The sequence below is a fragment of the Pomacea canaliculata genome, linkage group LG6 (assembly GCF_003073045.1).
Source record: "Pomacea canaliculata isolate SZHN2017 linkage group LG6, ASM307304v1, whole genome shotgun sequence".
Lineage (NCBI taxonomy): Eukaryota > Metazoa > Mollusca > Gastropoda > Architaenioglossa > Ampullariidae > Pomacea > Pomacea canaliculata.
In genome coordinates this window covers 3300741-3443585 of record NC_037595.1, presented here as the reverse complement: position 1 = coordinate 3443585, position 142845 = coordinate 3300741, and the positions used below count along the sequence as shown (strand labels likewise).

General features: G+C 39.3%; 11 protein-coding genes across 19 annotated transcripts; 9 read left to right on the top strand and 2 right to left on the bottom strand.

The window, feature by feature from the left end:
• Positions 1 to 658: 658 nt before the first annotated feature.
• LOC112566285 lies at positions 659 to 10693 on the top strand. 2 transcript variants are annotated; one of them, XM_025242347.1, is made up of 7 exons: positions 659 to 1082; positions 3359 to 4136; positions 4436 to 4987; positions 5375 to 5560; positions 6107 to 6192; positions 6435 to 6683; positions 7069 to 10693. In XM_025242347.1, exons 1-7 carry the CDS (start codon positions 1059 to 1061, stop codon positions 7102 to 7104), a joined length of 1911 nt encoding a protein of 636 aa, XP_025098132.1. In that variant the 5' UTR covers positions 659 to 1058; the 3' UTR covers positions 7105 to 10693. The 2 variants fall into 2 exon arrangements, with proteins under 2 accessions (XP_025098132.1, XP_025098131.1); XM_025242346.1 differs by lacking the exon at positions 659 to 1082 and adding an exon at positions 1096 to 1582.
• A 24462-nt stretch (positions 10694 to 35155) lies between these two features.
• LOC112567110 lies at positions 35156 to 41833 on the top strand. The gene is made up of 5 exons (XM_025243656.1): positions 35156 to 35720; positions 36230 to 36427; positions 36974 to 37059; positions 37588 to 37836; positions 38222 to 41833. The coding sequence occupies exons 1-5, from the start codon at positions 35177 to 35179 to the stop codon at positions 38255 to 38257; spliced, it is 1113 nt and encodes a 370-aa protein (XP_025099441.1). The 5' UTR covers positions 35156 to 35176; the 3' UTR covers positions 38258 to 41833.
• A 963-nt stretch (positions 41834 to 42796) lies between these two features.
• Positions 42797 to 51618, top strand: LOC112566251 (ras-related protein Rab-39B-like). The gene is made up of 2 exons (XM_025242305.1): positions 42797 to 43215; positions 43887 to 51618. The coding sequence occupies exons 1-2, from the start codon at positions 42998 to 43000 to the stop codon at positions 44311 to 44313; spliced, it is 645 nt and encodes a 214-aa protein (XP_025098090.1). The 5' UTR covers positions 42797 to 42997; the 3' UTR covers positions 44314 to 51618.
• Positions 51619 to 52324: 706 nt separating this feature from the next.
• On the top strand, positions 52325 to 60300 carry LOC112566736 (calmodulin-like protein 12). 4 transcript variants are annotated; one of them, XM_025243072.1, is made up of 5 exons: positions 52325 to 52547; positions 54522 to 55259; positions 55429 to 55511; positions 56072 to 56178; positions 56590 to 60300. In XM_025243072.1, the coding sequence occupies exons 2-5, from the start codon at positions 54718 to 54720 to the stop codon at positions 56794 to 56796; spliced, it is 939 nt and encodes a 312-aa protein (XP_025098857.1). In that variant the 5' UTR covers positions 52325 to 52547; positions 54522 to 54717; the 3' UTR covers positions 56797 to 60300. The 4 variants fall into 4 exon arrangements, with proteins under 4 accessions (XP_025098857.1, XP_025098859.1, XP_025098858.1 ...); XM_025243074.1 differs by lacking the exon at positions 52325 to 52547 and adding an exon at positions 53986 to 54263; XM_025243073.1 differs by lacking the exon at positions 52325 to 52547 and adding an exon at positions 54250 to 54343.
• On the bottom strand, positions 57686 to 85702 carry LOC112566735 (tryptophan 5-hydroxylase 1-like). Of its 2 annotated transcripts, none has more exons than XM_025243070.1 (11): positions 84790 to 85702; positions 76784 to 77026; positions 67479 to 67662; positions 67129 to 67217; positions 66823 to 66890; positions 66391 to 66441; positions 65964 to 66109; positions 65446 to 65581; positions 64472 to 64598; positions 63207 to 63436; positions 57686 to 60772 (listed from the first exon to the last, which is right to left on the bottom strand). In XM_025243070.1, exons 1-11 carry the CDS (start codon positions 84853 to 84855, stop codon positions 60595 to 60597), a joined length of 1518 nt encoding a protein of 505 aa, XP_025098855.1. In that variant the 5' UTR covers positions 84856 to 85702; the 3' UTR covers positions 57686 to 60594. The 2 variants fall into 2 exon arrangements, with proteins under 2 accessions (XP_025098855.1, XP_025098856.1); XM_025243071.1 differs by lacking the exon at positions 84790 to 85702 and adding an exon at positions 81466 to 81635.
• Positions 85703 to 92370: 6668 nt separating this feature from the next.
• Positions 92371 to 100342, bottom strand: LOC112567081 (polycomb protein eed-like). Its single transcript, XM_025243625.1, has 11 exons — positions 100243 to 100342; positions 99728 to 99865; positions 99205 to 99297; positions 98722 to 98787; positions 98216 to 98341; positions 96988 to 97161; positions 96298 to 96428; positions 95958 to 96063; positions 95519 to 95692; positions 94073 to 94146; positions 92371 to 93810 (listed from the first exon to the last, which is right to left on the bottom strand). The coding sequence occupies exons 1-11, from the start codon at positions 100330 to 100332 to the stop codon at positions 93678 to 93680; spliced, it is 1305 nt and encodes a 434-aa protein (XP_025099410.1). The 5' UTR covers positions 100333 to 100342; the 3' UTR covers positions 92371 to 93677.
• Positions 100343 to 102535: 2193 nt separating this feature from the next.
• On the top strand, positions 102536 to 109629 carry LOC112566815 (dehydrodolichyl diphosphate synthase complex subunit nus1-like). Its single transcript, XM_025243191.1, has 5 exons — positions 102536 to 102889; positions 103980 to 104111; positions 105435 to 105596; positions 106572 to 106671; positions 107165 to 109629. Exons 1-5 carry the CDS (start codon positions 102613 to 102615, stop codon positions 107253 to 107255), a joined length of 762 nt encoding a protein of 253 aa, XP_025098976.1. The 5' UTR covers positions 102536 to 102612; the 3' UTR covers positions 107256 to 109629.
• A 1373-nt stretch (positions 109630 to 111002) lies between these two features.
• Positions 111003 to 113710, top strand: LOC112566546. Of its 2 annotated transcripts, none has more exons than XM_025242773.1 (4): positions 111003 to 111697; positions 112457 to 112613; positions 112822 to 112992; positions 113350 to 113710. In XM_025242773.1, exons 1-4 carry the CDS (start codon positions 111656 to 111658, stop codon positions 113406 to 113408), a joined length of 429 nt encoding a protein of 142 aa, XP_025098558.1. In that variant the 5' UTR covers positions 111003 to 111655; the 3' UTR covers positions 113409 to 113710. The 2 variants fall into 2 exon arrangements, with proteins under 2 accessions (XP_025098558.1, XP_025098557.1); XM_025242772.1 differs by having other exon boundaries at positions 113305 to 113710.
• A 1836-nt stretch (positions 113711 to 115546) lies between these two features.
• Positions 115547 to 120198, top strand: LOC112566371. The gene is made up of 5 exons (XM_025242529.1): positions 115547 to 115794; positions 116109 to 116317; positions 117825 to 117981; positions 119012 to 119146; positions 119683 to 120198. Exons 2-5 carry the CDS (start codon positions 116276 to 116278, stop codon positions 119799 to 119801), a joined length of 453 nt encoding a protein of 150 aa, XP_025098314.1. The 5' UTR covers positions 115547 to 115794; positions 116109 to 116275; the 3' UTR covers positions 119802 to 120198.
• A 4072-nt stretch (positions 120199 to 124270) lies between these two features.
• Positions 124271 to 127900, top strand: LOC112566435. The gene is made up of 5 exons (XM_025242636.1): positions 124271 to 124461; positions 124783 to 125001; positions 126429 to 126582; positions 126836 to 126934; positions 127324 to 127900. The coding sequence occupies exons 2-5, from the start codon at positions 124960 to 124962 to the stop codon at positions 127380 to 127382; spliced, it is 354 nt and encodes a 117-aa protein (XP_025098421.1). The 5' UTR covers positions 124271 to 124461; positions 124783 to 124959; the 3' UTR covers positions 127383 to 127900.
• Positions 127901 to 130171: 2271 nt separating this feature from the next.
• Positions 130172 to 133344, top strand: LOC112567280. Of its 3 annotated transcripts, none has more exons than XM_025243911.1 (4): positions 130172 to 130818; positions 132118 to 132238; positions 132429 to 132524; positions 132989 to 133344. In XM_025243911.1, exons 1-4 carry the CDS (start codon positions 130777 to 130779, stop codon positions 133069 to 133071), a joined length of 342 nt encoding a protein of 113 aa, XP_025099696.1. In that variant the 5' UTR covers positions 130172 to 130776; the 3' UTR covers positions 133072 to 133344. The 3 variants fall into 3 exon arrangements, with proteins under 3 accessions (XP_025099696.1, XP_025099695.1, XP_025099697.1); XM_025243910.1 differs by having other exon boundaries at positions 130246 to 130818; positions 132082 to 132238; XM_025243912.1 differs by lacking the exon at positions 130172 to 130818 and adding an exon at positions 131809 to 131904 and having other exon boundaries at positions 132082 to 132238.
• The last annotated feature ends 9501 nt before the right edge of the window (positions 133345 to 142845 follow it).

The window sequence follows — 142845 nt, the reverse complement described above, 5'->3', positions numbered from 1 at the left end:
ACGTGGGGTACCGACAAAATCCATTTCTCCGACTGTCTCTATGGTGGCCCTGTAGTCGGGAACAACCATGTATATACATGTACCTTTCTCTGCCCTACATTCAGATAACGCAGACCGCAAGTCAGTTGTTCAGTTCAACAAAAGTGTTTAGGTGTAATCTCTCTCTCTGTGGAGGTCAATGAGGGTTTTTGGATTAATTATTTTTATTTTATTTTAATCAAGCAAAAGAAAATTTGCCAATGGTTGGAGGGGATGGATTCTGAAAACATAATTAAAAATGATTTAAATTGGTATCGGAGGTCTGAAAACGTATAGGACTTTAGGTTGGAGGTATCATTTTCGCGGAACCTACAGGAACTATACAACGTCCTTAATATTCCACATTTAACCAGAAATATGAAAGCTGAGATACATGTATTCCTTTCCATCAACTATCTGAAGTAATTACGTACTACAATTTCACATGTGTAAAATAATAAATTATAAAAATTACGATATTATGCGTTACACTCTTTAGGATAGTCTGGCCGGTCTGGTGCTAATCTACTTGTCTAGAGGGAAGAGAGACAAATTTTGTAGAGAGATGATATATAACATATGATTATGATACACTTTTAGGACAGGGTAGACACAAATCACGGGGCAACAACACTTATCTTCCCTGTCAAGCATTACCTCCCTGTAGCGGGGTGCTCTCACGTCACATGGCTGACTGTGTGCGTGTGTGCGCGTAACATGCACAGCTCAAAATTTGCTTCCTAGATACATACATGTGTCCGACTGCACAAACCTCTGCTTATTGTGCTCATAATTGTGCGGTTTTACACATTCTCGCCATATGAGGACTGACTTTACCCGAAGCTGTTGATATTCGACCAACATGGAGCCGGTCTGCACAATGTCGAGTTTATTATCGTCGGGAAACTCTAGCTGAAGACACTGCATGAACAAGCTGGAACATATTGCGGGGGAAAGAAGGCCAACCTGTCCTCGTTGTACACCCACGATGTGTGAAGGCTAAACGGTGAGCTACAGTTAGAGGCAGGGAATTCCCAGAAATGGCTGACGTCACTGTTGCTGAGGTAAGGACAGGTGCATCGAGTAGATTGGCAATCAGTACACTACCTGCACTTGTGGCACGTCTTTGGTTTGTAGATGAAGTTTGTGTACTAGAGACTCGACTGCCGAAGGTTAGAAAACTCGCAACCACTCCCAGGAACACAGTAGATAAGAGTTTTTACATCCTGAACACGTTTATTACAAAACTTTTGTCTCCTCCAATGATCGAGTCCGGAAATTCAGTACTTGGAAGTCAGTGCACATGTTTAGCACATAACCATGATGTCATATGATATTTGTTTGCCATATAAATGTACTTACCTGATCTGCGAAGCCATTTCGAAGAAGGAAGCTGAGTTGATTGCAGTAGGTGTATCTACGCAGTCTACCATCGTTGTGTAGCAAGTTCAAAACATCGGACAAGTACGCGCTGAATTTTAATAAGACAAATCATAAAAGTATATAAGACAAGAAGCTGCAGATAGCAATGCCGCTTCGAGTGAGCAGTGACTGGTCTTCAGATGTAAGTATATAGAGAATGTTTTATAGCTTTGAAGTGGAACGCAATCAGGGTTAGGTAAAAATAAACGTCAGTATTTAAATGTTTCTGAGCATTAACCTATAATTATTTTTGTTGTTGTTGAAAGAGTGAAAACTATGTTAAGAAATGTTTGTTAATAATAAAATGTTTATAATCAGGACTTAAAATGCAGTAATTTACTAACAGCAAAATGAAGATCTTTTTGAGACTGATATTTAATGTTTAAGTACAATTTTCCATTCACTGTTTTAATTCAGTGAATTAATAAATGATTTATAAAGCATATGTTTGACTTGACAAGTAACTGTGCTGTATAGTTCACACACACACACGAACGAACTTTAAAGAAATCTATAAGAATTTTTAGCCTATATAGTAGAGTGTAAGAAGGTGAGACTCAATGGTCACCAGTTATTTTGCCCCATAGGTTGTGTCAAATCATCCCAACTACGTCCATTTCATCCCAAGACCAACAAGTCAAATTGTCCCAGGCCCGATCAGTGACATATCTGCATGTAATAATAATAATAATCATAGGCAAACAAAGTCAAAATGCAAGGTTACAATAAATTGATGACATCTTTAATTTAAAAGATTATTCAAAGAGAAAAATCATGTTTATTCACCATTGTAAGATACATTCTCTGCATTCATTTTGCCAAATGATCATTTTTGTTTAGTAAAATAGTGGCTAACCTTATTTGCAGAGCTTTGTTTAAGATAGGCAGCTGAGCTTGTGTATCTATATTGTTCAAACAATGTTTGGGTATTTTGGTAATATTTAATGTTAATAACTACTTCTGTCATCGATGATCTTTTGGGCCTGGGATGATTTGACTTAATGGTGTTCGGACAAAATGGACACAGCTGGGATGATTTGACTCAGGCTGTGGGGAGAAATAACCAGCCCTCAAGTCAATCAATTTGTGGAGCAGCACTTAACAATAGATGGAATGGAAAGCTATAATGCATGGCAGGCATGTCGAGCAAGTGGGCTGCATGAGGCCCTTTGCAAGCACAAAGGACACAGTAGTGATTTGCAAAATCTGTTATATAGGTCTTTTCATACCTTTCTCAAAAGTTTAAAAACTTCAGGAAGTTTGCCACAAGGATTATGGCAATGTTTGGTTCTACCTATCTGTGAACAGTTATTTTCCTTAATGAAATCAACAAACACAGAGACCAAAACTGACTGATCAACACCTCTCATCTCTGATGAAAGTTGGAACTGCACAGACATTTCAGTCAGACATAGCAAAAATTATCATATAAAAAAGGTGTCAAACACTGAAAATAGTCATAAATAAATTTTCACTTTGAACTGTGGTAATTTGTGGTGTGTACAATGTATTTGTTACTGTTGCATACAAGTCTTTGTTGCTGTTTATTATTTTTTCTTTTGTTAAATTACTTCATTACTTTGCATTCATGAATGTGGCTACCCACTAAACCATTTATATGCATTCTGCAATAATTTTTATTAAATGACTTCCATTACTTGTCATGTGTGACCCTTGGGGGACTCAGTTTAACATTCTTGATGTGTGGGATATGCATAACTTTGCTACAATTATCCAGGAGTCAAAATAACTGAAAATAGAAAAATAGGGTTTTTAAAAATTAAGTGTGCACTTTTGCTAAGAACAAATACATCAAAATGGACATGAATATACAATTTGCATCCTTCAAGAATCATAGAATCATGAGACAAATAGTACATTTGTCCTTTGTTTAATTTATGTTTCTTGTGTCTTTCAGCTGATGGATGTGAAAAAAAATGCACAGCATGTCAAGATAAAAAAACCTTCGAGTCCTGAACTCTATGAAGATGCTGCCAGAATTCTTGAGGAACTTTTTGCAAAGCGACTGGAAGATCAATTTCCTGGTAATCCTCATCGTCGACACCGAACAGATCCTTTGCCCAGCCAAGTTGTGCAAGTACCGGTTGATAATTTTTGTGAACAAGGTGCCTTGGAAGACAGAAAAGCTCATACTTTGCCATCAAATCCAAGGCAATACATCAATCAAGGTTTGAAACAAAGAGATGTGAACACGCTTGGAAGGAAAACTAGCGATACACAACATTCTGCTGATGCTGGTTCCATTTCATCAGCAGATACTGAGGGAGACAGCTCTTCTGTAACTGATAAACGCAGAAAGAAAACCTTGTTCCGCAAAGCTAAAGACAGATTGCTTCATGCTTTTCATCGACAATCAAGATCTACAAGAATCTATAATAATTCAGATGGAGATCTGAAAGATGAAGACAGAGGTGATGCAAAGGGAAGAACTTTACAGAAGGCTTCTCCGAAACATAAAGGAAAGGAGAAGAAGAAGGGTGTGGTGGAAAGTGTTGTCAGGAGACTTTCAACAAAGAAAGACAACAGTGATGGTAGCCAGAGTGTCAGAAGTGAGGAGAAAAATGGCAGTCAGTTACCTCAGAAAGAGATTGGCAGACATAAGAACTCTGGAAAAGGTTTGATGAAATCTATCCGAAGGTCCCTTTCCAATAAGAAGGAGAAAGGTTGTCCTCCAGGTTGGTGTTCAGTTCCAAGATTTGTTTGTTTTTTGTTTGTTTTTTCAGGAAGAGATGTATAGTCTGAAAAGTTGAATTTGCTAATTTCACTTTTAAAATACTGGAAGCTGATGAGATTAAAAAGTGAAAATAAAAATGATTAAATAAACAAACGAATTCCCTTGGGCTTCAGTCTGAATAATGAATTGATTAAAGAACTGTGATTTTTATAATAATTTTAGTACTATTATCTATATTAAATGTTTTTGAATCATGTGTTTGCCATCTTTTTGTGAAACAAATGACTTGCATATTTACAGAGGGATCTTCAGTTGATGATTCAAGTAAGACAGCAACCTCGCAAGGCTCTCCGGACAGTCTTCCACTGTATTCACCTCAGTCTGTTGCACAGTCTAACAGCACTGCAGAACATGGGCAAACAAGATATGGGCTTGCTCCTGGCAGACACGATCAAGGACTTGCAGTATCACCAGGCCGCAACTCACCATCCCCATTTCCCCAAAGCACAAGCACAGACTCTTATAATGACAGTGGCAACAAATCCAGCAGCATTCATTCCCTTGCTTCACCCCATGTTAACTCTTCTTCCAGTTCCAAGAATGTCTTGGATTATCCAGGAGAGGATATTCAGTTTATGGATGATGACGGCAGAATAAGAAGCAGGCATGCTTCTGGAAATGACAAAAGATCAAGCACTATTTTTTTTCAGATCCCTCCGCCTATGGTGACAGTGGATTCAGGATATTCAAACAATGGAACCACCTCACCTATTCATCCTCCACCACCTCCACCCCCACCTCCACCAGGGGAAAGTGTTCAGTTGCAAAGATCTCGTTCTTTGCAAGAAGACGGTATGTTTAATTTTGACGTAGTATTTCATTTTCAGTAAATGTAAGGATCATTGAATATAATGCATGTGGGCTTATCTAAACACACCTATGCCTCCTGGATCTTATGTTCTGCCTACAAAGATATAGGTAAAAAAACTGAACATATTACATTTATTATATGCACTTTATTATTATCTATTTCACCCTTTGTGGGAATTATTTAATTTAAAAAATACTATGCTGATACATGTGGGGTTAAAAAGTATGAAAAGCAGTATGATCAAAGTGGTTAATTTTGACCATTTGTCTTCACATTGCCACAATTAAAACAAAACAAATACAGCATGCACATTAGAGGCAGTCTTGCTGGTGTTTATTTTCTTTTTAATGTGTTTCTTCATTTCTCAGGTGATACCAATGATGGGGCTGGAGGAGGTGCAAGTGGAGGTGTCCCTTTTCACAACAAAACTTCTGAAGAGAAAGAGAAATTATACTCCAAGATTGCCCAAAAGCTGATCACCATAGCAGATAAATTCAGTGCTGAAACTGGCCTTCCAGATTCAGAGGCCCACCACAAGACAGGATATCAAGAAGGTAGGTCTTGTGACTGTATTCATATGACTGCTATAACTAGTTTTTATAGTTATTTCCTTGCTTTAAAATAGGCATGATGCACTTTATAAAAAGAAAGTGAATGTAACCAAGTGGTGGGGGTGTTGTGATGTGATGTTGATGAGGCTTAAACTTCCACTCACTCAAATCAGACACAGGAACAGCACCATGAAAAATGTCGCGTCCTTCATTTTTAATGGCTTTTGCACCAGTGTGCTTCTCTCCTCACGTCAAACTAGTCTTTTGATGTCATACAACTATGACGTCTGTCATTTCGTGCTCAGCTCTGCCCTTACATTGTCCTAACTAATCACCACCAGATTATCACCCTTCTGCTTGAAGTACTCAAATATACAGGCTGAAAATGAACCTAGGAGACGTATGGACACAAAGCAAACACATTCCTAAAAATATTTACAGACACATCTTCTGCCTTAACTAAATTGGTGTTTTAGCAGATTCTTTTAGCGAAAGCATTAGATTGTTACACGATTATGAATATAATGTTGCTGTGATTTTTTTTTTCAGCTGCTGTTAGCCTAACTGACCTAGAGAACCTAGAGAAAGAACTTATTGATTGTTTAAGAGGCAAAGGAGATGAACTTTCACATAAAGTAAGTACATTAACAGTCTTCTGCATGTACTATAACAAGATACCTATTGACATCAATTGCTTGTTTTATTTTTTGGACATTGCTTTCAGTTTAACCATCCCTTAAAGGAAGAATGGAATGCAGTCTTGTTTTCAGACAGGAAAGTGAAATTTTGGGGACATTGTGGTCAGAAGATGAAAGCAAAGATGACATTTGATAATTTTCTTGATATTGATTCACTAACCATGTATCATTGATTTCAGATTGATGCTCCAGCAGAAAAGTTAGTTGAGCAGACCAAAGCACAAACATATGAACGATTTGAAAAGACTATTCAGCATTCTCTGGGTAATGAAGTAAGCTGGAACCATCTTGCATTGTTGTTCTACTCAACAAGAACAGTTGTGAAAGCTGTTGGGCGTAGCTCTGAGGCTGCAAAAGACGTAACAGAAATGACTTTAAGATACTTCAGTGACAAATTTGCAAGCTGGATTATCGACCAGGGTGGCTTTGTAAGTCTTGTTTCTTCCTGTGCAAAAATGCTTTAATTCAATTGCATCCATTGTTTCCATATCCTATTGTTATTCAGGAAGATTTTGAGTTGTAATTCATGCAAATATTTTTATGTTGTGTTATTGAATCTAAAAGTAAACATAAAAAAAAATCAAACTTAGTGGAAGATGTGTTTCTCTTAAAATGCATGAAAATGCACAATGGAAAAAAAGCAGTGTATATTTAAAGTTAGATAAGATTTTTATTATTGATTAAACAAATATATTAATTTAGTACTTTTTGTAATATGTTCTCATGATGATAGTCAATTATTATGAATTGAATTGTGCTATTATGAATTGATTTTTTTATTTAGTTTGTTTTTGGTTTGTTTTTTTTAAAAAGGAGACATTGGCAGAATCAGACTCGGAACTAGATTGACAAAACTCAAATCGGCACAAGTGCTGTGAACAACTACTGTCCTGACAATAGCAAAATAAAGGAAAGAAGAATTTTTACTAAAAGTTTTAGCATGTATATATGTCATCATGGAACTTGGGACCAGATGAATGTCATGCCAAAAAGGGACTACGCAGATGGCTGAAGTTCAGACAAGTTTGGGCTTGCTTTTACCTTCTCTGTGCACAGAGAAGGTATGGATATACTACTTTGTTTTATAGTATTTATTAGGCAGCTCTGCATTAGCCTAATGGACCTGTTGTTGCAGTGGATGTTTTATAGAAGTTAAAATACTCCAATGCAATTACTCCCATAAACACAATCAAGAACATACTGTAGGAAATAGGTGTTTTTAAGTAGGATGAAATGTGCAATAGTATTAATAACATACAGAAAACAGTTTAACCAATTATATACAAAAATCACGTGGCCAGCTTGCATAACTTCCTGTGGCATTACAGCTGTAACTTTCACTGCTGACCGTACACATTGTTCTTAATTCACAGATCGTTTATGGTCTATTAACTGTACGAAAGTCCAGCTTGGAAAAGTAGCAGATATATTCCTATGCAGCATAGTCATTGAAGACCACTGACTGTCCTGTAGCGATGCATAAATTTACAAGGGCTAAGACCCTAAGCACAAATACCATACAAATAGGAACCAAACAAGAACTAGCTCTAGATCTAGCTCTGCAGCCACTTAGAAAAGTGAGATTTCTGGCTCTTCCTTAATCTGACATTAAAATTGCTCTTTCTTTGCCCAACATTATCTAGTTCTGAACTTCTGACTCTACATTAACTTTGAGAGACTTATTGCAACCCTCCCCACTACTCTACACGCAGGCATATCCACTGACCTTTTTATCCTGTGGATGATCCTACAACTGAAAACTCTCTCTGAACAGCCTGCAGACTGATAGTAGTGACACGAAATTCGAGCCAGCCATACCCACCCATGGATGGAGCATTTTCTGTTCTCAGATAGCAAATTGGTTTTCTTCATCTAGTTAGTTAAGTCCTATAGACCTCACCTCATTTATGTACATTCCTACTTCAGTAGACTTGTCAGTCTTCTGGTCCTTTTTATAAACAGTTTCCAAAACTGAAACGTTTCTTATATTTGTGCTGTTGCTGTTTGCCTGATGTAACACAGACCAAACATATTAGATCGTGATTAAATGCTTTGGACTTTTCCTTTTTAGCTTTCGTTAGAGATTTGTTAACATTTTTTGTTTGCAATTGATGAGGGTCAAGACTAAGACATCATCCAATTGATTTATTTGGTATCAGGGTACATTAAGGTACAAGAAATCTATTAGCATATATCTGTGCTATCATTTTTTTTAATCATTCAGAATGTTTATAATTCACATTTTTACAAAATGAAAACTACTCACATTGTTCACAAAATGTGTCATTAGCATTCTTTTCTTTAATATGTTCCTTGTTGCTTGATACAGAGTCTGTGATTTCTGCTTTGTACTGTTTTTTTGTAACTGCATGTATAATATTAACTAAATAATAATAATGGTGTAAGCTTTTATAGTGTGGTATCCCAGCCAAAGCCAGGCTCTCCACGCATTACAAATAAAAAAAATGCAACAGAAAATTCCTGTGGCTCTATGAAGTTAATGGAAATGCTAGGCCGTTCTTCTGCTGGATGGCATTCATAGACCAAGATAATGGTGAGACATATCTACAGATTGGAAAGTCATTGGACTAGAGCAGAATAGATATATAATCAGACACATAGATCAAGTCATCAGGAGAATTTCCACATGATCGCAAATTAGAAATTACAGTAAAATGTGTAAATAAATGACTGTTTGGCACTGATAAAAAGTCTATCACAAGTATGACTTGTGAAAATAAAGAAACTGTGATGGCGTTAGCCAGAGAAGAGTAACGGTGATGAGAGAATGTTGAAAGAGGAAAAACAAAAAACCACAGGTGAGGAAACCGTCCAGCACAATGCCGATGATGTCATAAAAAGAACAGTAACATTAAGTACTAAAAGCACCACAAATCCAAGTAGAAAACAAAAATGCAGAGAACAATCTGTTTTAGAGATTTGTTGCTGATGGGGTAAACAAGGTGATGTAGCTAATAATATAGGTAGAGATTTATTGGGGTTTAATAAATCTGTGTAAGATACTTGATATGGCTAATAAGATTATGCATGATTAACCATTAATAGTAATATCAGTAATATCAGACAATCACATTTTTCCCAGAGAGTACATGCTGATGTGGGAGCCTTATATCAAGCCAGAGTAGCCCTGTTTCCAGCAAAACATGTTAAAGGATAAAAAAAATATCCTCCTGATATAAATTAGAATTGTTCCTCATCAAATGGTTGTGTCAAACATCTACAAATGGTAGGAGAGAATATGGAGGTGGGATGGGGTTGTGTTTTGTAAACAAGTGCAATATGCAAAGAAAGAATAACATGCCTGAGACTAGATCTGAACTCAAGGATACCTGATCCAGTCTATATCAGTGATCATAAAGAGAGAAAAGAGAAGTATTTGTTATAGATTATTATTATAATGTTCAAATCCCATTATGTTTTACATGCAAGTATCCATTAGGTGGAAACATGTTCTTCTAAAAGAGCTACAGTGTTTTTTCTCAAATAATTTTTGGATATTTTATGATGGATGTCTGAAAATTTGTAAGAACTACTTAGATTGTGATTCTAGTTTATTAATGTCCAAGCCTAATTCAATAGTACATAACATTCCTCGGTAATTTTGGTATGTGTGTCTAGCAGTAAAAAAAGGTTTGAATAAAAAAAATTAGAATTTGAGCATTTCATTTTATTTGCCAGGTACTTAAGGGTATTTAATTTTTTATTTTATATCTTTTTGCTAAACTATTTAGAGCATGTTTGAGAGTTTTCCATACTTTAAGTGCCATTCCAGTATTGTGCACAAGGATTTTTTGACTGGAATTTTAAAATGACATTAGCTTTGATAACACTCAGATTTTTGGAGTATGTTGCAAATCTTACATTGCATACAAATCGTGTAAAGTATAATGATTCAGAAAGTGTGTATCATTATATCTTGGTTAAAAAAATATCAGAGAACATAACCTTAGCTAGATCTGCATCATCTCTTGGTTGTTTATTGTCTCTCATATAGTTTATGTATGTAGATGTATTTTGTGAAACTGTTCTGGTATGGTTCATTCTATATTTTGTGTGCAGCATGCAAATGTGTATGTGGTGAGAAAAAGAGGAAAATGACTCATTTCTGTGTGTCCATTTTTATCTTTGGTAAAACACTTTATAGACCCTTGCATGTGAACATATCTGATATTTTTGTATTCATGATGTTAAGAACTATTGTTATGTTCACATAAAGCAGAAAAGAGCTTGACAGTTTCATATTTTAAAAACTGATTGTACCAGTGAAGTCTTTCTAATTTGTGAAACATTCCAGATTTTTGTGCTCACCTTGTTGTGCAAGGATATATATTGTGATCTCCATGTTACAGATTTTTTTAGTTTTCACTGGTTATGGAAATAAAGCTTTCAATTTTTTTTTTTTTTAAAATCAAATGCATTTAAAGTGCTGAATTTGTGCAAGGTTATTCATTGATTGAAAAAAGTGCTCAGATCTATTTTATCTGTTTTCTTAATTGCCGTCCTTTTAAAAAAAAATATTTTCGAAGCAGGAATGCATGATCAAGATACAGCAGTAATGATCAACCGGCCAATCTGTCCTAATACACCCTTTCACACACACAATAATGCTACAATTAAACAATGAACTGTTGTTGTCTACTTAAGATGCGAAAAAACGCGATAATTACGTTAATCTTCGGGCAATTGCTATTTTTTTCACTTTTAAGTTGGCAATTTCTTTATCGATATTAGTCGACCGTATCACCTCGATCATAGGCATGCAAACTCCTCTTCGCATTATGTTTCACTGTGCAAGGTAGACGTGTGTAATGAGATAGGGAATTAAGATAGAAAATAGAAATCATAGTTGCTTTTTTAAAATTCTGACTTGATATATAAACAAATTAAAAGATGCTAAAGTGTGAAACTTATGGACTAACAATTTCTGTCGTCGGTGGTCACATCCAGGGATGGGCAAGCTACTTTTAATTTGTAGCCGGCTAGGCTACAGCTACTTTTTTTCAAAATGTAGCCGGCTACACTACAGCTACAATTTTGCAAAAAGTAGCCAGCTACTTTGGGCTACTTTTAAAATGTAGCCAGCTTCTTTTGGGTACTTTTAAAAGCGTGATATTATAACAAGTTAGCTGTAGCCAGCTGGCTGTAGCAACATACACAAACATCAAACATACACACAAAACACTATTACTTGCTTTACAAAGTTTTTATTATAATAATGAAACGGAGAACTGCGATATACCGACAATTTTATTTAGTGAATCCATAAATGCTTTCATTCATTCCTTGCACCCTTCCTCCCCCGGCCTTTTTCACACAATAAGTACACGTATTTTACGATTATATTAAACATTTCTGGATCTTTTTTCCTCATCCTGTTTTAGTGACAAAAGAAATTATATAAGTTTTCCGATAAACATTTGTTTTCTATAACTATTTGTTCCCTATTACTTAGAAATGAAAACTAAACAGATGCTTAAATATCAGGTACCTGGTGGAATTTTCAATAAGTTAGGTTATGTGGTGATGAAAAATGTCAACCTCTTATCAATACTGTGACAATGAACAACAGACCATTGAAATAAATGAGTTTGCATGGAATATAAGTAAAACACTGCTTAATCTAATTTAGGCAAGCAGATCATAAGGCATTTTTTTTCTAACTGACACTGAAAACAAAGAAAGGAACACAAACTAATTGTTTCCAAAAGCTGATAGGGTGAAAAGTATAGTCCTGGCATACTAGAATAAACTTTAATTATATAGTAGGATGTCAAATGTAGCATATAAACACTGAAATATATTTTTCAAAAATGATCTGATACAAGATATATTTATTTTAAATCTTTAAGCTTGAATTTCTCTGTTTGTCGTTTTTGACATCCAGTCCTAAACTATAAAAACATATTTCTCAAGATTGGCTTGTGCTACAGCAGTACAATTTTGCAATTTTGTTTAGAAATGCATAAGCTACAAAGTGATGCATTTGAGAATATGGTATAAACATTACTTTTTATAAAATTAACATTTTTCTAAATATTTAATTGCCACATTCACACTGAGTCGGGGGGTACCATGTCTGATTTTTTATATCTCCTAGAAATCTTGAGATATCAAAACGCCTTATGCATCAGTTTTCTTATCAGTGCCTCTAGTTTACAAAAAATCCAAAACCTTTGGTATATGACTTATGGTATTGTGTAAATTTGTTTTTTAAATGCTTGTACGTTTTGAAACAAAATCGTTGATTAAAGTCACAATTTTCACTTTAGGTACTCAAAAACAGTTTTAAAGTGCTATATTTATGTTATTTTGTTACTCTATATTTAAAAACTCTTAAAGATATTTAAAATATGGATTTTAATTTTTGGAGTGTACCGGTAACAAATCTACATTCTTTTAGTCCTTCATGGAATTGAATTTGACCAGAACTTTGGCCTCGAAGTTGCTGTCTGTCACCCTAGTGCGCAGCTTTTGTCATGATAAGTCCTGCCAGACTGAACAATCTCTCAACAATTCTTGCATTTGAAACTATACCCACATTTTGTGGCTTCGCAAAATGTAAAAAATTTCAAATAAGGCTGGAAATTGATGGGTACGTCCATCTTCGTTTTTCAAATCGCTCCCGCCACATGGACGACCCGGTACTTCCGGTTACTGAGCGTGCGAGACACGTGGTGTCTGGCTGTCAAGACACCGAGCAGTGAGAGCAGTGTACGTCTGTCGTCGTCTTGCTGACACGCTGTCGACGAATGGTCGTGTAACCAACACGTCAAATGGCTACGTAGAGTGGGCTGTCGTACCAGAAATAACAGAGATTGAATTCCACACTGAAGTTTTCTTTAATTCAGTATCTTTTTCTCAGCAGCTGGCCTAACTTCTCTCTCTCTCTCCAATTCACAAAGAGGTCCCACACCGCTGTCAGCCCTGCTATTTATTCTCCCTCCCCTCGAACATTCTAGCACAGACATTCTATTTCGTCGCAATAAAGACATTTTTGAACATCGCTACATTGTTGAACATCATTTCCTCCCTCGCACAAAGACATTCTATCTTTTACATTGCTGCCGTGCTGAACATTCTGGAATATAGATGCAAATCTACAACCCAAAGACATTATACTTTGTACACTACTAGAGTGCTACAGTCGTGAAAGTAGCCAACATGTAGCCAAGCTACAGCTACTTTCTAAAATGTAGCTACGGCTACAAGCTACTTTTTTTAATTTGTAGCCGGCTAAGCTACAAGCTACAAAATTTGTAGCCGGCTACAGTAGCTAGGCTACAGCTACTCCCCATCCCTGGATTTGGAGACATGACAAATCCCTCATAAGACCAGATAATATCAAAACTGAGATAGCTGAATAGGTTTTGAGTTTTAAATACTGATGTTACTTTGGACAAGGACTTACTGATGTTGACAGTGGAGTAACCCAGCCTGCAAGGGCTTTGGGTGTTTGAACGGCCCCTATAGGGAAGTGAGACTTTGGGGAGGGAAGCGTGTAATTCGATCCTAAATTGACGCGTCCATCGCGCTTTTTTTCTTCAGCCGCGCTCGATTTGGTAGCCACGTGATCCTGGCGCATCCCTCCACCCGCTGTTTCCCTCCCCCCTCTTTCCCCATCGCCGCGTGTAGCTACGACAAGTCATGGTACGGGGTTAATCAGAGGTCACATCGGCCGGTTCAGCTTTGACCGGCGCGCAGACATTTTGAACTGTACGTCCATCCTCAAGTGAAACACCGCCGATTTCTGAAGTAAGTCTTAATAAAGTTAAGTGAAAGATGCCATTAAAACAACTATACTTTATAACAGTGGATAGTCATGAATAATTTATGATCATATATAAGTATTGTAGTGCTTTTTGTGAAATGTTTCACGTGTTGTACCCGGCAGGTATCACACATACATCCACTAGCAACTCGCTTTTACATGACGCTGTCTTCTATATGTGCTGTAAATAATTTAAATGGTTTAACCATATCCTTCTTGTTGTAAATAATCAAATTGCTTAATCGTATCTCTTGCCTACTAATTGCACGTATTTACTAATTACAGAAACGAAATGTTGAGCGTGAATACGATTGGCAGAAGCAAGAGGACAGTGCATGATGGGTTCAAATTAACTAGTCAAGAGGTAAAGCACACACACACACAATCTTTCGTATCATTGATGATTAACTTCGAAGTTGAAATCTATGACATGAACTCATTGAGTCATGCTTGAAATTCGTCGTCTGCTTTCTCAATAACAGTGGTGCGGCGATTACCAAACGTTCGTCTCCGTCTTGGTGCATTCTAGGGGAAAGCAACGAGACAATCACATTGCTTTCTGAACAACTAAAATTTTGGAAAATTAATGCAAAGCAAAAGAAAGAATTTTATTTTTGTACTTATACACTTTGAAATTAAAACAAAATGTATGAAATCCAAAGCTATGCAATGAACTTTGTCAAAGTCTGTCATTTTTCTAACAATCACTTATCTGATCACATATATTTTCTTTGTCCTTAAAATGCTGCATGCCATTTTTTCAGTTTATTTTACATGATTTACAAAAAGAACTAATTATAACAATCTTTAATTGCAGATCACACTGACTAGGTCTGGCTCAGTGAATTTTACCAGTAAGTTTATTTTGTCTCCCTCTGATTTCATCAGGATCACTATACAAGCACAGGTTTTGTGTTTTTAATGGTGTACATGCACATCCTTATTATATCCATCTAAACATTTTCTGTTAATTAAAAAAATTGTCAATAGACTTACATCCATAGTTTTGTTTTGTCATTACTTTAAAGACTAAAAGTAACATTTTGATTTCAAATACATTTTTGAACAGAGTTCTCAGCAAAGTTGATCAGCAGAGCAAAGCACTACAGAATGTAGTTCACAAACTGAATCAGGTCACCCTGCTTCTTCAAAATATGGGGAAAGAGGAGCTGATGAAGAAAGGAATTAGAACAAAAGTGGTATGTCATTTAAGTATAATGTGTTAGTACTAGACACCTTTTTTAAATGTTACCTTTAGCTTTAGCTAATATATCAGTTAATATGTATGTTATGCTTTACAGTCTTGATAAACCATTTAACAAACAGGCAGGCATAGCATCGGCTTACAGGTTAACTCTCCTGACAAGAATGTGTGGTCAGTGTAATATTTGTATTAACAAATAATACACATTTTATGAAGTACAAAATAATGTAGTATTTTATATGCATAGATTTTATTTATAAAATAATTCTGTCACTTGCTTTTCATGGTGTCAAAATGAGCAGTCTGTGTGTGTCTATTAACTATGACCACTAAAATTGTTCTACTTTCATAAAGAACAGCTTTGATTAAACTCTTAATTAACTTGGTGATTTGAGTCCCTTAATGCCATTATTTTCTCTGAAGTCCCACTAGGGTTTATTTAAAAGACTGGGTCTGGTTTGTAGCTATATTCATCATGCAACCATTGATCCCTCATCAGTGGAGTAGGGTTCAGCATTATATCTTAAACTTATCCAATCCAGTGAATTAATTTATTTCGCATTTGTATTGTAGTTTTTTACATGGTGGAAACAACTAAAGATTTTTTTTAACAGGTTCAGCACCTCTCGTGCACGGAGAATTTTAAAACGGCTGCTTTCTTCAGAGTTGGCTCAGGGGAACCAAAGGGGAAAAAGTTTCCAGTCACTTCAGCTGAGAAGTATATTAATTGGTGTGTAGTTTTTGTTTGGTTTTGATTTCTTTGAGGTGTACGTCAATATGAACTTAAAAGGACAAGTTTCCGAACAATTTAAAAAAATAGTGAATCTAAGTATTATTTTCTCTACATTTACAAATTTATTATTGTGTACAATAGCATTTAAGTCTACCTTACAATTTCTATTTGTGCACAGCTGCAGTCCAAGAGACATGGATTGAGGAATGATTCAAAGGGTGATGCCATCTAATGGTGAGTGGAATTACAAAATGAGTTTGTCAAGTTAAAATTATTAATGTGAGCATTGTTTTATTCTTCGTGGATTTATTCAGTAGGCCTATTTACTTTACTTTTTGTACTAAAGATTAATTGGTTACTTTCAGATATTATCCAAAACTTCTTATACACACAAATGGCCATCAAGACATTACCGTTTAAAAATCTTTTTATTCCACTCTTGTTCAAGTTCTTGTAATCTCACTAGTAATTAGTAGATTTATGAAAGCTTTAACTCTTTCTTTACACAAGGCTAAAGGCGGTGAAAACCCCCCTGTACGCATGAATTTACCCTTTTTCAAAAAATTATTAAAAAATAACTAAACAAGATCGAACAGAAATTTAAATTGATTGTGACAGATCAAAATGTGTAGAAGTGGAACAATTTTACCGTAATCTTGCTCGTGATCTTGCTTTTATGATAATCCAACCAAAATTAGGTATATTATGGGAAGTTTGGAAAATGTTTTTTTTTTTTTTACACATTTCAAACAAAAATTCGGGAGCAGATGAAAACCATTTCTGGCTGCCATAATTAAATAAAAAAAGTATGTTTGCAAGTACTGTACATTTTTGTGTTGAAAAAGTGGGCGTATGTATGTTCTCCTAACAACACAATGCAGACCACCCTTCATCTTTTAGATCTTTTCACCTATTCACCTCTCCTTCAGCAAATTGTTGTCATCCTACTCACCTACCCCCTTACAGTGCACTTATGTTGTAGCTATCCTGCCTAAAAAAATAAACAACAAAAAAAAATCCAGTGCAAAAATAACCAGAGGACACCTGAAATGTGCAAATGTAACATCTAAAGTTTATCAGAGTTCACAGAGTGCATGGCATTTCTTGCTACCCCCTGATTCTCGTTTCAGAAGTTAACATCAAACAGAAAGCAGGTTAATTAGTCCTATGACACACCGGACTGCAGTGTAAGTTCGAATATCACCCTCACAAAAAAAAAAAAAAAAAAAAAAAAAAAAAAATTAAACAGAGAGAGAGAGATAGAAGGGCGGGCTGAATGGACATCGTGTGGTATCGGACTGCCCTCGATGTGACGTGAGCAGCCTGGACTATCAAGTACTTGTGACAACCTTTGATGACTAGCAGTTCCAGGTTTCAGGCATGACAACTGACCCACTCCACGCTGTTCAAAGAATGTGCCCTTAGTGACACACAACTCGTGCGACCTCACGAGAACATCACTGGCTCAGGGCCTGTTTCAGCAGCAAACGAACAATTAAACTTGTTTGCATTTGGCAACTATTTTGGATCACGACTGACACTCATTGACCCGCAGTCAAACATGCTCACCCCACTTCCCCCTACATCCCCAACCATGGCAGACGGCGGGGCAGGGTGCCGTGGGAACAACTGACAGATCGACGGATAATGATAAGACATGGTGGAAACCATGAACAGAATGACATATTGTGTAGTTCTAAAAATGTCCCACGCAAACGCACTCATTCTCGCCATCAACCTTTCTCTTGTACTCGGGACAAGTTCACTCATTAGAACGAATAGATTGCAAAGGTGGAGATGACAATTAGCCATGCTGCAGCACTCAAACAATTAATCTCTCATAATCGTGACTCTTCTTCATCTTCAACATCTCTTGTATCCAGGACTTTGATACGGCTGACAGCTGATTCACTGAAAGACATTGTAATTCTTCACAAAAGGAAGTAAGATAAAAGATGAGCAATCTAACCCCTACCTCCCTCCCTCCCAACGGACATTTACTTGCTCGGTATGTCCACGATTTTTAAATGACATGTATTTTTAAAAAAAATCTTGTCCCAAAATATCCTGCAAGCACTGGAATTCCAAACTAGTAAAATCCAAATTCCAGGAAACAGCTAACATGAGTCTAATCATGTTTATTCCTCCCCTGGAGCTGGAGATTGAGGGTGCTTTTCTCCAGTAGAGCTAGATATCATCATCATCTATTTCTATCTAGCAAAACCCTTGGCTAAATTGGCTCGAGCTTGGGAATTCCTTCACGTGATGGGTTAGGGTGCCCGCGGTAGTGTAGTGGTTAAAACACCCGCCTGCCACTACTGCAGTGAGAAACTCAGGTTCAGATCTCGTCTCGGGACACTCTGTGACACCTGTCCCCCCTCCCCATAGTGAGAATTAAATCACAGCTTTAAACACTTTCCTACTAAATAAACTAGCCAATTCGATCTTTGAAATTATATTTCCCTAAACCTTCGTGTACCTGAAGGTAAGTATATCTAGTGCCTGTAAGTGCATGACCTTTCCAATAGGGGAAGCCGCAATTTCCAGAAACTATGAAAGACATCAATGAAGGTGGAAAGAGAGTTAACAGGAGCTGCTTGAGAGATCACACATAGCATGGGGATGACAGTTCTGATACGGGTATGCTGGGTATGCTGACGACAGCTAGGATTGATAGGCAGAACATCAAGTCTGCTTGCTTTTCTGGAAAAGTCGTTCCTTAGTCTCAATTTTTAAAACAAACTAAGAACAACATAAACTTCTTTGTATGGCGTATGGCCATGTAATAGAACAATCTTTGATACCAGCATCAAATAAAATGAAGCAGCTGATCTGGAATTTAGTCAGGTGTATATATAGCAAGCCAAACTCTCGCAGTCCTGCTCTCTCTCTTTCTCGCATATCATAATTTCTCTCTCTGATTTTATTTCCTTGCTTTAAATTAATGTAGTCTTTTTTAATTTCTTCTACTTAGACAGGAGGCCATAGATGTAAAAACACATAACTTTTGCTTACTCTGTTACCCTCGTCAAAAAAGGTTTGTCTGTGTTTCTGTGCCGTTTCGTGCGTGGGCGCACGTGTTAAACTGCACGTGCATGTATACTAATTAACGTTCTCGGTAATCAAGACGACGGTACGTTGTACTCTCTCACGCCCACACAAACAACGATTAATTGTCTTTGTTTAATTTGTTGCTTTATTCGATTTATGATACCCAATAGTCTAGAGGATGAATTAACTGAAGTTGTATTATAATAATATTTTATAATGCAAGGTATTGTGGACTGCAACAATCAGCTGTTCACTAGTGCCATCGGAAATTCACGTTTCTATAAAAAGCTGTTCGTGTTTAAATTCACGTTCTGTGATGACTAATGACTGTGATAATATGTATAAAATTTAAACTCAACGTGTGTGTGTGCATGTGAGAGAGATCGAGAGATAGTAGAGCATGTGCACACGGTGCTTTAGAGTTTAGATAACACTTTTCGTCATCCTCAAAGGCAATTAGATCGTTTTTCAATAAATTTTATAAACTAATTATACATAATTTTTTAAATCGAATTTTTCGAATATTGTAGATATTTATCTATGGAGAATGCTTTGACCACATAGCCTGCTGCCAAATCCTTGAGGCATGATATAATGATCATACACACCACTATATCTATAGTTGTTATTAATTAATCTCACATTAACGCATAGTTATTCATCCTTGTGGAACAATGAATAAAAAGGAAATAATCTAATTCACCAGATTTTTATGAAAGTTAACTGTTTCCGTTTTTTGTCCACGGGTCACATACAATATCGGCTCCCCAGCTTGCAAGGGCTTTGGGTGTTTGAACGGCCCCTATAGGGAAGTGAGACTTTGGGATGGGAAGCGTGTAATTCGATCCTAAACTGACGCGTCCATCGCGCTTTTTTTCTTCAGCCGCGCTCGATTTGGTAGCCACGTGATCGTGTCGCATCCTTCCACCCGCTGTTTCCCTCCCTCCCTCCCCCGTCTGTTTTCCATCGCCGCGTGTACCTCAAGGTACGTGCGGGTCATAGATAGGTCACACCGGCCGGCGCGCGGACATTTTGAACTGTACGTCCATCTTCAAGTGAAACACCGCCGATTTCTGAAGTAAGTCTTAATAAAGTTAAGTGAAAGATGCCATTAAAACAACTGTACTTTATAACAGTGGATAGTCATGAATAATTTATGATCATATATAAGTATTGTAGTGCTTTTTGTGAAATGTTTCACGTGTTGTACCCGGCAGGTCTCACACATACTACATCGCTAGCAACTCGCTTTTACATGACGCTGTTTTCTATATGTGCTGTAAATAATTTAAATGGTTTAACCATATCCTTCTTGTTTTAAATAATCAAATTGCTTAATCGTATCTCTTGCCTACTAATTGCACGTATTTACTAATTACAGAAATGAAATGTTGAGCGCGAATACGATTGCCGGAAGCAAGATGACAGTGCATGATGGGTTCAAATTAACTAGTCAAGAGGTAAAGCACACTGCACACACACACAATCTCTCGTATTATTGATGATTAACTTCGAAGTTGAAATCTATGACATGATTGAAATTCGTCGTCTGCTTTCTCAATAACAGTGGTGCGGCGATTACCAAACGTTTGTCTCCGTCTTGGTGCATTCTAGGGGAAAGCAACGAGACAATCACATTGCTTTCTGAACAACTAAAATTTTGGAAAATTAATGCAAAGCAAAAGAAAGAATTTTATTTTTGTACTTATACACTTTGAAATTAAAACAAAATGTATGAAATCCAAAGCTATGCAATGAACTTTGTCAAAGTCTGTCATTTTTCTAACAATCACTTATCTGATCACATATATTTTCTTTGTCCTTAAAATGCTGCATGCCATTTTTCAGTTTATTTTACATGATTTACAAAAAGAACTAATTATAACAATCTTTAATTGCAGATCACACCGACTGTAGGTCTGGCTCAGTGAATTTTACCAGTAAGTTTATTTTGTCTCCCTCTATGATTTCATGAGGATCACTATACAAGCACAGGTTTTGTGTTTTTAACGGTGTACATGCACATCCTTATTATATCCATCTAAACATTTTCTGTTAATTAAAAAAATTGTCAATAGACTTACATCCATAGTTTTGTTTTGTCATTACTTTAAAGACTAAAAGTAATATTTTTATTTCAAATACATTTTTGAACAGAGTTCTCAGCAAAGTTGATGAGCAGAGCAAAGCACTACAGAATGTAATTCACAAACTGAATCAGGTCACTCTGCTTCTTCAAAATATGGGGAAAGAGGAGCTGATGAAGAAAGGAATTAGAACAAAAGTGGTATGTCATTTAAGTATAATGTGTTAGTACTAGACACCTTTTTTAAATGTTACCTTTAGCTTTAGCTAAAATATCAGTTAATATGTATGTTATGCAAACAGGCAGGCATAGCATCGGCTTACAGGTTAACTCTCCTGACAAGAATGTGTGGTCAGTGTAATATTTGTATTAACAAATAATACACATTTTATGAAGTACAAAATAATGTAGTATTTTATGTGCATAGATTTTATTTATAAAATAATTCTGTCACTTGCTTTTCATGGTGTCAAAATGAGCAGTCTGTGTGTGTCTATTAACTATGACCACTAAAATTGTTCTACTTTCATAAAGAATAGCTTTGATTAAACTCTTAATTAACTTGGTGATTTGAGTCACTTAATGCCATTATTTTCTCTGAAGTCCCACTAGGGTTTATTTAAGAGACTGGGTCTGGTTTGTAGCTATATTCATCATGCAACCATTGATCCCTCATCAGTGGAGTAGGGTTCAGCATTATATCTTAAACTTACCCAATCCAGTGAATTAATTTATTTTGCATTTGTATTGTAGTATTTTACATGGTGGAAACAACTAAAGATTTTTTTAACAGGTTCAGCACCTCTCGTGCACGGAGAATTTTAAACGGCTGCTTTCTTCAGAGTTGGCTCAGTGGAACCAAAGGGAAAAAGTTTCCAGTCACTTCAGCTGAGAAGTATATTAATTGGTGCGTAGTTTTGTTTGGTTTTGATTTCTTTGAGGTGTACGTCAATATGAACTTAAAAGGACAAAGTTTCCGAACAATTTTAAAAAGTAGTGAATCTAAGTATTATTTTCTCTACATTTACAAATTTATTATTGTGTACAATAGCATTTAAGTATACCTTACAATTTCTATTTGTGCACAGCTGCAGTCCAAGAGACATGGATTGAGGAATGATTCAAAGGGTGATGCCATCTAATGGTGAGTGGAATTACAAAATGAGTTTGTCAAGTTAAAATTATTAATGTGAGCATTGTTTTATTCTTCGTGGATTTATTCAGTAGGCCTATTTACTTTACTTTTTGTACTAAAGATTAATTGGTTACTTTCAGATATTATCCAAAACTTCTTATACACACAAATGGCCATCAAGACATTACCGTTTAAAAATCTTTTTATTCCACTCTTGTTCAAGTTCTTGTAATCTCACTAGTAATTAGTAGATTTATGAAAGCTTTAACTCTTTCTTTACACAAGGCTAAAGGCGGTCAAACCCCCCTGTACGCATGAATTTACCCTTTTTCAAAAAAATTATTAAAAAATAACTAAACAAGATAGAACAGCAATTTAAATTGATTATGACAGATCAAAATGTGTAGAAGTGGAACAATTTTACCGTAATCTTGCTTCTGAACTCCCTTTTATGATAATCCAACCAAAATTAGGTATATTATGTGAAGTTTGGAAAATGTTTTTTTTTTACACATTTCAAAAAAAAAATTCGGGAGCAGATGAAAACCATTTTTACACCATTCGTGGCCAAATTCTCCTTCATCTGAAGCAGGAATATCCTCTGGGATGTTCTTTCTTTTGTTATTCGACGTTTCAGATGCATGATGTTCACAATGTGTACCATCGAAAAGGACAGGTAGTGTAGAAGGTTCCCAGTCACTTAATCCCCAGACACTTCATCCTCAACGCTTCATCCTTAAAATGAAATTTTAACTATAAAAATTATGAAGCCGGCGAAAAATTTAATTGAAATTCAAATAATTATCTTCCTATAAACATCACAATAAGTTTTACAATTAAAATAAATATTGAAATACATTAATAATATTTAAATCATGCTATTAACTTCAACGTCATTTGAACATCTACAACATTAGTTAAAGTATTTTAATTGTAAAACTTATTGTGATGTTTATATGAAAATAATTATTTGAATTTCAATTAAATTTTTCGCTGGCTTCATAATTTTTATAGTTAAAATTTCATTTTAAGGTTGAAGCGTTGGGGATTAAGTGTCTGGGGATTAAGTGTCTGGACACCAGTGTAGAATATCGGCGAGACTTTCGTTCAAACATACGTCCTTCATCATGTAAGGGAGATAATTGTGTTCATAAAGGCCTAAACTATCTTATTTATTAAGTTTTTCTTTTAAACCACGAGCTGTATAGGCCTAAACAAAATTACAACAGTGCATCAGCCCAATGTGAATACTGCGTAACAAGTGAGCGGCCACCTGTGTTGAGTGCATAAAGAAAGAGTTAAGCTTTCATCTATGTGAGAGGTTAGTTCTACTTACACAGCAAAAATCAAAATATGTAAATATACATTGTAACTTTTTTCTTTTCTTCTACAGGGATTCCACCACTCATGGATCGATTTTTGGTGTCATATTTTTCTGTCTTTTATGTAAATTGTTTGACTTTATGTTATAAATAATTATTTCAAAAATAACTTTCATGGGGTAAAAAATTATTGACTGTAATTTTTATGTAAATAATTGGATGAATGCTTATGTTCAAAAACAACTTTAATGCTTTAAATAATGTAAACTGTTAAAATAGTTTTTTGTTGTAAATAATAAAATTGTTTAATGATATCTCTTGCCTACTATTTATGGGTTGTGAGGAAACGAGATTTTGAAAAGCTGTTGAATGTTTTTCTTCATGGTGTGCAAGCCTGTGTATCAGTGTAAGTAAAAGTGAGAAAGGGTGAGGGATGCAGCAAAGAGGGAGTGGGAGTGGGAATTTGATGGGAAAACACGACTTCTCATGGGCGATCGGTGGGAAGGTGGGTGGGTCTTTCGTGGGAAAACATGGGAACCCGTGGGAATTCCCTAAGAGGTCCCCTTAGGGTCCCGCTTCCAAAACCCGAGAGGGACCCAACTTTCTTCCCGAAGAGGTCCCATGAGGGACCCAAGAGTTCTTGCAGGCTGGGCCCAGCCTGCAAGGGCTTTGGGTGTTTGAACGGCCCCTATAGGGAAGTGAGACTTTGGGGAGGGAAGCGTGTAATTCGATCCTAAACTGACGCGTCCATCGCGCTTTTTTTCTTCAGCCGCTCTCGATTTGGTAGCCACGTGATCGTGTCGCATCCCTCCACCCGCTGTTTCCCTCCCCCCTCTTTCCCCATCGCCGCGTGTAGCTACAAGTCATGGTATGGGTTAATCAGAGGTCACATCGGCCCGTTCAGCTTTGACCGGCGCGCAGACATTTTGAACTGTACGTCCATCCTCAAGTGAAACACCGCCGATTTCTGAAGTAAGTCTTAATAAAGTTAAGTGAAAGATGCCATTAAAACAACTATACTTTATAACAGTGGATAGTCGTGAATAATTTATGATCATATATAAGTATTGTAGTGCTTTTTGTGAAATGTTTCACGTGTTGTACCCGGCAGGTATCATACATCCACTAGCAACTCGCTTTTACATGACGCTGTCTTCTATATGTGCTGTAAATAATTTAAATGGTTTAACCATATCCTTCTTGTTGTAAATAATCAAATTGCTTAATCGTATCTCTTGCCTACTAATTGCACGTATTTACTAATTACAGAAACGAAATGTTGAGCGTGAATACGATTGGCAGAAGCAAGAGGACAGTGCATGATGGGTTCAAATCAACTAGTCAAGAGGTAAAGCACACTGCACACACACACACAATCTCTCGTATCATTGATGATTAACTTCGAAGTTGAAATCTATGACATGAACTCATTGAGTCATGCTTGAAATTCGTTGTCTGCTTTCTCAATAACAGCGGTGCTGCGATTACCAAACGTTCGTCTCCGTCTTGGTGCATTCTAGGGGAAAGCAACGAGACAATCACATTGCTTTCTGAACAACTAAAATTTTGGAAAATTAATGCAAAGCAAAAGAAAGAATTTTATTTTTGTACTTATACACTTTGAAATTAAAACAAAATGTATGAAATCCAAAGCTATGCAATGAACTTTGTCAAAGTCTGTCATTTTTCTAACAATCACTTATCTGATCACATATATTTTCTTTGTCCTTAAAATGCTGCATGCCATTTTTTCAGTTTATTTTACATGATTTACAAAAAGAACTAATTATAACAATCTTTAATTGCAGATCACACTGACTAGGTCTGGCTCAGTGAATTTTACCAGTAAGTTTATTTTGTCTCCCTCTATGATTTCATGAGGATCACTATACAAGCACAGGTTTTGTGTTTTTAACGGTGTACATGCACATCCTTATTATATCCATCTAAACATTTTCTGTTAATTAAAAAAATTGTCAATAGACTTACATCCATAGTTTTGTTTTGTCATTACTTTAAAGACTAAAAGTAATATTTTGATTTCAAATACATTTTTGAACAGAGTTCTCAGCAAAGTTGATCAGCAGAGCAAAGCACTACAGAATGTAGTTCACAAACTGAATCAGGTCACCCTGCTTCTTCAAAATATGGGGAAAGAGGAGCTGATGAAGAAAGGAATTAGAACAAAAGTGGTATGTCATTTAAGTATAATGTGTTAGTACTAGACACCTTTTTTAAATGTTACCTTTAGCTTTAGCTAATATATCAGTTAATATGTATGTTATGCTTTACAGTCTTGATAAACATTTAACAAACAGGCAGGCATAGCATCGCTTACAGGTTAACTCTCCTGACAAGAATGTGTGGTCAGTGTAATATTTGTATTAACAAATAATACACATTTTTATGAAGTACAAAATAATGTTAGTATTTATATGCATAGATTTTATTTATAAAATAATTCTGTCACTTGCTTTTCATGGTGTCAAAATGAGCAGTCTGTGTGTGTCTATTAACTATGACCACTAAAATTGTTCTACTTTCATAAAGAACAGCTTTGATTAAACTCTTAATTAACTTGGTGATTTGAGTCCCTTAATGCCATTATTTTCTCTGAAGTCCCACTAGGGTTTATTTAAGAGACTGGGTCTGGTTTGTAGCTATATTCATCATGCAACCATTGATCCCTCATCAGTGGAGTAGGGTTCAGCATTATATCTTAAACTTATCCAATCCAGTGAATTAATTTATTTCGCATTTGTATTGTAGTATTTTACATGGTGGAAACAACTAAAGATTTTTTTAACAGGTTCAGCACCTCTCGTGCACGGAGAATTTTAAAACGGCTGCTATCTTCAGAGTTGGCTCAGTGGAACCAAAGGGAAAAAGTTTCCAGTCACTTCAGCTGAGAAGTATATTAATTGGTGTGTAGTTTTTGTTTGGTTTTGATTTCTTTGAGGTGTACGTCAATATGAACTTAAAAGGACAAGTTTCCGAACAATTAAAAAAAAATAGTGAATCTAAGTATTATTTTCTCTACATTTACAAATTTATTATTGTGTACAATAGCATTTAAGTATACCTTACAATTTCTATTTGTGCACAGCTGCAGTCCAAGAGACATGGATTGAGGAATGATTCGAAGGGTGATGCCATCTAATGGTGAGTGGAATTACAAAATGAGTTTGTCAAGTTAAAATTATTAATGTGAGCATTGTTTTATTCTTCGTGGATTTATTCAGTAGGCCTATTTACTTTACTTTTTGTACTAAAGATTAATTGGTTACTTTCAGATATTATCCAAAACTTCTTATACACACAAATGGCCATCAAGACATTACCGTTTAAAAATTTTTTTAATCCACACTTGTTCAAGTTCTTGTAATGTCACTAGTAATTAGTAGATTTATGAAAGCTTTAACTCTTTCTTTACACAAGGCTAAAGGCGGTGAAAACCCCCCTGTACGCATGAATTTACCCTTTTTCAAAAAATTATTAAAAAATAACTAAACAAGATAGAACAGAAATTTAAATTGATTGTGACAGATCAAAATGTGTAGAAGTGGAACAATTTTACCGTAATCTTGCTCGTGAACTCACTTTTATGATAATCCAACCAAAATTAGGTATATTATGTGAAGTTTGGAAAATATTTTTTTTTTACACATTTCAAACAAAAAATTCGGGAGCAGATGAAAACCATTTCTGGCTGCCATAATTAAATAAAAAAGTATGTTTGCAAGTACTGTACATTTTTGTGTTGAAAAAGTGGGCGTATGTATGTTCTCCTAACAACACAATGCAGACCACCCTTCATCTTTTAGATCTTTTCACCTATTCACCTCTCCTTCAGCAAATTGTTGTCATCCTACTCACCTACCCCCTTACAGTGCACTTATGTTGTAGCTATCCTGCCTAAAAAAATAAACAACAACAACAAAAAAATCCAGTGCAAAAATAACCAGAGGACACCTGAAATGTGCAAATGTAACATCTAAAGTTTATCAGAGTTCACAGAGTGCATGGCATTTCTTGCTACCCCCTGATTCTCGTTTCAGAAGTTAACATCAAACAGAAAGCAGGTTAATTAGTCCTATGACACACCGGACTGCAGTGTAAGTTCGAATATCACCCTCACAAAAAAAAAAAAAAAAAAAAATTAAACAGAGAGAGAGAGATAGAAGGGCGGGCTGAATGGACTTCGTGTGGTATCGGACTGCCCTCGATGTGACGTGAGCAGCCTGGACTATCAAGTACTTGTGACAACCTTTGATGACTAGCAGTTCCGGGTTTCAGGCCTGACAACTGACCCACTCCACGCTGTTCAAAGAATGTGCCCTTAGTGACACACAACTCGTGCGACCTCACGAGAACATCACTGGCTCAGGGCCTGTTTCAGCAGCAAACGAACAATTAAACTTGTTTGCATTTGGCAACTATTTTGGATCACGACTGACACTCATTGACCCGCAGTCAAACATGCTCACCCCACTTCCCCCTACATCCCCAACCATGGCAGACGGCGGGGCAGGGTGCCGTGGGGACAACTGACAGATCGACGGATAATGATAAGACAAGGTGGAAACCATGAACAGAATGACATAATGTGTAGTTCTAAAAATGTCCCACGCAAACGCACTCATTCTCGCCATCAACCTTTCTCTTGTACTCGGGACAAGTTCACTCATTAGAACGAATAGATTGCAAAGGTGGAGATGACAATTAGCCACGCTGCAGCACTCAAACAATTAATCTCTCATAATCGTGACTCTTCTTCATCTTCAACATCTCTTGTATCCAGGACTTTGATACGGCTGACAGCTGATTCACTGAAAGACATTGTAATTCACAAAAGGAAGTAAGATAAAAGATGAGCAATCTAACCCCTACCTCCCTCCCTCCCAACGGACATTTACTTGCTCGGTATGTCCACGATTTTGAAATGACATGTATTTTTAAAAAAAATCTTGTCCCAAAATATCCTGCAAGCACTGGAATTCCAAACTAGTAAAATCCAAATTCCAGAAAACAGCTAACATGAGTCTAATCATGTTTATTCCTCCCCTGGAGCTGGAGATTGAGGGTGTTTTTCTCCAGTAGAGCTAGATATCATCATCATCTATTTCTATCTAGCAAAACCCTTGGCTAAATTGGCTCGAGCTTGGGAATTCCTTCACGTGATGGGTTAGGGTGCCCGCGGTAGTGTAGTGGTTAAAACACCCGCCTGCCACTACTGCAGTGAGAAACTCAGGTTCAGATCTCGTCTCGGGACACTCTGTGACACCTGTCCCCCCTCCCATAGTGAGAATTAAATCACAGCTTTAAACACTTTCCTACTAAATAAACTAGCCAATTCGATCTTTGAAATTATATTTCCCTAAACCTTCGTGTACCTGAAGGTAAGTATATCTAGTGCCTGTAAGTGCATGACCTTTCCAATAGGGGAAGCCGCAATTTCCAGAAACTATGAAAGACATCAATGAAGGTGGAAAGAGAGTTAACAGGAGCTGCTTGAGAGATCACACATAGCATGGGGATGACAGTTCTGATACGGGTATGCTGGGTATGCTGACGACAGCTAGGATTGATAGGCAGAACATCAAGTCTGCTTGCTTTTCTGGAAAAGTCGTTCCTTAGTCTCAATTTTTAAAGCAAACTAAGAACAACATAAACTTCTTTGTATGGCGTATGGCCATGTAATAGAACAATCTTTGATATCAGCATCAAATAAAATGAAGCAGCTGATCTGGAATTTAGTCAGGTGTATATATAGCAAGCCAAACTCTCGCAGTCCTGCTCTCTCTCTCGCATATCATAATTTCTCTCTCTGATTTTATTTCCTTGCTTTAAATTAATGTAGTCTTTTTTAATTTCTTCTACTTAGACAGGAGGCCATAGATGTAAAAACACATAACTTTGCTGACTCTGTTACCCTCGTCAAAAAAGGTTTGTCTGTGTTTCTGTGCCGTTTGGCGCGTGGGCGCACGTATTAAACTGCACGTGCATGTATACTAATTAACGTTCTCGGTAATCAAGACGACGGTACGTTGTACTCTCTCACGCCCACACAAACAACGATTAATTGTCTTTGTTTAATTTGTTGCTTTATTCGATTTATGATACCCAATAGTCTAGAGGATGAATTAACTGAAGTTGTATTATAATATAATAATATTTTATAATGCAAGGTATTGTGGACTGCAACAATCAGCTGTTCACTAGTGCCATCGGAAATTCACGTTTCTATAAAAAGCTGTTCGTGTTTAAATTCACGTTCTGTGATGACTAATGACTGTGATAATATGTATAAAATTTAAACTCAACGTGTGTGTGTGCATGTGAGAGAGATCGAGAGATAGTAGAGCATGTGCACACGGTGCTTTAGAGTTTAGATAACACTTTTCGTCATCCTCAAAGGCAATTAGATCGTTTTTCAATAAATTTTATAAACTAATATACATAATTTTTTAAATCGAATTTTTCGAATATTGTAGACATTTATCTATGGAGAATGCTTTCACCACATAGCCAGCGGCCAAATCCTTGAGGCATGATATAATGATCATACACACCACTATATCTATAGTTGTTATTAATTCATCTCACATTAACGCATAGTTATTCATCCTTGTGGAACAATGAATAAAAAGGAAATAATCTAATTCACCAGATTTTTATGAAAGTTAACTGTTTCCGTTTTTTGTCCACGGGTCACATACAATATCGGCTCTCGGTTCGTCCAACTGTACTCGGCAAGTGGTAGAAATGGGGTACGGGGTCGGATGCGGGGGCGGGTGAGCTAAATTTAGCAGAACTCCTTTCCGATGACAGAATAAAGGAATGACTACTTCCGTTCGCCAAGTGCATCGTGGATTTATGTCTCCGGGAGAGTAAGGCGCTATAGTTAGTACTGTTGTTGATACACAAATACAAAGGGTAAAGCCGCATTCTGTGTCCAATTCATGTCACCACTGGACTGCATGGATACAACGTGTGTCTCCAAAAGTATCCCAAGAATAAATCAGCAGATTTTCACCTATAGCCAGGGCCGTGCTTAGGGGCAGGCGGACGAGGCATCTGCCTAGGGCCCCGCGCTTCAAGGGGCCCCGCGCTTTTGATTGTAACCTATTGACGAACGTTACAAATAAATTAATCGTAGGCTTATGTTGTAATGTGTATGCAGCGTGCTGTCAATGATAAAAGACGAGATATCCCTGAGGAAAAAAATGACTTTAGATCCCAACTAAAACCGTGTGATCGTGGCGTGAGGGCCCAGCACATGCCCTTTGCCTCGGGCCCCGCGGGGGCTAAGAACTGGCCTGCCTATAGCAATATTTAATTTTTACAATTTTAACACGCTAATTAAATAAGATAAGAATTTGTTTACCAAATGACAAGGCACTAAGAACACTATAAGATCTCTCACCCCAACATATATGCGCCCGCGCACACACACACACCTTACACTACCCACACATTTCAGTTCCATCACTGCATAGTCATATTCACATACACTCACGCACTCATGCACAGAAACACGCACATTTGACCTACACACACTGTCTATGTCTTTTAAGAACAAAGAGAGGCATTCAACATAAGATTGGGTACATGGTGATATCACTGATCACGTTTCTACATAGGAGTTCCGGCCTAGGGTTCCCAGTCACTTAATCCCCAGACACTTCATCCCCGACACTTAATCCCCTAGACTTTTAATCCCTAAGCACTTCATCCCCAGACACTTCATCCCTAAACTAAATCCTTAACTATAAAAATTATGAAGTCAGCGAAAAATTTAATTGAAATTCAAATAATTCAAATTCAAATCATGCTATTAACTTCAACGTCATTTGAACATCTACAACATTAGTTAAAGTTCATATAAGCTAGTAAATTTAATGTTCTTCAACAATATGATATGAAAATTGTTCTTGAGTGTTCGCGAGGTAATTGTTGTTAATCAATATGAAAGGTAAGCTAATGATCGGAGGTCCAGAAGACGATCCATTGACTCATATCTCTCTACAATGTTGCCAGGAGTAAATGTGTGGGGATGGCGTATTCTAATTCAATGCTTTGACAGAAGCATTACATAATGCTTTATAAAGGATTAAATGCCTGGGGATTAAGTGTCGGGGATGAAGTGTCGGGGATTAAGTGTCGGGGCTGAAGCGCGGGGCCCCTTCGAGAGCGGGGCCTGGGGCAGCCGCCCCATTTGCCACCCCCTAACGCCGGCCCTGTTCTCGCCATATGAGGACTGACTTTACCCGAAGCTGTTGATATTCAACCAACATGGAGCCGGTCTGCACAATGTCGAGTTTATTATCGCCGTGAAACTCTAGCTGAAGACACTGCATGAACAAGCTGTAACATACTGCGGGGGAAAGAAGGCCAACCTGTCCTCGTTGTACGCCCACGATGTGTGAAGGGTAAACGGTGAGCTACAGTTAGAGGCAGGGAATTCCCAGAAATGGCTGACGGTACGTCACTGTTGCTGAGGTAAGGACAGGTGCATCGAGTAGATAGGCAATCAGTACATTACCTACACTTGTGGCACGTCTTTGGTTTTTAGATCAAGTTTGTGTGCTAGAGGAGTACTGACGAAGGTTAAAAAACTCGCAACCACTCCCAGGAACACAGTAGATAAGAGTTTTTACATCCTGAACTCGTTTATTACAAAACTTTTGTCTCCTCCAATGATCGAGTGCGGAAATTCAGTACTTGGAAGTCAGTGCACATGTTTAGCACATAACCATGATGTCATATGATATTTGTTTGCCATATAAATGTACTTACCTGATCTGCGAAGCCATTTCAAAGAAGGAAACTGAGTTGATTGCAGTAGGTGTATCTACGCAGTCTACCATCGTTGTGTAGCAAGTTCAAAACATCGGACAAGTACGCGCTGAATTTTAATAAGACAAATCATAAAAGTATATAAGACAAGAAACTGCGGATAGCAATGCCGCTTCGAGTGAACAGTGACTGGTCTTCAGTTGTAAGTATATAGAGAATGTTTTATAGCTTTGAAGTGGAACGCAATCAGGGTTAGGTAAAAATAAATGTCAGTATTTAAATGTTTCTGAGCATTAACCTATAATTGTTGTTGTTGAAAGAGTGAAAACTGTGTAAAGAATGTTTGTTAATAATAAAATGCTCATAATCACAACTTAAAATGAAGTAATTTACTAACAGCAAAATGAAGATCTTTTTGAGACTGATATTTAATATGATTAAGTACAATTGTCCATTCACTGTTTTAATTCAGTGATTTAATAAATGATTTATAAAGCATATGTTTGACTTGACAAGTAACTGTGCTGTAAAGTTCACACACACACACGAACACACTTGAAAGAAATCTATAAGAATTTTTGGCCTATATAGTAGAGTGTAAGAAGGTGAGAGTCAATGGTCACCAGCTATTTTGCCCCATAGGTTGTGTCAAATCATCCCAACTACGTCCATTTCATTCCAAGACCAACAAGTCAAATTGTCCTAGGCCTGATCAGTGACATCTCTGCATGTAATAATAATAATAGGCAAACAAAGTCAAAATGCAAGCTTACAATAAATTGATGACATCTTTAATTTAAAAGATTATTTAAAGAGAAAAATCATGTTTATTCACCATCGTAAGACACATTCTCTGCATTCATTTTGCCAAATGATCATTTTTGTTTAGTAAAATAGTGGCTAACCTTATTTGCAGAGCTTTGTTTAAGATAGGCAGCTGAGCTTGTGTATCTATATTGTTCAAACAAAGTATGTCTCTTTTGGTAATATTTGATGTTAATAGCTACTTCTGTCATCAGTGATCTTTTGGGCCTGGGATGATTTGACTTAATGGTGTTGGGATAAAATGGACACAGCTGGGATGATTTGACTCAGGCTGTGGGGCGAAATAACCAGCCCTCAAGTCCATCAATTTGTGGAGCAGCACTTAACGATAGATGGAATGGATAGCTATAATGTATGGCAGGCATGTCGAGCAAGTGGACTGCATGAGGCCCTTTGCAAGCACAAAGGACACAGTAGTGATTTGCAAAATCTGTTATATAGGTCTTTTCATACCTTTCTCAAAAGTTTAAAAACTTCAGGAAGTTTGCCACAAGGATTATGGCAATGTTCGGTTCTACCTATCTGTGAACAGTTATTTTCCTTAATGAAATCAACAAACACAGAGACCAAAACTGACTGAGCAACACCTCACATCTCTGATAAAAAGTTGGAACTGCACAGACATTTCAGCCAGGCATAGCAAAAATTATCATATAAAAAAGGTGTCAAACACTGAAAATAGTCATAAATAAATGTTCATTTTGAACTGTGGTAATTTGTGGTGTGTACAATGTATTTGTTACTGTTGCATACAAGTCTTTGTTGCTGTTTATTATTTTTTCTTTTGTTAAATTACTTCATTACTTTGTATTCATGACTGTGGCTATCCACTAAACCATTTATATGCATTCTGCAATAATTTTTTATTAAATGACTTCCATTACTTGTCGTGTGTGACCCTTGGGGGACTCTTAGTTTAACATGCCTGATGTATGGGATATGCATAACTTTGCTACAATTATCCAGGAGTCAAAATAACTGAAAATAGAAAAATAGGGTTTTTAAAAATTAAGTGTGCACTTTTGCTAAGAACAAATACATCAAAATGGACATGAATATACAATTTGCATCCTTCAAGAATCATAGAATCATGAGACAAATAGTACATTTGTCCTTTGTTTAATTTATGTTTCTTGTGTCTTTCAGCTGATGGATGTGAAAAAAAATGCACAGCATGTCAAGATAAAAAAACCTTCGCGTCATGAACTCTATGAAGATGCTGCCAGAATTCTTGAGGAACTTTTTTCAGAGCGACTGGAAGATCAATTTCCTGGTCATCCTCATCGTCGACGCCGAACAGATCCTTTGCCCAGCCAAGTTGTGCAAGTACCGGTTGATAATTTTTGTGAACAAGTTGTCTTGGAAGACAGAAAACCTCATACTTTGCCATCAAATCCAAGGCAATACATCAATCAAGGTTTGAAACAAAGAGATGCGAACACGCTTGGAAGGAAAACTAGCGATACACAACATTCTGCTGATGCTGGTTCCATTTCATCAGCAGATACTGAGGGAGACAGCTCTTCTGTAACTGATAAACGCAGAAAGAAAACCTTGTTCCGCAAAGCTAAAGACAGATTGCTTCATGCTTTTCATCGACAGGCAAGAGAGAGAAATGGAGATCTGAAAGATGAAGACAGAGGTGATGCAAAGGGAAGAACTTTACAGAAGGCTTCTCCGAAACATAAAGAAAAGGAGAAGAAGAAGGGTGTGGTGGAAAGTGTTGTCAGGAGACTTTCAACAAAGAAAGACAACAATGATGGTAGCCAGAGTGTCAGAAGTGAGGAGAAAAATGGCAGTCAGTTACCTCAGAAAGAGATTGGCAGACGTAAGAACTCTGCTGGAATGGGTTTGATGAAATATATCCGAAGGTCCCTTTCCAATAAGAAGGAGAAAGTTCGTCAGGAGTGGGAGTTGGAGTTGTCAAGTGGGCAAGTAAGATATGGTCTTGCTCCTGACAGACACCATCGATACCTTATGGCAGCGTCGCCATCCCCATTTCCCCAAAGCACAAGCACAGGCTCTTATCATGACAGTGGCAACAAATCCAGCAGCATTCATTTCTTTGGTTCAGCCCTTGGGAACTCTTCTTCCAGTTCCAAGAATGTCTTGGATTATCCAGGAGAGGATATTCAGTTTATGGACGATGACGGCAGAATAAGAAGCAGGCATGCTTCTGGAAATGACAAAAGATCAAGCACTATATTTTTTCAGATCCCTCGACCTATGGTGACAGTGGGTTCAGGATATTCAAACAATGGAACCACCTCACCCAGGGCCGTGCTTAGGGGCAGGCAGACGAGGCATCTGCCTAGGGCCCCGCACATTTCATTAAATAACAACCGTGGCGATCGTGGTGTCAAGGGCCCCGCACATACCCTATGCCTCGGGCCCCGCGGGGGGGTAAGAACGGGCCTGACCTCACCTATTCATCGTCCAACACCTCGACGGGCTCCACCCCAACCTCCATCAGGGGGACGTGTTCAGTTGCTATATGGATATGGTTCTTGGCAAGAAGACAGTATGTATATTAGGTTAAAACTATGGAATATTTTTTTGAATACATAGCAGCATGACACTTTTGAACATGTAGTGTACATCAACAAGTACAGTTGCACCAGGTAATTTAAGTTATATTTTGATAATGTTTAATTTTAACATAGTATTTCATTTTCAGTAAATGAAAGGATCATTGAATATAATGCATTTGGGCTTATCTAAACACACCTATCCCTCCTGCATCTTATGCTCTGCCTACAAAGATATAGGTACAAAATCTGAACATATTACATTTATTATATGCATTTTATTATTATCTATTTCACCCTTTGTGGGAATTATTTCATTTAAAAAAAGACTATGCTGATACATGTGGGGTTAAAAAGTATGAAAAGCAGTATGATCAAAGTGGTTAATTTTGACCATTTGTCTTCACACTGCCACAATTAAAACAAAACAAATACAGCATGCACATTAGAGGCAGTCTTGCTGGTGTTTATTTTCTTTTTAATGTGTTTCTTCATTTCTCAGGTGATGACAATAATGGAGCTCGGCGAGGTTTAGGTGGAGGTGTTCTTTCTGAAAAACTTCTGAAAAACAAAACTTCTGAAAAGAAAGAGAAATTATACTCCAAGGTTGCCCAAAAGGTGATCACCATAGCAGATGCATTCAGTGCTGAAACTGGCCTTTCAGATTCAGAGGCCCACCACAAGACAGGATATCAAGAAGGTAGGTCTTGTGACTGTATTCATATGACTGCTATAACTAGTTTTTATAGTTATTTCCTTGCTTTAAAATAGGCGTGATGCACTTTATAAAAAGAAAGTGAATGTAACCAAGTGGTGGGGTGTTGTGATGTGATGTTGATGAGGCTTAAACTTCCACTCACTCAAATCAGACACAGGAACAGCACCAGGAAAAATGTCGCGTCCTTCATTTTTAATGGCTTTTGCACCAGTGTGCTTCTCTCCTCACGTCAAACTAGTCTTTTGATGTCATACAACTATGACGTCTGTCATTTCGTGCTCAGCTTTGCCCTTACATTGTCCTAACTAATCACCACCAGATTACCACCCTCCTGCATGAAGTACACAAATATACAGGCTGAAAATGAACCTAGGAGACGTATGGACACAAAGCAAGCACATTCCTAAAAATATTTACAGACACATCTTCTGCCTTAACTAAATTGGTGTTTTAGCAGATTCTTTAGGCAAAAGCATTAGATTGTTACATGATTATGAATATAATGTTGCTGTGATTTTTTTTTTCCAGCTGCTGTTAGCCTAACTGACCTAGAGAACCTAGAGAAAGAAATTATTGATTGTTTAAGACGCAAAGGAGATGAACTTTCACATAAAGTAAGTACGTTAACAGTCTTCTGCATGTACTATAACAAGATACCTAGTGACGTCAATTGCTTTTTTTTTATTTTTTGGATATTGCTTTCAGTTTGACCATCCCTTAATGGAAGAATTGAATTAAGTCTTGTTTTCAGACAAGAAAGTGAAATTTTGGGGACATTGTGGTCAGAAGATAAAAGCAAAGATGACATTTCCTATTTTGTATCAAATGAGATGATTCCATTCTTTTTTTCTAGATAATATTTGTAAAATTCGAGTTTTGTTAACAGATGGTAAAAAGTGAATATGGATCACTAGTTGATTTGATGAAATAGCATGTAAACGTGCGTTTCAGCAGTAATAACATTGATCCATAGCATTAAACAAATTTTATTATGGACTTCTAGAGTCATCACTAAATTCTTTTCCGCTGTTGATAAAGTACATTTCTCAGAGAGAAATCAGTATTATAAGTGGAAAAAAATCTGTCTCATAAATGGTAATTTTCTTGATATTGATTCGCTATCCATGTATCATTGATTTCAGATTGATGCTCCAGCAGAAAAGTTAGTTGAGCAGACCAAAGCACAAACATATGAACGATTTGAAAAGACTATTCAGCATTCTCTGGGTAATGAAGTAAGCTGGAACCATCTTGCATTGTTGTTCTACTCAGCAAAAATGGTTGTGAAAGCTGTTGGGCGTAGCTCTGCGGCTACAAAAGAAGTAACAGAAATGACTTTAAGGTACTTCAGTGACAAATTTTCAAGCTGGATTATCGACCAGGGTGGCTTTGTAAGTCTTGTTTCTTCCTGTGCAAAAATGCTTTAATTCAATTGCATCCATTGTTTCCATATCCTATTGTTATTCAGGAAGATTTTGAGATGTAATTCATGCAAATATTTTTATGTTATGTTATTGAATCTAAAAGTAAACATAAAAAAAAAAATCAAACTTAGTGGAAGATGCATTTCTCTTAAAATGCATGAAAATGCACAATGAAAAAAAAGCAGTATATATTTAAAGTTAGATGAGATTTTTATTATTGATTAAACAAATACATTAATTTAGTACTTTTTGTAATATGTTCTTATGATGATAGTCAATTATTATGAATTGAATTGTGCTATTATGAATTGATTTTTTATTTAGTTTGTTTTTGGTTTGTTTTTGTAAACAGGAGACATTGGCAGAATCAGACTCGGAACTAGAGTGACAAAACTCAAAGCGGCACAAGTGCTGTGAACAACTACTGTCCTGACAATAGCAAAATAAAGGAAAGAAGAATTTTTACTAAAAGTTTTAGCATTTATATATGTCAGCATGGAACTTGGGAGCAGATGAATGTCACGCCAACAAGGGACTACACAGATGGCTGAAGTTCAGACAAGTTTGGGCTTGCTTTTACCTTCTCTGTGCACAGAGAAGGTATGGAAATACTACTTTGTTTTATAGTATTTATTAGGCAGCTCTGCATTAGCCTAATGGACCTGTTGTTGCAGTGGATGTTTTATAGAAGTTAAAATACTCCAATGCAATTACTCCCATAAACACAATCAAGAACATCCTGTAAGAAATAGGTGTTTTTAAGTAGGATAAAATGTGCAATAGTACTAATAACATACAGAAAACAGTTTAACCAATTATATACAAAAATCACGTGGCCAGCTTGCATAACTACCTGTGGCATTATAGCTGTAAGCTTCACTGCTGACCATATTTAATTCACATTGTTCGTAATTCACAGATTGTTTATGGTCTATTAACTGTACGAAAGTCCAGCTTGGACAAGTAGCAGATATACTCCTATGCAGCATAGTCATTGAAGACCCCTGACTGTCCTGTAGCGACGCATAAATTTACAAGGGCTAAGACCCTAAGCACAAGTTCCATACAAATAGGAACCAAACAAGAACTAGCTCTAGATCTAGCTCTGCAGCCACTTAAAAAAGTGAGATTTCGGGCTCTTCCTTAAGCTGACATTAAAATTGCTCTTTCTTTGCCCAGCAATATCTAGTTCTGATCTTCTGACTCTAAAGTAACTTTGAGAGACTTATTGCAACCCTCTCCACTACTCTACACGCAGGCATATCCACTGACCTTTTTAACCTGTGGATGATCCTACAACTGAAAACTCTCTCTGAACAGCCTGCAGACTGATAGTAGTGACACGAAATTTGAGCCAGCCATACCCACCCATGGATGGAGCATTTTCTGTTCTATAGCAAATTGGTTTTCTTCATCTAGTTAGTTAAGTCCTATAGACCTCACCTCATTTATGATATTCCTACTTCAGTAGACTTGTCAGTCTTCTGGTCCTTTTTATAAACAGTTTTCAAAAATGAAAAGTTTCTTATATTTGTGCTGTTGCTGTTTGCCTGATGTAACAGACCAAACATATTAGATCGTGAATAAATGCTTTGGACTTTTCCTTTTTAGCTTTCGTTAGAGATTTGTTAACATATTTTTTTTTTTTTTTGGAAATTGATGAGGGTCAAGACTAAGACATCATCCAATTGATTTATTTGGTATCGGGGTACATTAAGCCACAAGAAATCCATTAGCATATTTCTGTGCTAATATTTTTTTTTTTAATCATTCAGAATGTTTATAATTCACATTTTTACAAAATGAAATCTACTCACATTGTTCACAAAATGTGTCATTAGCATTCTTTTCTTTAATATGTTCCTTGTTGCTTAATATAGAGTGTGATTTCTGCTTTGTACTGATTTTTTGTAACTGCATGTATAATATAACTAAATAATAATAATGGTGTAAGCTTTTATAGTGTGGTAACCCAGCCAAAGCCAGGCTCTCCACGCATTACAAATAAAAAAAATGCAACAGAAAATTCCTGTGGCTCTATGAAGTTAATGGAAATGCTAGGCCGTTCTTCTGCTGGATGGCATTCATAGACCAAGATAATGGTGAGATATATCTACAGATTGGAAAGTCATTGGACTAGAGTAGAATAGATATGTAATCAGACACATAGATCAAATCATAAGGAGAATTTCTATATGATCACAAATTAGAAATTACAGTAAAATGTGTAAATAAATGACTGTTTGGCACTGATAAAAAGTCTATCACAAGAATGACTTGTGAAAATAAAGAAACCGTGATGGCGTTAGCCAGAGAAGAGTAACAGTGATGAGTGAATGTTAAAAGAGGAAAAAAAAAAAACCACAGGTGAGGAAACTGTCCAGCACAATGCCGATGATGTCATAAAAGGAACAGGTACATTAAGTACTAAAAGCACCACAAATCCAAGTAGAAAACAAAAATGCAGAGAGCAGTCTGTTTTAGAGTTTTGTTGCTGATGGGGTAAACAAGGTGATGTAGCTAATAATATAGGTAGAGATTTATTGGGGTTTAATAAATCTGTGTAAGATACTTGATATGGCTAATAAGATTATGCATGATTAACCATTAATAGTAATATAAGACAATCACATTTTTCCCAGAGAGTACATGCTGATGTGGGAGCCTTATATCAAGCCAGAGTAGCCCTGTTTCCAGCAAAACATGTTAAAGGATAAAAAAAATATCCTCCTGATGTAAATTAGAATTGTTCCTCGTCAAATGGTCATGTCAAACATCTACAAATGGTAGGAGAGAATATGGAGGTGGGACGGGGTTGTGTTTTGTAAACAAGTGCAATATGCAAAGAAAGAATAACATGCCTGAGACTAGATCTGAACTCAAGGATACCTGATCCAGTCTATATCAGTGATCATAAAGAGAGAAAAGAGAAGTATTTGTTATAGATTATTATAATAATGTTCAAATCCCATTAAGTTTTACATGCAAGTATCCATTAGGTGGAAGCATGTTCTTCTAAAAGAGCTACAGTGTTTTTTCTCAAATAATTTTTGGATATTTTATGATGGATGTCTGAAAATTTGTAAGAACAACTTAGATTGTGATTCTAGTTTATTAATGTCCAAGCCTAGTTCAATAGTACATAACATTCCTTGGTAATTTTGGTATGTGTGTCTAGCAGTAAAAAAGGTTTGAATAAAAAAAAAGTAGAACTTGAGCATTTCATTTTATTTGCCAGGTACTTAAGGGTATTGAAATTTTTTATTTTATATCTTTTTGCTAAACTATTTAGAGCATGTTTGAGAGTTTGCCATACTTTAAGTGCCATTCCAGTATTGTGCACAAGGATTTTTTAACTGGAATTTTAAAATGGCATTTGCTTTAATAACACTCAGATTTTTGGAGTATATTGCAAATCTTACCTTGCATACAAATCGTGTAAAGTATAATGATTCAGAAAGTGTGTATCATTATATCCCGGTTAAAAAAAATATCAGAGAACATAACCTTAGCTAGATCTGCATCATCTGGTTGCTTATTGTCTCTCATATAGTTTATATATGTAGATGTATTTTGTGAAACTGTTCTGGTATGGTTCATTCTATATTTTGTGTGCAGCATGCAAATGTGTATGTGGTGAGAAAAAGAGGAAAATGACTCATTTCTGTGTGTCCATTTTTATCTTTGGTAAAACACTTTATAGACCCTTGCATGTGAACATATCTGATATTTTTGTATTCATGATGTTAAGAACTATTGTTATGTTCACATAAAGCAGAAAAGAGCTTGACAGTTTCATATTTTAAAAACTGATTGTACCAGTGAAGTCTTTCTAATTTGTGAAACATTCCAGATTTTTGTGCTCACCTTGTTGTGCAAGGATATATATTGTGATCTCCATGTTACAGTTTTTTTTAGTTTTCACTGGTTATGGAAATAAAGCTTTCAAGTTTTTTTTAAAAAATCAAATGCATTTAAAGTGCTGAATTTGTGCAAGGTTATTCATTGATTGAAAAAAGTGCTCAGATCTATTTTATCTGTTTTCTTAATTGCCGTCCTTAAAAAAAAAATTATTTTCGAAGCAGAGAATGCAAGATCAAGATATACAGCAGTAATGATCAACCGGCCAGTCCGTCCTAATACACCCTTTCACACACACACAATAACGCTACAATTAAACAATGAACTGTTGTTGTCTACTTAAGATGCGAAAAAAACCCCGCGATGATTACGTTAATCTTCGGGCAATTGCTATTTTTTTCACTTTTAAGTTGGCAATTTCTTTATCGATATTAGTCGACCGTATCACCTCGATCATAGGCATGCAAACTCCTCTTCGCATTATGTTTCACTTTACAAGGTAGACGTGTGTAATGAGATATGGAATTAAGATAGAAAACATAAATCATAGGGTTTTTTTTAATTCTGACTTGATATATAAACAAATTAAAAGATGCTAAAGTGTGAAACTTATGGACTAACAATTTCTGTCGTCGGTGGTCACATCACGGACGTATATAAGAGATTAGTTCGGGGTCATATCGACTGTGTTCAAATGAACTTGCGAGTGTCTAATGGAGTAGCCTCCCTCTAAACATGCCTCACAGTCTCGCGGAATAAACGGAAGATGCCGACTTTTTCTGGTGTGGAAAGGAGACACGACGAATATTCAAACAACCTAGCTCAGATTCCTTTTTATTCGTGTAAAATCTGGTGCATAAGCCGTGTCCACATAAACCAAAAGAGGTGCCGCTGTAAGCAACTGTGGCAAACATCCGAACTCAGTCATACTCCGCGGACGTCAGTTGTTTTTCTATTTATACTTTTCATCCAGAAACTGGAGTTTTGATGTTTAAACTGGGAACCATCCCAGTAGGTGATTCTGAATGAATGATTGTTAACACACGCTTGCGATTTGAGGGGGAAAGTAATCGACTGATTGTATTGGTGTTGGGATCTAAAGCAGACGACGCACAGTGGATAGCATTGTCTCCCCTAACCTGTGAAAAAAAGAAAGAAAGAAAAAAAAACTGCGAGCACTTGCAACAGCCTTGCTACTGGATAGATGTCTGCGGTGTTATCACTGATAATGAACTGATTTATTAGCTTCTGACAAACTAGAACAACAATGTGTGAACCAATCTTTGAGTATCAGTTCCGACTTATTTTAATTGGTGACAGTACCGTGGGAAAGTCGTCGATTCTACGTTATTTCACCGATGGCAAGTTCGAAGATGCATGTGATCCCACAGTCGGTGTGGACTTCTACGCACGTTTAATGGAAGTAAAGCCAGGTGTTCGGGTGAAACTACAGATTTGGGACACGGCTGGTCAAGAAAGATTTCGGTAACTGAACATTCTGTCTAACTGATTTTTACTAGAAGGCTGTGTTTAGTGGATAACGGTAGGTGTGTCTGTGTATGAGAGTAATTTATTCAAAATGGCCTCATGACACTAACAGCATAAAACTAAGCACTCAGCAGTGATTAGCATTGTCAGTTTTGTTTTTATTTGTTAGTAGATGAGCTGCCCAGCCACTCTCGGCAGGCAGTGGTAGGAGGCAGAAGCACAAATCTGTTAACGTGTTGCTGAGAGACCTGCATTTAGTAACGATCAAAATTAAACACAAAAGCCATTTAACACTCCCAAAACTCTTAAATAAGAACATTATAATCAAACGGTTACCTAGATGCAGATATATATAGTGGGCAACAATTTTATACAGCTTATAATTGTTAGGTATTCTTCATCAGAATTTACAGATAAGGGTGAAAGAGTGTAGGATGCTATTGCGAAATGTCTTAATGGAAGCATTTTTTTTTATATATAATTCCTTTGATATCTCTCAGATGCTGCTTTGCATTTTATATCCTGCTTTGGCTCAAAGTGTAGGAAGTAGTCCTTGTCTGAGAAAAGATACTCATAATACTTCTTCACTATAAGACTGAAAGAAACATAATGAAAACTAAAGCTCTGTTAGCTGGTCAGTGATTGTTATTCCACATCTGGTGTTGCAGGTCTATCACTCGCTCATATTATCGTAATTCAGTGGGTGTGATGATTGTCTATGACATCACCAAGCGCAGTACCTTTGAAAATCTGAGAGAGTGGTATGAGGAGGCGAGGAACCATATAGAACCCCACAAAGCCATTTTCTTGGTCCTTGGACACAAAGCCGATAAGGAAGATGCTCGTCAGGTCACTGCCAGAGAGGGTCGCCGGTTTGCAGAAATGCATGGACTGAAGTTTTTTGAAACCTCGGCAAAATCAGGTCAGAATATAGAGGAGGCCTTCTCCCAGATTGCAAAAGACACTTATCAGCACCTGCAGGATGGCCATATAAGGATGGAGGATGGTTGGGATGGTGTGAAACCTGGATTTGCACGTCCCCGGGAAACAGTTCACCTTGCTGAAGGAGAAGCTGAAGGAGGTGGATGTTGTTAATGTTATCTTTTAATTATAGTTTTACAGGGAAAACTGTTAAGCATTTTCATGCCATTTACCTTAGTGACCCATGTTGTTTCTGATTTAAAACATTCATTGTATACTCATTTGAATAGGTTTGTGGAGAAAAAATAGGCTTGACTGATAGTTGACCCTGAACGAAGAATGAATTCTTTGGATCTGATTGCTCTGGTAATTGTAATTGTAACAGACATGGTGCTTTTTTTTCTTTGGAATGATTATTCCATGAAATCCACCTATGTTTTTGCACATCCAGTGTTAGTTAGGCCAGCATGCAGTGCCTCAGTGTCTATGTAGTTCAGGTAATGTTTTAATTTTTCTAGAGCAGGCTTCTCCTTACAGTGACACGTTAAAGGCTTGTTTTAGTGCAACTCAACATTTCAGTGACCACTGTGCGGAACTGAGTAATCTAACACAGAAATCAGTAATATATTGATGGCTGTCTCTCTGTCACCCACAGAGGTTGTCAGTAACCTGTCTTATTACTTGCCATAAGCTTGTTTTATCTCTTTTCACTCTTGAAACATTATGACTGCTGCCTAAAACTAAACATTTATGATTTGGAAAGAAATCTCAAGTATTTTTGTCAGTTCTTGCCTCTAGCTTCTAAAAGTTTTTAATTTTAAAAAAGAAAAAAAAAGAAGCAAAATTTTGTTCACAAATAGAACAGTTTTTTGAATGACAGTGATTGTTTTGCTTATAATATCATTTGTTAATTTTAGTGCGTTTCACACTGTTTTGTGAACTAAGTATGCTGATTTTGTTTTGTAAACATATTTTTTTCCATGTAACTCCAGGAGATTTTTATATCATTTCTTATTAGAGCATTATGTATTAGTAGATGTGCATGCCATTTTTGTAATATCTTGACCATGAAATCTGAATTTATTCTTCTTTGTCCCTAAGCTTATATCCAAGGGGACAGCATAATCAAAATCTAACAAAACTGTCAACTCCAGGTTCATTCACCACTTTCATCAATTTTCAGGATTAAGACATTACAACATTATCTTTGCTGTCTAAAAAGAACATGGCTATATAGGGTCCAGGGTATTGTGCATTATTAAATAAATGGAATTATCTCATTATTTTAGAAGTTGTGTAATACAATAATTTAATCCTAAAAGTAGTTACATTTTTGTCATCAAAAAAGATGCTCACATTTTTTTGCAGATGACATTTTAAAAATAACTGTTTAAAGAAGCTGTTTCAATGGAACTACTAAGCCCCCATCCCCAAAGACATAACTCTTCCAAGACCTTGTCAAAGTCTAGTATTTCTACCATCTGCCTTAATCCAAAGAGTATGGTGCATTAGTAAAGTTGAGACATTGGAATGGATTATCCAGTGAATGAAAACTAGATTTTGCAGTTGTCTGGTGGAATTAGTAGAATTGTTGCATTTGTCTTAAGTATAGAACCCCCTCTGTGCTGTACCACCAGCTTATACACTGCTTAAGTAAAGACTATTGCCCATTTTTTATTGGAAAACACTTTTTCATTGGCAGTGGTAAACATTAGGGTTTATGCAGTCTTTACCTTTTCAGACATCTAAAATTTATATTTTTTAGAGGAAATTAGTAATGGACTATTTGTAAAAAGCAATAACATTTTCAAATGGCTGCAGTGCAAGGTTTCAGTGTTGATAACATTATGATTAATAAATGTGAGCTCATTTATTTAAAATATTTATCTTGTATTCATATTTTGTCATTTCAGGCTTTATCTAGAGTTAACATACTTGAACGTTAAAGGCCTGGCTACGACCTTTCCTTTTTCTAAATGGTTTGTTTTATATAAGACACATTCCATCTTAAGCTTTGTCCTTTGTCAGCTGGCTTGACATTGGAAAATATAAAACTAAACATAAGAGAAATAAAGACAACTAAAGTGAAATAAGGTTGTTTATGCCAGGTTTTTCTTTATTTGATCAGTTTCTTTCATCACTGTTTAAAACATTTTGTTCCTATAAGCTAAAAATGATGGTCATTCGTAACATTTTATGGAAATGTAATACAGCTAAAAGAACCCTTCAGATACATTATTTAAAAATTGTGAGATGAGGAGAGTGTGAGTGAGAAAGAGAAAGTAAGGAAGAGATGTAATGTTGTGAGTTGCCAAACTCCAGAGTTCTGCAAGATGAGTTCACCCTCGATCTTTCATTGCCCAGCTGACTAAAACTAGTTTGTCTTCAGTAAGGTGATCATCTCTTACATGGACTGTCAAATATTTGTGCCAAGGGGTTTGATGTTCTGTGTGTTGAGTTGAGACCTCTTCATGCAGCATGCTTTTCCAATATTGCACATGAATTATCATGTAGTGTTTATCATATCACATAACTGTAATACCTCTTATGTACTGCCTACTTAATGACTTCTCAGAATTTTCAAATTTGATGTTCTTAGCTTGGTCACACTTGGGATGCTAGAATGATATTTCATTTATTGAAAAGTATTTTTTAAAAATTAAATGAGAATCATACATCTTCGCTGATTTTCTATTGTTTCCCAACAACAAAGTTTTTTTGTTTTTTTTAAGAGACATTGGATTGTATGATTCAACACAAATGCTAGGTTTTCAAGTAAATAATTTTTTGATATCCGTTGTTTAAATACAGGATTTAGCATTTTTCCCCCATCCTAGAATCTGTCTCACATTTGATCACTTGATGTCAGTCATAGTCATTGAAGTCGGACAGCACTGAATTCAAGCTAAAATCAGATTAAGCTGAAAACAAAATAATGTAAAGGTGTATGACTCATCAATTTTCTTCTGCCATTGACAAGTTAATCTTCATTGTTTTATATGAAACTTTATTGTGTGAAACCTTGAACACATCTTATGACACAGTAGTTACAAATGGGAGAAGCAGGTTTGAAGAAATGGGGATTTGATGAGTGCATGGAAATGGGTATGCTTGCGTTTAATAAGTACAAAGAGAATGCATGTACATAGAATTTCAAGGAATTGCACAGAGATGTTTGTGATTTTATGGTAAAGACATAGGCAACAGTATGAGTAAAATCATTGGTGTCTGACAGTACTATTGCCCTGTTTCTTCCTCCAAATGCACAATAATTCTGAAACTTATGTCTCTAGCATTTGAATAAGCCCAGCTTTTTAGCTTGTTGTAGCTGTCGATAAAATATGTGCAATAGTTTTGCTTGCTATTTGCTGTTTTACAAGCAATGCGTCAAGGAATATGAATTCACTAGTTGTAGAATGTGGCTGTTGTGATGTTTTGCTGTCATCAAAAAGTGCTGCATTCCAAGAATACTGAAAAGTTTCAAGATTCAATATTCATATTTCTTCTTTTCTTATTAAAGCGCCTTGGGTCTGGCTGATTCTGGGAAAAGGCGCTATACAAATGTGCTATTTATTGTTGTAAAAAGGCAGTGGAAAGAATTAAATTGACGAATGGTGTTGGATGTTTTGGAATTAAGATTGGAAATTTTTAAGTGGGATTTTTTTTCTTGTCAGAAATATCGTGTAATCTCCTCATTATTTTAGCAAATTGAAGCTGAACTCTGATTAATAGTTAGTATCATTTTGACATGCTAGCAACACAGTTTGTAAAACAATTGTGGGGGAGGGGGACCTTTTTTCTGCCAAGGGCCATTTGAATATTTAAAACACCATACAAAACTACCAACTTAAAAATTAGCCTACTATATTTGGTCAAGCCGTTGTTTTGCCACAGGGTGTTACCACTTTTGCAACATGTACTCTCCCAGTCTGCCTGGCACTGATTGTCCTTAGAGTCACTGCAATACAGGCAGATGGGCCACAGGCAGCCAACCTTAGTATACATGTTAATTGCCCCATGTATTTGCATGTGCCCTGTCTATCCCCTAATAAACATCCCTTGCTGGACCCTCAAAATTTATTATCATGACTCCCTCAAAATAAATTTATGTTGCTATGAAAAAAACCAAACTATTATTGAATGTCAAGTCCTGCTTGTGGTTGCCTTGGCAAGGCCAGATGAAATAATAGGAGCAGGAAGCCAGACATTCCCCATCCTTGTTGTAAAATTGTTTTCTGGAAGATTTCTGCTTTGATTTTTTCTTGTCTTAGACCATTGACAGCATTGGATTAAACTAGTCAGGTAATTGTTATAGTTGTATAGATCCCTATTGTACGCAGCAATGGAATTTTGCCATATAAAAGGAGCCAGCAGGAGACATTTTTGTATAATACGATTATTTTGTATTACTTTGTTTATACTATGAAATTGAGGCTACTTATCATAAATCTGCTTGTGGAATGTTTTTTCCGATCACTATAAGATTTTTACAAACAAATTTGGGAAACATGTTCCTTTTAGGCACCTTTGTTTTCATTTATAGCCGAAAATCATCATAATAATACTGTTAGAGATTACCCACACATGTAAATATAACGTTTTATGAATATTTATAAGGAAAGTTTGTAGAAAGATATTATTTAAGGAGAATCTTTTTATTGTCATTATTAAAAGACACATTTAAAAAAATTTGTAAGGGATAGAGCCAGTATGAGTATTTAGTGATTTTCTTCTTTATTTTACAGTGTTGTTTGTTTTGATAAATTTGTAAATCTTAGCTTACTGATAAATGTGACATGTTGAAGATGGTCCATATTGATTTCTATTCTCTCTTTATACTTATATATTTTGCTTAGGTATTTCCAACACTTGCAGGTTTTAGTTTATGATCTAAATTTGTGAAATGTGAGCACATTTACAATTTTTGATGTTTGGACTTTTTGTTGCAATAAGGTGAATTAGTTTGAGATGAAAGGTTTCTTTTTTGATGCACTTTGTTTTGATAGTGTGTCTCCAGTTTACAATCTTCAAGATGTTATTTTACATTGTCTTACTATTGCCAGTCTACTGCTAATGAAGTTCAGCTGTTTTGTCACTCTTATTAATGTAGCATTTTTCATGAGCTTCCAGGACTGGGTTGTGAAAGCCAAGAAATTTTCTAGAAGAGAGGCCCTCTTGTTTTCCCCAACATATTTAGATGAGTGAATGTAACCACTGTTATTATGATTCTTTGACCCTCACAGAATTTGTTTCTTTCTCCATTACTTGTTGTTTCCTTTGCAGCAGGAACATTAGGAAATATCATATGAGCTTTACGTCCTGGTTGATAAAATATTGTTTATGGCGATGGTCAATTTTTATTTCATGCTTTACAGATTTTTCATCCACTGTATAAACAGAATAAAAAGCACAGTTGAAAATATCTTTTCCAATCTTCAGTAACCATTAAAATAAAGATTACACGTAGCATGATAAGCACTTCCTCACGAATTAGGTATTTTTATAGCACTTAATGAATTTAAAAAAATTGTACTGAATAATTTGATCATAAATTATTAATACTGCTGCAAATTATATGCGGATTTTCTATTTTGCACAGAGAGAGAGAAATCTATCTTGGTCATGAATCTGCGCGTTTTAAGTTCCCATGATTATTATTATTTTGAGTATTGTGGGTTATGACTTGACATACATGGGGGGAAAAAGAATAGTGGAGGAAAAAGAACACTGGCGCCCTGATAAGTTGTGTGATACCCCATACCCATGTGACAGTTGACCCAGCTGTTGAATAGGTACTTGACCTCTTGGAAGGTTCAGGAAGCAAAGGCAATGAGCTGGAGGAGATGGGCACCATCCAAAGAAAAAAAATAAAATAGCCTTTAGAACGGTGTGGTTTGCAACGTCTCCCTTCCCAACCACTGAAAGGTTATGGGGCTGCCGTCCTTTACCTTTTTTGCAGTATTGATAACAGTGCTCAAAAGTATGTGACGTAATATTTTCCGGTGTCTTTTATTTATTGTATGATGTAAACATAATTATTTGTGTTCAGTATGCATGTTTTGGAGCCTTGGACTTCTTCACTCTTTTAAACACTGGCCCACTGCCATTCAGTTACAGCCATGTATAGTCACAACCTAGTACTCCTTCACACACTTGGGTTATGATTCATGAATAAGCCTCAGTTTGACTGTGTTTCTTATATTAAAAGTGATCAGAATATTAAGTTTTATTGTGTCATATATTTACAATTATATGTAGACAAGCTAAGACTTTGTGGCCTAGGGCATTTTTAACAGCCGAGGGTAGCTTTGCTTTGCTAAGAGAACAATTCAGACTAAGTGGACAAAGACAAAAAAGGGTAAATATTGAAAATTTGTTTGTTCTGTTCCTCAGGCTATATTTTATTAAGCTCTATGTGTGTATGGGGGGGGTATGTGCGTTTTCGCACAGCATGTTTAATGTGTTTTCCTTAAAATTTGTTTGCTTTTAGATTATTGTTGTATTTTCTACTGATTCCCTTAAGTTTATTACATCACAAATATGCATGAATAATATCTTTTGTGTTAACCGAGCACGAAACTAGCAAGTAAACTCGTTTCATGCTTGTTGATGCAAGTTTGACACTGCACTTTTTTTCATGTAATCTCTGCCCTTAACTTTATTAGGAACTTTTGGTATTTTAGGGAACAGATTAAAGAGAAGGGTTAGTGAACTGAATATAGTCATGACGAGTAATTTCTTATAGCTGAAATATTGTAAACATTAAAATTTTCAATTTTTTTTTACCCGAAGTTACCATCTTTAGCTATGAATATTCTAGATTTTGAATGATGTATGTTGAAGTTTTTGATGGTCGGATTTTTTTTTTTTTCGGGAAGTACAAGATGTCACAGTTTTGTCAACTGCACCTTTGTGCATACATTAATGTTTCCCTTACCGTCGCTAAAGGTTCTTCTGATATTTTTGGATGGTAAATGGTTTCCCACACTTAGTATAATTGTGGAGAGTGCCAAAAGAATTGTTCTGGTCGCAAATAGTTCGAGCAGCTAGCAGTCTGTTGTTCCACTGCACGTGACAACCTGTCGCTAGTCAGCCGCTAAGTTCAAGGACGTACTTTGGGGCGTCGCTAGTCACTCTGGTGGTCGTCATGGAAACAAATAGTATTTATCATTGCGTCAATGAAGGGGATAAGAAACATGTTAGAATAAGACCATCTGATGTGGAGATTGCAATGTCAAACTGTGAGCTGGTGTTGACATGGTGTGAACTTGCGCTTTTGCAGTAGTGATCTGTGTTCAGTCAACCATTTTCTCTGTGCTGCAGTTGTCCTGCGATAAGGATATTCTGACTAGACTATGGATGCATGGTCATGTCAAGTTTTTTGTTGTTGTTTGTTTTTGGCTTGCACAAATCAAACTTTGCTTGTTGGTTGTGTCAATGACAGAGCTCTGATCGTTATTAAAATTTCTTGATTCTCATGTAGTTTTGTTTCAGTGTATTGTTTGTTTGTGTGTGTGCTTGTTGGGGATGGTGTGTGTATTTATTGTGAGGGAATACTTTTGATCTTCTCATTTTTTTTTCTTTTCTGCTTGCTCGCGTTGATTCGTTCTTGGTTTTTAGCGATGCACCATTTTACCTGAAGGACCTCAGTAGTGTTATAATGAGTTTACAGTGAAAGAAAATAAAAGTTATTTCTCTCAGTTCTTAAAATAAGCCACATAAATTGTAAACTCTGCTCTTTCCAAGACATTGCAAATCTCTAACACTGAACTGATTGGTCTTGCCGTCCTCGAATCGTTCGATACAGCTTTATATTTAAAATTATTCTGAAAATCTAAGCCTTCATTGGTTTAAGAAATTTAACTAACTTTACATTAAAAAGAAATTAAAAAAAGCTAATGTTTGAAAAAGTCTGCGTTGTCTACTGTAAACAAACGACGAAAATTTCTCCCTGTGTTACCTGTATTGTTCCTTATTTTGCTACTACACTAGTCACTGTTTGTCACACAAGCAAGGTGTAGACAGGGTTCTCGTGCTGAAGGTTGGGGTAAAACACCTACACCCCTCCCCTACCCATATATATTTTTTTAATCTGCTCACGCTCCTGAATACGATATCAGAGCGGAACAAAGTGCTTAAGAAAGCTTGACTTTGCCTGGGGTGGCATTTGACATGAGATCCTGTCTCCTGAAAGAGATTGATTGTGAAGACATTGACAGAGGGCGTCGAGGGTCTCGAGCAATTTAAACTAGTTCTATTACGGGTGGAAAAATACCCAACACGTCTGACTTTCCAGTGCGCGTGGCTTTCAGTCCGACATGTTAGTGAGGTGACTCAGGTGAGACCGGTGGTACCTATCCAGTGATCGGAAGTCTTCTTCAGGGGTGAGACCAGACACCCTCAAGACGGTAAGAGCTTGCATGAGTAGTTTATCCGCATGAGAAATCTTCCTTCTAGACTGATTTTAACGATTGTGGGAAGGTCTTTTTCCTCCTTCTCCCCCACCCCACCTCTCATACATTGTCTGCGGACACACTTTAGCATCATCCTACATAGCTGCGATGAAACCTCGACTTTGGGAACGGTCAGTGGGGTACCCTGACTACAAGACAGTTTAGGACTTTGGGAACGGTCAGTGGGGTACCCTGACTGCAAGACAGCTTGTAACTTAAGGAACTGTTCACGCCGAGCTTTCGTGCAAATCTCTGTATAGTTTTTTTTTCATCACACTTGTCTGTAAATTGTGTTCTTAAAAGACAATTCTTTCTTCCAAAGATAAGTATTCAATAAAACCCACATCACCCACATTCAATAAAACCCACATCATTTACGACAGTGGTTCAACAATTATTTTGAACACACAGTGTACAAAGGCTTCTTTAGACTTTCTTTTTGTTGCTTGCCTATAATCCCCATTTTTTTAAAATTGTTCCACTGAATTGTGAAGGTGAGCACAGAGCTAAAACTGTGCAAATACCGGTTCGTGGTGTACGTTGTGATCAAACATAGTCGCCTTGTCTACAACTGTCTACCTTGCGTTCTACTGTCTACTGATACAATGATCACCTTTTTTCCTTTCTCCTGTTTACCCCTCCGCCATCCCCAAACTGTCCTCCTACCCCGACCTAAGTGTTCACCCAGCAATCGCCTTTCATTGTCGATGTTTTTCTGGACGGTTTCGCTTTCAATGGAGCAGGCAGAAGGCAGGCACAGGCAAATGTTTTCAGCTGAATTATGTGTCAGGGTACTGTTCTATTTTGACTTTTATAAAAATCGTCATGCTGAATGTGCTAGCATTCCAGTGGAGTTCTTCCTCAAACTAAATGTCAGTTATTAAGATGTTATAGGTTTGATTACAACAAAAATCTCTCTCGTACACACACACACTCTCTCTCGCGCACACTCTCTCTTACACACACAGAAGGTAGGGGAGATAGTATACAACTTGACTGGGTGTTAATTTTTGTTTTGAAACCTTAAGGAACATTAGCTTGTCGACCTTACTAGAAAAAAACAACAACAACACTATCCTATCACCTTGAATGCTATGCTCAGTATATACCAACAACCACAGCGCACTTCTAATAATAATAAAAAACCCCAACTCCGTATTCTTTAATCTATCAGCCATAGAAGGGAATCGAACCCTAAACGTTTGGTGCACTGTATTTATACATTATTTCGTTCTCTTACACTTCTCTCACTCAACCTCTACTCTCGCTATCATGTGAGAAACTGAGGTCAAAGTGTGTAACAGTTATGAAACAGTTAATGCGTCGGTTCCCCCCCCCCCCAAGGAGAAGGAGGTTCTCGTGAAGCTCCTGTCAAGTCGCCGACAGAAAACAGAATCACTTGACGGGACCAGACGATCGAAATAATAGAACGACGACCTCGAGGCGAGAGATACACGGCCTACCCCAAGTCAGATATCAAAGGGGAGATATATATATATGTATGGGGGAGAATTTTCTATCGGAACGAGGCGACTTTCGAAGCCGGGCATTCATAGTCCCTGTCCTCCCGTTCGCGCATATTATTGCCGCCGGTGACACGTGTTTACAAGCTGTGAATATATGTAGCCGGGCAAAACGACGATGTAACATATGTGTACAGGACTACAGGTTGTGAGTACATTTACAAGTATAGGTCTGTAGGAGGTGGCAGCAAATTTCATTGATGATAAGTTGTGAGTAGATGTTTAAATGTAAGTGAAATATGACTTTTTTGTGGTGGACGGTATTGCATAGCAAGATGTGTGTATCAGTCACAATAGTGACATACTTTACTAACAACGCTTTTTACAGAAAGGACAGACACCATCCTTAGCCAGTCTCAGACAGCGAGGTTGTCTAAACGGATCCATGATTTTTACTTTTTTACAGAGGGCAGTGCCTGAACGATGCTTACATCACCCAGACACCAGCAGCCACTAAATCAGATTCGCACGAGAAATTAATGCTGACACAAAGAAAAGGACTTGTCGCAGTTAAGTTGACATATTGACTGAGAAGGACCGTCAGTAGGCGTCCTAGATCGTCAGATACTTGACGACTAAGGCGAGTGTAGCCAGAATTCAAAATGTCTGCGCAGAAAGAAAGCATACGCACTCTCCAGTCGGGGGAGAGAGAAAACTCGACAGCTTCATCCGCAAAGCTCTCTAGTAGCGGCAAACGGCGGATGAAGAAAGATTTGGAACGCATGGCGCATGCGCGAGAGGAAGAGCAGCTCCTCAAAAGGGAGATAAGAATGAAGGAGGTCAGTGAAGCGCTGGCGGCGCTGCATGAACGGAAGCGACAAGAGGGCGTGACGCTCACACCGGATGTGAAGGCCAGCAGAGAGGTCATTCGGACCATCATGAGAGACGAAGAGAGGCTGGCCTTGAGCAAGGAGCAGGAGGCGCTGCAACAGGAAACAGATAAAATCCGGATGGAAGTCGACCGGAAGTACGGCTTGGCCCGCCACAAAAAATACCCAGATCTTCTGACCCTGACAGAGAGGTTTTATCACGACGATATTCCGGAAGACGACGGCATTCCGGAGGAGGTTCGAAGGGAGTTGACTAGAGAGGAGATCAAAGATCTGAAAATGGTGTTTGACATGTTTGATGTCAGAAGCAGAGGGTAAGTCATGTAAGTATGGTTAGTCCTCGGTAGCGAACACGTACAAATATAGACATGGATAGTAAATACTGACTGGTGTATACATGAATCTTAAATAATAAAAAAAATTGCGATTTAAAAACAAATAGTCGTGGTGGACCAAATGTTTGTAGTCTTCTCTCTTCCACAGTTACATCACAGCTAGCGATGTGAAGCGAGCGGCCTCCATGCTCGGATTCAAGGCCAAGAAGAAGGTCTTCAAAGAGATGATAGGTGAGAGTATTGTCGAATGTCACAACCGGACAACAGAAAAAATTACAGCAATTTATTATTTCTTTAGAGAAAATCCATTGAGTGAAATTTTAGGCGTGTTTGCCGGTAAAAGAACAGGCGGATATTCACTCCGATTTTGGAAAACAGCATTTCGTGAACTAAAGTCAATGAAAACGATCTTGCACCCTGGTTAAACTTTAAGTCTGGCCGATCCAAGTGTATTTTTGCATCCAAGTTTGCAAAGTGTACAGAATAGGAAAAGAGAAATTTGGAGAGGGAGTTACAATTTGGAGAGGAAAAAGGAAAACAGATAAGATTGGAGGAAGAGGAAAAGAAAGAGAATTTGAAAAAAGGCGAGAAAGAAATAAAGAGAGAGAGATGCGATGAAAAGAGTTTAGAGGGATATGAATAAAATTTGGAGAAAGATAGTAAGAAAGTGTAAAGAATGAAGCTAGAAAAGAAAGGTAAAGAAGGAGGGTAGGAGGTATTTCAATTTGCTGATATAGGCTGTCGGCAGACCCACTGCAGGTGTTAACGCACCTGTCTTGTACCTGTTTCAGGAGAAGTTTCAGATGACAAGAAGATGAAGGTGACGTTTGTCAACTTCCTGCAGCTTGTTGTCAAGGGACAAGGTCCTGGGCCTGATCCATTCGAAGAAATTGTTCAGGTACATTGTAATCTTAGTTCTTTATTGAAGAAAAACATTTCTCACAGATAAGGAATCTTTTTACTCTTTTTCTGTTGTTGAAAGTGAGGTATAGTTAGAGCTTGAACAAAGGTAATAGATTCGAACAGAGGGAAGTGGAGCTGAGCAGATTGAACAACAAGAATTCGGGCGCAAAGTTGTGAGCATGTAATCGTAATGAACCTGGCAAGAGACATTTTAGCTTTTTTTTTGCTTCAGTTAAAATTAGGTTCGGGGATAGGGGTGGGGTAAGGCTGATAACATTGATGGACCCTTCGATAACGTCAGATACGATAGAAACAAGTGGGTATTATTGACTTCTTGATCTTTCTTCTTCTTCTTCTTTTCTTCTTTTTCATCATCATTATCTAGATTTTTCTTTCGATTTCACAGTGTTTCCGAATGCTGGACACTGATCAGAAAGGTTACATCACTGCTGACGATATCCGGGTGGCCGCCGAGGCCCAGAAGATCCCGCTGTCCAATCGCGCCATCCGCGAGATGATCGAGGAGGCTGACGTCACCGGCGACCGCACAGTGACGCAAGACGAGTTCCTGCATATCATGCTGCAGTGCACCTTGTTCAGGACAGTCCTGTAACCATGGTAGCACCTGTCAACTGCTACTAACGGCAACCGTGGAAGTACGCCATATGAATGCAAGATCGGGACATCATTCCTTGATGTCTACAGCTCCGTGTAAGCTAGAGTCGAGATAAGACTTAGTGGAGTCGATGGTAGGAACGGAAACACGCGCGAAAGACCGTGCATGTCCTGACAAGAGACACGGGATCTGAAGGCTACGAAGGTAGAGGTACACACATGCACCCGACGAAAAGAAACAATAGGACTGCCTCCTGGATTACCGAGATAGACAACAGTTTTCCATGCTGCAGGAGGTGTTGCCTGCACCACAAGAACACGGTGTGATACAGAAAGAAAACAACAACATGCTTGCTTCTGCTGAATGGAATAGTCGATACTGGTATGTGTAATATGTGCGCGGGCGCGCGCGCGTGTGTGTGTTTGATGCATATAACAATCCGTTGAAAAGAGAAATTGAGAAATTGAGAGCTTTAAGACTATTGTAGTTCAATAAAAGAATGTCAACGTACAATAATTGAAAGTTATATGGCAAAACAACAGCAACAACAACAACAACAAACAAAAACAAAAAGACAGATGAAATGTAGAAAAAGTAGTAATTATTTCCACATAATTAGAGGATGTTTGTGTACTTGGAGTGATTATATTTCCATATAATTACAGGATGTTTGTGTACTCTGGATGATTATATTTCCATGTAATTACAGGATGTTTGTGTACATATTGTGTGCTTATATTTCCACATAATTACGGGATTTGTGTGTACGTTTTGTGACAAAACTAGAAAGTGCAAATTCAAATGCAAGAGGTTTCAATTATAAAGTAAAGCAATTCTTTATTCTAAAATTTCGCTTAAACACAAAAATCACACACAGAAGAATATGGGTGGACTGGTGACAACTTTATTTCGTCCGCGACAAATGCTCACAACTCGCAATGCACCATGGGAGCGACCCCTGACTGCTGCCATCACTGACATACAAAGACCTTATCATGATTGTAATGTATGTGTATCATCATCATTTATGTAACTCAGTTGCTGGTCAGACTAATTACTTACTTCACTCGGTCCGTTCACTTGAAAACTCGCGGTCTTTTTTTCCAGTCCAATATTTTAAAGCCAAATTAACTACAGCAATCACTTCAGAGCAGTTAAGTCACGTTGAAGTATATTTACCATAATTTATATCACTAGCAGAAGCGACATTTATTATTTACATAATACATCACACGTCAACAAATAAATAAGTTCTTTTACTGCGAAAACAAATGTAAGAAATGTCCACAAGATCTGCCTCAGGGCGCCGTGCAAGAAAACATGAATAGTAAGGGATGGATGGATGTATATTTATAGTAACAACAGCCTTATAACAAATGGAGCAGATGTGAACATCACAGTGCTAGACATATCACATGTCTGTTCTTCATTTTCTGATGGTGGGAACAGACTGACCATTTACAGGAATCAGAAAACATGAACCAGCTATATTGAAAACACAACCATTATTGACCACTAGCATGAAGAATCACCCAGTAAGCTGACAGCAGTCGCTACCAACAAGAATATAGTTACACGTTCAATTAGGTACATGGATGAACAATAAGCAGCTGAACATAATGTGACCTGGACTTACATGCCACTGGCATGAGATCAGAAAATGAAGGAGGGGGAGGAGAGTGAGTGTGTGCATTGTGTGCATGTGTATATGTGTGCGTGTTGATGTATCCATGTGCATGTGTGCATGCATGTGTGTGTGTGGTTGACAAAAAATTCATTGCTTGTGTGTGTCAGATGGGTACTTTTGCCATCACATAATGAAAGATATATTAGGATATATCAGCCAGGTCTATCACACACACACATACTATATATATAATGTTCTTTCTATCCACAAAGACATGGTTTTAAAACAGACTCTTTATAGAAATTATTTTCCTGTTAAACAGTTCATGAGATCAAAAACAAAAATCAGTCACCAACAACTAAAAGTCACCAGATCGTTACCAACCTCATTATTGTCACCTCTCTTCCCTGTCGGTCGAGATAATCAAGACCTTGATACATTTATTAACAGTTATAACAAGGCAGCTAACTTTGCGCATGGTTTTTCAGTAATCAATAAAATTTTTATATTTTTTTATTATTGTGCTTCAAATTTATTCAAATTCCCAAAGAAACTGTTTATTTAGAGGATATAAACAAGGATACCACTGAAGCATGCTCTTACAAAATAATCATTTTTTTGATACTTGTTTTTGGATTTTGGGGAGATAGGTAGAAATAACAACTAGTAGACATGAGTCTATATGTAGTATTGTCAAACACAACATCTCCAATGCTTATTGCTTGTATCACATAACTGACATTTCCTAGATATCTTTGAAATAACTACCATATATAGACGCATATCACGCGACTAAAGCAATACAGAGTACTTGTTACAGCATGAAGCAGGGTAGATCAGATACTTTAAATAACTCGGACTAGATGCACATTTCTTTCAGCACTGCACACTACATACCACTTATAGACAATTTCTGAGAAAGAGGAGATAAAGCGAAGTCACATAGTTCTTTTAAAGGAATCACAGTGTTCTTTTACAGGAGTAATGAATTTAAAATGTGAGAAACAAAAGGTTGTCGCTGTGCAATAGGTGGGAGGGTTCAGCAGCAGACAACTCCTGCAGCTTGTAGCTTGGGTGACAAATTGGAGTAGTGTCCCTTGCATGGTCGTGAGTGACGTGGTGCAGCAGCACCCAGCGGGACGCAGCCTGTTTGACGACGATGTTGCAGCTGCAGTAGCAGTTAACATCTAATACAAAAGAAAGAGGCTTCTAGAACCAAGACGGTTCTTGTGATGTTCTGCCTTTGTCATCTTCCACCCAAAGACGTAGACTTGTAATCATCTTCTAGTCAGTCGAAGGAAACTCACTTGTGTGATGGTCATGCACGCCCCCAGCATCGCCAAACCCCCGAAAAAAGTTTGTCAGTTATCTGATAATAGTTTTAGAAACTTTGAGCAGATATATTTTGTTAAAAATATAGAGAAATTGGCCGAGCAACAACCTGTTCACGAATAAAAGATTTGCAAATGCAATGGACGCCTGAAGGACAACAGGAGTTGTAAAGAAGATGATGTATTAATTCATCAAGCTGAATACAGCCTGTCATTATTATCTTAAGAAATGTCAGGACAGGGACAAACATAACTGTAAATAACATAAATATACATATTACTCAAATATGTATAATTCTTAAACCGCTGTAAACAGGTGGTGGCGATCTGCCAGGTAACAGTTATTTACAGCATATTACAGTAACGTATTAAGAAATATGATAACATTAAATAATGATAAGAATACTTATTAATTATAACTATTACAATCACTACATACTTGCATCAATATTACATTTCTCTCGAGAAAGTCTCTAGCTTTGGATGCTGGCAAATGTGGTAGCCATCAGTATGAACGTACAATGTAAGGGAGCAAAAAAAAAATAAATAAATAAATAAATAAAAATCAGCCAGTAATGTAAAGATTCTGATAACAAGAATAAACAACAAATATTAATGCATGTCTGCATGCATTACTGTGAATGGACGTTTTGCGCGTGGGTATGTGTATATGTTTGTGAGTGTGCGCGGCCGTGACATGGTAGAGTTCTGCAAAGAAAAAAAGAAAGGAAAGAAGAAAGGAAGAAAGAGAGTTGGATGTAATGTGAGGGGATGTGTCAAGAGTCCCAGGCTGATGGCGGGTAAAGGGTTAAGTTGACGTGACAGGGTTAACAAGGCCTAGGCGGCCATGGTCAGGCACTGGATGCGGTCGATGGCGCGCTGCAGGTTGTCCAGCTCCGTGCGGAGGGCGCGGGTCTGCTGGTGCAGCATGTCCTTGCTGTTCAGGATCTGCACGGACTGCGTGTAGGGGTCAAAGTGCACCTCGTAGGGCCGCCTGATGCGCAGTGAGTATTGTCTGAAACAGACATGGTGAGTGAGAGAGTGTGAGAGTGTGAGAGTGTGAGAGTGTGTGTGGTTGAATAAATACAGTGGGTAAGACAATGTATGCAAGCAGATGTTTTGAAGGACTTGGGTGATACCAAAGTGAGGTGGGTAGGGACGTTCTACTGTCGACAACCATTTTATTTTAGCACCAACCCCATCCTTTAGAATTGTACGACGTGGAATCTTAATTTAGTGAAATCTTTTTTCCATTGGTGAAAAACTTTTGGTGCCTTCTATGGGATATATTCCCCTTCTGGGCGCCCCTTCACTCAACTTTCAGAAAGCAATCATTTTCTATTTGTCTAGATCATGGAATTTATTATGCAAACCTACTTTTCTCCACTTTCACAACTAAGTAGCGTTAAGACCTATGTACATTTGAAGATTATTGACATTTTGTGTACAGAAAGTAGAAGCAAACGCTCCATCAACCCAGGACAACTTCTCATCTGTGTACACGGGTTGTGCGGGTAGGGAGGGGGTTGTGATTAAACAGGGGCCTGTGTGAGAACCAGAGAGACGGTCCGGCAGGTGTGTGGACTTAATTGGCCCGCTTCCGGTTCCATCCTGAACGGTCAATCACACACCGGAAGTACAGGGCGCCTGTAAGAGTTATTGACGTCTGCTCCCTGCAAACGCGCGCACGCGCACGCAACCTCACTCACCCACCCACACACCAAGACGGCGGGCTGATCGAGTTTTGAAAAGGGAAAGATAATGCAGAGGAAACCTTTTCATCGCGAAGACAAGTTTGACCAGCCAACCAGCCAGGCAGCCAGCCAGCAGGTAGCCTTTTGACAGACTGGGAGAGTACTTCTGGTCTCATTCACCCACCCCGCCTGTTCCTCACAATCTACTCCGAGGTCAGGTGATCGCAACATGTTAATGGGACAGTTTTACTGTGGTCAGGGGGAAAATGCTTTCAAAGTTGTCTGGAACAGAACGAGGCACACAAAGCAGGAGCAGAAAATGCCGACTGTTTAGAAAGTACCCAGGGGCTGATGGAGTTCATGCACCGATGTTTGGTCGCCACCAGGATCAGTGACGACTGCAGCCAGAAGTACACCTGACGGTCACATCACAAGTACACCTGACGATCACATCACACGCACACCTGACGATCTCATCACACGTACACCTGACGATCACATCACACGCACACCTGACGATCTCACTTGCTTTCTTGTCTGCACTCGTGACCGGACTGCGAGACCAGATGGTAGAGGCGCAACATGTTTCTAAAACTTAAAAGTTTTCCAAAGAAGCAAAGTTATAAAGTTTTTTCCTTCAAAAATCGTTCCTATGCCACTCAGATTCATTGCACAATCGCATAAAAAAAAAATGTTCTGTCTTCAGCAGTTTTATCTTATTTAAAACTATTTTGGTTTAAACAGTTATAAAATTATGTTGTGTATTGCGTTTTTATAAACTGATTATCTAAATAGATTTTAGACCTAAAAACGTTTTAAATTAGAAATGGTGTGCACCTGGCCCCAGGTTTACAGAAAGGTTGTGGCATAACAGTTACCACAGCGGACAATATAGTTTCTGATATCAACACCGACATCAATTCACTCTAGAATCTTTGTGAACCCGCCCGCCTGCCCCTCAGGCCCCGCTCCCCCACCCCCACACAGTTATACACACAGACAGCTACATACATTCTGAGAGGAGAGAAGGAGAAAAGGAGGAACAGAGAGAGAGAGAGATAGAATCGGGGTGTTGGGAGAGAAAGAGAGGGAGGAGAACGAGGCATGCACACATGCTCCTTTGAAAAACGTCTCGCTTTCATTTCAGGTGGACAAAGAAGGTGACCGGAAGTTCAAGCCTGTATTGCTTCCCTTGTACACCACTATGCACTCAAGCAAGATGATGTCTCAATGTCTGGACGGTGACCTGCGAAGTCCGACAGAAATCAGGCAGCGGTCCGCAGCGGCTGGAGATCCGCCAACCGTCTTTAGCAACATGGTGCAATGTGGACTTTAATGGCCGGCTTCGATCACAGGATCAGCAAAGCCACGGCTGCCTCTACCTCCAGGCTGACACAAATATCGGCTGCTGCCACCTCGCCCCCGACAACCACCTTCCCCGCCTTCTTTAGACCAGCATGGCTGGGCAGAATACGTACATTAGCTTTCAGGAGATTATCCGGTGATTAAAATAGTCGAGGAAAGCGGAGGACTGGCTTGGAACCTGGAGGCGCAGTCCGACAGGCACTGGTTCAGGGGAGACGACTACGGATGTGACGGCCTGGGTTTGCAAAAAGTTGCACGTGGCAGCAAAATCAGGGAAAACGAAATGATTTGAAAGGCTGCTTAAAATTTGTTTCTAAATTTTCTAAAATTATTGAGTAGTATACTGATAATGGAGGAGACGCATCATAGAATTTATTATTTAGGAGTTACCTCATCTTGTCCATCATTTCCTCGAACGACTCCACCACAAAGTAGATGGGCTGAAGATCGTCATCTTTGTACTCCTGAACGGCTGTCGTGTCCGGGTCAAAGGGCAACCGCTGGGGAGCCTCGGAGAGCGAGTGTTTCAACTCTGCGTATGACGAGAGAGTGCCTGCCCCGTAGGCCTTCAGTTGTCCTCCTTGCTTGCACAGTCCAAACTCCACCGTGAACCAGTACAGCTACAGGGACACACACACCAACACGGACTGAGTCGCAAGGGGCAAAGGGCAAAGCAGATTACTCATTTTTTTGTGTGTGCTTTGTTTACAAAATCATATCACTCACTAGACAGTGGTAAGACTTTGTCACCAATACAATGAAGATCCGGAGGTAGTCGTTTCGAATCCTACCTCGGGACACAACGTACTTATTCTAGATTTTTACCTTTGGGTACTTAGGCTTTCTACTCCTTTATCATCCTTCCACCCTCAAACCAACCAACCTCAAAGCACACTTTAGTTTCTATGGTGATGAGATGCAATATAAGTAAACCGCTCCGTGTCTGCTCTGAAGACCAGTGGAGGATTTGGATCATTGAACCAAATTAGCATAATGATCACGAGAACATCGGTTTGCCAAGCTCGACTGGACACCCTCGCCGTTTGATTACATGAACATCAACATCGTAGCTGCTCACGACGAGGCCCCATAAATCACCTGTAAGTCACGTGAGTGACATGGCGGCTACAACTGAACGACCGGACACAGAGCTGGGAGCATGATTCCATGTTGACTAGACATAGCCAAAGCTTTAGTTATATCCCATAATATAGATGATAGGACTCTTTAAAATGTGGACAGAAGTTAGTCTTTCTCTTGCTTTACCACATTAAAAAACGTAGACAATAAAATAAACAATAATTTAAAACAAAAACACATACACATATTTTTTGGTTTATTTGATAGGAAGGTCTACCTAACGGTGATTAAATCAGTTGTCAAAGTAAAGAATGTAAAAGCAGGTCAGGGGGTTGATTATCTAGATTCTAGAGAGAACTTCAGTTAACTGGGCAACAGGAGACCTTCAGAGAAAAAAATAATGTGGCCTGAGACGAGATCTGAATCCCTCCCCCTCAGACTGCCATCATGCACTTATTAATAAACACGTGTATGTTAGATAATCAGACTGCATTTATTTCTTCAGTCTTTATATTTAATCTTGATTGTGTGCTTCAGCGCCAGCCATCTTAGTTGTGATGACTGCAATCACCTACCGTGGCAAACTTTTCTATATCCTCGTCGGAGGCGCCAAGGGAGGCGAGTCCCAGCTCCTGGGAGAACTGCGCGAAGGTGGGGTCGGCCAGCATGGGCACGTGACCCAGCAGCTCGTGGATGCAGTCCCTGCGCATGCGCAAGAGAGTGAAACCATAACCAGGACACGTCAGTCAGAAGCCACGCCCACGAAATGGCTTAGCGTGTGGACGAAAACAAACAAGCAAACAAACAAAAGGGCAGGAGCACAAATTCAGGAAACATTAACGTGGGCAATACAAGCATTATCATCATTGTCATCGTCAAAGTTGTCGTCAGACGTGTTTATTTGAGAGAGAGAGAGAGGGAGGGTAAAAAATGAAACTAGACAAAGTCGTTTATATTCCTTTAGTGAACAGCTGTTGGTGTTGATGTTACATCAGATGTGGAAAACGAAATCATCGACACAAAAAAACCCAAAAACAAACAAAAAAAAAAAAAAAAAAAAAAAAAAACAACAAAAAACAAAACAAAACGAAACAAAACAAAAAACAAAAAAACGAACTACCATCAAATATACCTTTAAAAAAATAAAAACCCGCCATGATGAATGCAGTGATGTAACATGGAACGCGAGTGATGAAAATAAAAAGAACTGCACAGACAAGTCGACTGCGTGAAAGGTAGCTGGTGAAGTAAACAAGTTATGTTTACGATCGTTGATCAAACGGCAATCAAAAGCAGAGTAAAAGACCCAAAGACCGTGTTTGGATGGACTGCTGGCAGACTAACTTCCATGTTAACTTCCAGAACGAGGCCTCAGCGAATGAACTTCCGCTTTAGCTGTTCACACCAAGACGAAGAGCTCTCGTGTTGACGGAGATACAATAGCTTACGCTTTATGAGAGAGAAAAAAAGGGAGAGATACACACACAGAGAGAAAATGATGGAGAGATTCATTAGATTGAAATTAACGGGAAGGCCAAAGGTCACGTACGGTTCAGGCGAGATCTCGGGTTTGTCGCCGTGGCGGATGTACTGAGTGCACTGGAACACCCGGAAGGCCAAGGACGCCAGAAAGTCACGGGCGGACAGCAGGCCGGCCACCGGCCTTAGGGAAAAACCCGTTTTCCCTGCGTGGTAAAAAAAAAAAAAATATATAAAAAAATCACTGAGGTGTGACAAGATGGCAACAGAATCGATCAGCCATCTGTCACGATCTGAGTTTGTACTCGAGACGGCTTCAAATTGTCCCAGTGCGCATGCGCAGCAGTCTCGAGCACAAACTCAGATCGTGACACCGGGACAAAGTTTCTGCCACAAGTTCTCTTGTGTCACGGGTATAACACACGAGGTACAAGAGACGCAGGTGACTGACTATAGTACATCATCGGAGTACACGTGACATATTTTAGCATCCATTGCAATCTGCACAGGAGGCAAGTTTTAGCACAGGTGGCAGATTTTAAGCAAACTAAGAAAAGTGAGTTTTTAGAAGACTGAATGGACACTGACTTCTGAGGAAGGCCGACACATCCTCCAGCTGTGGGATGTTGTCAGGACTGTAGATGCCTTCCTTCTCCAGCAACTCGAAGTTGTACAGGTACTCCCAGCAGACATGCGTGCTGTGCAGGTTCTTCAACTGCCGGTACACGTGACCCCTGCAGTGACAGACAAACCCACACTTGTCACATGACACTGTCAGCAGCAAAACTGTGACACGTGACACCCAAACAATCCTCTGCCGGCTATGGAATGCTCTTTTGAAAGGAAACATTTTATTCTGGAAAATGAGCAGTACTCAGCATCCAGGCTGTTTGTTGATGACTGATAACTTCATCAAGATATCATCTCTCAAGAGATGCTAAACAACACATCAACATCGAATGATGTTTACACAACTGGGTTGTTTATTGTGAAATTATTCCGGACAGACACTTACCAAGTTTTAATTTCCGACTGAGTGTACTCGATGCGAGGAATGGGCTGTCCCCTGCAAGTAACAGAAATAAAGACATTCCGCAATCAAGACATTTTTGACTGAGTAGCACAGTGCAAACAAAACTATTGTATCAGACCTTTGGCGGCGAAGAACAAAGAAAGAACTGTACCTGAGAAAGCAACATGCATTTAGACACGTGACAGACAGACGAGGAGCCATGCCCTCATGCACGCACGCACCACCAGACAAAATATTGGATACAGTAAATTTATCATCTCCATCGTCGTCACTGTTGTTTAACCAAGTGAGAAAGCAAACAATACACACATATATATATAAACAGACACAAGATGGCGAGAAGTGTAACGATGCCTGATCATGTTGGAGGGATACTAGGACCAGGTGAACTCTCTCTACTTTGTCTGCACTCACTGTTTGAAGTCGAAGGCTATATCACTGATGATCTTTCTTCTCTGTCTGTATGTCTTGTCCGAAAAACCCTGAAATGAGGAACAAAGAAAATCAGTCACCAGCCATTTAACAGTTCTCATCTTCGTGCTCATTCTTCAAAACCTTTCTCCTAAACAAAGTAAATTTTCTTCACTTTGACACTGCGAGAGTGAACATTTCTCAGTGGTAATACTGTTGAGTAGAAATCACTTTCAGCTTTTCTTTAACTAAGTGCTGTTAGTCAATCTTTCTTCTTTCCAAATAAACTAAAACAAGAGGAAATCTGACCGGGTGGTTGTAGTCTAAGTCCGGTTCGAATTTTGTGATCAGGTGGGTACACCTGTCCAAGTCCGATATATGGCTAGGAAACCACACTTCTGGTGAAGAAAAGAAGCAAAACTAGTAAAATATGGCGACTGAAACAGGAAGAATATAATGTCTGAAACAGGTAGAATATTTTGTCTGAGATATTCCACTTGCCTAGAGATGAGAGGTAGGTACATAAATATATCACCATTCCGTGAATTAGACACAGTGGACTACTTCATTGCGCAGTCGGTCTGCAGCATCTTTAACTTTGTTTGAATGCAATCACCTTTAACTAAGGGGAGACAGGGTGGCAGTTTCTACACACTTACCCTTCTTACTAGCCTCCTTCTCGCCAACAACAGCCATCTCCTGAATCAGAGGGTTTTGGTGCAACACGTTGCTGATAGACGACACACTGTCCTTTGACCCTTGGCATTCTAAAAATATCTCGAACTGGCGATTTTTGGTGCGTGTCTGTCGAGATTCAATGTGCAAGATAGTTGTCTTGGTGTTCTGAAAGTATATAATGATCGATAAATTAATATAAGTCACAAACTTCATTATTGTGTCACAAAAGCCTTTGTACATTAGTATGTGACTAACGGCGTACATCACTGACACCAACCAGAGGCTGAAACATTCTTCCGAGAGTTCTAATCACCTCCCACCTCCTCCGTCCACCATTCACGACCCATACACTCCCTCAAACCCTCCCTCCTACACATACAAACACATCGAGATATCAAACCATAAAACCGTTTAACCAACTGATGCAACGATGCAAACATGGAAACAGCAAGGATGTTGCGGGATTTTATCAGTTGTGGAGGGCTGGGGTCAGGGTTCAAATCATTCATTACTTTCATCTGTTTATGAGGTTCTTATCTCAAAGTTTGGCAGACAACTGCACAGAATGTTTACCCATTGGTATTATAAAAAAAAGTGAGCGCAGTTGTGACCTCCGCTCAGATGTTAGATACGGGTCGTTACTCTCAGTCAGGTTTGTAGCGGAAGTCACGCCTAGACGGCGCTTTTCCAAACCGGAAGTAGCAATGCAGAGACGTGTACATGGGGTGGGGCAGATAATGGTCGGTCATTTGAAAAGTATTTTGTGAGAACTGACAATGCTGCTGGCGAGAACAGTGTGGAGGGTAATTAAGTCTCTTCTTTGGAGTTAGATGGGACAGAAATTAAAAAATAACAAAATCGTAAACATCAAAATATTTAATTTTAAACACTACTAACCCTGATCAGAAGAAAGAGAAGGAGAAAATAGAAGAAATAATAGAAAAAATAACAATACAAAAAGGAGAGTTACAGAGATTGAAAAAGAGAGATAAAAAAATAAAGAAAAAGAAGGACAAACAAACAGAGACACAAAGATGAGTTTATGAACACGCATACATACACACATGCATCTTCACACATCTGAATACTCCCACACAGACATACAGACATACATTAAGCATGTTTTGTGTACATAGCCCCATCACTCCAGCAGTAAACATATAAAGTTATTTTCCAGTAATCTCATGGTGGACAGTGTGAGTTTTATTCTAAATCTTCCTTTCTTCCCTCAGTCCAGGAAAGCTGTCAATGGGACAAGAGCCGGCATGTGTGGGGGTGGTGGTGGAACTGCCCTTTGATTGGCTGTCACATTTCCTGCACGAGGCTCTGGTAGAAAATGGCTGGCAATAAAGACAGGAGAAAGACATCATTACACTGTTGCCGGTCGTCTATTGTCGCATCAAGACATCGGACATGATGAGTTGCCGGCGGAACGACAGGTCTACAAATGTTCAAAGTCCAAGTTCAGAGTAACGACAGGCATAACCTTTGGAGGGGAGGAGGAGTTGTCTTTCCTCTCGATGGTTCCGCCATCGATGAGTCGTCGTCGTGCAGGGGAAACAATGTCATAAACGGACGCCGATCGTTAGAGTTACGGGACCTTGATTATTGATTTTGATTGCACCTGTAGTCCGTGAACACACACACACACACACACACACACACACACACACACACACACACACACACACACACACACACACACACACACACACACACAAATTCCAATGGTGCATTGGCACTGACACGAAACTTCTGATATAAACCTTGTAAACTCTGCAAAATGACCTGAGTGACTATGTAAACCTAAAATAATCTTCATTTCTATGAAGACCACGCCTGAATGACTTGCTTGCCATGCCTGAATGACTTGCCATGTAAGTCATGCTCACGTGACCTGCATTACCATTAACCTCCTGACTACCACGTGTTACTTGTGTAAGCTATAACTGAGTGAAAGAGGAAAAGAAGAAATCGAAAGCAAGAAAAATGAAAAAGCTAACAAGCGCTGAAGGAGAAATTGATTCTGGGTAACTTTCTTCATCATTGCTGTCGTCACAGTTTGTTTTTTTTTTGTTTTTTGCTCGCCCAAGACATTACTTTGTTACTTATAGAATGGAATAGCTGAGTATTAAAATTTATTTGTTACTTATAGAATGGAATAACTGACTATAAGTATTTATTTGTTCTTACATCACCCTGATTTAGCTTGAATGATTGGGTGCTCGACAAATAAGGTTGAAAGAAGGAACAAATGAAAGAAGAAAATAGCCCTGTTGGAATTGTTGACTGACGATCACTGGGAAAATTTACTGAGACGACAAACATGCCAAAGACAAACTTTTTTTTTCTTTTTACTGATACCCTTGGGTGTCGTGGAGAGAGGGAAATGGCGGCAGAGGACGAACAAGGCGATAAATCTCAACTTTGGAATGAGAGTTCTCTCTCCTTGAGAGAGGGAGAGAGCACATGGATGTGTTTGCGTGTTTGAGATGGACATAACAACAGGACAGATACACAGAGCAGAGAACAGAGATAGAGAGAGGGGAAAATAGAAAGATGGAGAGAGGACGATGAGGTTACTCGTGTTCCTGGCCCTGCAGCCATTTCCAGTTGCCAGCCTCGTTGCAGGCAAGGTCAGTGCAGCTGGAACCACAATTTGATTTCATGCCTAGGAGTGCACATAATGGAGTCGCTTAATTCTGACTGATGTTTCCTCGCATGGCCCAAGCGGGTTATACAATCCCATGCCAAAGCACCTTTTTCACCAGCCCCCAGCTCCTCGCGGGGGGCCTCCACTCGGCCTCCAGGCGCCATTGTGCCGGGCGGAAGTAGGCTCCACTTGCACTCCTGACCAATCAATCGCCACCTTTCATCGCTTGAGATGCCGGTGTGCCTCCGACATCCATTGCTATTCTGTTACTAAAATCTTTCTCAGATCACGAAGGCCTGGGTTCCTGAAAGGTCGTCTGCTCTGTGTGTGTGTTTGTGTGTTTAGTGTGTGAAGGAGAGAGAGAGAAAACTGTACACGTGTGTGTGAGCACACACATATATTTATATATTTGTAATGTAATACGTAAAGCAAGTGTATATATTTATTTATCCTTGTGTATAAGTAGGTGACAATATCTACTATTTTGCTACAGTGTTTATCACCGGCAGATTATGAGAGTTTTAATAAAATACTTTTTGTTTACTACAGTGAAAAAAATTAAAAACTTCAATAACTGATAAAAGCAGTAAACTAAATCTAGCCTACAGCCTGTGTGTAGAAAAAAAAACCATTCAAGTTACAAGAATGTATGATAGGTGGATAGAGGACAAATGAGGCTCCCTTTACCCCACTTCAAGATTAAATGAATAATTATTCGTAACTTACTTTGCATACAATCATAGCTGAGACCCGCTGACAATCACAATTCGTTCACACACGCCGGAAGTCGCGAAACAACAAACAAAACCTTTCCACGCCGGTCCAGTATGCAAACACAGACAATAAAGGTCTGAGAGGAGCGGGTATCATCAGTTGTTCAAAATAAACAAAAGCCAGAAGGCTAAACGAGACGAGCAGCCCAGAGTAGATGTAATCATTTCATCATGTCACTCGTGTATAACAACATACTCACATCCTTTGTCCATGTGAATGTCTCTCGTCGCCTTTAACACTTTGTCGAAGGAAGAATCTTCGTGTGAAGAAAGAACAGTGTGACGGTTCTCCCAGTGACAGGGCGGGTGGCGTGATGGTCGTGACATGACTTCTGCTCGCTAAACCTTCGTCTTTCTGCGGCTCATTGAGTAGATTCTGAGGGAGGTAGAGGTTCGGGTGCTAGCTGCCTTATGACCCCTGACTGCTGGGGTCAAACAGTTTCTATCTTATATTTTCGGACCACTGGTCTGCCCCATAGTCATCAACGATGGCCGTAGTAGTCAGGCTTTGTACGTGACTATTACGTCTCGTTCACGTCATCAGCACGTAGATCATCTTACTTCCCCCCATAAGGTGGTCTACTGTAATCTCCAATCACAGCCTCTTGGCGATCTTGAGCATGTTCTCAATGTACTTTATGTTCGTCAGCGCCAGACCAGCCATTGTTTACGACAATGAATATAGGCGAGAAAACACTTTAAAATTTATTTTTATCATCTAAATACTGAGATACAATGTGTGCGACTGCAGTTTTCAACATACAACATACAATATGACAAAAGTAATGTACATCATAAAATACAACGTGAAATGAAAATGTTTTTGCACTTACAACGGGGTGGCGCCTACAAAGAAACTCCTCTACCAAGTCAGGGTGGAATACATTACAGCTTATTTTCTTCCCCGTCCCACAAACACACACAAGGGCTGTAAGGACATGTACAGGTACTCAACACAGACATAAAAGTGGGTTTACAATCCTCCCTTGAACATTCCCCTTTTCAAAATGGTTTTTAATTTTTTTTTTAAATTAAGGGATATAAACCTGTCAACGTGCGGTATCTGCACGACATTTTTCACAGCCTACAACGAGGCAGGCAGGCAGGCATCATATTCTCCAGCTTCACTTGTAGACTCCACGACAGGCCCATGCAAGTCCGTCATGCACTCGGCACAGACCGGTGTAACGGTCCCCCACATCACAAAGGGGAGCAAGCAACCCTGACCGCCGCCATCAGAAAACAAGATGTCGCCATTTGTGCTAACAACTTTGCCTAATGTACGGGTGGCAGCTACCCTTGACTAAACGCTCACTGGGTCCAGACACCAATCATGGCGGCGCTAGTATGTCGGGGATCACAAACAATGACAACAAGGACAATGTGAGTGTTCATTCACTGGATGCTAACAGTTAGTGGTTGTCGTGGCGAGAAACTCAGACACACGTCCTGATCACAGTTTGTTCCACAACTGTTGTAGTCAGCTTTGGGATCACACGAGGAAGAAGTTAACTAGTTATGTCTCTCATTTTTGTTTTTGTTTTTTTAAAGGGAGAAAAAAAAAGAGGGAAAGATAAAAATAGCATAGTAATGCCAGAGGAGGATAGATAGAGGGGCGTGGAGAGGAAACAAGATAATGAAGAGAAGAAGTAGAATAAAGAAGAAGAAGAATAGAACGGCGAGGCCGAAAACAACGAACACGTCGATAATAACAACCATCAAGAGAAAGGTTATAACAAGAACGGTTGTCATGGTGATGGATTGTGCTCGTTCTCTTGGGAGAAGAAAAAGAAAAAAAGGAGACGACGACGATAATAGGATTGTGTTATGGTGATCACATAATCTGATGATTATAAATAACGGAACTGTGACAACGACATAACTTATAATATTACAAATACCAAAATATGTTCAGAGCAAGCACACACACACACACACATTAATTACTTGAATACTAAGATGCCATCATAAAGCACATTACTTGATCGCCACAAACAGCAGTTGAAGTATATCAATAGCATGTCTCAATTACTACAAGTATTTTAATAGCAAGACGAGAACAAATAATTGTCTTCATGACTATAAATAACCCGGTACGGGGGTTAAACCAAGGTAAACATTCTACTTTATTGCTAAAACACGGTGTTGTGTTGTCTTCATGACTATAAATAACCCTGTACAGGGGTTAAATCAAGGTAAACACTCTACTTTATTGCTAAAACACGATGTTGTGTTATGATGGCCACATTAACTACTTACTTTGATGGCGGGATTGTATCACACACTAAACCTCGGGATGCGATCATAACGAGCATTTTCAGCAAGCATCCCATTGGAGTTTCCCGCCCAGAAGAAGCCCACGGGAATTGTCAACGATTAGTCCAGTTCAGAGAGACAAAAGAAGAAGGTTACAAAAATTATCTTATCCACATTTCCACACAGCAACTTCTTTACAAGAGCTGTCAATGTCCACTTTGTTTGCCAATAGTCTCCCAGCTCTCCACCCCACCCCTTCTACCCGCTACACAAACACTGGAAAGAGGCAAATAAAAAAAAAAGGAGCATTGGGAGATATTTTATTTTTTGTAGTTTCTAGACAGCTATTGAAAAACAAGGCGAAACAGGCGCTAATGGGGACTAATGGCAAGTGACAATTCTCGCAGGCGCTAACATCACAGTTTTATTTGAGCGACTCGCGGGGTTCAGATGGTGGCAAACTACCCCCTCGCTTGCCCGCTCCGTATTTTCTCCGGCGCACCGGAAATGGCATTTCATTAATATTGAGTGCAAACCCTTGTCAGTCCCACCGATAGCCTCCAATCCTGTGCGAGCTGTAGGGGGGAATGTCTCGGACCAAGCAAATGTGTCTTTGGGAATGGAAGGGGGAAAGGGGATTTTTTTCCCCTTTTCTGACTTGTGTTGGGGCGGACGAATATCTCAGCCTCGATCTGGCAGCTGGATTCGCTGGAGGCAATTTGCCGAGAAAAAAGAGCTTTTTTGGATAACGCTGAGGTTGGCGAGAAGTCCACCCGGGGTACCTGATCGGGGTATATGAGCGAAATGAGACGGTGATGGAGGACGGCTGTTGGGGAGAGGATTACAAAATAAATACGAAGACAAGAGTTACGGCCCCTGGCTATGACGTCATAACTGGGTTTTGCCCACACCTTTTTTTGGTTTGTTTGATTCCAGGAGCCTGCCTGGCCGAGTGGTCTTGTGATCTTTTTAAACGAGTTTTTGTTGTCGAGGAACACTAGAGGTCGAGAGTAACACGCAGCAGTTCCTGCTTTATGATAAGAACAGTTCAAGATCTGAGAAAGTTCAAATATTTGCTTCAAAGGACAATTTTTCCCTCTCAAACGAAGACATAAAAAGCATGTGGGGTTGCTGGGAAACGAAGGTGGGTAAGTGAGAGAAATGAAGTCGGATGTCGGCGCCATTTTCACCTGGAAACATCGATCTTCACAGCGGACTCCAAGAAATGGTTCGCCAGTCAACCGTGAATTAAGCTGAAACTTATTGGCAGCAGCTTGGAATAACCGTCCATATTTCTACCCAAAACGGGCTGGCATGACAGGAGAATGGCTGATGTTGCCAACAAAAGCCTCAATTTGTTGTTACTCTATCCGATATTCCGCGGATCTTGATTTTGACATTCTTTTCACTGGACGAGTTTCCCATTGATGTCAAAGACTGGCGAAAAAAACAGTGAAAACAGTCACATGTAACCTAGCCCACTCTCCATACAGACAGTAAAGTGAGAGTGGTTCACCGTGTCTAAAGTCTATCACTCTTCTCCTTCCGCCGCAGGTACATCTACTGCTGATCTGTGGGTTAGGAAAGTTTTCTAGGGGCTGAGGCCTTAACACAAATAACAGACCAACTGCAGCAGATACTGAAGCCAGACATTATTCGAGGTTTAACGAAATATTCCTGTTCGAATATGATTTTCCAGCACTGACAATTTTCAAACTGTTTAGTGCGATGAGTGTCCTAAGTCAGTGCACTGTGGATGTACATGACTAACCTGACAGATTAATATTCCATTACTGAGTACTGAATGGTTTATCACTGATGAGATAGCTCAGTGCAGACTCCAAAGTTTAATACAATTTTCCAGAAGAAAAAGAAGACTTTGTTTAGCTAATCACACTCGGAGACACCACTACCCGAGCTTTTATTTATACACCCAACAAAATGTTTCTTCAAAGCACACACACATAAAACTTGCAAACATGAGGATGCAGGGAGCAGTGCAGTAAGGTGAAAGAATAAGTATTAAAAAGAAAAAAAAATGCCAAGACAAGATATAAGAGTGAAAGAAGAGACATAAAAAGAAGAAAAGAGAGATTGGCTTGTCAATAAGATCGTCAAAAAGAATGGGAAGAGCTGGTGATAATATCGTCACATGCTCCTACGGTCATAATGACAAAGATGATCATGTTGCTGTTGTTGATGTTGATGATGATGATGTCATGCTGTGCCCCTCCCCCACAGAAACACACCCTTTCTCTACTGTTGAGGTCTCAAACTTTCTTACCCTCCTGACCCCGCGGCACTCTCTCACTCTGTCCTCCACCATTCACTCATTTCTCAGCAGGACTCTAAGTCTCTCCGTAATATCGGTTTATCTAACGAGTCGGCCATCGATGATCGTGGTGACGAGCCAGGGGGCGCTCGCCTCGCAGCTGCTGGCGAGTGAATGCTCAGGAAATGGAGTGACTTGAAAGAGTTTCCACTCGGACAGGTCTCCCAGCCAAGACCCCGATGCTGACAACACGGCGAGCTGGACGGTCGGCGGGACTCCTCGTGAACCGGAAGCGAAGCACTTTAGGTCGAGTGAAAAGATTCGCCTCTGAGTATGGGGTCTAAATTTGGGAGCCTTTAAGGGTTTCGCAGACCCGAAAAAGGGATGTTGAGCATAGTGGGTACCTTTGAAGAATTCGATGTTAAAACGGGTAAATTATCAGTTAAGTCTGGGGGGAGGCAGATCGGAGAGAAAAGTTCTCAGTCAAGCGGTCTGACAGACTAGGAGAACGGGTATAAAATAAAATAAACAAAAACAAGTGCTAGCTACAAGATGATTGCAAGATAAGGTTGTGCATTACACAAAATAATAAAATAATGCAGTATTACATGTAGACCACACTCAAGCCACACCTACCCGAGTACACACCAATACACACCTACTGAAAGTTCGTTTGTGGTCGAGGAGCTGAACTAGCGAGGGAACAAATGATTTCATTGCTTTGTACTTCTGCATACTAGCATAGCAACACTGTTTACCTGAGCTCAATAAAACAAATTCTCCTGTTAGCACGTGTTCTGGTCTGAACAAAATGCAGGACGTCCTTCTGACAATTTGCTGGTCACAAAGGGAGCTAAATCTCTCTGCCTGACACCAATTACCTTCAATCACATATCGACAATGCTGTTCAATGTTCTAATCATTGATAGACAGACTGCGGAACCGACACACAAAGGAAAAAGATGACACAGACTTTCAATGAATGAGAAAAATTACTCCAAATTACTTTGCTGACTGACAAACTGTTCAGCTTGTGCAGAAGGTAAAGTGTTTGCCTCCCTTGTGTGTGATGATATGATCAGGGTTAGAACACGTGATCATGGACATGTCCAGCCCAGAGTATCTTACATGTGAACACGTTGAGCTCAGAACACACTGTGAGTTATTAAGCTCAAAATAGAAAGCCTGAACAATTTTTTTTAGGCGCGATCTGTGAGGTCGTGAACAGTGAACGCTCGCTCACACACACCACGCACGCACGCTCAGACACACACCACGCACGTGCGCACACACTTCCCTTACTTGTCTTCACTCACTCATGTACTCACGTACCTCAAAGTGCCTCAGAATCCTGGAGGCGCTGCCCAGTCCTTCCTTCAGCCGAATGACGTAGCTGACGATGACCTGCCCCTCGGGCAAAGCGGAAGCAGGGTGGCCGCCATTTTGGGCAATGACGTCATCGTTTTCCGGGATCTCGCCGTGGCTGATGCTCCGCTCTCGTTTTTCAAATTCCTGATTAGCCACAGTTTCGAACTTGGCATCGTCGATCAGACTTCTGTGCCGCCATCCGCCCATCTAGAAAATAAATATCCGAAGACATGTCTTAGGTCGCTTGGAGACAAAATAAATTATTTTATCTACATTAACCACACATGTGACGTACATGTATATTTGATTATTAACCTGGATATAGGGTATGTCACTAACCTGCCATCCACTCAGCAGGAAGACAAAAGACACGAAAAGGCAAAGAGAGAGAGGGGGAGATGTGACAAAAGATTTTTATTGCTAAAATCATCGGCTCATTTGTGTTATAAATGCAGCAGAGCGTGGCGACATTTCTGTGTATGTTTGTGTGTGTATGTGTGAGAAAGAGAGAGATACATCATGATGGCGACGAAAACAACAACCACGATGATGATGATTATTATTATAGTCGCAAGTAGTGAGTTCGAGAAGACGACAAGTGGAGGTGGAGTCTTGCTTGTGATCGAGACATGTGACCTTGTGACCTACACAATCTGCCTGCAGACCTTTGACCGAGCTCACCAAGGCCATTCTTGGATGGTGACTCACTGTCCATGCCTGCGATTAGCTCCCTTATCGGCCTGTCTGCGCATGTCACCGGGTAGACGACAACAGTCAGGTGAACGTGTCCAAGACGTCTCGTGCTTCGCGCGGGCCTACACTAAAGGGAGATAACAGCTCCCCGAACTTTTGGCAGATGCACTGACGCACTCAAGGGCTCGGGTAGAAGTCCTTAACGAAAAGTGCAGCTGTCGAGAACACACTGAGAAAGTCAGAAAAAATTGCTACCAACTGGACCTTTAACTGGTCACCGAGTTATCAGACAGCCTTGAGAACCGTATCTGAGCACTTTTGATTATTCGGAAGATAATATTCAGAAGACATTAATTTAAAGCGCTTCCAGAAACAATTAAAGTTAGGAAGGAAGAGATGAAGGATGACATCGGTACAAGATGGAAACTATGGTCCTGAACCAAGACTGAGGCTTTTGAAAAGTTTGATGGAACTGTCGGCAGACAGACAGCAGTCCACCTGTACACGTGCATGTCAGACCGATACACATCACAAGAAGGACAGTTTGTGTATCTGTTCTGACAATATCAGTCCACCCGCCACAAATCGCGTTGGACACGCGCGAATCAACACAGAGTGAGACGAGTGTTTGGACAAACTTCTGGACGCCGGACACCAGGCCCCTCAATGGCTTTGCACACGACTGATACAAGGATTGCCTTTTTCTCATCATGTCCGTCTTCCACCGACAGGACCTGAACTTTAACCTCAAGGCGTGGGCAGACATGATGGTGATGAAGACAAACCTTCTGCTCATGCTTTGTACACGCGACTCTTAAAGCACAACTCGCGAGAAAATACTTTTTTCCGAGTAATGACTTGATGGCCGTCTAGTGCCTCGAATATTTAGCCTTGTATGCCGATGCTTAAAGCATCACTAGTGTAAAAAATTCTTACAGCATCACTGATACCTGTGACATCAGGTGAGTCGCAGGCACGACATTAAAACTTTTTTTTGCACCTTCCTCGCACCTGTTGCACGCGTCTTGAAAAAAGCCAACTACCAGGAGGATCTCTGTAAAAATGTTTGCATTAACTTAATTGTAACTCAGTGATGTCAGTCTGAATGACAAGTGTAAACGGACATTTAAGGCAGGTCGCTGTTGCTGTAAAAATAAAGCAGTGTCTAAAATGTTTATCTGTAATCTTTGAATAGTCCAGACGACCACAGCGAGAATGGCATCCAGAATGGAAAGCCCGGATGTGATTATGACAATAGCGTGCACAAACAGCCAAGATTTCTGTCATTCTCTTTTAAGGTTGAGAGAACAAAGAGAACGAAGATGGCAAGATAACAAAATCGAATATGCGCAGAATTACTGCAACAAAGGGAATGAATATAAAAGAAAAAAATTACAGAAAATTTTTCGTATCGGGTTGGAGGGGAGGGGACTGGGAGAGCTGTTACAGAGTGAATGAGCGTTTAGTGTAAAGCAAAAAAATAAATACCTGACAATTGAAGGCTACCCTCAGTTAAAAAAAAAAGTTTCCAGAAAAGTTGGTTGAATGCCGGACATGTATTAATTCCCAAAAAACATATAGGGAAATATCTCTGGTTGGCTATGGTCTAATGGACATCAATTGCTATAATTAAGGTTATTCTAGGCATGACAACAAATAAATAAATAAAATTCACAAAGCATTTTTGTGATAAACCAATGACAACACCGAAAGAAAAAAAGTTAAAATCCCACAGCTTCGTGACAGAACGGGGAAGTGCCCGTGAGTGGTTCACCGTGTTTAAGCGGAACATCTTTCCTTCTGCCGCCTTTATCTCAGCACAGTGTTCGGTTGACTTGCCAGTGAGTTTGTTAAAGTCATGTTCCACTCGGAATAGTCTGTAAATGTGAGCCAGGAGGACTGTGTGGAGGACTAGATGCATACATACCCGCAAATACACCCGCTTGAATTATAACTTGGGTCAACATGGCGAATGGGCAGCACGGGCTGTCAGTCAGGAACAGATGTTGTGTAGGTCATCATCATTGACCCACTTTCAAGTCCATAACAATTAAAGGAAGCACGAAATTCCACCCGTTAATTTCTGGGTGTCATGTCTTCGACAGCATGGCAAATTTCCGGTTTGGGGAAAGTTCAAATACATCTCGTTGGAGTTACCTGTGCAATCATTAGCAGTCGGTTTGCTTACCAAACATACCTTGGGTTGACATACTCTAGCCTTCCTCACAAATCAACTCATAGAGAATATTTTCTGTTACCAACGGGTCTTTCTGCTGGAGGTTTAGTCTTATTGGGACCGAACAGCAAGGTTTAAAAAATGAAAAAAGAAGGCTGACTTCTCTAGAAAATAAATACTTTTAATAAATACTCCGTTTTTATTTTTTCCCTCAATATTTCAAAAAGTATCAAGTATAACTATAATTATCAGTTATAATCAGTATCAAGTGAGATCCACGGAACATTTTGCCAAATAAATTATTGCAAGTTGAAAATTAATTAAATTAAATTAAGCAAGAGACTTTACAGCAAATAAGTTAGATAATCGGGCAAAGAAGTCACATGACCTAAACAATTAGTAAAATAAATGACAGCAGTCAACATTGTGAGCATCATTTCTCAGAAAGGACTGGCAATGCCAAATTAATTTAAAACTAGTTATCGAAGCTAAATATTTGTCGATATTCAGGATTTAAAAAAAATTAGAATAGCCATGTTTCAAGAATTTTAATATTGAAATGAATATTTAAGGAGATGAGACCGAAACACATCGATTCAGAAGATAATTGTACTTGGGGACATGGGGAGGGTCTGTGTTTTTTTGGTGGGGAGGGAAGGCTGAGGGAAGGGCCATCCCGCAAACAGTAGCCACTACAGTAAGTCAAACACTGCTGCCTTCTACCGGAAGTGACACCGTCGTGCCGTTACCATGGTTTCCCAAACACAACGCCATGGCAGGCGCACAAGCGGAAGAAAAGGCAGTAGTGCACCTGTTGACTTTGCTTTTGTCCCGCGCTCGCCGAGAACAAAGCTGTCAGAGGCTGGACATCGCAGACATTTTATGGTCTTTGTGTTTCCTTCTGTCAGTCAATAGTCGAGTTTTGTCCGCCGCCAGCGAATCTCGTGTTGTCTCGTGAAGTACTCGAGAAACAGCGAGCACAGCGTTCACAGAGATGCTTCAGATCGTGTGCGCGGGTCTTTATCAATATTTGTTTTTGGCTCATTATTAAGGTAGATTTTTGTGCATATATTTCTGATTCGCTTATAGTTTATTATCTGATGGAATTTTACATAAACAGTTTTCATTCATTTATTGTTCATTATTAGACATATTCTTCCGTAGCTATTCCGATTCGTTTACATTTCATTCTTATGCATCTTCTCAAGCACATCTTTCTAATTCGTGTAAATATTTGTAATTAAAAGCCAGGTAAGATTTTGTTGTGCAGACTAATGATCCTCAAAAATCCTTTTGTGTGTTTTCACATCCATTCGCAGGCAGGTACACTTACACATGTACGTACGAATATACATATCCTGACAAAGTTCCAACAAAGGATAAATACCTGAGGGTATAGATCCTGCAAAACCAAAGAAAACCTCAAAACTTCATCATGGAAGAGTAGGACCGAGTGAAGAAAGAAACAGAGGAGGAGAAGGGTTGATGCAGAATAAGAATAATAAGAATAACACGATGAAAAGAACAAGAACTACACTTTTTTGTAATGTAATGCAGCAAGATGACAGCTATGAGTAGGTATTTAAAGGGCAAAGCTAGTTAGACCACAAGCTGGATTTCAATTTCTTTCAAAACCCAAAATTTTGAGCAGCAGCTTGTTCCAAACAGAAGCATCTATCATGTAAACTCAACCTTCAACTTCCTTTGCCTTCTGATTGAGAAGATATCTGCTAAAAACCAAACTTGAATGTGAATGAGCTTCTGTTCTGTGTCTTACCTCAGACTTGGTGAAGCGGAACTCATTCTCTACAGGAGCTGCGAGCGCCGCCATATCCAGAGTTGTCGCCACTGCGAGGTCGTCAACTACGACTGAGACCACCACGCGCTCCAGTCCCAACTGAACTGTAACCGGAGACTGCGGCTCACATTTGACAATTTAACGGCAAGAACTGATTTTAAAAGCCTGCTAGCTTCTTTCGATCGTTCGATCTGACTTTGTGGCTTTGGACTTTTGTGTTTGTGGGTGGGTGTGGGTAGGTGTGGGTGGGTGTGGGTGTGGGTGGGTGTGGGTGGGCCGGGGTACGGGTGGTAGGTGGGTGTGTGCGGGTCTTAGAGACAAGGAGCTTTGTTTGCCGGTTGGTAGGCAAGCTGGCCGGTCTGGCTTGTCAACACTCTGCTTTATCATTATCTATCTATTGTCCACGTGACAGGCGCCTCCCCTTCCACCGTCAACAGACTTCTCAGAAGTACGAGTCACGTGACATTTGATTAGTCGTGTACGCTAGTCATCTTTCTGGGTAGGCGAGTGAGAAAATAAAATTGTAGTTCCATGTCCAAATGCGACTCCACGTACTCACCTCTCTCGTGTTGTTGACTGACAGGCAGAGAGAAGACAGAAACTATGCAGACCATCCTACTCCTACTCCCTCCATTAATGGAAGCCACAGAGTCTGGTTTCTACGTGACCACCCTCAGATAAATGTCAAAGAATTATAGCAAATATAACCAACGGTGTATTTTGTTCATAGTGTTAATAATTTGCCTTCAGAAGAAATCCTTTCTTTTCCTTTTACAGCTGGATACAAATGAAAAATGAAGAAAACAAATGCCGATAGGATGAGCGGGACCGTAAAGTTGACCAGAAAAGCTTTTCACACTTTCAATAGTTAATAATATTATTTCTGTGTTTTAAAAAATACTGGTAACCAGAATATAATACAGTCACGTGTCTTTCCAATCTTTGGCAGGTAGCAAATAGTTCAAGGCAATGTTATGCTGAAGTACATCACAATACTGATAACAAGTCGACCAAGGGAATGTGGTGTAATCGCTGACAGATTTTTTATTGAAGTGTTGTTATCTGTTCATCACTCAAGAGGCTCTGTAGATAAAGATGAGAAAGCTAAAAACGAAAGCTGTATCTCCTGGTTATCGGCAGTCAAGAGTCACGTACCATGGAGTTGTTAGTCAACCCCTGTGGTTGCCAGATACAAGACTTGCCGAGACCTTGGGTTTGATAGTGTTGTAGTAAATAGTGTGAGGTAAGAAAGAAAAAAAAAAGAGGAGGAAGACACAGCTACTGGACAGAACTGGTGGAAGGATGACCCTGGTATCAGTGCATGCTGACATCAATCGGTCAGTGAGTCACTGAATCTTGGTCACCTGACCTCCTCAGCCACCCACGCAGCCACCCGCCCCGCTCTCCTGATTACGTGGAGCAAGTTGTAGATGAAGACTAAACTAAGTACAAACAGTGAGGACAGACAGAAGGTACTCAGTTGACGAGGGAAAAATAAAGACTTTCTGTCTTCTAACTCTGCTTTAATCTCAACACACGCAATGGAGCTGCTAGAGGAGAGAGAGAGTATTGTAGAAGAGTATTTGGCCGATAGCACGGACATAAAATATTATTTACAGGTACGTGGTCTGTGTAAATTTATCTAAACAGTGCTTTGTGATGAGTTTGAAATACGGTTTGTTGTGTTTATTCAACTTTACAATATCCGTCAATGTTGTATGACAGTTTTAAAAATCATCTTCACTGAATGCGACAAATATTGCTGTCAGTGAACTTTCAAAGGTGGAAACAGGGCGCTTCCCTGTGACGAACCGAAATAAATAAATAAATAAATAAATAAATAAATAAATAAATAAATAAATAAATAAATAAATAAATAAATAAAACAATCAAACTAAAAAAAAACACAAGCTTGAGTCGAACTGCTACCTCAGCACTCATTTCTGCTCTTCCTTCCGATGAAGTCTCATCAAAATCAGTTTCATTAATAAGATTATTTAATTTAATAAGTGATGCCTCAGGGTTAAACCATGTTAATACACATTAATCTTTTTGCCATGAGTAAAATTTCCTTTTTTTATAACACTGTCTTATATTTATTATATTCGAGCTTTGTGTAGTTTATTCAAGATTTATTTGAGGAAGGGAGGAATAGGTTCGAGAGATTGTAGTTTCCCCTCCGGAATTTCTTCAGATTACACTCGAATCACTATTTATTTATCTCCAGTTAAGTGAAATTGAATTAACGGGCTTTATGGCTGTATATAAAAATGTAATTTGCGAAATACCGTATAATAAGTTCTGTTGACAACTTTGTGTCAGTTTTATTTTAACAGTTCATTGTCATCCACCCTCTAGGTAGTGGCAACTGTTTCTGTCGGAAACAGCTGTAAAGGGTTTTTGGTGACACAGTCCTGGGGTCAACCTGACAGCAACTGTAGGTGTAGAAAATAGTGGTTGTCCTTTGTTAGTCTGCTCCTGACCCCTCACAGACGAGAGGCCAGTCCCAGTCACACGACTTAAATCAGGGTGAAAAAACTATTTCTTTAGAACACACCTTGGAGTTAATCACTTGTTAATCGACTGTCAGAAATTTTAAAAATCGCTGGTAATGAATGAAAGCCCACAGACGACAGTCCTGAAAAATTCAAATCGTCTGCGAAGGTGTACGCCCCCTTCACAGAAAACTTTTCCAACAAAAAATTTGAGAAGAAAAAGACTGTACTGTTTAAGAAAGGAAAATTAAAAGTCAGTTTTTTCTTCTTTTCTAAATTCCTGGAGATTACAGTTCAATAATTTGATTGTCGACATTATTATTGCATTTTATTCTTGAAGTTTTAATTAGTTGTCCTGACTTTAGAACACGTACAACATATTTTTTTTGAGATTAAACTGACCGTTATTGTACATATAAAAATTGTGGACATTGAACGAATTTTCAGATTACATACGGTAACTGAAAAGCATCCCATCGCAACTTATCTGTATTCTTCCGTTTTACAGAAAAAGAGAAGAAATAATAATAATAAAAAAGATGAGCACAAAATATTAAAAGAAAAACTGTTACAATTAAGAAATTAGGTGAATGTGCGGAGACAAACAGTTGATAGAATAATGAATGGTAAGAAGCGTAAAAAAAAACACAAAGGGGAAAACGAGAGAGAGAAAAGTTTGACATCTATTCACTATTTACATCATGGACTTTAGTCAAACCAGACACAACAACAACAACAACAACAACAAAACAAAAAAAAAAAACCAACAACAAACAAACAAAAAAAACAAAAAGCCTCGATTATTTACCTCCTGGCTGTAGGTCTTTTGGAAGGCCAAGCGGCGTTTAGTAGCAGCTTCCATGTCAGTTGACATTGTGATGGAGAACTATTTGTCAGGACGTTGGTGGAGGGATAAGATTCTGGATTCCAGCAAAAAGTCTTTTGGAAAAAGTCGAATAGGTTTCACACACAATAGAATATGTCACAAGGATTAGATTGCTGCTCGTCTAGAAACTTCCAGATGCTTCCAATCCTATTACTAGCTGAAAGATGTGAAGCAAGACTGTGAGGCAAGGAGGACACCAATGTCCCGGGCTGAGTGCTGAGGACAAGCAGGGGGAGGGGGAGGCCTTTACCTGCAAGCAGTGGGTGGGAACGACAGCAAACTGCCCTGCAACTCGCAAATGAGAGGTATATAACTGGCAGGGTGGGGGTGGGGAAGGTACAGGGTGGAGGAGGAGAGCGTGTGCTGCGATAGAAGGTGGGGTGGTTATACTTGTTCTCTCTCTCTCTCTTTCTCTCGCTCTCACGCACGTACGTTCTCTCCTTCCCACCTTCCCACCTTCCCAGGTACTCAACATACCTAATGAGTGTGTGTGGCCGGTGCTATGAGACTTGAAAAGCTATCAGCTTACAAGTAGGTAAAACTCGTGGGATGATGATGAGGCTGACAGCTCCGGCTGCTGGCTGTCCCCTCCGCTCCACCCACTTCCCTCCCCTCCCCCCCCCCCCCCTTGGCTCGTCACGCGAGCGACGCGACTTGAGGCACGCGACCCACGGCGGCGGGTGACGGGTACCCGAACCCGTGTAAACAGAGCCTGGGAGTGGAGTGGTTAAAACAGTTGGCTTGACATCACTGCTGGTTCACATCTCAGCTCGGGTGTCAGGACACCCTGTATGTGACACCTGTTCGCAGGGTTGGTCCTCGGGTGCTACAGTCTCCTAGCTCCACCCCGACACTTGGTTGGTGGGCTGCTTGGTTTACTAAGAAAGTGCTTCCACCTAGAGGTTATTTCGCACATGGGGGGAGAGGATTAAAAAAAGGGGGGTGGGAACTGGAGTACCTGAAGAAAAAGGTGTCACATACCGAGTTTTTTCATCCACACAGTCGTCCTCCGTCGTGTACTACTAAAGCCCGTGGGTGTGAGAGTAATGCTCTGGGCATGAAAGACTACAAACGAACCGACAGTCAACCATGAGAAACGACTGAACCCATGGCAAACATGTGCATGGATGAAGATGGCAAACTGAGGAGTGAGCGGAATAATAATCTTGAAAATTACCGATATTTCTTAAAGAGTCTGGTTCAAGAATAATCAGGATGAGTATACAGCGCAGGGTCCCAGTGCGTGGCCAGGCTTTCCGCGCCTCACATTACCACCAGCCCATGAATATGGAATACGACTGATAGAAGCAGGATATTAATAGTAGTTTTTTCTCCGAAAACACACACACACATTGACTATGGACAACAGAACTTCAAGGAGAATGGACTTACTACAAGAAAAAGACTGATTCTCAACTTTTATGGTGAACTGCTAATTTAGTTCAGTTACATTTCTCCATACCCCTCAAGGTGTGAATAAATTAAAACATAATTGTCAAAATGTCAAATGACAATGACTAATACTCATTTAGTAACTACGGCCTGTGAAGTGAAGATCCACGTGGGCCTAACCTATGGCCTGGCTGAGCCTGTGTAAAGAACTTTCCAGACAGGTTTTGATGAGACTCACGTATGATTAGCCAATGACAGACTCAAAAACTCAAAGTTTCATTGGTCACAGACGCCACCAAGCGGTGGGCGTGAAAACGATGACTTTGAAATCTGAAACGCCTGCCGTAAGCCTTGTCCGGCGCAGCCACGTGACCACCACGTGACATCCGAGTAGTACGTGGGACAGAGGTGATCGACTTGATCGGCTTGTGAGTAGATGACGGGCTCAACCTGGACTCCAGTCTCGCTCTGAGATACAGCTTTACTCAGTTTTATGCTGCGTGACTCATTTAACACACTTCATCGGCTTCAGGAGATGGATGACAAAAAAGAGAAAAAAAATTCAGTTCGATTTTTTTTTTTTTTGAGGGGGGGATGACGTTTAACACGTTGCTTAGAGAACAGGTTGGTTTTGTCAACAAATGATTGACAGGTTGTTAAAAATGTGAGTGGCATTCAATTTATCCGCGGGGTATTTTTCTCATTTATTTGCCACGTTCGTTCCCAACCCACACCCCGACATACCTGTTCATCGATCAAGTCCCCGTGTTCCATGTTCACGATCTGATGTCATAAAATGTGAATCGAAGCAGGAATAATGGATTCATCTGAAGAGCTTATTCGTGCAACAGTGAAGGTACAGCGTTCAGTACTTCCACAAGATCATTCATACTCTCTAGTAACATCAGTATTACAACCATCTTGTGAGCTTTGCATGTTACACCGCATTTCCATCTTTTCACTGCAAACATATCCACTTCAAATTCTTGCATTGTAAATCTTGCACAAGCTGGTAAGCTTCGACTGACTGTATATCGTTTGTCAAATTTTTAAAAGTGTCACCACAGTGCAAAATTATTTGTAAATGAGAGGGCGCAATTTAAAACAGTATACTGATATATTTTTTATTTTGGAAGTATAAGCCTTTTAAAGACCAGCCCGATTGGTTTGCGTTTTTCGTGGATATTGGTAGATATAGCAGTTTTTCAGAACCGTAAGAAACTACACAAATAAAACCGTACATGTTCAACTCCCAATGTTCCGTAGCCTCAAACACATAGATATTTGAGAAAAAAAAAAAAAAACTAAAACAAAAACAAAAAACAACGCGAACCATTCGGGTTGGTCTTTAACACCCATGTCCCACCTGAGTGTCAAAATAAAAGACATCCCAAAAATATACTCACTGACTGGGGGACTGCTCATTAACACTGGCTACAGTTTTCACTTCCGGCCCTTCCACGTTGCTTCACTGAAAAATTAATTAAACATTCACGATGATTTTTTTTGTAACAGATTAATGACTCACTATGTTCAAGTGATCTGCAATTGCTTTTTGATTATTGATAAGTTTTAGGGTCTGTCAACTGCTTGTGTGATGCGTGAAGTGCCTGTCTCCTTGTCTTGGAGTGTCTTCATCCCCTGTCAGCAGAAAGAATCTATCTATCTGCCAGTTTTATCTACTTCTCTAAACCAATTTGTTAAAACGACTGGTCCACAGCTAAGTGTGAAGGGGGGGGGATTTGGTGTTTTACGCCGTGTCAGCAACTAAGGCTATATTACGGCAAGCAGCCAACCCTCTAAACAGATGCCACGTGCAGAGAAAGATCAGCGTGCCCGAGACGAGAAATGAACTCAGGGCAGCCAACTTCACTGTATTGGTGACAGGCGACAACAGCGCTAACCGTTGCGCCACCGGACCGCTACAGCTAAGTGTGAGGCCCTGAGGTAATCATCGACGTTTCATGGCTACTGCTCCAATTATAGACTGTTGATAGCCTTTAACAAAATGAGGCAACAGCTTCAGCCGTTAAAACATCTTTTTTTTTTCACCATCAGCCCTATTACACGGCGCAAAAACTGGGAAAACGGTTGTGAATGTGAGGACAAGACACCCGGCGTGAGGACAGGAGGCAAAGTCACGAAACTCGGCGAGAATCCCTTTCTAAACAGGTTGGCACTGGATCGTGCTGCCACTGAAGACATGGAGCCATGAACTACCAAGAAATGACCCTGCAAAACATGTAATGTTCATTAGATCGCTCCCCGCTCTATGAAAACACTCTTTCTTCCATCCCATGGCCCCCTGCATGCGCGCGCAGACCCGGGGGTTTCGTAAGAGCATTTCCGCTGGCAGCAAGCCGTTGATGGCCGTCCAGTCAGTCACACGTCAGTCTCACGGAAGGACGACCCCGTGGGAGGAAAAGACTTTGATTTGGGAAAAGGTGGAGGAGATGAATGAGAGGGAAAAAGGGAAGAGTGAGAGAAATCAATGAAGTGTATCTATCTAATAATTTTAATAAGAAGAAAGGGAAAGACTGGAAAGATGGAAAGAGAGGACAGAAGAATAGTCTAAAGAGGGCGTGGAGGGAATGTGGGAATAATAATATAAAAAAACATACTGTACGTTAGGAATGAATAACGGTTTGCAACGATCACGCACTCTTTCATTGAATTTGTTACCTCACATCAGGAGGACGGTACCATGGCAACTGAGCCAACGGTGCTACATGGCAACACTTCATGCGTGTATGGATGCATGCGTGTCTCTCAGAATAGTATAGAAGCCTCGATTTAGAATTCCTGCAATGCCTGAAACAAGAGTTGGGAGATTCTTGTTTTTTTATGTGATTTTATTCTCCTTTCAGAAAGGATCGACACCTCCTTGATGTCTGAGTTCAAAGCTGCGGTCCTGCTGGAGTTTAATGTAGTTTAGCCATTTCTGTTTTGCGCAATAGCCATCCACCCACGTGCACACAGACAGTCGTGTGAGCGGGTACATATACCCCTTGCTTAGAGTGCAAATAGACTGTGTCATCGCTAATAAGTATTTGTCCACCTTAATCACAAAAAAATGTTCGGAAAAAGGAGAGAGAGGGAGGAGAGAGGGAGAGGAGAAGGAGGAAAGAGAGAGAGAGGGGGGGGGGAGAGAAGAAGGGAGGAGAGAAAGAAAGCAATGATCACCGTTTCCTGCATTAGCGATAATCTAGAAGCAATAAAAACTCGACATTTCTGTCGTCTAGACGGCAGTGCACCCAACTGTACTGGGGTGGAAGGAATATATTTTACGCACATTACAAGGTCTCGCCAACATTGAGAGGCTTACAATATGTCAATAATACATCCTCCACTTCCGACACACACAATGTCCATAATACACCCATACCTTGACAATGCCGCTGAACCACTTTGAATGTCAGATCAAAATAAGTTCTCACTAGTAATCGATTACTCCACCGTATTATCTGGCAAAAAAAAACAAAACAAAAAAAAATTAGAAAAAAATTCGTAAATATATTGGATCCTCTTAGAGAACATCTCTGTGCTTACTTGGTCGTCTTTTCCTCGAAACATTTTAAGCACGGCTGACTGACTCTGCCACACCTGTGTTGTAGATACACATCCGTGTTATTTTGCTTGTATTGTGGAACAAATACATTAAAATTTTGCTGTTATCTGCCATCAAAACAATGTACTGTAAATAAAAAAGGGATTTCATACAGTTACTAAGCACTTTACTCTGGTATTGAAACACGGCCTTGTGAAACAAAAATCGACATTGGGAGGACACAAACATGACTTCTGTCACCACCAAATAAATAAAGAATAAATAAATAAATACGATGGCTGGGTGTCCAACAGCGAACGTGCTGCCAGCAGGACGTGTCTTCCATTTGTTCAGTCTCCGCTCGGCATATGATCTTCCGATTGAGGAATACCAAAGGCCAAAGGGAAATGACTTAAAGAAGTATTTGTCGAGCGATTACAAGCTCCCGGCATCGCAATGAATCGCCTTGATTAAGTCGGACTTCCGTTGGCGCATGCGCAGTCACGATGTCTAAACGTCGCTAATCTGGAGGCAGTCCCTGCGGTGTATCCTGGGATTACTCGCGGAGTTCTTTCAGAGGCAAAGTGCCCCGACACTGCTGCTGCTGATAATGATATCGATGATGTCGACGATGTTGTCTCAATCTTTCTTCCCCCGCAAAGTCTTGATTAATATTTGGAAGGATAATTCTCGTAATGAACTTTTATTTTTTTGCCTGCTCTTTATTTTTTTTCCCCTGGGTTTCTTGCTGCCTGAACAGTTCCGACTCCTGCTCATTTTGTTCACTAATAATTTTTTTGTGGAAAACGCATATTTCTTTAAAGTGTTGACATAGCATTGAAAGTGGGTTTAAAAAGTTTTCAAAGTAAGAAGCAAACAGGCGAGTGGTTGAAAGACCGGGGTCCAAGACACACCCAACCGGTTCTGTACAGTTCATCATGCAGTTGAATGAGTGTCTGGTCCATTACAGGTTTGGAAAAGGATAGACTTCGACGGAAAGCTTTACAAAAAGCTGATCTTGAGATAAGCATGATCTCCAACACCTCACTCCCTAACGACCAAAATGTCATATAACGGTTGTTTTTTTTTAAACTTTCAAAGCAGATCGCGCACTACAGAAAAATAAATCATCCAAAGCACACGCACATTTTTTCAAAATGCAACTGTCTTTAAAAGTAATACATTAAAGAAGAAGTTATATAACTTCAAATATTAATTATACAAGGGACTGATGGTGAAATTGCCACGTGTGTGAGAGAGAGAGTGAGGAAGGGGGAGAGAAATAATTTTGTCTTAAATATAAATTTTAAATCAATCCAAATGTCAAGCCATATGCACTGCATGCGTTTTTTGGAGAGAAATAAAAGGTCTTTACAGCATCTGCCGGTCACAAGTCCTCGTTATGCAGGCAGCATGCAAGTGTGACAAAAACGAACTTGTGCACTAATTGCTGGGAAAGAGCGTTAATTGCGTGGATGGCCGCCTTTTGTAAAACCATTCCTGAGTTCATCGATCATGAAACTCAAAGTAAGAGGGTTAACAGGCAAGATCCTTCAGCAAACTTGACAGCCTTCAAAACACAGCACTAGTGCTGGCAATTAAGCCGCGCGGCTTTTTCAAGCAAAAGCAACTGTCGAGGGTCTGCGAGAAGTTGCTGCCAGGTCCCGGAGGACCGTAACCTACACGACCTGTGATGTCACTCGGGGTCAGACTCCTATAGAAAGAAGGTGGTGGACGATTGTCCTGTTGTCGGCGCCAGCACCATTGCTAGCAGGATTTCCATCAGCAATAATCACTTTCAAATTTCACGAGAGACTCTAAAAGCTGGTTTGGTTATCTCAGGGCAGTTGTGTATGCATGCCATTGCCTGAATGACACGGATTGCATCGCAAAGAAATGAGCAAGGCTTCACGCCATCTTGGCCGCCCAGCATGACAATGGTACAGACACCGAGAGGATCGGTTAATCCGACAGCAAACATGAACATGTTAACACATCCATTCGTTCTTATCACTCATCAGACTCAATGCTTTTACGGTGTTATCACAGGAAGAGATTGCAGATGGGCCATTTAAAGTCCTGCAATGTTGAAATATTTGTTAAAACGAAATGTGCCAGCAAATGGAGTCCTGGGTTGTTAATGTTTACTGATGAAAAGATCTGCTTGCAGTAGTATCTTGTGATTTCTAAGCATGGCGTCGCATTTGAAAGATGGATCAGGGAGGTTATGTAAGACTATACTATTTGATCAGATTTATCATGAAATGCAAAAGGTGACAGCGAGGTATGATTGTGCGGGAAAGTGTCACATTTGTTCATCTTTGAATCGAAAGTATTAGTTTCTAAGGGAAATAACACAGATTTTGTGGAATTATAAAAGTTTCAGTTATGATTACTTCTCTCCCCCCACCCTGACCCACACATTCCCATGTCAGCTACTGGAAATATACCTGCAATATACACACATACATGTATGGGAAAAAAGTATATGACCACAGCATTTAAAATGCAAGGTGAGGCTATTAAACATTCTAGTACCTGAAAAAAATTCACTGGTAAGATCATTTTGAAAGAAATGTGGTTACAGTCTTTTAATGTTCAAGCAGGTATGAACAAAAATAACCACTTCAAAATTTAAAATTTCTTTTTTTTTAACCAGATAGATACATCAGATGTATTTATTACAAAGCACAATATTCTCAGTGTGTGTCTTTGAGAATAAAATGTTTATGTACATCAGGCCCATTTTTATTTATAAATATAAAAATTTTGTCATGTGGTCATGATAATGGCTTTCTCTGCAGAAAGTATGAATTTATAAACATTCAGCAAAAGGAGTGAGAATTTTCAAGTTAGTACTTTAAGAGTTGTGCATGTGCAGATAAGGCATTTCGAACCATGTACCAGTTTTTAAAATGAAATTTGATTGGTGAAAGATTTTCTCCATTTGAAAATGCTCACTTTCTTTTAATTATTTTTAGGAAAAGCTAGTCATATACCAATGCTTTTTTCAGACTTTCTTCAAATAAAAAAAAAAAAAAAAAAAGAAGCAATATAATGGACACAGTCAGATCACATACAATGAAATTATTTGTAAATGCCATCAATAATACACTTAGACAGAATTTCACATTCATTTTGTAAAACATTTGTGCACATTATGAGAAAGCTTTTGATATTTATGAGTACACATCAACTCTCCATTACCTTATCCTTCATCAAAAAAAATAAAAAAAGATGTGCAATACCGTGTTGTTGGGACAGTAAACTGTAAGAGGTTCTCGACTTCTCTGGTGTAATATATGAAAGGCAGAGAACAACCATCTCAATTCCTCTCCCTTATTCTCTCAAAGAAAAGATACTTTCACTAGCCTACACCCTGCTGTCTTCTGCTCTGATGTAAACCACACTTACCTCTTGTCAATGAAGCCTGCCTCCTACAACTAGTTTTGTGAAATATAATTTCAAAGATTGGAAAAAAAAAAACCCCAAACCTCTTTCAACGGAAACAATGGGGAAAAATTACAAGATTTTTAAATCTGGTGCTCAATAATTAACAGGAATATAAATGAAAATGCCTTTTGAAAACCGTTAATAACTGATCCACATAACTCTTAAAGCCCTTAGTGTGTGCTTTTGGAGCACTGAATAGTGACAACGGATTCAACTTCATACCCTCACGGACGACCCAGCCACAGCAATTCCATCCCATTACCGGCCATCTTCCTGTTACTAGTCGTTCTCTCACTCACTCTTTCTGGCAATTTTCAAACAGAATTTGTGGAGAGAGAAAATGTTTCCTTTAACTGCACTTGTATAACAGACACTTATGTTTAAAATCATTAAGGCATTAAAATAGGTTTAAAAACAGTCATGAGTATTTCATCTGATCCCAGCGCCAGACAGTTGCATCATCACTAACTGCTATGAGAGTGCTGCTGTCTTTGGAAATAGCTATCTGTCTGATTGCAGTGTTACACTTCTGGTGTGTTAGCTTGGTACATCTGAAACAGAGATGCATAAGGAGATGCCTTTAATTGCTAGTCATTAAATAAAACAACAATCAGACACCTCTGAACAAAAGTAGCATTCCAGCCCATTTATATAATCCATATATTATGTACATAAGCAAGAAAAGGATAGTTATATTTAAGCTAGCATGATAAGTGATAGAGTATTCACAATAAGCTCATAAAGAATTTTGTACAAATCGTGCTAAGCAGTGATAAGTTTACAGAATGTAATGGTTAGAATCCAAGTGCTTACTTAGTCTGTGAGGGGTCATCTACATCTAGGTCCCACAGAAAAATGCGTCCAACTTGGTTACCAAGTGCCATAATCTGCATTGGAAAAAAAAAAACCACATAAAAAATGCTTTACAAAACAAATCCAACCAACAGGAAGTATTCTTTATATTATGAATTATCTGAAATTAAATCTGTCTGAATAAACTTTCTGTGAACTGCTCATGTTATAAACAATATTAGAAAATACATAACAGTGCTGAAAAAATCAGACAGTGAATGTAAGAAAATAAAGTTCAAGCACATACTATATGATTCAAGAACTCAATTCAGGAAGATTACAAATAAGGCAGCATTCAATTCCACAGGAAGTAATATTAAGTCATTACTGGTGGTTCTTACCCATTTATGTTCCCCAAACCCCCTAAAACGCCTATAAAACAGAACAACTACCTGTTAACTCATTTACTTATGTTTTATGTGATGTTCAAAATGATGAATTAGTGCAGTTCAGACAAACTTGATTCAAACTCAGATTATTTGTTTTTAATAAAACCTATTTCTCTGTAGTAAGTCTTCAAAAAACAAAAGTTGCATAAAGTGCAGAAAGGCATAGGAATCGAGCCACCAGGTGCAGACAAAATAATTCTTTGATCACCATCAACAATAAATCCACAGTAATTTTAAGATGTAAGTACTGAAGTTAAGGGATACAATCTGGATTTTGAATTTTCATTTTTATTAAGAAAATCTCAAATTAAATCAGTAATTCATACAATGCTATATCAACTACATGCAATAGGGAGTCTGTACTATGTTTTCCAAACTTTAACACAATTACAATATTCTTAAACACCAGTTTCAACTATGTTGCTTTTTAAAAAAGTGTAAATGTATCCATATGGTTTCAGATTTTGATATGGTCATCATAGATAAATGGTATATTTTCATTTTAAGTCAAGCTTTTTACAAGGACTGACAATGTTAAAGGGAGAGAATTCATACAAAAGAGCTTCCGCTTAATTTAAAGGTTTTTGACACCCTTAGATGTTATATTGGCAGCCCGGATCTCTACAATGTAATAAATACACCATTTAAATAAGTTAAACTATTCCCTTTAAGAATGGTTAGGGTTAGAAACTGTTTCGGGGGAGGGAGAAGAGGGAGGAAGGAGTTATCTACCCAATAGTACTCGTGCAGTCTTTGATGCTACTACAGATTTTGTTAAGTAAACACCTTTGACATTGAAACCTTTCTTTAGGAAAATGGCTCTCAAAACATCAGTGAGTTGTTAAACCTCTTAAACATCAATACAGCCCCAGCCATTATGGGAACAGCCCATCTGGTTGTCTTTGAACTACTTTAACCAAAAAACAAACCTCTATAACTTTTTGTTTGTCAAAACATTTCTAATCCTGAAAATAAAACAACAATCAAACTGAAAACAAATGTCATGTGTCAAGCATACCTTCTGTTGATAATCCAAACAGAAGCGCATGTACCAGATTTCACATTCCCGATAATCAAACCGATGCAAAATGCTGACTGAATCATCTGTCTTGGAACCACCATTGATGGAAATATTTGCATCTGAGCCTTCTAGAGATCCTGGCTTCCAGCAGATAATACAGTTTTCACATGACTGAAAAATAAAAGGCACTCTGGCAAGATAATAAAGTTTTCACATGAATAAAAAAAAAATGGCTATCAGGCAATATTTTTTAATGCACAAGACATTGATTAAAAAATTCTGCATTGTGCAATAACAACAAAAAACTTAAGCACAGGGTAAAAATACACACACAAATACACACAGTGCCTGGCCTAGACAACATGCATATTTTTTAATGTTGGGCACATGATGCAGGTCTTGAAGTGGTGAAAACAACATGTAAAGAACTGCAAACCTTAGATAATATGAGGTTGCCTAGCCATCTTGTACAGTCAACATAGTTCCTATGGATGTCACGTGTGGAAAAGTCTGGGAAATGGTTCACCCATGTAGGAAATGGTCTATGAGAAACAAAAAACTTTAAAAATGAACAGATCAGTAAATGAAAAATCCTATTCAGATATGCTAACAAACCACAGTTAAAGTAAAAAGAAACCTGTGGTAACATTTTCTATAATAATCAACATCATAAAGAAAGGTTTGGTGTTGCAAAATAGTTGACACTAAAAGAATAAAGAACATTAAAGTATGAAATGATGACAATGATGTCAAGGAACACTAAGAAAAAATGTTACCTGCTGTTCTTGGTGTTGTAGGTGCTGGAGAGGCTTATGATGCTATTTATTTCTTCTGTGTCAAGGTGCCACAACTTTAAACTGTGATCCATTCCGCAAGAAACAATTTTTGTTCCACTCAAGTTAAAATCCTGTGAACCGTGAGAAAGTATTCACCATCATGGAATTGTTTCTAAGTCATCCTAAAGTTTAAAACGAACGCTGTTTATCTTTTGAAATATTAGAGGTCATGTCCTAAGTGTATCTAAAAGATCAACAAAATATTCCTCACACAGTGTACAAAAAATGTACACATTTTTCAAAGTAACAAGTCAATTTTCAAGAATGTTTCTAATGATTTTTGCTTACAGGGATACATGTGTTAATGTTTAGAACAAATCTTCAATACTTCCAAACTCCTCTTCATTATGATCTTGATATTCTGCAAATAGCATATTGATGTGCACTCACTAAAGTCTTCAATGCTAACCTAAATACAATCTCTCATTTCAAGCAGCTAGGTTAATTTTCAGCAAGGAATGCTGTGGGTTACACAAAGTTTATGCTCGGTGAAAAAAAAATAGAATCTATAACTTATAGGGGATATATTTTTCTCCTAGGAGTTATGGGGGGAAAATTCCATATTAAAACACTTTCAATGATATGCATAAAAATGAAGTTTAAACATATAAAAAGATATTAGCTACCCACTGCACTTAAGACTTCATCTCGATGTCCATCAACACCACCAAGTATGAGAACACACACTCCAGAATGGACATTCCACATGCGAAGTGTGTGGTCTTTTGATACGGAAAGAAGCAGGCTGCAGTTCCGAGGATGAAATTTTAGCTCATTCACTGCATTCCCATGTCCAACAAAATGCTGAAATCAGATATGAAAATAGCTTAGTATTTTTTTAAAAAACTATTTTTGAGTTTATTTCTGACATTTAAGTTACTTTTCATTAACTTATGTTTATTCATTTTTACACGGTGTACGACCACTAAACGCAGGACTAGACATCACAGTAATCATGAAATGTGTGTATACCTGTGTCAAAATTTTCTTTCTGGAAAGACATTTGTATGTAATAATATGTAATAATAATAACAATTGGACTTGTAAAACACATTTCCTGTTGTGGGCGCAAGCTCATTACTCTGCATACAAAAGACTTTTAATGAACCAACAGTTAACCAAACAATAAACATAAGCATCAGTTAAAAATAAGGAAAAAATGCATGGATGAAGAATTGAGGAGTGGGCAAAACTATTCTTTTCATTATGCAAGACATTTCTGAAAGAAAATGGTTTTGAGGCTGTATGCTTCAAATGTAGACACAAGTTCAAAGAGAAAGGGGAACAGAATTCCAGTTAGCCTTACGACAGAAAGAGAGCTTAAAATGAATTTCTCTCGTCTGATGTATGGCACAGAGAAGAGGGAAACTCAAGCAGACCAAAGTCCAACTTGGGTGGTAAGCTCAGTAGCTCAGATAGGTATGCTGAGGAAAAGCAGTGAAGACAACGGTAGCACAGCGTGGCGATCTTGTAATCAATGTGAAATCGGACAGGCAGCCAGAGAAGCCTATGGTGTAGCATAGTGCATTTTTTGCCTTCAGAAGACAGTAGAAGCAGCATTATTACAAACCATTTGAAAATTGTCCTGTAAGTAGGGAGATCGAGTTGCAATTTTGATTTATCTTCCTGCCATGCTTAGTTTATAAAATTCTTGAAATTGCTTTGTACCTAGGAATCAGACTCAAAGGTCAAAGTCTGGACTTGAAGAGTTAATGAAAAATAAGAAGGCAAGTGAACAGATAACTCTTGCTCTAAGGCATAACGATATCCCCAGCCCACCAACACCTCTTGTGTGTGGCAGCTTCTTTTTCAAAATTATAAAAAAAGTTAAACATTATTTCTTTCTAGCATTACTTACCCTAATACACTGCATAGCTGACAAAGACAAAATTCTTATTATGCCTCTTAGTCCAGCAGCTGCCAGTAAAGGCTGGCCATTCACCGGATCAAAAGACCAGGCACAGCAGTAAAAATTTTCATCACTCTTTTTTTTTAGTCAAGAAAAAGTTGACCTCAAAATATCAGACCAAGGAAATAGACAAACATAGACAAACACTATTTCAACAAACTGAAAACTGGCAACAGAAGAAAACATGCATCTGTGTCTCTACACACATTCATACTCCTATGCCTGTTACATTGTTTCCAATTGATCTCCTTCATTATATAAGTATATTACACAAAGACTTATGTCACAAAATGTTTAAAACTAAGAATTGTTATCCATAATTATTTGACAGCAGCATTAGTCATTAAATAATCATAAAAATTACTATTTGAGAAATACTTAAAATTTCATAAAAAATTGCAGATGCAAACTGCACTACTATTCTACTATTCTAACTACTAAAGCAAGTAGGATACACTAGGATCGCTATATGAATGTAAGAGCTTGATCCTTCCCCCATCTTGACACTCATATACCGTCACCTGTGCACAGAAATAAACATTAAGTACTTTAAATATACAACCCATAAACTAATCAGATATAGTTAATGGTTTCATTTTTTAAACTTTAAAGCAGCAAATGAATGGAACTTGCTTACCAGTGATAAACTTTTACAAACAAAATGATGAATATTTTATTATTTACTTTTTTCCCAGAAGATTCAAACTATTTTTTAACAATTTACAAAATATTCTATTTGAAGCCTTATCACTATGGAAAAAAAAGAAGAAAAGTGGGAGAAAAAATCCTTGAGAAAATTTAAGCATTTTCAAAACAGCAGCAAGAATCAGTTCTCTTCTGTCTCTTTCTTTTTTCCCTTTTTTTAATTTTTTTCTCTAAGTTTCTAGACTGGGTATTTTCTTCAGTTACTACAGTATGGCATAATCTTTCAAGCTTACTCTATTATGGCCAACAGTAGCAAAGATGACTGGATCTGACTCAGAGCAATTCAGGTTTATCTGTACTCCAAACAAAGGTTGCCCATGGTTTTCCTGAAAATGTGTGTGACAGACTGGTATTTGAATGAGACTTATTGCTTATAAAAGCCTGTGCGTTGACAGTATGAGGCAGCCATACAGATAAGTTACTTGTTAACTCTAATGGGAGAGAAATGGTGTATGTATATGTTTGTTTATATACATATATCAGTATGAAGGCACAAGGTACAAACACGTTGATATTAAATTATGTAGATGATCTGCTTTAAGCCAGTCATAATATACATATTTTACTTTATCTGTGCACCAATTAAGTTAACAGAGAAAAGGCAAAACAAAAAGAGCTCATGCATAAATTATTTAGGGAAAACAGAAAACAAGTCATAAGACAACTGTGGCATGAACATTGAAACATGCAATCTTTTTACCTGATGTTAAAATTTGCCCTAAAGGTTTCTGTAATCTTATGGAAATTTGAACCTACTTTTATAAAATTGGTGCACTTATACTGAAGCTTGCACTTTTTGGGCTGCTTGCTCCAGCGGAAACCCCGGCGAAATGTTGGTGTGTCACTACGAGACGACTCTTCCTCTCTTGTACTGGCGGTGCTGGAAAGATCATCCTGCGAGGACAAAAGAGTTTGTTTATTCAATATGTGTAATTATTTCACAGTTCAGTAGTTATTTAAAAATTCAGTCAACTGGGGTCTATGCTACATGTTTCACGTCCCTATTATAAATAATACAACGGAAAGACTAGAATAAATCGTCTGATCCCTAGAGAGATTTAAGACTATGAAATGAGATGCAATGTGCGGAAAACAACATCTGCATTAAATAACATGAAAAATAATCGTGTTAGAGTTGGACCAACAGTTATTCCTCGAATAGCATTCATAACTAAAGCGGGAATATACGATTGATTAAATCCTCCAAACGGTGGAAATGATATTTTATTAGAACAACATTAAGAGCAGATAAGAAAACAAAATTTTCATACTAATTCATCTTCTGAACGATCGACTGTGATCGAAGTTGACAGTCGCTGTCTTTTAGACAATAGAATCATGCTTTCCTCGCTGTCAGACATTTTGCGCGAATACAACCACGTGACGGTCATGTGGGAGGTAATTTTGGAACATGGCGGGAGATCAAAGCGATCAATCGCAGTCAGATTGAGAGAGGCACAGAACATTGACAGAAGAAATGATCATAACATTAACGAAAACAGGGATGTAGAAATACCACTAATCTTAGGATAAAGATGTTAATAATTGGTGAAATGAATTGCTGTGGGGTATGTTTAACACCAGGATTAAATGTGTGTGCACAGAAAACGTACAATTGAGGTATACATAGCCATAGGTAATTTAATTAAGAAACTAAATTAAAAAAAACGTACAAAACAAAGAACAATCAAAACATGTTATTATAACGCGTAGGAGATCCATCTGTTATACAAGAAACCGAGAGCAGCTAAATGATGCCTATATAAGGTGACCAGACGTTTCGGGAGTTATTATATATGGTGCTGTCCCCTGGAAAAGCCGAAAAAAAAAAGCGAAAGGCGGCCGGGAGGGGAGGAAACAACGAAAGGCTGTAAACTAGGAGACAACAGACTGTTCAACATTTAAATTATTAATCAAACGGCGAAAGGCAAAAGCCGAAACCGAAGGCATAGATGCGAATCAATGTACGGTTATACGATTTTTTAAATACTACCGGGACATTGATCGACATTTTAATTAGATGAAAGCGGGACATTTTATTATGAGCAGCTATGGCTGGGCATGTGGTCAAAGGCGGGACTGTTCCGCCTAAATCGGGAAGTCGGCTGGTCATCTTACTATATACAGTATATACTATATTGCTATGGTTAATTAAGATCCAAATGCATGGATATAAGATCCACAATAAACAAATAGAAAACAATAAAAACGAAGAAATCCAGATATAGGCAAACCTTTATCTATTTTTTTTTACATCGATCTAGCCTTCATCTATCTACCTAATCCTCTTCGTGCATCAGGTTGCACACAATTTAAGGCCTCAACCAGAGTCCGCCACCGATGTCGATCGGCTGAAACCCGCTCCAGGTGACCCCAGGTCCAGCCCTTTTTTTTCATTTCCCTTTCCACTGTTCTTCTCCAAGTTTCCTTTGGGCGGCCTCATTTTCTTCAGCCGTCTGGAGTCCATCTTAGGGCGACTTTGGAGAGGTCTACTGTCTGCTGGCGGAGCACATGTCCAATCAATTAATTTTGCTAACGCCTTTGTTGAACCTGCGTGGTGATGGACTCGATTGGTTTCAGTTCTTCGGTGGAGTTCTTGCCTGGTTGGTGAAGGTATTTGGTCAAAAGATGTTATAAGTATGCGCCTGAGGCGCGCTGTTTTGGAAGACGTCAAGTCTGTTACTGATAGTTTTGGTCATCTTCCATGATTCTGATCTATAGCCCTCAACCCCCAAAGAAAAAAAAACCAACAGCAAAAAAACAACAACAAAAGCCAAACAAATGCCCAAAATATCTTGGAAAAAAGGCTCAATAAAGCAAAAAGAAAGAGTATATACAGTATACGTACAAGAATTACAGAAAATGTTTGTAATGATCGAGACGTTTTTTGTGACGGACCCCTGAAGAAATACTTAAAACCATTTTGTATTGTATTGTATAATATGTTGCTATAAATTGTTTTAAGAATCCTGTAGCTCTTTTGAATTGATAGAGACTGAATTTAACCTGCTGAAGGTGTGATGGAATGTTGTTCTACAGAACACCTGAATATTTTAAACTCGTTTTGAATATGTCATGAACTCGCGGAATTGGACTATTCGGGTGTGTATGTGTAGGGGCAGAGCAAACGCCATGCTGACAGTAAACGACGTTCACATTCTTGCCTCCTCAGTATCTTTTTTGAGGGAGCGGCTGTCTGTCTGCCTTTACGCCACTTTAACACTGATTGCTGCAGCTTAATTGTTTGTTCACGCACATTTCTTAGAAGCTCTTTTCATCCAATCCCTGCCCGAACATCTTGCTACGCGTTGGTCTTGGTACACAGACAGCAGTCCACCTATACACGTCCATGATCCTATGGAGCCAATCACAGGGCTACATCTGTCGACAAACATGATAGGTTTGCAAAAAGTCTCGTAAAAAAGACAGAAGTTAAAATTAGAAATGGGCTGAATAAAAAGGGTCATATGCTTTAACTTTGTTATTCAATATTTATTTTTTGCCAAGCTAAATTCTCTGTCTCGATTATTATCTAATCGAATGCTCTCTTTTAATTCTGTGCAGATCTGCTGCCCGAGCCTTATTGCCGGCGCACGAGTGTCAAGAAACACGAAAATACCTGATGCTTTTACGGCACCAGTATGCTTCGAACGTTAATTCTTCGTCTCGTGCACCACTTAATAGCTTTTGTTGAACTTATTGTAGGATTTCTGAAATTTTTTCCTCAGTACAACATTCTTTCTAGTAAAAAATGTCTTCCTGCGAAAGTACAAGCAGACGCCAAACAACTTCGGAAACTCCCTCAACACATCGGACTGATTGTAGTGGAAAATGATATTTCTTATAAAGATTTGGCAAATATTGTGGTGTGGTCTGTTACAATGGGAATTTCATACATCAGTATATACGACGTAAACGGTATGTATTGTACCATTAGGCATGTGTACTTAGTGCGTGAAGAGATGAGCACCTGATATTTACACTACTCTGCACTTTGACCCCCTTATTGCGTGGATGTATGAGTGGAGGTGCATTTGATATGACACCAGTGTATAATTGTGCCGCAATAAAATGTGAATGATATACAAATGTTGTGGAACGTACTCAACACTGGCAATTGTGACACTCAGCGTTGCCTATCGAGTAGAAACAATTATTATTAATCAATGTAATAGAGCTTCAAATTATGTTAAGAAAATTTACCAAGGAGGTCAGAGAGCTTCAAAAATATCCCATTTGGCATCGGAAAACGTTAAAGAGTTTGAGGTTTGATAGCGTAAGACATTGTGTAATATTCCACAAATATTTCATTATTGCTTAGTAAGTGTTAGTTGCACAATATAAATGTAAACAGGATAAAACACCCTCATGACATAATGAAGATTACAAAGTATGACTAATTCATATACACTGAGGTGTCCCTAAAAACTCCCAACAATTTTGAAACATTGCATGAATACTTCTAATCAATTTTAAATTAGTTTGAAAAAACTTTGCATTTTATGAGTGTCAAACACTGACTACCATCAGTAGTGGTTACATAATAATGAAGAACGTTTTTACAATGGTGATTAAATTTGGTTTCATGTAGCTGTGCAGATTAAGTCTTGGTCATCAATGACTAGAAAAGTTTCAGTAACCTGATTTATTATTTATTAGAATACCTTAGTAAATGTTTTACATGGCTTCCTTAGTTGAAGCATTTTTATCTGGTGCTGATTCTTCAAATATATTCATTGAAAGCAAATTTGACATATTTAAATTACAAATTAAATTTTGAATATTGAAATTGCAAATAAAAATATGTATGCATAATATTCTCAAAACCATTTATTTTATGTATATAGCAATAAATTTGTTTCCACATATTTACAAACAAAACTATAGCAAAAAGTAAAAACATTTGGCCATATTTAAATTTAGAGTGATGTGTGTTTTTGAAGAGATTAGTACAGCTAGCCAATATCACAATTTAAAAATTATATTTGTGATGTCACCTTTGTTTCAGGAGAAATTAAAAGAAACAATATGCAGCTACAGAAAGAGATTGAAGACAGCAGAAGAGAAATGAGTTTTGACAAAGAAAATACAGCTAATGAAATTTGGATATACTGCCATGGTCTTTATACAGAACAGAGGGGTATGTTTGAAAAAAAGCTTTGATGTCCCCCCTCAAAAAAAAAACCCAACTGATAATGTTTGAACACAATTTTCAATGTTTTTGTGTGTTTAACACTCTAAATATTCTTTAAATTTGAGTATTATATTTTTTATTGTTTTTAAATATTGGCTTTTGACAATTGCTGTCTAAGAAATGAAGGGTTCTTTTATATATTATGTCCATGTTTTGTTGAATCCACCCATTATGTAGCATCATTATACTTTTCAGTTTTTTGTTGGGTTTTTTTTTTTTTTTAGCATTGTATTAAGACTGTTTTTTTTTTTTTTGCTGTTAGCATCTTGTCAGTCATAATATTCATGTGTTCATAAGTGATTGGTATTTTGTTTAAAAAAGTTTCTGTTCATGAATTCATACATTTCCTGAAGAATTTTTTTTCTTATTACATTGCTGGGAGAGACAACTTGTTAACTTCAAAATTATACATTATACATAGTGTGCCATTTTCAGCACCAGTTAAATAACTGTCTTAAAAGAAATGGTTTGGTTGTTTTTTGTTTGTTTTTTTGTGAACACAAATGTTAAGATTCTGTAGATTGTTATTTTTATTTACTAACAGAAGTATTTATTTTACATTTGTTAAATTTGTGTGTTGATGCAGGATGTCTGCAAAATGCAACATGTTTATACATTCTAATTCTAACTCGTTCATATTAGGGAGTGGGGACCATGTGTTTTTTGAGTGTTTACATTTAGACTGAAATCAATGGGGGCATACATTTTCTTTGGCATCTTTGTCCATCTGTCTATGGAAGAGCAGCTAGTTAAATAATGGGGAGGGAGTAAATCGTCATATGTCAGCAAAGTGATGTTTAAAGTGATGTTTTCCTCGCATTAACATTTTAATTACAAAGAATGAGGTATAAGTAGATTTATATCAACTTATTACTATACTACTGTCACAAAAGGACATTTAGTTTTGAATTGTAATGAAACAAATGCGGCAATTTAAATTGAAATTCATAGTACAGACGGATTTTTAGGACTTGGTGGTCCGCCATATTTTTTACTTAAGTAAAGTGGTCCGCGGTCCGAAATACTTTGAGAACCACTGATCTAGCTGTCGACAACGTAAAACATTTGCTGTCATTGCTAGCAGCTAATCTTTGCACTTTTTTAAGACTTGACAACGCTTTTTTCATTCCATGAGAAAAATATCTGTTTACACAAGATTTTCTTACATTTTGCTACTCATGCTTATCAATAATGTAAATAGCAAACAGATTGTTCTATTATTAATGCTAGGTTTACTAATATCTCTTCATTATTTCTCCCAACTGCTAGCAATAGGCTGTGGTGGCAAGAAGGCATGGGTCCATCTGTTGAGTGCTGAAGATGGGCAGCAATCACTGTCACTTGTAGCCCGTTGCTTGTGCAAGCAGGTGTCCACACAGCAGACTCTAGCAAAGGACATCTCTTCTGACCTGGTTGATAAGCTTCTTCATGGTAAGTGCACATCTCACAGGATTTTGAATATGCTAATTGTAGAAAGTACTGTCAATTTTGGTCTATTGAGTACACCCGTATATAATCTACACCCACTAAATTAAAAAAAAAACACCATACTTTTTTCACAAATAATCAGCACAGGTTTATAAGCTGCAATATATAAAACCTCAAAGCTGCATATCATAGGCATTTCGTCTCATTTTCGGCATGATGAGGGTGTATCTTTCAGCAACTGATCTGAATGCTTCAATTGTATGTGGCTTTGATTTAAAAATGTGAACAACTAACACTGTAACCATGTTAATAGTTAACACTGTATTGTGGAGCTCATTGAAAAGTTAATCGGAATCTGAAAAATCCGCAAACAAGCCACATCGTTGTTTAAGCCGCAGGGTTTAAAGCTGGGGGAGGGGGTGGTTGCTTATAGTCCGAAACTTATGGTAGCTTTGTGTAATTGCTTGAAGATAATGTCAGGGATCATAAACAGTGGCTGCGTTCTTTAGGCAGTCTGGAATAGCAGTTTTAGTTAGTGGCTACATGAGAAGCGGTGCTGTACAGTTAAAAGATACCAAGAATAAATTTGTGAGGTGTGCTTTTAGTTTGCGGAAACTGATCTTAAATGTTGTGAAGTGATAGTTTTGCTTGGATACATAACGTTTGAACACTAACTTCATTCCTTTAACATGAGTTCATATATATAAATGACTATAGAAAGTGCACAATTACAGTAGCAATGTTGCACAAGTTCTACTTACAAACCAATGTGTACACTATATGCTTAAGGTATTGCTCAGAAATATGGAAGCATGCATTCATTGGGAGGAGGCATGCTAGTACACAAGATACAAGTTTGCTATGACTGTACATAAAATAAATCTTGCTTTAACTATGTGACAATATTTTGCATTTTTTGAAGTTATTAAATAAAACTGGAATGAAACTTGGTTAACATTCTTGGGGTTCCTTCCCCAGACATATATTCATTTCCAGATCCAGACCTTTGTATCAAGTTTGGATCCTGTGATAGTCTGTTGGGGTACCTTCCTTGGCATATTCGTCTCACAGAAATTTTGTATGTACTTTATCAGAAGATAAAACCTAGAATATTGGTTGGAATAAGGCAATAGACCATTGTGCTGATCTTGAATTTTAGCTATGATATATTTGGGTTTGTGATAGTATGTGATCATGCATTTAGTCATGCAAGAAAATAAGTGATTGGATGTAATTTGTGTAGATGGATAGATATATGATGCATGCAATGGTTATTTTTTTTTAATTTAGAAAAAAAATTGCAAAATTGCAATGATCTGATGGGGTATAGTAGTAAAAAGCAGTCAGGAAATGTACATATATAAATGAATATTAATACTGCAAATTCAGTTTAAAGACAAAGTGCGTTACCTGGTCATTTGCAGTTAATTTGATTTGATGTTGCTGTTGGCTAATTGTTGATGGTGTATTGCAGTCCTCTAAGATATTTACTTCATTCACTAATCTGCTTTCATTAAGTTGTACAGAGTTGGTTACCTGACTGCACATTCCTATTCTTGAAATGTTGGCAGGTTTGTACCATCACATCGGGGACTATCCTACCCAGCTTTTTTCTCCACCATGACACTTTATTCCAAATCAGAACAGAGGTTTGGAAAGTGAGATATGATATGGACTGTCAAACACTGCTGGATCACATTCACAAGAATGGTGCAGGAAAGAATTGGTGTAGTATTTAAGTCTCAGATCTGACATTTTGGAGGACAACAAGACTTACAAAATTAGAACTGCTGGTTGAATGGACTGCAGGACTCTCAGTGACAAAGGCTGAGTGTTGATGTACTAATATTCAGCCATCAGGTACCTGGTGGTGTAGCCTATGTTTGTGTGAATATGTATATTTGTGCATGTGTGCGTTTGTGTGTGTGTGTTCAAAATCTCTTAAACTTAGATCCATTGGTGAATGGGTGTAATTCCTAGGCTGCATCTTGAAGTAGACATATTATTGCCACATAGACTCTTTGGCATTTTTGTTCAGTAAAGAACTACACAATTTACTATTTCTGAGAAAAATACAAAGACTATGTTAAAGATTGCTCTTCTTACATGCGCAGTTCCATATTTTCCTGTGAGCTGTGTAGAAACTCTAGGACATAGAATGTTTAGCAATTAAAGCCTAGGAGCCTGAAGAATATTTCCTGGAATACATCTTGTTTTTTCCTTACTTTTTTTTATTTTTGAATGCTCTTTTGCTGATATGACAAAGCTATATGCAAAATCTTTCGGACACGATGCACGTCATAAGCAGAGTTTTGTTGTTAATGCTGGTGATATTTCATGTTAGCAGTGTGTGTGTGTTGTAAATGTGTGTTCGATGTGTGTGTGTGTGCTGTATATGTGTTTGTGTGTGGGGATGTATTGGGAATAAGAATACATGGATGAGGCAATGAGGCCAAGCTCAGAAGCCCAAGCTTATTGGTTAGCTTCTCAGAACAAGCCTAACATCTTTGATGTTCAAATTCAATATTTCAAAGAGACCACAAGCTTTTAATGTGTGTGAAAAAAATGGCAATGACAATTATTGTATGAAAATTAATACATGGTCGCCTTAACTTTGAAGACCAGGAAAGGTGGTTTTTGCTACAAGGTGTGGAGCATTGTAGTACATGTACTTTGAATTATAAAAATAATAAATAGGAAAATTTTAAATGATCGGTATAGTTCGTTATGTCAAGAGAAAAGACTGAATCAGGACATGATATCAACATATTTTTTGTATGAAAATTTTCTTGTGCGGCAACTTTTTTATGTCATAGTTTTTTCTTGCTGGAGACTACCATTAATATAGGAGATGTTGGTCACATTTCTTGATAAATATAATGCTATTGTAGTTAAGCGATGAATTTGGGATATCTCCTGCTTCCTGAAATGGATCAGAACTGCTTGAAAGCCTTCACGTTAGCTTATAAGGATAGTTATTTTTTTTAACAAGCAAGATAGCTGTTGGTGATGGTCACATTTTTCCTGTATTTTTTATAGGTAAAGTATTTGAGGTGCTTATGCAAACGCCAGCCATTTTGAACTTTCTTTTGTAGCATTTTTATGGATCCCAATTTACTAGTGTTAAAAATAGTTGTCTTAAGTACGTATGGCATTTTGTAGGGACACCACATTTTTGAATATTATTAATTTTTTTTTATTAATAACATACAAGAGCTATTAGTTGAGTAAAATTAATATTAGATATTAATGATAAAATTAGAATTGAGGATTTTCTTTTTTCATTTCAAACTTTGATGATCATTGTAAGTGAGAGACAAGCCCTGAAAAAAAATGGAAGAAGGAGTAGTGCCAATAATTCTTGTTTGAATGAACTGCTTGTTATATTTTCCAAACAACTATTAGTGCAAAATCTTTAACAGTAATGTTTAGCTGGTGTTCTGTGGTACAGTGGTAAATAGATTGTCACCAGTTCTTAGGCATATGCTATTGGTTATAAACAAACTTGTTATGGGAAAGGGGGAATCAGGAAGCCTAGCTTGTGTGATGCTGTGGCTGCTGCGTGCGATATCTCCTTGACAAGTCTGCAATCGTGTCGCCATAGCAGTTAGTTGCCCCTTGATGTCGCTGGGCGTAGTTCTTCCAGGCACGAACTGGGGTTGTAGGTTGCAGATGTCCGAGAGTTCAGAGTCCATCAGATTAATTTTAACAGCACGGATCGCAGATTTCTTACACAGTCATATTTAAAAGATTTGAGGGCAGGTACGTCTACCGGTCTACCGTGCAGTTGGGCACAGCAGATAATAAGAGTAGCTCACACCGAGAGAGGGGTGGGGTTGGGGTTTGCATGCTTGATTTCTACTCAGTAGCCACCATTTCGACTCACACCCGATAAAACTGTCCGACTCCCGTCTGTCTTGTCCATGTGTGTCAGGTCCGGTCCACATCTTGAATCGTCACAAGCCGCCTCCGCATTGGATGATATGCAGTTACGAGATTCTGAGCTGAGAGAAATAAAAATTAAAGTTGTTAATAATATTCTTGAGGACCAGACATGCTGATGTGTCGGTCTCTGTGTCTTGGAGAGCGGTGAGTGTGGATGAGTCTGTGCGTGTGTGTGTGTGAGAGAGAGAGGTGAATCTCTTGCTGTGAATAAACATGCGCACATTACATGGCGCGTTCACACAAACGAACGCACTCGACCAATAAGCAATTACATTTACAGAAAAAGGAATTTCACACATTAAAGTCCACACAACAGCGGCTGAATCGACTTAATGTTGGGTTGGTGTTGGGTTTCTGTGGCTGATATCAGCGAAACATAAGAGTTAAGTTTTATCAGTTGCTTACTTTCAGTTCTGTTTACTGGACTGGCTGCCTGGCCGTGACATAGGCCCACCCCCTCTCCTTTCAGTTCATTTAGGAGAAGTTAGTAAGCAGCAAAAATAAACCTTGATTGTGCGCTCACTCTCAACTAAAAGCACGAGCCAAGACAAAAAAGAAAAAAAATCAACCCACAAAAAAATTTAAATATAAAAAGTGAAATTTGTTAACTCGAGTATGTCTGTGCGTCATGTGCCAGATATTCGGAGACAGGTGCAACACTTGATAAAATCTGGAAGTGTACATCCTGTTTTAATTGTCATAATTTACTTCATATACAGCGTATATCAATTCTGCGGCACTTGACCCTTTCTAGGGGTCAAACTTTTGTCACAGCTCGTGTCTAGGAGGACCTCGAAGTCTGTCCGCAGTCTGTTTGGGGTTTGTACTCGTAGAATCGTTTTAGTGCGAACAGATAAACTGCTTCAATGGAATTCAAATTTGCAATAATGCCTCATACTTTAGAGGCATAAGTCATCGTGGGTTGTATTTGCCCGTCAAATAATTAAAAAAATGTCTGAGGAGGAATCGCCGACGGACCAAAGTACCTGAAGCATTCCAACTAATCCATTGTATTGTTTACTGGCCATTTCGTTTAAAGTGTGAGAGAAAAATAGACGAGTAGACAGATACCAAGATATTTGTACATATTAGCAACAGATAAGACCTGGTCGTCTGGAGGAAGAGAAGACATCTAGAGACCCTCTGTCTGCACTATCCAATGTGCGGCACGTTGTCTCTCTTCCTCCCGAACCCCACCCCTCCACTTGATCACAACCCTCGGTTAATATAGACAGGATCAGAGTGAACTCACAGGTCACACGAGGTACTTACACAGCCATCGGGATGATTGCAAAATAAATAAACGTTAGCACTGACATTAATACCTTCAGATAAAGTGATTGGGCTAAGGTCGGTTCTGCTGGTGTTTAAAAAACGATTGAGATGGCAACATGGTGTGGATGGCAGACGGATGGAAGGAACGCTAGAGAAGTAAGACGGAAAAAAGAAAAAAAAAAAAAAAAAACCCGGAGCGGTAGGGGTTGGGAATGAAGCTTCGCTGACTGTTATTACAGAAGTAGAGTTTTCTCCATTTGTTCCTTTACATTTGATTTTTTAAAGAACTTGATGATAAGGCGCAAAAACACACTTAATGGAACTAGGGGGAACTTGAAAGACAAGAAAAATGATAAAAAAAAAGTATCTTTCTTTGAGATATGTGCCAGATATTTGGGAAGATAATAAACTGAAATGAGTTAAATGTAATTCGTTCAGTCTGTTAATGATTTAATAAATATCTAGAGTATGCAATTCTCGTGAAAAAGTTAAAGGCAATAATTTTCATCTGTAGTATAAAACTACACGCACACACAGAGGAGAGATAAAGAAAAAAAATCGTAAATCTCTTTCTTGTACATTTAAAAAAAAGAAATACATAGAAGAACTTGTTTATTCCATAAGAGAAAACAACAAACGTATGTCTTGTACCATTCGACTTGAGATGCGCAGCTACGCCTGCTGCCAGTTCCTGGTGGTCCACCGGACCAATCAAAGTCCGTCAGTAGATGGGTTGAGTATGATTATAAAAGGCTGACACACACCTGTCAGGTACCTGGTGCTGCGGTGACAGTGACTGTGAAGGTGTCCCTGGTGTCCACATCTACAGGAAGAAAAAGGAAATGGTTCTGTTCAGACAGCTGTCCACCCTGCTGTGTGCGGCGGTAAGTCGTTCTCTCTGGCACCTCCATCGACAAGACCTTTCTGAGAGTTTCAGAAGGACGTTGTCATGTTTGCTGGACGAATTGTTTATTCACTGCGGTGAAAGAGATATTACAGAATGTTCAATATTGTTTGAACGTCTTATCATAATTCATTTCTGTGAAGGTCGATACCTGGGTTGTCCCCACACAAAGATACTCCATTGTAGTTCCTGGTTCTACAGCGGTTTGGTTTTGTTTTTAAACTGACCCTACTTAATCGCTCTTTATCTGGGTATCTTTTATTTATTTTCTTATTGTGCCTGACTGCACGTTCATCTGGGTACAGTAAGGATGTCTTATAAAGAAAGCTTCGGTGAGGTGGAGTGTGCCATAGTCTGGGAATTAGTGCCATTGATGTTGAGCAGAAGGTCACCCAAGGCTCACCCGGAGTAGACTGGACGATCACACCCTCCCGCCCTGACTCCTGCACACCGGCATATAATATGTAGGTGATTTATAGAGGGAGGTACACTCACCCTCCACCTTTACTCCCCTCCAGCCAGCATACAAGCAGCTGATTTATACGGGAGGAAGGAAAGTTGTGCGCCATTCATTCCGTACTCTAGACACGATGAACCACTTAGAATACAGCCCCCCCCCCCCCTGCTTAACTATACTATGTGGTTAAATTATTAGACACGCACAAAGCACACGGGACAAGGGGATCCACTGCAATCGTGTGATGGTGGACATATTACAGACTGGGGCCTCTTGTTACAGGTCCTCGTCTGCATCCTGAAGCCGAGTGAGAGTCAGATAGGAGCAGCTTGTCCTTCTACAGGGTGTAGTACTGTCATACCAAACAGCGACTGTCTTAACGGTGCTTGTGAGTGTAAACAAGGCTTCTATGATGACCAGGGAAGCGACTGTCTTCCTAGTAAGTGTCTCATGCTTCGATTCCTCCGGCTGTCTGTCTGCATATATGTCTTTCCGTTTTTTTTCTTACATCATCATAATCATCATCATCATCATCATCATCATCATCATCATCATCATCATCATCATCATCATCATCATCGCTTTCGTCTTGAAATATTTTTTGCAGCTGTCATTGTTAAAACACTGCTGATTATTCCTCTTGGCAGAAAAAGGTTTGGGAGATGCGTGCGCTTACAACGATGAGTGTCAGGATTCCAGCCACTGCGACGGTGGTCACTGTGTCGGTACTGCTAACAACACGACTGTTGGCACCACGACTGTTGGCACCACGACTGATGTCACCACGACTGTTGGCACCACGACTGCTGGCACTGCAGGTCAGACATTTGTCTTACACCCTCGTAGAATGATGCGACTTCTAAACAGTCTGCTCGCTGTATAGTAAAGTAAACAATCTAAAGTAAACATCTGATCCGTTTAGCTGAGTAAGCGATGTAGAACAGCGTACTTCGTCTTGTAATACCGAAGTCTGGGCGAAAATACTAAAGTAATTGTGAAAGTTGTCTGGAATCGCTCAGCTTTAATCGTGGTACTCTTTACTACTCTTTACTACTGGCCTGTAGATGAGAGATTTGCAGCAAGGAAAAAAATGTTCTTTGAGATCTGAGTTTTTTTAAAAATTATTTCAGACCAAAACAATCCAAGCAACGGCGCACGTACTGTTATTTCCATAGGAGACAGAGCTGTGGTGATTCAAGGGTTCCTGCAGTACGTGATGGTCAACCGGAACTGATGTCTGAAGTCTGAGCATGCGCAGGGAAGATGTGGCTCCCACTTCCCTCGATTATTGCGTTTATTCTTTATTCATGCGCTCTTGTATATCAAGCGTTCTATTTGCTGTCTTTTTTAAAAATTAAATGTGTCGCACGTGATGACTTTTTCTTACCAGGTGTACAGGAGAATGTAGCTGTGACCTCACTGCGAGCCTGTGCTGTCTCTTGTCCACATGTGGACTGTATGTCCCACAAAATCGTCTCAGTAGGCCACACCTCTAAGAAATAAAACTGTTCAAATAAAAATGCTAATATTTTTGAAGGTCCTAGTGTCGCGTCTCGATTCATGTGCGTGTGTGTGCGTGTGTGTGTTCGTGTTCCAAGATTAACAGGTTAAAAGAACATTCTAGAGGTCTGAGCGACCGATGCATTCACTGATCGCGAGAACGGGAACATCTCTGCACCAGTGAACATTCAGAGGCCGATATTACTTGTGATGTCAGGTGACTGACATGTCCAGGTGTAAGAGCTTGTCTAAGGTGTCCTCCCGTCCAGGTGTATCAGGTGCAGGTCATCTGCAATCCCCACCAACATCCTGAGCTTTGAGAGGACAGACACGCAGTTATGTCCACAGGAGCTCGCATAAGTAAATCTTATGGATGTAAATATTCTTGTGGTCTGGTGATACTGATGTGTCGGTGTGTGTGTCTTGTATGTGTGTCCGCCTGTGGTTATTTCTGTACGTAGGACAAAGAGAAAGTCAGTTGCTGTGAACACACATATACACAGAGTATGTCGCAGTTACACAGACGGCTGCACTTGATTAATAAACAATTACCTAGGTGGTGCAAAAGGAAGTTTCAACCTAGACAGAGCCCAGTAACACTTGTAAAATTAGATTTTGTTTTACAACTCATCATCAAACTACACCTGGGAGGGGGGATTGTGTTACTTTTGTATGTACATAGGGGAAAATGTGTTAATTGACTACTGTTACTAACTCTGAACTATTCCCTTCTTCGTCCTTTTAATGTTTGGAGATTGTGAGGATGGGTGATTGGGTACACACTGTACCTCACAGTGAGATTCCCTAGTCCACTCACACCAACACCATCAACAACAAGCTCCAGACCTTTACCAACCGATGTCTACGCCATATTCTGGGAATAAGATGGCCTGAAAAGATCTCCAACAGCACTCTGTGGAAAAGAACTAACCTGAATGCCACTAGCCAAGACATCAAAAAGTGCAAGCAGGGTTAGGACAGGACAGGACAGGACACACCCTGCACAAACCAGCTGACACCATTGCCAGGCAGGCACTTGACTGGAACCATCAAGGGAAGAGGAGAGTTGGGAGACCGAAGCAGACTTGGAAAAGAACAGTAGAGAACGAGGCAAGGGACGTGGGGACCACACGAGCCCAACTGAAGGGGGAGGCTGCCCTATACCGGGTCCGCTGGCGAGGTGTTGTTGCTGCCCTATGCTCCTCAAAGGAGAAACAAGGAATAAACGAAACTAATCTAAACAGCTGTCAACAGCTGACACCTTTATACAGGAAGAAGCTGATAGTCGTCAAGGTCTACGGTCACAACAAGGATCACATACCTGGCTATCCGGAGCCGGAGATAGTAAACAGAACTCAAAGAAATGACTAGATCAGTCCAGAGAAACAAGGTGTTGACATTTTCTGCACAAGTTTGACAAAAATTGAGACGATCTATCCTATCTGATCACTTTCCTACCTTTCGGTCAGCATGGCGTCTTCTCCACACGAGAAAATGTACCGGGGTGGGTAGGTGATGGAGATGGTAATAATATTAAAAAGTATATGATAAGTTTTCAATAACATTCACACCGGTTTAACCGCATTCAGTTAAGTGGTTAACCTTGAGAGAGAGACTGTCCCCCAGTCCAACTGTCAGCACCCTCCCACGATCTTGAGACCAACGTGGCCTTGGTTGTCTCCCTCCTTTCCGGGGACCTTCCCTTCTCCCCTTTATCAAACCCCTACCTATCATTAATATAGACTGGATTAGAGCGAGTTTACAAGTCACACCAGGTATTTCAACAACCACTAGGATGATTACAAAAGAAATAAAGTTGGCACCCGAACAGACGAAGTACTCGGGTTGGAGTCGGTTCTACTTACCAAGAGCTGGGTGTGGTGTGATGGCAACATGATGTTGACGACGGACTGGTGCAAGGAGCCATAGGAAAGTCAGGAAGGAATGAAAAGTGTCAAAGGTATTTGGGATTGGGCCTCGGTGACTGTTGTCACAAGAGATAAGCTGTCTTGAATGATTATTTTACAGTCGATTTTTGAGAACTTGCTGATAAGGAGCGAAAACATTCTTAATTCTCGTGATCAACCGGAATAGAAACAGCGCCAGCCACGACAAACAAGGTGACGACAAAAACGATAAGAAAAAACACATGCGATATGTTGGGTACAAGTCAGGGTTGCCACTTGGTAAAAACTGAAATGTGGGGAACGGGAATTTATGTATCCTGTGAATCAGTATTTAGCATAGTTAATATTTAGCTTAGCAAAACAGTTACACGAAGTAGTTTTGTCTGTAATTTTAGACCACACAGAGACAGAGAGAAAGAGGAGAGAGAGAGTTGACAAACTTTTTCTTGTATATTTAAATGAAAGAAATACATGTTTGTTCGCAAAAAAACAAAAAATATATATTGTCTTGTAGCATTCCTTTTGAGAGACTATCAGCCACACCTGCTGCGAGTTCCGGGTGGTCCACCGGACCAATCAAAGTTGTCCGCCAGCAGGTAGGTGTGATTATAAAAGGCTGACACACACCTGTCAGGTACCTGGAGCTGCTGTGACTGTCACTGTGAAGGTGTCTATCTACAAGTAGAGGAAGGAAATGGTTCTGTGCAGACAGCTGTCCACCCTGCTGTGTGCGGCGGTAAGTCGTTCTCTCTGGCGCCTCCATCGACAAGACCTTTGTGAGAGTTTCAGAAGGACATTGTCATGTTTGCTGTTTGTACTCAGTAGACCGAGAAAACCTGAACACCTTCGGTACACAGTGTTCTGTCTACAGACAGGTGATGGCCAGGATCCTTTCTATCACGAAGAAAACTCGCCAGACAAAGTTAATTTAACTGAGCTGAGGAGAGAGATTATTAGAAACTGTGTCCAGTGCAGTATTACTGAGAATTTTACTGACTCTTCCAGCTGTTGCTGGTGGTGCAGTAGGAATATTCTGTAAGTGGAATGTAATTATCTGATATACACAATGTTTTTACAGAGTGGGGATGGTTGCTGTATCCACTGAGCCATCACCTGACATTCTGCACTAGATAAAAAAAAAACTAGACAAACATAATGTGGTGAGAACGTTAAGGCAAGTTTTTTTTTTTTTTTAGGTTTGATGAAGTAAAATAACTTTATTATTGAATGTATCTGAATTAACTGACTTGAAATTTTATTATTGAGTAGAATTGAAGTTTTATTACTGAGTTGTATTATGGAAGAGGCATAACAATGTGTGTGTGTGTGTGTGTGTGTGTGTGTGTGTGTGTGTGTGTGTGTGTGTGTGTGTGTGTGTGTGTGTGTGTGTGTATGTTTTATGGTAAGGAAATATTTGCCAGTTAGTTAGATGTTAGTGCGAACTATCATATTATAGTACTGAAGGAATTGTTTACGTACTGCAGTGAAAGATAGATATTAAAGAATGTTCATTATTGTTTCAAGATCGTTAATACGACGGAAAAAATAGAAACAATGAAACAATAATATTCTTTACGCTCAACTCTGACCTTTCACTGAACTCAAAGATTGAGACACGTGTCGATCGTAATGTGTGTGAAGGTCGGTACCTGGGTTGTCGTCACACAAAGACACCACAATGTGGTTCCTGGTTCTACAGCGGGTTGTGTTTGGGTTTTAAACTGACCTGACTTAATCGTTCTTTATCTGGGTATCATTTATAAACAGGATTTTACTGTGCCTGACTGCACGTTCATCTGGCATAGTCAGGATGTCTGGTAAAGAAAGCTTGGGTGAGGTGGGGTGCGCCATAGTCTGGTAATGAGTGCCATTGATGTTGAGCAGAAAGTCACCAAAGGCTCACAAGGACTAGACTGGACGATCACACCCTCCCGCCCTTACTCCTGCACACCCGGCATATAATATGTAGGTGATTTATCGTGGGAGGTACACTCACCCTCCACCTGTACTCCCCTCCAGCCAGCACACAAACAGGGGATTTATCAGGGTGAAAGAAAGGTTGTGCGCCATACATTATGTTCTCTAGACACGATGAATCACTTAGAATACAGTCCCCCTACATAACTATACTGTGATACTTTGTGGTTATCTTTACTAGACACGCACAAAGCACACAGGACAATGTGATCCACTGCAATCGTGTGATGGTGGACATGTTACAGACTGGCGGTCTCTTGTTACAGGTCCTCGTCTGCATCCTGAAGCCGAGTGACAGTCAGATAGGAGCAGCGTGCCTTCCTACTACAGAGTGTAGTGCCATACCCAACAGCGAATGTCTTAACGGTGCTTGTGAGTGTAAACAAGGCTACTATGCTGACCATGGAAGCGACTGTCGTCCTAGTAAGTGTCTCACATGCTTCGATTTCTTCGACTGTCTGTCTGCATATATGTCTTTCCGTTTTTTTCTTTCTTTTCTTTCATCATCATCATCATCATCATCATTGTAGAAAATATATTTTCTACTTTTGTGGCATTTTGTGTAGTTAGTGGATTTAGTGTGTTAGTCGGGTGGGGGTAAGGTTGTTACAATGATTAAAGCAGTGAACTGGTCAAGCTGGCGGCATATCGGCCCGACTGGCGCGCCAAATGTCTGGCCGCCCATTCATCACCAGCGGCCAGTCGAAGCTAACGACAACAATCGACGTAAGCGACAGCGAGTCAACCATGGCCAGGGGGAGACCACCGGATAACAGCCCGACCCCTCTTGTCCAGCTGAAGGTCGGGGACCGCCTGAGGCGAGCAACGCCCCTTACACCTGCGTCCAGACCCTTGCTACACCTCAAAGGCCAACGGGAGGAAGCTACGCCCACCGGAAGAAGGAACCAAGTCTGGCGAGGGGCAGAGAACGTCACTTCTCCAAGTAGCGAGCTGGTGAGCGGCCGCTGAGAGTCCGTCTTAGAGATCATAGAAGACGTTAAAGTCCACGTGGGGGACTGAACTGTGATGTGTGAATTTGGATAAGCAGGAATTTGTGAACTCTCGTTGAAGTCTGCATAGGACTGAACTGTAACTTGTGAATAGTGAGCAGTGGAATTATTATCGTGAGAAACTATCAAGAAGAAACACCAGAGAGATAAGTTTTAAGATATACTTGTAGCCACTCTGCTATGTAGATATGTGTATATATGTACATCTTTTCTTTCATTATATTCGTTATTCATGTTAAAATCTGTATTCTGAGGAGTGTTTTGGAGTGAGCGTGTGGACGCATGCTGGACGGGTGCATGCGAGTGGAAATTAATCCTTGCGCGCAGGACCCACACGTGGCAGTCCATTACAATCATCATCATCATCATCGTCGTCGTCGTCGTCGTCTTGATATATTTTTGCAGCTGCTTGTTAAAACACTGCTAATTATTCCTCTTGGCAGAAAAAGGTTTGACAGATCCGTGCACTAACAACGATGAGTGTCAGGACTCCAGTCATTGCGACGGTGGTCACTGTGTCGCTATCACCACGACTGTTGGCACCACGACTGTTGGCACCACGATTGTGAACACCGCAGGTCAGACATTTGTTTTACACGTATTGTTGTGCGACTTCTTAACGGTCTGACCTGTGTAGCAAAGTAAACAATCTAAATAAGCGCACATTGTCTTGTAATATTCAAGTCTGGACAGAGAATCATAAAGTATTTATGAAAAATTTCCGAAACCTCCACAGATGTCATGTTTTGCTTTATTATATCAAAATTGGAGTTGACAAAACTTATAAAAATTTTCCCGGAAATGAGTGTAGTCTCTAACACCTCACTTAGCCAGCAAATGTCGTTGAACAGAAAAATACAATCTGTTACAACATGAACTCAGCAATATAACCTTCGTATCACACGAATGTATATTTTTTTTAGTTAGGGAGCTTAGAAGTTATCACACTGGATGGGTGGGAACAATCATGAGCTGCTTGACAAATAACAAACACAATATCAAACCAATATGAGTGTCTGTAGGTTATTGTCCTTATCAGACGTTTGCAGTGAAAGATGCAGAGATTGAGCAGGTCACTGGATAAATGTATATTTTTGTGTTTACATTGTTTCAGGCACAAACAACAACAGCCACAACAACACCTCCAATGGCGCACAATCCTCTGTTTTCACAGGAGACAAACTTCTGATGATTTCAATGTTCCTGCTGTACCTGCTGGTGAACCGGAACTGAGCTACAGTCTGAACATTGAAACTGTGGCTGATACTTCACTCGATTACTTCTCATTAATTTCTTTAATCATGACATCTTATTTGGATAATTAATATGATACTCATGAGATTTTTGTTTTCCTTTTAGACAGCCCAATCCTTCAATCAAGAACATTTTTTTGTAGTTTTCTCTACAATCTGGACATCTGTTTCATGTATTTTGTACGACTCCAATCTTTCAATATCAACTTATTCGTTGTGATTATGTGACATTTTATTTCTATCCATAACATCTATCTTAACTGTAGTTGGGGTACAGCATGACACAAAGTATTGTGGATTGTACCACAACATGACACTAAGACTGCTGGAGGTCAAGGGTCATAATTTTACTACTAAATAAACTTCTTTCTATTTCTGATAAATTTTTTATTGTTGTCAGCACAACAAACTTGTTGACTGATTGACTAATTAAATAACGATTGCGTGATTGATTAATCATTAAAAATAAACTTTTACTAAATATTGTTATAACCTATTTTGCATGTTTCTTTAAGCAAAGTAGCCGTAGTTTCGTTTATATTGGAAACAGTTATATAGGTTTGTGTATCCTAATTTATTTCAAAACATAAAAACTATGGAGATTAAACTACAACCCTTGCACTTAAAACTTCTTGAATTTTCATATTTTTAAGTACATACATGTTTTAGTGTTTGTCATTCCTATCAAAGTGCCCAACATATGTTTGCTTCGGAAAAGCCGAGCGTCCCAGAAACTGACCAACAGAAACTCAGAAAATGAGATGAAGACAAGTGATTAAGGAAGCAGAACCTCATAATTATGACTCATTGTCTTGTGTTATTCATCCACTGCTATCTTCTCCACTTAACTTTTCTCTCTCTCTCTGTCCCATGTAACAAAGGCACGTGGCTCCCAGTACATCGAGTGAGGGGGGCGACAGTTTATACCGGGTAGCGAGGTGCCTAGTTACACTCTTTTTTCTTATTCTGTCTTTCCTTCTTTCTTTCTTTGAGGAATGACTAGTCGAGCCACGGTTCTACATTCAATATAGTGATCCACAGATATTTTAGGCGGGCGGGAGATATCCTGGGTACTAACCCCGTTGCCGCGAAGCGTCCCCGTCATAAATCCATGATCGCCATATCGTCCAACATCAAAAGTCAAATCGACCCAGGTCAAAAGGACGTATCTCTTGCCTTACACAAGTAGCTATTAGTGTCAAATATTACCCACAGAGCCACATGATGGAAAGTCATATATATATATACACACACACAAGCTCAGCCTCCGATCTCCAACAGAACCATACCAACAAGTTCAGCGCCATCTTACTAAACAAGAACAGTTGCTTGAAAAAACAAATCTCACAAAGTACATAAACACGATTTTCTATTTCATGTAAATTTTTCAAATTGTATCTTAATTTATAATGAGTGTAGCTGACTGCTATCGCCTTCGCTTCTTTAGTGTCAGCACCATGCTCTCTTCTCCCCTGTGTTGTCCTCAAACTTCAAATCTGGTGTTCTGACAAATTTTTTTTTTTTTGCTGCCCTACACTTGACATTCCAGACATTGCTTATACCAATCCTTGATCTGTGAATATCAACTTTAAAGTCCGGTGCTGGCGGGAATGGAGTGGGCATAATGATAAGTATGCTGAAACTTTTTGTTTTTGAGACCAGCATCCATTAGCATTATGTTTGTGTTTTTCTCTTTAGTAAAGCGCTTAAAGCCCGCCTGGTGGAGGAAAAGAGATATATACGTCAACTTTGTTGTCATTATTACTATTATTATTAGTAGTAGAATTAATTTGGAGGTTCGTGTTAAACGTATATGCAGATGTTCAGTTAACACTGTTTGACTGGCCGTTGTATCCACTGACATCATCTGACATTCTGGGGGAGATTAAAAAAACTGGAAAAATTGCAAAGCAGGAGATAAAATATTTAAAACCGAAAGTTAAAATTTAAAAAGTTTATGAACTAAATTAATTTTATCTCAATTCCTGTCAATTTCGATGACAGGGTCGTCCCCAGAGAAAAGTACCGCGATGTAGTTTCTGTTTCCGGCCTTTTCTGACCCAGCTTGACCTCACCGTGACCTGGAGATAGTCACGTTTTCTTGCCGTGCCTCTCCGTGCTGTGACCTGGGTAAAATCAGAATTTCTGGCAAAAAGCAAAGGACAGTAACAGGTGGTTTATTAATTTATTTAAATAAACTTGAACCGTGTGCTTCGAGGTCAGGGACGTGACGGGGAGGGGGGGGGGGGTCCGGCAGGTGCGGGGTCTGGGGTGTGTTAAGGGGGACAACTCTGTCTACTGCATCCCCCCTCTGTACTCTCCCCCTTCCTCACTCGTAAGTGAAGCAACAAGGAATAAACAAAGCGCAGAACTGGAAATATGACACATACGACTTCATTTTAAGAAAAGTTTTCTTATGTAGTATTTATATTTATGTTTTTATCATTATTTTGTTAAAGACTAAGGCAGAGTATCATCTGTAGTATAAAACTACGCGCGCGCACACACACACACACAGAGAGGAGAGATAAAGAAAAAAAATCGTAAATCTCTTACTTGTACATTTTTAAAAAGAAATACATAAAAGCACTTGCTTATTCCATAAAAGAAAACAACAAACGTATGTCTTGTACCATTCGACTTGAGATGCGCAGCTACGCAAGATGCGAGTTCCAGGTGGTCCACCGGACCAATCAAAGTCCATCAGTAGATGGGTTGAGTGTGATTATAAAAGGCTGACACACACCTGTCAGGTACCTGGTGTTACGGTGACAGTGACTGTGAAGGTGTCCCTGGTGACCACATCTACAGGTAGAGAAAGGAAATGGTTCTGTGCAGACAGCTGTCCACCCTGCTGTGTGCGGCGGTAAGTCTTCTCTCTGGCGCCTCCATCGACAAGACCTTTGTGAGAGTTTCAGAAGGACGTTGTCAGGTTTGCTGGACGAATTGTTTATTCACTGCGGTGAAAGAGATATTACAGAATGTTTAATATTGTTTGAACGTCTTATCATAATTAATTTCTGTGAAGGTCAGTACCTGGGTTGTCCCCACACAAAGATATTCCATTGCAGTTCCTGGTTCTACAGCGGTTTGGTTTTGTTTTTAAACTGACCCTGCTTATTCGCTCTTTATCTGGGTATCATTTATTTATTTTCTTACTGTGCCTGACTGCACGTTCATCTGGGTATAGTCAGGATGTCTGATAAAGAAAGCTTGGGTGAGGTGGAGTGCACCATAGTCTGGTAATGAGTGCCATTGATGTTGAGCAGAAAGTCACCAAAGGCTCACCCGGAATAGACTGGACGATTACAGCCTCCCGCACTTACTCCTGCACACCCGGCATATAATATGTAGGTGATTTATTGTGGGAGGTACACTCACCCTCCACCTTTACTCCCCTCCAGCCAGCACACAAACAGCTGATTTATCAGGGTGGAAGGAAAGGTTGTGCGCCATACATTCCGTACTCTAGAAACGATGAACTACTTAGAATACAGTCCCTATTCACCACTAAACTATGAGTCTTTGTGGTTATCTTTATTAGACTCGCACAAAGCACACAAGATAAGGGGATACACTGCAATCGTGTGATGGTGGACATGTTACAGACTGGCGGCCTCTTGTTACAGGTCCTCGTCTGCATCCTGAAGCCGAGTGAGAGTCAGATAGGAACAGCGTGTTCTTAGAAAGTGTCTCACATGCTTCAAATCCTCCGACTGTCTGTCTGTATATATGTCTTTCCGTTCGCTTTCGTCTTGAAAGATTTTTGTAGCTGTCATTGTTAAAACGTTGCTGATTATTCCCCTTGGCAGAAAAGTTTGGGGAGCGGCGTGCACTGATGAGTGTCAGGATTCCAGTCACACAGAGATAGGAAACAGAACTCAAATAAATGACTACATCAGCCGAGAGGACACAAGGTGTTCACATTTTCTACAGCAATTTGACAAAAATTGAGATGATCTACCCTATTTGATCCCTTTCCTACCTTTTGGTCAACATGAATTCTTCTCGTGAAGAAAATGTAGAGTGGTGGGTAGGTGATGGAGATGGTAATATTAAAAAAAGTAGATGATAAGTTTTCAATAACATTCACATCGATTTAACTGCATTCAGGAAAGTGGTTAACCTTGAGACTGAGAGACTGTCCCCCAGTCCAACTGTCAGCACTGTCCCACGATCTTGAGACCAACGTGGCCTTGGTTGTCTCCCTCCTTTCCGGGGACCTCCCCTTCTCTCCTTTATCAGCCCCCCTACCCATCATTAATATAGACTGGATTAGAGCGAACTCGCAAGTCACACCAGGTATTTCATCAACCACTAGGATGATTACAAAAGAAATAAATGAAGGTTAGCACTCACACGAAGTACTCGCGCTGGGGTCAGTTCTGGGGGATGGTCTGACGACATGGCAACATGATGTTGACGACGGATTGGTGGAATGAACGGTAGGAAAGAAAGCAAGGAATGAAAAGAGTCAAAGGTGTTTGGGATTGGGCCACGGTGACTGTTAGCACAAGAGATAAGCTGTTTTAACGATTCCTTTTACAGTCGATTTTTGAGAAGTTGCTGATAAGGAGCGAAAACATTCTTAATTCTCGTGATCACCCGGAATAGAAACAGCGCCAGCCACGACAAACAAGGTGACGACAAAAACGATAAGAAAAAACACATGCGATATGTTGGGTACAAGTCAGGGTTGTCACTTAGTAAATACTTAAATATGTGGAATATGAATTCATATATCCTGTGAATTAGTTAATTAATATTTAGCGTACCAGGTTTCTGTAGCAAAACAGTTATGCGAAGTAGTTTTTGTCTGGAATTTTAGACCGCACAGAGACACAGAGACAGAGAGAAAAAGAGAGAGATGACAAAATCCTTCTTGTATATTTAAATGAAAGAAATCCATGTTTGTTATCATAAAAAAAAAATGTATTGTCTTGTACCATTCCTTTGAAGAGACTATCAGCCACACCTGCTGCGAGTTCCGGGTGGTCCACTCGACCAATCAAAGTTGTCCGCCAGCAGATAGGTGTGATTATAAAAAGGCTGACACACACCTGTCAGGTACCTGGTGCTGCGGCGACAGTGACTGTGAAGGTGTCCCTGGTGACCACATCTACAGGTAGAGGAAGGAAATGGTTCTGTGCAGACAGCTGTCCACCCTGCTGTGTGCGGCGGTAAGTTGTTCTCTCTGGCACCTCCATCGACAAGACCTTTGTGAGAGTTTCAGAAGGACATTGATAGGTTTGCTGTTTGCACTTAGTAGACCGAGAAACCTGAACACCCTCGGTACACAGTGTTCTATCTACAGACAGGTGATGGCCAGGATCCTTTCTATCACGAAGAAAACTCGCAGACACGTAGACAAAGTTAATTTAACTGAGTTGAGGAGAGAGATTATTAGATACTGTGTCCAGTGCAGTATCACTGAGAATTTTACTGACTCTTCCAGCTGTTGCTGGGGGTGAAGTAGGAATATTCTGTAAGTGGAATGTATTTGTCTGAGATACACAATGTTTTGACAGAGTTGTGATGGTTGCTGTATCCACTGAGCCATGACCTGACGTTCTGCACTAGATAAAAAAAAAAACACAAACAAAACAAACAAAAAAACAAACAAACAAACCAAAATGACTAGACAAATGTAACGTAGTGAGAAAGTTAAGGCAAGTTAGATTTTTAGGTTTGATGAAGTAAAATAATTATATTATTGAATGTATCTGAATTAACTGACTTGAAATTTTATTATTGAGTAGAAAAGTTTTATTACTGAGTTGTATTATAGAAGAGGCATAACAGTGTGTGGGTGTGCGTGCGTGTGTGTGTGTGTGTGTGTGTGTGTGTGTGTGTTTTATGGTAGGGAAATATTTGCCGGTTATTTAGATGTTAGTGAGAACTTTCATATTATAGTACTGAAGGAATAGTTTACGTACTGCAGTGAAAGAGAGATATTAAAGAATGTTCAATATTGTTTAAAGATCATTATTACGACTGAAAAAATGGAAACAATGAAACAATAATATTCTTTACGCTCAACTCTGACCTTTCACTGAACTCAAAGATTGAGACATGTGTCGATCCTAATGTGTGTGAAGGTCGGTACCTGGGTTGTCGTCACACAAAGACACCACAATGTAGTTCCTGGTTCTACAGCGGTTTGGTTTTGTTTTAAACTGACCCTGCTTAATCGTTTTTTTTTATCTGGGTATCATTTATAAACAGGACTGTTTTACATTGCCTGACTGCACGTTCATCTGGCATAGTCAGGATGTCTGGTTATGAAAGCTTGGGTGAGGTGGGGTGCACCATAGTCTGGTAACGAGTGTCATTGATGTTGAGCAGAAAGTCACCCGAGGCTCACCCGGAATAGACTGGACAATCACACCCTCCCGCACTTACTCCTGCACACCCGGCATATAATATGTAGGTGATTGATTGTGGGAGGTACACTCACCCTCCACCTGTACTCCCCTCCAGCCAGCATACAAACAACTGATTTATACTGGCTGAAGGAAAGGTGCGCCATACATTAAGTTCTCTAGACACGATGAACCACTTAGAATACAGTCGCACTACGTAACTATACTATGAGACTTTGTTACAGGTCCTCGTCTGCATCCTGACGCCGTGTGACAGTCAGATAGGAATAGTGTGTCCTACTGCAGGGTGCACTGTCATAGCCAACAGCGAATGTGCTAACGGTACTTGTGTGTGTAAACAAGGCTTCTATAATGACCATGGAAGCGACTGTCTTGCTAGTAAGTTTTCGATTCGATTTTCAAGCTTCGATTCCTCTGACTGTCTGTCTGCGTATCTTTCCGTTTCTTTATTCTTTCATCATCATCCTCATCTTCGATCATCCATCCATCCATCCATCTCCTCCTCCTCCTCCTCCTCCTCCTCCTCCTCCTCATCATCATCATCATCATCATCATCATCATCATCTCTTTCGTCTTGAAAGATTTTTGTAGCTGTCATTGTTAAAACGCTGCTGTTTATTCTCCTTGGCAGAAAAGGGTTTGGGAGCGGTGTGCACTAGCAAGGAAGAGTGTCAGGGTTCCAGTCTCTGCGAAGGTGGTCACTGCGTCTCTGCTAGTAACGCCTCGACTGGTAACATTTGTCTTACATTAATGTTGTGTGACTTCTAAACGGTCTGCTCCGTGTAGCAAAGTAAACAATCTAAATAAGCGCACTTTGTCTTGGTATATTCAAGTCTGGATTGAGAATCATAAAGTATCTATGAAAATTTTTGGAAACCTCCAGAGATGTCATGTTTTACTATATTCTATCAAAAATGGAGTTGACAAAACCCTTACAAAACTCTTTCCTGGAAATGAGTGTAGTCTTTACACCTCACGTAGCCAGCAAATGTTGTTGAACAGAAAAATACCATCTTTATGCAGCGATTACGCAGGTCACAAGATAAATGTATATTTTTTGCATTTAAATTGTTTCATAGACAAACAACAACACTGGCTCACATACCTCTGTTTCCACAGGAGACAAACTTCTGATGATTTCAATGTTCCTGCTGTACCTTGTGGTGAACCGGAACTGAACTGCACTCTGAACATTGAAGACGTGGCTGATACTTCACTCCATTACTTCTCAATTATTTTCTTTAATCATGACCTTTTATTTGGATAATTAATATGATCCTCATGAGATTATTGTTTTCCTTTTAGACAGCCCAATCCTTCAATCAAGAACATTTTTTTTTTTTGTAGTTTTCTCTACAAGCTGGACATTTGTTTCATGTATTTTTTACGACTCCAATCTTTCAATATCAACTTATTCGTTGTGATTATGTGACATTTTATTTCTATCCATAACATCTATCTTAGTGTAGTTGGGGTACAGCATGACACAAAGTATTGTGGATTGTACCACAACATGACACTAAGACTGCTGGAGGTCAAGGGTCATAATTTTACTACTAAATAAACTTCTTTATATTTCTAATAACTTTTTAATCGTTGTTAGCATGACAAGCGTATTGATTGATTAATTGAATAACAACTGCGTGATTGATTTATCAATCAAAAATAAACTTTCATAAAACTTTGTTACAATCTATTTTGCATGTTTGTTTTTTTTTAACACGGTAGTTATGTTTCGTTTATATCAGAAACAGTTAATAGAGGTTTATGCCTCGCTTATTTCAAAAGTGTGCTTAAAAATCATGGATATTAAACTATGCAACCCTTGCACTTATAACTTATTGAATTTACATATATTTAAGTACATACATATTTTCGTGTCAGTTATTCCTATCAAAGTGGCCAACATACGTTTGTTTCGGAAAAGCTGAGCACGCCATAAACTGACCAACAGAAATTGCGATGAAGACAAGTGATGAAGGAAGCTGCCCAACGGCAGAACCTCATAATTATGACTCATTGTCTTGTGTTATTCATCCACTGCTATCTTCTCCCCTAAACCTTTCTCTCTCTGTGTCCCATGTAACAAAGGCACGTGGCTCCCAGTCTATTGGGTGAGGGGGGCGAGGTGCCTAGTTACACTCTTTTCTTTTATTCTGTCTTTTCTTCTTTATTTCTGTGATTGAAGAGCTACTAGTCGAACCACGGTCCTACATTCAATATAGTGGTCCACGGATATTTTAGGCGGGCGGGAGATATCCTGGGTACTAACCCCGTTGCCGCGTCACAAATCCATGATCGCCATATCGTCCAACATCAAAAGTCAAATCGACCCAGGTCAAAAGGACGTATCTCTTGCCTTACACAAGTAGCTGTTGGTGTCAAATATTACCAACAGAGCCACATGATGGAAAGTCATATATATATATACTCAGTCTTCGATTTCCAACAGAAGCATACCAACAAGTTCAGCGCCATCTTACTAAACAAGAACAGTCACTTGAGAAGACACACCGGAAGAACAAATCTCACGAAGGTGTATAAACGCGATTTTTTATTTAATTTTTTTTTTCAAATTGTGTTTTCATCTATACTGCGTGTAGCTGACTGCTGTCGCCTTCGCTTCTTTAGTGCCGGGACCATGCTCTCTTCTCACCTGTGTTGTCCTCAAACTTCAAATCTGGTGTTCTGACGAATTTTTCGTTTTGCTGCCCTACACTTGACATTCCAGACATTGCTTATACCGATACTTGCTCTATGAATATCAACTTTACAGTCCGGTGCTGGCGGGAATGGAGTGGGCGTAATGATAAGAACGCTGAAACTTTTTGTTTTTGAGACCAGCATCCATTAGCTGAATGTTTGTGTTTTTCTCTTTAGTAAAGCGCTTGTAGCCTGCCTTTAATGGTGGAGAAAGGCGCTATACAAATGAACTTTGTTGTTTTTGTTATTATTATTTAGTTTGGAAGTTCGTGTTAAACGCATATGAAGATGTTCAGTTAACACTGTTTGACTGGCCGCTGTATCCACTGACATCATCTGACATTCTGGGGGAGATTAAAAAAACTGGCAAAATTGCAAAGCAGTAGATAAAATCTTTAAAACCGAAAGTTAAAATTTAAAAAGTTTATGAACTAAATTAATTTTGTCTCAATTCCTGTCAATTTTGATGACAGGATCGTCCCCAGAGAAAAGTACCGCGATGTAGTTCTTGTTTCCGTCCTTTTGTGACCCAGCTTGACCTCACGTGACCTGGAGATAGTCACGTTTTCTTGCTATGCTTCTCCGTGCTGTGACCTGGGTAAAATCAGAATTTCTGGCAAAAAGCAAAGGACAGTAACAGGTGGTTAATTAATTTATTTAAATAAACTACAACCGTGAGTTTAGAGGTCAGGGACGTGACGGGGGGTCCGGCAGGTGCGGGGTCTGGGGTGTGTTAAGGGGGACAATTCTGGCTAGTGCATTCCCCCTCTGTACTCACCTCCCCCACCTCACTCGTAAGTGTATCAGCAAGGAATAAACAAAGCGCAGAACTGGAAACATGGCATACACAAATGGGTTTTAAGAAAAGCTTGTTATGTTGTATTTATATTTATGTTTTTATTATTATTTTGTTAAAGACACATGTAATTAAATAGATTAACAGTTTAATAGACCACTTACACTGTGGAGAAATGAATAAAATTATTGTATTGATTGATTCGCAACAAGGAACGGCAAAATGGTTTGTAAAATGGTCTGAAATGCGCGCGCGTGTGTGTGTGAGAGAGAGAACAGCCTGTGAGAGAGAAAAATTCCCCTCCTACTCCATTTCTGCTCTCCCACGGGTTCTGGACAAGAGCCAAGGCAGCCCAGACCTTCCTCATTTCAGTCACCTTTCTTATCAAAAAAAAAAAAAAAAAAACAACAAAAAAAAAAAGAAACAAAACAAACAAAAAAAAAATCCCAAACAACCTATTAATGTGCAGTCAATGTGTACCTGCAACCAGCTCACACAATATTTGCACCCCTCCCCTGGGACCGTTAGGTTTTAAATAAAATTCTTTTCGTTAAAACTCGCGATAACGTCCTAAAACAATAATACCACTGACTATTGCCGGGAAAATTATGGGGTGGGAACGAAGAAGATGGAGGGAGTGTGAAGAAGACACCTGCGAGGAAAGATCACTCGGACAAAGAGGCTATTTCTACATGAATGAATGTTCTGCTCTTATCGCTACTTTATTTCCGAGAAAGGAAGTAATGAGTCATTAAGACCTTGCAAAACAAGTCGACATGGAGTGTGTGACTGCCACAAATAAAGACAAAGCTTGCTAAGAAACGACAGACTGACCACAACACACACACATCCGGGTCTTCTAAGGTTGTACGTAAAGTTTATCAGTTACAGAAGCTCCACCAATCAAAGTTCTCCACCAGCAGAAGTGCGTTGTCCACAACATACCTTGGTGACAACGTCTACCTGTGCGGTGACCACAGTCGCTCGGTACCACACCTTGGCGATAACGTCTACCTGTGAGGTGACCACTGTCTCCACGTTCCTCCGTCACACGTGTGACGTCATTACAGGACATGGCGACGTGCGGGCGGGTGTCCGCCATGTTGTGTGCAGCGGTAAGTGAAATAATCTTTGTTCCTGAACATCCAGTAACGGCACGGTTCTGAAACTTTCTGAACTGATCTCTGTCGCACGTGTTTAGTGAATCGACAAGTCACAAAGTTCTGGGCGCTGGCAGTGTTTAACATGGAGACACAATAATCTATGCACCCTAAACTTTAAATACACACACATCTCTCTTTCTCCCAGCACAGAGATTTATTTTTTATTTATATGGAGTAGGGACACATCGACTGCACGGTGCTCACCGATGCAGGCAACAATTTAATAATTAAATAAGAAAGTTAAATATTGACGATCATGTAAATACAAAACTATCGGGCTCCATCCTCAGTAGTATCGCCGCTGTACACAGGACTAACGAGAGAGTGACAGGGAATTAAATAAATAAATTGAAATTTGACAGAAATAATAGATATATTAGTTAACTTCACCTCACTCTACCTTGATTTTTGTTTGTTAGAGGTTTTAATGCTTTTATTTAGTAAGAACGCGATCGTGACACTAGTCAAGCTCCCTCGGGTTCAAAGTTCGAAGTGTAAAAACATATTGAACACAAAACAGTTGTCAAAACCAAAAAGAAACATGCGAAATAAAATGAAGTCAGTGTTTGTTTGTCATGATGTTACTTGTAGACAAGACCGGTGTAGAAAGTGTCGATGTTGTATATCTGCTGCTTGATCTTTGTTTAAACTTTTTGTCGGAGTTGGTTTTAACAGCTTGTGTTTTGTGTTGTTGGCACTGATGTCGGAAAATCTCTGTATTATTGCAAGTCCTAAACTTGTTTGTACTGTATGGGTAACCATCACTTTTGAAATGACAATGAGTGCAAACTCCATCTGATTGTCAAAGAAAACATTCAGCAGCAACACATTGTGTCTTATCGAGGATTGCATCTTTATGCTCTGTTTCCAGCTATGTTCACAGAGAGAGAGAGCACGAATGTTTCAAAGTTTCTATAAAACCTTGAATGGTTTCTGGAGGTTTTTCTGGTGGGAGTGGGAGTGGGGCGGTAGTTTTATTGAAACTTCACACAACAGTCTGTCGTAGTCCCCATATGCGACAAATTTGTCCCGTTAAAGGTTCATTATTTTTCCGAACAAATATGTGCGAATGCTTGATCAAACTTTGTAATCTTTAAGTAAGAACGTTGCCAGGCTTGTACTCCTTTAGATGACACAGCTATCATGTGTGTGAACTCCATTTTAGGATATACTGATATGTTCTCATCTTAATTATCTTCACTAATTACAACTGAGGTCCTCCTGTTGATGCGAGATGCATGCTGGGCTCAGATCAGGTACGCCTGTCCCCCTGACCAGTGCACTTCCATCCCCAATGCTTACTGTGACCAGTTCGCCTGCGCCTGCAAAACTCTCTTCTACGGAACTGATGGCGAAACCGTCTGTCACTCCAGTGAGTAGAGAGCCCTCTAGTCTGTCTGTCCTTTTTCATATCCGTTCGATCGTTTGATCATTCGGAGAAATACTATACAGTGTTGAAGTTCATAATGATAACGACATTATCTTATTTCCTTAACATAATTATCAAATAAACTATTATAAAGATATTTTCTCATCATTTATTTATTGTCATGTCTCGTCAGGAAAACTGATCGGAAGTGACTGTGTGATCAATGACGAGTGCGTGGAGCATGCGCAGTGCGAAGATGGAACTTGTAAACTCATCTCCAGCCAGAAGTGTGAGTAGGAAGACCGTTTGTTTTATACTATTATCCAGTCGTGTGAACGTCCTTGTTGAGCCACAAAGACTATTTCTCCATTCTCTGTGTGTGTGAGAGGAGAGAGGTAGTAGACTTTCTAACTTCCTGCATTTGCTGTCCATTTAATTGCCAGGTTAAAGTTTTACAGATCTGTCAGAAAATGGCGGTGCATTACGTCACAAGTTGCGCTAACATGTTCATAATTAACAAATTACGTCATCGTCATCGTCATCAGTAGCAAATTACGTCATCGATTACTTGCAGCTTGAGCGTCATCACAGTAAACAAAGGGGACACCTGACAAAGGGGGTCACCACAATCACACAGGTGGAAAAAAGTTTCTGAATACGAAGGAGGAGGAATTAAGAAATTTGAAAGTAAAGGGAATCGAGACAGCATATCTAATACTTTCTTTTTTCTGTCTGTTTATTTGTTTGTTTCAGGCAAAGCCTCTCGTGTTTCAGTTTCTCATGTTTCTTCTGCAATCATCATGGCTGCTGTGTTGAGCACGTCTCTCTCACCTTGACCCTAGACTGATAGACAATGTTCTTTCTATCATGTAAACGACAGCTGATAAAGTTGTCCTATTCGTGTTTGTACGTAGATGATTTGGCTCGGCGCTGTTGAAATATGCATACAAATATTTATGAATGCTGACATGTCTGTGAGTGAGTGTATGTGTGTCGGTGTCTATGTGTTACATGCATGCCGTTCTAGGTGTTTTGCTGTTAGTTACACCGCTCATGTAGGGTTCATTTGTTTCACTTTCTTTTTGGCATAAAGCGTTTAGTAAACACAATTTTATCTCTCCTTTTTGTTATACTGCACAAAATTACACGTCCGTGCATTTTTTATGTGCCCTCGACTTTGGAACATAAGGGACACAACTCGTGATTGAGATTAATTTTTTGTTTTGGGTTGTGTCCCTTTGACCAGACCATGCTTATTTTCTTTGGACCAACCTATGGCGGGCAAGCATGTTCTCTGCGTTTAGTTTTTGACAATGATTATTTTAAAGTAACAAAGCAACATAAAAATGTTTGGCGAAAAATGGCAAACGGTTTTCAACAGTATAGAAAGAACAACAATGAACAAACACTGAAGCAAGGTTTACGTAACTTTCATGAACGACGAGCTCTAGAGATATAAATAGTTTCTGCAAAAACTGCCATTGTTGTTGTCACTGTGCTGAGTACAGAATAATTATCCAGCTGATTCAAAATAGCATTAGAATAGGTATTGTAAGAGTGTATAAAGACTGTTACTCTGTGTGTACTCTGCGTGTGTACGTATTGATATGACTTTCAATAAGTTATATTGGATACCCAGTCTAATTTATGTTTTAATACCGTTTTGATAAAGAATTTTTTTTTTTTTTTTTTTTTTTTTTTTTAGAGTTAGTCATGACGAAATCTCTGCTGTGGAAAGAAACTTTCACTTCCCAATCCTTTGCTTAAAAGAATGTTCAAAGAAGAAAAACACTCCAAAAGTAAACACTGAAGCAGCGAAAGGAACAACATGGGGGTGGTGGCCGTTAAGGTTCATGGCTCAAGAAATAAACATGACCGAGATTTGAGTCAACAAGCTAGGGTGGGGTCATCAGGCTGATATCACACACTATCGCCAGCTACCGGCGACAAGTGGCTCATCGTTGCTGTTTCCTTGGATTTTTTTTTACCTGACGGAGTTAAAAACCACGGAGTTGAATAACTCGGTTAGGCTAGAGTGAATAACTCGGTTAGGCTAGAGTGCAACCAAAATGTCGAGACGTTTTGTGTTGACTTGGAATGTCAATGTCTCCTTTCTGTAGTGCAACATCGCAGAACCTCTGACATTCTCCACCCCTCCCCTCTGTTTTCCTCTCGTCATGCCTTCCCGCCCTCTCCAGCTCCTTTCCGTCAGCGCCATCCATCACCCACCCCATTATTTCCACCACCACTCCTCTCCCCCACCCCACTATGTTCCTCTCACTTTCACCCTACCCACCCCAGTCGTCTTACCCGGTTTTTTTTTTTTCTTTTTTGGCCCAGTTTCACACGCCCAAGGCATCTTTGCGCCACGGGTTGCGGTTGACTGGAAACACAACACTCAGCCTCCCCACCAGCCTGTCTCACCACACGAGACTTCTTCCGTCCTGTTCTCGCGACGTACGAGCTCGAGCGAGACAGAATTAGTAGTAAATATTTACATGTACTCGTAGGTATGTGGAATCAAAAGTCTCTTGCGCGCGCGCGTGTGTGTATATATTTATAAAACCTAGATATGCACACATAGTGTATAAAATGTACATCACTGGGATATGGGATATATAAATATTTCAGTGTCCAATCTGTTGTATCTTGTCACACACAATGCCACTGTTAAACACCGCTTACACTTGAGGCTGTACTCACGACACAGTTGCAGCCATTGGAGACTGATGTTCCCTGAATCCATAAATAACTATTTCTAACGAATATCTAAAACATAAAAAGAAGATGAAGATCTTTTTAACAAGGCTTGTTACTCTGACTCATTCACACATGTTACCTGCCATGTCACCTGCCCGTGACATATCTGTCCTCTGATCGTGGCGCCACCTTGCAGAATTCAACTATCGAGCTCAAAAACATAAACAGGTAGCATGCGAGCTTGTGAAGATGTGTTTACAATTTAGGACAAGGGTGGATGGGTGCTATCCATTATTCCAATAACATACAGTGTATATTTTAGATATATACATGTACAAGAGAATTTTGATTCCGCATCAAGTCATCTGTATCTTACACACACATAATTAAAAAAATGGCGGCGTGACGATGTCGCTTCAAAGACGAAAGATGATGATACATAAACACTGTCACTGTTCCTCGTGGACAGCCGTCAGATGTCTGTTTTCTGGCTCATACTCTTCGGGACGGTCATCGCTGATATACAGCAGGTAGACGACTTATTATGCAGAAGAGAGATGTTGGGTGCTGGTGACGGCGATGAAAGTGCACGAGGAAGAGGGTTAGCACTAATCGGTTCGATACCCGAGTGGCGCACCGGTCGCCCAGATGTTAAATGGGTACTTAACTCTCTAGAAGAGATGAGATGGGTATCACCCTTTCCAAAAAAATAAAAATAAAAAAATAAAATAAAATAAATAAATTAAAAAAAAATAAATAAAAAAAAAAATAAAAAAATGCTTGTCCCGAGGAATGTACGGTCTCTACCGCCTCTTAACAAAGAACAGTAGCATTATGTGAGCTTGCTATTAGTTCACATTATAGAGAACTTGCTGGAGGTTTGAAGAAAACCAGGAAATAGACGAGATGTGATTGTTGTCCATGGCGTCAGCGACAGTCAACAGGTTGGAAGCTAAAGAGAGGCGGAGGAGACAGTGGGAGAGTGAGAAAGAAAATAGACGATAGAGAGAATAGAGAGAGAATGAGAAGGAAAACGAGAGAGAGAAAGAAAATGAAGTATGGTTAAAACGATATGGTTATAAGAAGATACTTCGCCCATAAGCTGTGCTAAACCTCTTAAACCTCTCCCTTTCCCTGAAATATGAGTTGGTGAAAAGATTTTTCTCTCCTTTCTCCTCCCAGTAGGGAGGGGCGTGATACACCCTTTATCAAAGTGCTCTCGGCGTAATGGTTCCTCCCCTCCATATCCCCCTGCACTTTGCTTTTGTATCTGTGCCCCCGGGGTCCTCTCGCCGAGTACTGGCTTACCGAGCAAAAAGCCTCTAAGTTTAGATTTACGATGTCGTAAGCAGACGAGGTCAAAAGGTTGCAAGGCGGCGGTCCACTTTTCAGGTCAGCATATGTTTTCATTACGACGTGTTTTGCTGGAGGCTCTACGTCGCAGTAACGTTTGTGGATCAACATCTCTCACGTTCATCGTCAACAGCCAATCAGAATGTAGCAGTGTTTGTCTCCTCGGGTATCAACAGGAACTTGGGTGTGGTGCTGGGTGAGGGCAGGGGGGAGCTGATGTCGTAGCTTCTTCTTTCTCGTCTTCACGTAGATAAAAGCTGCTGGTTGTGAATGCTATGTTTACCCCTTCCATAATAAAAGAGAGGATTGGGGATTTGAACGCAGCGGCTGAATCAACATACACCGTGCCCTGTCAACAACCACATGGACGAAATAAACATATCATATTTCGTAACAAAAATACAAAAGAAAAAAGCAGGTTCGAGGAACGAAGATGTGCAAAAAGAAAGGAGCCCCCTCCCCCCCCAAGAAAAAAAAAGCCAGGAAAATAAAATTCCATCTAGTCATCAACAGGAGATATGTGCTCTGCACTTAGTCTCTTATCGTTTTATTATTACCTGTCATAAACCACCCGGGAGTGTGTGCGTGTAAATAATAGATACTGTTAACAAAGACAGGAATGTGTGTAAACATTTATGGATATATATATATTTTATGTCTCAATACCCCTTAGAGGGTGACAGAATAAAGAATTTTGAAATGTCGGGTGTTTGTTTCTTGAACATTGACTTCGTATTGATATTTTATTTTTTGCGATTTTGCGATTTGTTGACCTTCTGTCAGGGTGGGTGGGTGTTGGGGTATTCTTGTAAATTCTATGCATCAAGCCGCTCACTGCACAGACTTTGATTATTGACAACATGAAATCCTGAAAGCCCGAACATTTATAGATGTTAATGACAATGTAAATGAAAATAAAGTCTGAACAGTAATGAAGGCAAAGTAAACTGTTTGTATACAGCTGCAACACTGTAAATGTGCTTTGAGTGTTATATACCTCCAGCCCCAGTCTCCTCGTGTTGTCATGATCGGTTTCAAGATGTCGCAGAGAATTAAAATAATAACGAACTCACTGAATTCATACTTCTTTAAGTTTTAACACCTTCGGTCAGACCATAAAATGTCTGTCTTATTCCAAGACTGTACTATGGATCTGATTGCCCTCCCACTCATTCCCTCTAAAACAAATCAAATTCAAACAAATAGCAAAAACAAAAAAAATAAAAAATGAACCAGCAAACCCCCCAAAAAACAACAAACAAAACCAAAAAAACCCGACATATTAACACAGACACACCTACAGACACCATCAGCCTGCTGACAGTCTGACAAGTCCTGTCGCCAGAGGAGCAGTGTTCAGTGTTTTTATCGAGGGACTGGCAGGTGACTGAGTGTTGACACAAGTGGCGAGAAGAAACAGTGGTTGACCTGGAGAGCGTGGAGAAGGCTGACCTGTGCTCACTCTACAATAACATGATAATGGACGGTAAACCACGAAACACAGGGTGATCACGTGCGTGGGTGTGTGTCCTGATGTCCTGCACTATCCTGTCAGCTCCAGAACAACTGTCAGAAGCAGCGGTCACTATACAAGTCACCTAGTGAGAGCACAGATACTGATGATGGATTGTTGATAGGCTCTTTCTCCTTCCTTCCCTCCTTCCTCAGGTTTCTTGAACCTCTGATGGTTCAGGTGAGGGAAACTGTTAGCGTACTTGTCTCACACAGGACAGTTTATAGGTGCTGTACCGTAAATGTTTGAATGATGTGTCAAAGACAGTGTTTTAGTAGTGGGATTGTTGCATCATCATCATCGTCGTCATCATCATCATCATCAAAGAATGCGTGAATGCACTTATGTTTATGTTGTGTTTGTGTGTGTGATATGTTTATGTTGTGTTTGTAGCTTGTGTGACTGTTTATGATATGTTTGTATGTGTGTGTTTGTAGTTTGTGTGACTGTTCATGCCGTATTGTGTGTGTGTTTATGATATGTTTGTATGTGTGTTTGTAGTTTGTGTGACTGTTCATGCCGTATTGTGTGTGGGTGTGTGTGACAGACACAGTGTCGGTGCATCTAGTGGCGGCGGAAAAGCAAGGCGTAGAACGGGTGTCGGGTGAGGCGGGTATTGAGACTGCCCCAGTGTTATGATAACAGTGATATGAATATGAATGGTGTGACGCAGATGACCCCCCACCACCACCACCACCTTTACCATGGCGCCGGTGATGACCGTGTTCGCTCGCAGGTCGTTCACTCCGCGCGTGTCAGTCCATCAGAAAAAGTAGTCCACGCTGCCCTCGTTGGTTGTAAAGATGTTTATTCTCACCTCATCCAGACTCACCAACGCACAGACAACAGCAGCGCCACTCGCCGGTTCACCGCGACACAGGCAATCGTCTGCTTGCTATCATCTCACCTGCCTGTCAACACTTGCTTGCTTGGCTGCTGGCTTTAGTAGCGAATGTGCTTCCACCTACAGGTGATTTCGCACTGTGAGAGGAGCTGAAGGCTGGGAGGAAACTGGAGTAATTGCAGAAAACTCTTCCCAGCTCTCGATTACAATACGGTTGATATTTATACATACATATAGGACTGCCCATCAAGTACACAACCATCCACCCGTCGCACAAAACATAGAACATACTAGAACCTCCATCACCTCCACTTATTCCGACGATCTATCATTCTGTCACTCACTCATTCTCGCCAGTGGCTTAGACATAGAACTTACAAATATGTCAGCCATCGCACCCTCATGGGGAGTTTAAAATATAGAATCCTCACGATCACGTGCTACCACTCCAACAAACAAACAACAGGAAATTGTAGATTATCGGCCTCTGACATCGTCTCAATGACCAGAAAGGTCGGCGGCCTTCAGGCTCAGAGTTGACCTGCTGTGACCTCTTGTGACCTGTCGTAGGGATCATGTCACCAACAGTCAGGGTATGGGATGATTTATTGTCTAGGAATTATCTTCCGAGTGACAGGCGCCGACCACGGTATGGATGAGAGAAGATGGGAAAGCTGAGATGTCTTGTTGTTGAGGTCACGTGATGCTGAGGTCTGTGTACTGTCCAGAAAGGGCAATAACTCTGGCCTTTGTTATGTCTACAAGCAGTGAGTTGTCTTCATACAGACACCTGCTTTTACTTACTAACATGCAACAGGTGGGTTAGAACTAAGGCTGTCTCAGGTGATATCTCTCAATATATATACATGCACGATATATCTATCAATACAATTATACGTATATGCACGACATATCTGTTTATATATATATACACACACACAATATATATCTGTCTATACGATTATATATATGCAGGATAATATCTGTCTGTACCCGTCTCCATGCGATTTCTGTACCCACATCGTCTGCTCCCTCGTGAGCCCACGTTCAGGAGGGGCTGGGTGGATTCTTTCTCTCTCTTGCTCGACACACACGTGTAAACAACTGATCGAGCTCACACGCGCACGCACGCGCACGCACACGCACACACTAGGATAGCATACATGTGCATGCACTCTCACACTTGACGGCGTTCCCACGGGGATTGGGTAGAATCAGTTCATGCTCTCTCTTCTCTCTCTCCTCCCTCTCTCCCTCCCTCCCAGGAGTATTGTCACATCAGTGGCGATGTTTAATAGTTACACCTCCTTACCGATGTGTCATGGCGCTAGGGCTGTCAGCTCCTTTTTCAACAGCTTGCTTTTAAAAATGTTTTCAGCTTTTTGCTACCTTTTCAAATGACCCGATGCATGTAGGGCAGTGGCCTCGTTACACGCTCGGTGTGTTCTGTCTTCCACGCGCAAACACATGTTACTTCCACTTTAAAATAAACTTTTTAAAACTTTGGTTCGTAAGTGAACGTGTGAGTTTTTTCTTTATTTCACACGCACACACTCACAAACACACATGTAATGTTGGTTCGAATGTTTTATCGCAGCTTATAAAACCTTTGTTGCTGAGTGAATGCTTATGTAAGAGAGAGAGATGGGGTCTGCTGCTGGATAGTGTGAAAAAACAACAAAAAAATCCACGGGGGGAAGGGGAAAAAATCTCCGCAGCAAGAACTCACCACCTGCGCAATTCATTCGCCCTGCAGAGGCCCTGACATACTCCACATTCCACGAGCGATGCATTTCCACGTTTTCCCGCCAACTTTGTTTTCTTGCGGCTTCTCTCCCCTGACCCCATCCTCTTCACCTTCACCTTCTCTCTCTCACCCTCCCTCGCCAGAAGCTGCCAGTGCGGGTTCGATCCTCTGGCGAAAGTCTGTGACTCACGGCCGCCTGTTCCACGCCAGGTCACAGGCAGGGTTACTACGCAGCCCTTTGCGCTTTGACCGACATTCCACAGGTCACAGGTCACGGGATTGCGCGCCGCGAGGCTCGTCCTCAAAACAGCGCGACCCGATTCCTTCCCAGCCTCAGCTCGCATGTTGTTGTTGTTTTGGTTTTTTTCTACCACCTTTCACCACCATCTACCCGTCTCCCTCTCTCGTGCGCGGACACACGCACACACGCACAATCACCACCGTACGGAGTTTTGGCGGGAAACAGTCACGTGACTCGGGATCCGTAGTAGCGCAGAGGATGAAGGCTCGGGAAGGAGAGAGAAGGAGTTCTGTTTTGAGACCTAACGACCTGAAAGGTGTTTGTGACCTAGCCTCAAATTAAGATTTGCGGTTCAAGTGGTCTTGTTTTCGTGGAGGGTCTTATCAGGGTGGCGGAGAACTGGACCACTTGTCAGGAAGCCAGGCCACACAGACATCGCCTTCTGTTTTGCCACCTTGCACAGGGGAGCGTGAGTTGTAATCAGTGTTGTTGGGATGTACAGGCACGTGTGAGCCTAGATTAGCAACTCTCCTGCCCCCTCTCTTCCTGTTTATTCTTTTCTTCCACCCCTCCCCTCTCTTTCTCTCTCATTGAACATTCGTAAATCAGTAAATCACGTTTTTTCACTTGCTACTTCATGACTCCAGAAACATCCCCAAATAAAAGTAAAGGGTTATTGCCCTTGAACATATTTTATCCCGTTCTATTTTGAACCCTTGTATTATTTGTTAATGTAGAGGTTGAGGTATTTGGGATACTGTTCCCGTTGTAAGACAAGTGCTGGATGTAAAATCATCTTCTCTGTTTGAAGGGAAAGGAGATGAGCTACCTCCCGCCATATTCGGATATAAAGGATTTTTTTTTTTCTTTCTCTGTTCCGGTATCTTTCTTTTTCTGCAAATACAGGTAGGTACATCGAAGCTGCGCAACCCCGAGTAGAAAAGTGTGACCTTTGACTTTTCGGGACTAGCCTGTACGTGACCAGCGTACAACAGCGAGTAGTAATACAGATGACAGTACATCGGAGTGTAGCAGTAAAGGTAGCGAAAATAGCTGGAAATAGTGAATACAGTTTCATAAAAACATATTCCGGTTGTATTTTATGACGAAGAGGCACAAGAGATTTTACATTCATATTTTTTCTATAGCACACGTGTCGAGAATTGTCGAGAAAACAAGAAGTGTCCGTATGAGCTCAGTTCGTAGAGGCAATCAGTAAATAAAACACACCAGGACACAATGTGTTGTTGCTGAATGTTGTCTATGACATCAGTCGTATCATTATTCACTACAATGTCAACAACAACTGACAGTGGGAGGGTCCCATTGATGTGTTGTTCGAAACAGGTAAATAAAAACTGAGGGTGACAAACGTATGAGGAGTTTAAAGGGAACACGTGCGAACATCACTAAGTAAACAGTAAACTTTGCATGCAGCTAAATCAGAAAAAATAAGTTTTTACATCGATAAACAGCTATTACATTATGTTATAGTTTTAGTGGTAAAACTGATTATCAGCAGCATGGAAATTGACCATCTATAAAATAAAAAAAAGTTACAGACGCTTATCTTAAACAAACCCACAGTTAAATGTGTTTGTATTTTACTAACAATCAAACACCTGGAAGAATTAACTAAAGTCAGTCAGTCCACTTAGAAAAAGACAACCAATAACAATACTATAACGAAGACTACAATGTTTGTGATTGTTGCCATTACACTTTGACCTGGAGAAGATTTACTTACCAGTCTGTTGAATGAATTTCATTTGGACCTTTTACTGTTTGTTTGTTTTTTTACAGTCGATGCTTCTAAATAAAGATCGAGTCTGTGGGGCTGTATTCCAAAATCAGCCGTTTTATTTTCTGAGTATACAAGTTGCTTCTTGAACACGACAGCTTGAGCGAGGTTTCTTCTTTGGACTCGAAGACCTGCAGATGCTGGCGCGTGACAGAATTCTTAAGTGTAGGAGAGTCATCATCTCCTGCTTTCCTAACGGCAGGTGAAAATGCGGATGTTTCAAGGCTTATATCTTTGAAAAATGAGATTAATTATGTACTCATATTTTGGGAATTATTATTTTAATATCAGAAAAATGTTGCACTGGGCTTGACCTTTACACGGGCGACGTGCGGAAGCGCCGAGCAATGGCGAGTGTCCGGATGTCCCATTGTACTGCAAGACACGTCGACTGAACTCCAGTTCCAGTGT

Excerpts from the sequence above, each read along its gene's own strand:
- LOC112566285 (XM_025242346.1), top strand. The coding sequence starts at position 1,547 with ATGCCGCTTCGAGTGAGCAGTGACTGGTCTTCAGAT. Across the intron at positions 1,583-3,358 it reads GCAGTGACTGGTCTTCAGAT|CTGATGGATGTGAAAAAAAA; the intron begins GTAAGTATATAG and ends TGTGTCTTTCAG. Across the intron at positions 6,193-6,434 it reads GAGATGAACTTTCACATAAA|ATTGATGCTCCAGCAGAAAA; the intron begins GTAAGTACATTA and ends CATTGATTTCAG.
- LOC112567110 (XM_025243656.1), top strand. The coding sequence starts at position 35,177 with ATGGCAGCGTCGCCATCCCCATTTCCCCAAAGCACAAGCACAGGCTCT. Across the intron at positions 37,060-37,587 it reads GAGATGAACTTTCACATAAA|ATTGATGCTCCAGCAGAAAA; the intron begins GTAAGTACGTTA and ends CATTGATTTCAG. Across the intron at positions 37,837-38,221 it reads TTATCGACCAGGGTGGCTTT|GAGACATTGGCAGAATCAGA; the intron begins GTAAGTCTTGTT and ends TTTTGTAAACAG.
- LOC112566251 (XM_025242305.1), top strand. The coding sequence starts at position 42,998 with ATGTGTGAACCAATCTTTGAGTATCAGTTCCGACTTATTTTAATTGGT. Across the intron at positions 43,216-43,886 it reads GCTGGTCAAGAAAGATTTCG|GTCTATCACTCGCTCATATT; the intron begins GTAACTGAACAT and ends CTGGTGTTGCAG.
- LOC112566736 (XM_025243072.1), top strand. The coding sequence starts at position 54,718 with ATGTCTGCGCAGAAAGAAAGCATACGCACTCTCCAGTCGGGGGAGAGA. Across the intron at positions 55,260-55,428 it reads TTTGATGTCAGAAGCAGAGG|TTACATCACAGCTAGCGATG; the intron begins GTAAGTCATGTA and ends TCTCTTCCACAG. Across the intron at positions 55,512-56,071 it reads GGTCTTCAAAGAGATGATAG|GAGAAGTTTCAGATGACAAG; the intron begins GTGAGAGTATTG and ends TACCTGTTTCAG.
- LOC112566735 (XM_025243070.1), bottom strand. The coding sequence starts at position 84,855 with ATGTCAACTGACATGGAAGCTGCTACTAAACGCCGCTTGGCCTTCCAA. Across the intron at positions 67,218-67,478 it reads GAAGGAGGCTAGTAAGAAGG|AAGTGTGGTTTCCTAGCCAT; the intron begins GTAAGTGTGTAG and ends TTTCTTCACCAG. Across the intron at positions 63,437-64,471 it reads ATATAGAAAAGTTTGCCACG|CTGTACTGGTTCACGGTGGA; the intron begins GTAGGTGATTGC and ends GTGTCCCTGTAG.
- LOC112567081 (XM_025243625.1), bottom strand. The coding sequence starts at position 100,332 with ATGTCTGACAGCGAGGAAAGCATGATTCTATTGTCTAAAAGACAGCGA. Across the intron at positions 98,342-98,721 it reads ATTCATATAGCGATCCTAGT|AGTGATGAAAATTTTTACTG; the intron begins GTATCCTACTTG and ends CTAAAAAAAAAG. Across the intron at positions 96,429-96,987 it reads GAGATGAAGTCTTAAGTGCA|GATTTTAACTTGAGTGGAAC; the intron begins GTGGGTAGCTAA and ends CACGGTTCACAG.
- LOC112566815 (XM_025243191.1), top strand. The coding sequence starts at position 102,613 with ATGCTTCGAACGTTAATTCTTCGTCTCGTGCACCACTTAATAGCTTTT. Across the intron at positions 102,890-103,979 it reads CAGTATATACGACGTAAACG|GAGAAATTAAAAGAAACAAT; the intron begins GTATGTATTGTA and ends CCTTTGTTTCAG. Across the intron at positions 106,672-107,164 it reads ATTCGTCTCACAGAAATTTT|GTTTGTACCATCACATCGGG; the intron begins GTATGTACTTTA and ends AAATGTTGGCAG.
- LOC112566546 (XM_025242772.1), top strand. The coding sequence starts at position 111,656 with ATGGTTCTGTTCAGACAGCTGTCCACCCTGCTGTGTGCGGCG. Across the intron at positions 112,614-112,821 it reads GGGAAGCGACTGTCTTCCTA|AAAAAGGTTTGGGAGATGCG; the intron begins GTAAGTGTCTCA and ends TCCTCTTGGCAG. Across the intron at positions 112,993-113,304 it reads CACGACTGCTGGCACTGCAG|ACCAAAACAATCCAAGCAAC; the intron begins GTCAGACATTTG and ends AAATTATTTCAG.
- LOC112566371 (XM_025242529.1), top strand. The coding sequence starts at position 116,276 with ATGGTTCTGTGCAGACAGCTGTCCACCCTGCTGTGTGCGGCG. Across the intron at positions 116,318-117,824 it reads CCACCCTGCTGTGTGCGGCG|GTCCTCGTCTGCATCCTGAA; the intron begins GTAAGTCGTTCT and ends CTCTTGTTACAG. Across the intron at positions 119,147-119,682 it reads CACGATTGTGAACACCGCAG|GCACAAACAACAACAGCCAC; the intron begins GTCAGACATTTG and ends ACATTGTTTCAG.
- LOC112566435 (XM_025242636.1), top strand. The coding sequence starts at position 124,960 with ATGGTTCTGTGCAGACAGCTGTCCACCCTGCTGTGTGCGGCG. Across the intron at positions 125,002-126,428 it reads CCACCCTGCTGTGTGCGGCG|GTCCTCGTCTGCATCCTGAC; the intron begins GTAAGTTGTTCT and ends ACTTTGTTACAG. Across the intron at positions 126,583-126,835 it reads TGGAAGCGACTGTCTTGCTA|AAAAGGGTTTGGGAGCGGTG; the intron begins GTAAGTTTTCGA and ends TCTCCTTGGCAG.
- LOC112567280 (XM_025243910.1), top strand. The coding sequence starts at position 130,777 with ATGGCGACGTGCGGGCGGGTGTCCGCCATGTTGTGTGCAGCG. Across the intron at positions 130,819-132,081 it reads CCGCCATGTTGTGTGCAGCG|GTCCTCCTGTTGATGCGAGA; the intron begins GTAAGTGAAATA and ends ATTACAACTGAG. Across the intron at positions 132,239-132,428 it reads CGAAACCGTCTGTCACTCCA|GAAAACTGATCGGAAGTGAC; the intron begins GTGAGTAGAGAG and ends ATGTCTCGTCAG.